Source organism: Rattus norvegicus, chromosome 14 (assembly GCF_036323735.1).
Source record: "Rattus norvegicus strain BN/NHsdMcwi chromosome 14, GRCr8, whole genome shotgun sequence".
Classification (NCBI taxonomy): domain Eukaryota; kingdom Metazoa; phylum Chordata; class Mammalia; order Rodentia; family Muridae; genus Rattus; species Rattus norvegicus.
This window is the reverse complement of record NC_086032.1, coordinates 89,090,231-89,234,409: the sequence shown is the minus strand read 5'-3', so window position 1 is coordinate 89,234,409 and position 144,179 is coordinate 89,090,231. Positions and strand designations below refer to the sequence as shown.

Genomic DNA, 144,179 nt, shown 5'->3' with positions numbered 1-144,179 from the left:
AACATTTATATAAATCAAGTGGCTGAGCTGGTAGAAACTCATTTAATCATAAAGTCATTTAAGTACTTCTTATTCACAGGCATTATGATAAATCACTCACAATTTCCAAATGAATATGAAATGATTCTGAATCATTCCAAAGAACAGAAAAATTAATGGTGTGATTAATATACAATATTTATTTTCTTAAGTATTTTACTTGAAGTGGGATGGGTACTTATGACTCAGTGGTTTCTAACCACAATGTGAATTTTAATGATCTATTAATGGTTAACTTTTACACTAACCAGGAAAAAATATGCTCTACTTATATAATTAGTAAAAAACACATTAATCAAATTTAATTATGCTTTTGCTCACTTGATATATGATTATGAAATTGTATGATTGTTTCTGATTTGGAAAGGACTAGAATTAGTTGAGAAAATATATCTCTTACTTGTGAAAAATTAATGTGTAAGTTTTAATGGGAACTTTCAAAGTTGTAATAGTTCTTGTGAAAACAAATAGCATAATGTGGAAATAACAGCATTAGCTGACATTTAGTCACCACTTACTGTGTGTGAGGATCTATGCTTAGTGATAAATGAATGTTTTATTTAATCTAATCCTCTCCAAAATGCTATCAGGTTAATGGTTTTCTTCTGTCTACATCATCAAAGAGAAAATAATTATGGTGCTCTGATTTACATAGCCAATAAATGAAATTTGAATTCAGACCTATAATAATGAGAGTTCTAATGACATAAATGTAAATTTCCTACTAACTAGAAGTATAAAAACTGGCCTTCCTTCCTGTATCGCTTATTATTTCCTTGATGATGGGACAAAATGCACAATGAAAAGAAGTCAAGGGAAAACAACAGTCTGTTTTGACACATTATTTAAAGCTATAACTTCTAAATCATGCAGCACAAGTTGCAAGTAGTCCATGATGAATGTGGACCATGACGAAATTCTAATGTTTCCTAAAACATAACACTATTTTGTGATCATTTTAAAACTCAACCATACAATTCTCAAATATGAACTTTGCATATGACACCTTGCATTAATGTCACACAAAATAAATGTACACCCCCCCACACACACACACAGAGTTTCTGCATTATTGTGGTATAAAGCTTCCAGGTTAATAATAATAAAGTTGGTGCTAACATATGTTACATGTTCTTTCCAAGTACAATGCTTTTTTAATGACTTAAATTAAATGGGACCCCTGTTGAAGGAATCAGAGAAAGGACTGGAAGAGCTTGAAGGGGCTCGAGACCCCATATGTACAACAATGCCAAGCAACCAGAGCTTCCAGGGACTAAGCCACTACCTAAAGACTATACATGGACTGACCCTGGACTCTGACCTCATAGGTAGCAATGAATATCCTAGTAAGAGCACCAGTGGAAGGGGAAGCCCTGGGTCCTGCCAAGGCTGGACCCCCAGTGAACTAGATTGTTGGGGGGAGGGCGGCAATGGGGGGAGGATGGGGAGGGGAACACCCATATTGAAGGGGAGGGGGAGGGGCTAGGGGGATGTTTGCCCGGAAATCGGGAAAGGGAATAACAATTGAAATGTAAATAAGAAATACTCACGTTAATAAAGAAAAAAAATTATGATATAACCTGTCATTGCAAATGATAGGAATTTAATGTTATATAAAGACACGTAAGTATTATTACTTGATTGGTAGGGACACTCCAGATCTTGGCCACATATCAACCATGCATCAGCAACAATATGTTACATTTGGGACTCCATTTTGGGATGCATTGTCAATGAAGATGTGAAAGGGCCCTATGACAATTAGTTTTAATTATTAACTTGATACAAGTTAGAGTCATCTGAAAAGCATGTCTCTGAGAGAGATGGTGAACAGAGAACTGGATCTTACGCATGTCTATAGGGAGTTGTCTTGGCTACACTAACTGAGGTAAAAAGACATAGCCTACTCCAGATGGCACCATTTCCTTAGAGGGAATCCTATGTTACATAAGAATGGAGAGAAGGTTCAGTATTTGTGCATTCAGTGCTATCTGTTAGTGATTCAGGATGTCATGTGACCAGATGTTTCAAGATCCTACTACCCTGATAAGAAGTCTATAACAGAATTATAAATAAAATATAAGCCTTTTCTCCCGTAAGTTGTTTTTATCTGGGTGTCTTTATTATTTCACCAGAAATGAAAGTAAAACAGGACAAAACCTTACTTTCTATTTCCCAGTCAAATTATAATGCCTTGTGTAACATTTTTCAAATTCCACTATTGCTTCTTATACTATCTTGAAAGAAAACAGGCATAAAAATATGATGATTCAAAAGGAGGGGTGGACAGAAAATTAAGGTACCCTGTTTAATTTGTGGGAATTTTATGTAAATTCTAAGACTATACTCTGAAGGCACATTATATAAAAACCATACCCCAGAATTCAGTGTATGTCACAGAGGTATCATAAGGATGAGAGATAGAAATGGTGAAATGTCACTAAGGGAATCTTTCTTTAAACCATTAAAAGCTATAACTAAATCGAGAGATTTGTGCACAAAGCAGTGCAAAATGTGGTAAATTGATTTTCTTTGTTTCATTTCCACATAAATAATAAGTGATGGTATCAGCAGTGGTAGGTACCAGACTGGGACTTTAAAAACCAGTAGAAAACAATGCATTGACCTTCAAACTTATGTTTGATGAAATGTTGCATAATACATCAAGAAAAATTATGAGGAAAATTGTTTTTTTTTTTTTTTTTTTTTTTTATTAACTTGAGTATTTCTTATACATTTCGAGTGTTATTCCCTTTCCCGGTTTCCGGGCAAACATCCCCCTCCCCCCTCCCCTTCCTTATGGGTGTTCCCCTCCCAACCCTCCCCCCATTGCCGCCCTCCCCCCATAGACTAGTTCACTGGGGGTTCAGTCTTAGCAGGACCCAGGGCTTCCCCTTCCACTGGTGCTCTTACTAGGATATTCATTGCTACCTATGGGGTCAGAGTCCAGGGTCAGTCCATGTATAGTCTTTAGGTAGTGGCTTAGTCCCTGGAAGCTCTGATTGCTTGGCATTGTTGTACTTTTGGGGTCTCAAGCCCCTTCAAGCTCTTCCAGTTCTTTCTCTGATTCCTTCAATAGGGGACCTATTCTCAGTTCAGTGGTTTGCTGCTGGCATTCACCTCTGTATTTGCTGTATGAGGAAAATTGTTAAAAATAAAAGTAAATCTTCAGGGTCATGTATTTCCTAAGAACCAAGGTCTTAGATCCTCATTGCCTCCTGGAATTCCTTAAAAGGATGCATGCTGCCCTGGATACCTTCATTCACTTTGCAGAAGGAAGATGATGACGCTGAGGCTTGAATGTTGAAAAGATTGTTGAAGTGTAACATATCTTCATGTCATTTGCATTATTAAAAACAAGTTTGGGGGGAGCTGCAGAGCTAACCCAACAGTTAATAGCTCTCCGTGGTGTTACAGAAGCCCTGGCCTATGTTCTCAGCATCCACATCAGTTGGCTCACAATTGTTTCTGTCTACTTTCACAGGATTCACCATCCTTTTCTGCCCTCAACTGACATGGACATACAGGCAGTGTACATAAGTTAATGCACACACACACACACACACACACACACACACACAGAGAGAGAGAGAGAGAGAGAGAGAGAGAGAGAGAGAGAGACAAAGAGAGACAGAGAGAAACAGAGAGAAACAGAGATAGACAGAGACAGAGACAGACAGACACAGACAGACAGACACGCACACACACACACACATTTTATTATTTTATTTATTTACATTCCAGCCATTGCCCACCCTGCAATCTCCTCTCCCACAGTTCCTCATCCCATTCTTCCTCCCCTTGCCTCCCTTCCCTGGGTCCTCAAGTGTCTCGAGGACTTAACACAGCTTCTCCCACTAAGGTTAGACCGGTCAGTCCTCTGCTATATATGTACCTGGGGGCCTCGGACCAGCCTCTGAATGCTGCCTGATTGACACACAATTTTTAAAAACAAAAATATTTGTACCAGAACTTGACAACTAAAGCCGGCTTATAGATTTAGCATTTTTAGTGGATATAACAACTCATTTAAAGGAATTCCACTTGTCTTCAAAGTAGTGACTGACAATCAATCTAATGATTCAAATCATAACAGCATTCTGAATGAAATTGTCATTAAGCAGGTCAAATGAAGGCAATCAATTTTGTGGATTCTGTGACATTGGCTAAATACTGTCATTTACAGTACAAATGTATATATACCTACAAGTTTACATATGTTTGTGTGTGTGTGTGTGTGTGTGTGTGTGTGTGTGTGTGTGTGTTGGCATGCTCTTCTATTGATACAAAAATTTGAAAACTAATTTCAAGATTTCTTGGAAAATAATTTTGGCACCATTTCTCATTGACATTGATGTGCTATCGGTCAGTTTTAAAATAGAAGGTTTAAAGTTACAACTGAAATTCAATTGACAGAAATGCTTGATCTTTTCTCTTTACTAAATTTTCTAGCCCCTACCTTCCCACAGACAAAGGTCCCTTACTATACAACCATGCTTTGTTAGGGTCAATACGTTTTGGCAGTACCTACGTATATAAACAACTGGTTTTGAGAATGATACACAGTGTGAATAAAATTAGAACCAAAATATTCATGGGCACCTTGAAAACTCACTGTGAATCATAACTCTATGAAGCCATATGTGAAGTTTTGGCCGCTCTTCATATATAATGTCAAAGAGGATGTTAGTCATTTAATGTTTCTCTTACACAGAAACTATGAAAACTGAGGGTTGATCGCTTACATATTTTTTTTTCGGAGCTGGGGACCGAACCCAGGGCCTTGAGCTTGCTAGGCAAGCGCTCTACCACTGAGCCAAATCCCCAACCCCACATATGTTTATTTTTATTAGCAATCATAAACTTGGGACTTCGTTAATGATTTCAGAGTCACAAGGTTAAGATGATTACTTGAGAACACTTTTGCTTTTCTGTAATGGTGGATACCATGGAAACATACACAGACTTTGTTTTCTCATCACCTTTATTTGGCTTTTGTGTATTTTAACAGGTGACCCAAGGTAATTCTCTATTCAGTGTGACCCAGAGCCGACAAAAGGTTGTGTTTCTTATGGCATAAAAGTCCTCCTGCCAGGGAAGCAAGTGCTAGCAAGGGCCTGTGTACAGAGGTCATTGCCTTGCTGGTTGCTGGTTCTGAAGTGCTGACCAAGACTTGACAAAAATTGGCCAGTAGAAGAGCTAAGCTCCACTTCTCAGGGTCCACAACCAACAAGTTGTTTCCGCCCAATTCTGAAAGGTTCCTCAAACTCCCAAAGCAGCTGTCCTAGCTGGGGTGTTGGACCAAGTGTTGGAGTAGATGAGACTTGGGCATTTCACATTCAAAGCAAAACACTTGCTATCTCCATTGACCCTGCACTAATGAAATTACTTCATTAGTAACATCTGGTCTTTAATATTCAAATTAGTGACACTAGTGCTAAATCTTTTTGTCTTCCATAGCAATAACTGAGGCAAGACTATGCACACCATTAGACAGTACTCAAACACAATCCTCTTGTGTGTGTCAGTGACTGACATTGATATTTCTATTCTTGTCAGGTCTATAGTTCTGCCATTTCAGCCTAGGGAAGGAAAGTCATTAGAGCAGTTTGTCCTCCATCACAAATACCCTTTCTAATTATAGTTGAAACTTGACATTGATGACAGACTCCTTTTATACATAAACTACAACGATAAATTCCTGATTTCCCCCAATGGGCTCAGGCCTCCTACCTGATACCTCAGTAGATGCTGGCTCAATGATGTGAGATTGATAACGTTAGAAGGAGAGGCTGAAGAAACAGGCTGCAAGGCTGAGAGCTCTTGGTGCTCTCCCAAACCCCACATAGTGACTAATCGCATCATTAATTCAAGATCCAGCAGATTCAATGCCCTCTTCTGACCTTTCCAGTACTGTATGCATGTGGTTCAGAGACATAATACAGTCAACATATCCATACACACGAAATAAAAAATAATAAATCTTTAAAAGATTATAAGTAGGTGACTGGTAAATGGTTTGTTGTTTCCCACCATCAGGTTGGGTATGCTGCTTTATTCTAGTTACTGATCCAATGCCCAAGCCAGAGAGGTGGTGTCCCAGGATACAATTCACAGAACTCAAGAAGGTTAACAAGCCGAAGGACCCAAGTGTGGATGCCTCAGTCGCACTTGAGAGGGAAGGTCCTGGGTTGGAAAGGGAAAGGGCAGGGGAAGAGGGGAACATAATCAGGTGTGGGGTTGGGGGAACAGGACTGAAGTCCTAAGGGCCAGCAGAAAAATGGAAACAGGCAACCTCCAGAGGTAGGATATTGGGGGAACCTCTAGAATGTACCAGAGACCTGAGAGGTGAGAAACTCTCAGAACTCAAAGAGAGGGACCTTAGATGAAATGCCCTACAGTGAGGAGAGGGAACTTGTATAGTCCACCTCCAGTAGAAAGACAGGGCATTAAGTGGAGGGATGGTGTTGCCATCCCATAGTCAAAAACTCAAATGATTTCTTAAAACTAAGTAGCCACATGTGAAGGGAGTTTGACAGCCAGAGGTCAGGTGTGTATATTTTAAAGGAATGAAAAGAAGAGCCAAGGTAAAAGAGTCTGGGGACTACAGATACTCTCATAGCTTTACTCTCCCTTTCTGTTCCACCCATAAGCTTGGATGGCTTCCTCTTTAGAGCACCTGAAACTTTCTGATGACATTTTGTTCTACAAACATGGACAGGCCTCATCTAGACACTGGAAAGGCCAAGCATCTACCTGTTAGTGTCTCATGAAGGCCATTTCCACCAATGAATATTCAATACTCATTTCCAGGAAAAAGATTCCTTCTGTTGCCAGGGCCAACCACTGAAGGGCATACTTGTCAATGCTCTTGTCACAGGCTCTGCTTCCTCTCCTTCTTCGCTTCTCCACCATAAAGAGTGTCTCCTGACTAAATGACTTGATTTAAAATTCTTGCCTCACAATCAAAATCTACAGGAGCTCAAAGAAAAGAAAAGTATCTTAGCAAAAACTGAGTTGTTGAGGGAAACTGACATGCCAATCTACAAAATTATCCAAATTTGTTTGGGTAAGAGTATGGGACAAGCTCTTAGAGATGGAAAGCATAGAGAATAGCAAGAGCACTAAGATGTGATTGGCTCAGCGTCGATAGTTCTGCTTTATGACACCACAGCATCATTGTTAGTAATAATTCCAATCACATGTAAACAAACTGCCCCGGAGATCCCTACCGAGTTCAGCAGATCATTTATGAGTCTACTTAAAAGCCACTTGCGGGACTTCTTAAAAACAGCATTACTGATTAATTTCAAAGCAAGCCAGATAGTTTATTAGGGAATTTCTCTGTGACAATTTCTGCAGATATTAACTAGCTCTTTGAGTTCTGCCAAGTCAGTTAACCTCACTGGGTTTAGTACTTCCCTGCAAAGTAGGAAGTGTGCTTTAGTGAAATGTTTATAAAATACCCAGATTGCCATTTTATAACAAGTGTTCTAAAAGTCAGAGTTAATGACTATTTCCATAGTTTCTGCCGAATTTTGAATGTCAGTGTTTTTCAAGAACAGCTTAGTAGGCAGTTCACACGCCTTATAGAAATCAAGGTGTGATGCAAACATTCTCTTCAGTTACGGCTTTTCTATTATTAAATCCAGTGTCTGTGTGCAAGATCACTCCCAACAGATCTCAATAGGAAAACACAGTCTTTATTCAATCCTGCAAAGAACTCTCTTCCTTCGTCACTGAAGCTTTGCCAGGTGGAAATCATCAGGTACCACTCCCTTCCAGGAACGGAAGGCAGAACAGTTTACTCATTGCAGATAAGCTCACTTTGGTTGCCTGTATTTCCCATGTTGCAGTAATTGCCACTTCTAGATATTTTCTTCAATTATCACATTGTTTTTCTTCTCTCTGTTTTCTCACTCATCAACAGAATTTCACTCTTGATGAATATTTTCTAAGCACTCCAACTATCAGATACTGCTAACATCAGGAGAGATATCGTAATCTAATTATCCAGGCTTTTAGCCTTAAGCTGTTTTAAGCCCAGAGTACATTACAGAAAACAATTAAATAACATAATATTTTTCTACAGATAACAAGGTTTGGCAATAGGATCTTTGAGTTTTGGTAGTAAGGGGAGGCCTCTCTGAGGTATTTGTGACTTTAATGGATATGCAAGTGACAGAGGGTGAGTACTGATGGGAAAACAGTTCTGCAGAGGAGGACATAGAGGACAGACATCTCTTGACTGTCTTGAAAGGCTAAAGACATATGGAATGGGCATGGTCAATATCTTAAAGGCTTTGTCCATGTAACCAGGTTTGATATGAGCAAAGTTGTGAATACAAAACCAAGTAGAAGCTGACCAGGAAGATAAATGACACCCTAGGAACCAGTTGAGGAAGCACACATAGGAGAAGATACCTTCACATAAATCTCCATGAAGCAGAAAGTCAACAGTCAAAACTCACTTTGGATTAAGAGCAACTGGGTGAGAAGAGGGTGTTTGAGTGCATGCTTACAGTACACAAGCTCAGGAAAATAACACAGTACTTAAAGGTAAATGATTCCTCATGTTGGTTAGAGTACAGCACAAGTAAATGATGCATCAATGGGTATGATCATTACCTCTTTTCCTACACTGCAGATATTCTCTGTTTCAAATACATGCATTCATTCATCTTTGTAGTCAAATTGTAGATGTAATAATACATGATCAGTTGAGCAGAGTTCTGACTACTTCAGAAATTAAATCCTTTCAAGACTAGAACTGGGATGCTCTCCCTAGTATCCTCTCCATTTTATCTGATAGGCAAACACAGTAACTTACAGTTTTATATAATGTGGCACTGATGAACAAATATATGTGTCATTTTACAAGGACAAATAAAGTGACTGCAAAAAAGCTATACATTTCAAGATATTCAAAGGTTCAGAAGTTCCCTTTTATGTTGTCTTTATAAGAAATAGTGAGGATCCTGTTGAATATTGTCATTGGAGAGAAAGTGGAATATAGTGCCTCCATTGCTCTAGGCAGGCATTTGTTAGGAATCATAAAAGAGAAGGGGCATAGAACATAGAATATTACCTACAAACAGAAGTGGTACTGTAAAACCATACATTGAGAGTAACGAGTTTAAGAATGACTGCCTCAGTATATGTGTTCTTTTTGGAGAAGCAGAGCAACATCAAATGTATCTCTAGATAGGGTTGAGGTTCATGGGCTTTAGGCAAATGTGGAAAGCAGGAAGTCAGAGAGTTCTTCTTCCCCAGAGAAAAGCACACCAGTGAATTGTGTAATACCAAATTGCCCACCCTAAAAACATACATTAAGTAACATTGTATACAGAATAACAGTTTAGGAATATAAATGCCCCCCCACACCCACGTGCATGAATACATATATGTAATGACAATTAGTGAAAAAAGAGGACACAAATTTGAAGATGAGTGAAGAGGGGTGTATGGGAGGTTTTAATAAAGGAAAGGGAAGGCATAAATATTATCTCAATAATAATAATAAAATAATTAATTAAAATAATAATGAAATAAAAAGGACCATAAAATGGGTAGCTATCTCTGTGTCTGAATCTTACTCTATACCTACACTTATTTGTATGTCTACTTCACCTACTTGAATTCTTGACTCTAATTCTTAATAGTGTCTAATTTTCTAACACATCTTTTCTTCGCATTTAAAAGTTTTGGGTTTTGGTTTACCAAATAACCAAAACAGAGCTCATTGATAATACATATATTGTATAACCTGTAGGGAGATTATTACACATGTGATCATTTCTAGGGACAAGCTAATGGGAGGTGCCATGGAAAATGATTTAGTTCTTTAATATATGGGGACAGGGAGTATGTAATAGCTGCCCAGTTAAATAAACCAAAGCAAAGAATTAAACTGAATTGATTGGAAGTAGCCACTATCTTTGATTGATTTGAAAGATCATTAGTATTGAAAACAAAGGCTCTAATTTTCCATGTGTTCTGAAAGAATCAAAACTCAAAGATGATTCTGTAAAATATTTGATGAGAGTACCCTCTAAGACTATGGCCAGTGAATCCGTTTAAAAGACTCACTTGTAACTACCATTGATATTGAGGTAATTAAACTGACTATGAAAGATTCTTCACACAATAAGCTACTTGGAATCATCATATGGTTCCCAGGTGATTCTTAGGTGTGCAGAAGTTTAAGGACAACAATCTAGACATTCAACAAGCTAAAATTTACAACTATATCAATTTGTTTTGATTTTCTCTTGTGAATTTTGAAGTCATGATAATCATAATTGAGCTACAATTTCCTGCACTTTGGAATTTCTTTGATGTTTACTTGTCTTTCCATCTTTCATCAAATAGCTTGTCTCAGCTAAGTTGACGTAACCTAAATAGATCTCAGGGCTTCAGAGCATGGAAAGCTGCATGTTTCAGGATAACACCTGGGTACCATTTTAAAAAAAAAACAATTCTGAAAGCAAAACAATATCCTCAAATTATAACTGCTTAGGCTTAATTGCAGGGTATCACAGATCCAACCAATATTACCATGCTCATAGACTTTATTTAGAAAATACATAAATATTTTCAGAAAGACTGAGCATCCTGCACTAAAGCCCCGTAGAACACTTCAAACTAAAAGGAGCAAATACCAATCAGTGAGATATAGGAAGGAATTAGAATAGCTAATTCCCTTATTCTGAGAAGGGAAGTCCCATTGTCATTTTAGAGCATGTTAATTTTAGAGGGCACTGAAATTCTATTCTCTGATTGGTGGCTCAGTGTCTGAGAGATCTTGGGGTCCAGGTTAGTTGAGACTGCTGGTCTTCCTATCATTGCCTTTCTTTTCAGAATCTTCCAGCTTTTCCCTAATAAAACACAGTGATCCCTGGCTTCTGTCCATTGGTTGTGTTTAGGTATCTCAATTAAACTCTTTCAACTGCTTGGTGGGCCTCTCGGCAGACAGCCATACTAGGCTCCTGTCTGTGAGCACATCATAGTATCAGTAATAGTGTCAGGCCTTGGAGCCTCCTCTTGAACTGGATCTCAATTTGAGCTGGTTAATGAACCTCCTTTCCCTCAATCTCTAACTGATATGAGGCCCCAACACATATACAGCAGAGAACTGCCCAGTCTGGCCTCAGTAAGAGAAGATACAACTAACCCTCTAGAGCCTTGCAACCTCAGGGAATAGGAAGGTCTTGTGGGGTATGGGAAGGGATGGGGACATCCTCTTGGAGACAGGGGAGGAGGTATAGGATGAGGAATAGTCAGAGAGTAGACTTGGAGAAAGATAGCAACTGGACTTTCAAAAAGATATAATAATAATAATAATAATAATAATAATAATAATAATAATAATAATAATAATTGTTATAAATAAAATAAACTTCTATTCTCAAGAATACATCATGGATTTGTAATGTCATGCCACTTAATGAACTCCATGTTGAAGAGCAGTCATATTTTGAGGTGGCAACCTTTTCCCAGTCCTTAATATAAACTGTTAGTCAGTAGGAGCAACAGGAATAATAATAAATCATTCAGGAAAATTAGTATGCCATTCAGAAATTCCAATTGTAAACACATCTGGATCAAAACTGCAATGTAAAATTCAATTGCAGAGTTTGCTAAAAATAATGAAAAAAGACATGTATGAGGGAATTTAATGTAATTAGAACATTTACATAAAATAAACATTTTAAATAATAAAACTCAGTGTAAAAGTAAGAAATGTTAAATAACTAAAAAGGCCAATCAAGAATTACAAAAAGTGGGGGTTGGGGATTTAGCTCAGTGGTAGAGCGCTTGCCTAGGAAGCGCAAGGCCCTGGGTTCGGTCCCCAGCTCCGAAAAAAAGAACCAAAAAAAAAAAAAAAAAAAAAAGAATTACAAAAAGTGAAAAAGAAAAATTAAGGTGAAGATGAAAATTAGAATATTGGAAAACTTGGGTAAAAACTTTAAACTCTAAACTCAAAAGTGCTTTCACAAGATATTATTTAAATACCGTAAGGGTCCATGATTCCCTAAAGAATCTTAGTCTTTGCAGAGTATTTTATTCTGCAAAAGTCCATCATGCTGGGATCTTCCCAGGTACAGAGACAATCAAGTGAGCTTGCAGGCCTGATTTAAAGAATTGTAGGGAATCTTGGGGGAGAGTAACCTCTATGGTAATCTGCTGGATCCCTCTCTAGTGACATTCCATTAGCAGGATGTGGGGACTGGAAACTTCTGTGTAGGTCTGGAAACTGTTGCTGAGGAAGTCTGGAAGGTGCTGCTGACCCCTTGTCCTTGCCTCAGGCCAGGTTGCAGGGCAGCTTGTGAGACCTGGACTTGCCTGGAATTGCTCAGTTCATGGGAATAAATTTAGGCCTAGTCTTCTTAACCGCCAATTTGAAACCTGTCATGGAAACAGCCTCACCTTCTCAGTACTAGGAAGTAGGATTCAATTGGCAAAGCATTTGTCCTGCAGTTATGGCCTGTGTTCTGTCTCTCAACAACTGCCCCTCGCACAAATGTACATAAATAAGCGAGGTGTTGTGATGTGCACTTGTGTTTCCCACTATGGGGACTGCAGTTCTCTGGGGCTACCTGGGCCCCTAGCTACCCTACTTGAGAGCTTTAGACTCACTAGTGACACTATCTCAATAAACAGGGTGGAGTATACCTAAGCATCACCAGCCAAGTTGTGCTCTGGCTTCCACACACTCATATGTGTTCACAAAAATGAGCACACACACACACACACACACACACACACACACAGAGAGAGAGAGAGAGAGAGAGAGAGAGAGAGAGAGAGAGAGACATAGATGCACATACACATGCACACACACATATTGAAAATAATTTTTAGAGGATCTGAGTTCCTTGTTCATACAGACAAGCAGTGGGGAAACTAGAAAAACTAGAAGAGTTAAATTCATAGGCTGATCTCTTCAAAGGATGGAGATGCTTACCTGTTTGCTACTTGAAAGCTAGAAATGGAAGTAGTTTACAACCTGGTTAGTTTTTGCTATCTGAGGATCCAGGGTTCCACAGATATGTTTGTCTATTATACTTTACTTGTTGTAGGTCTTAAGCATAGCTTCTTAGGCCATAATACCCATTACTATGAGTAATGGCACTTGGACTTTATTTACAACAGCTTAAGTAATTTCTGTGTTCTCTTGGAGCCAATCCTCTGTCATTCTCCCTAGACTTTCATCTTGACTCATTATTTCTGAGTGAACTGTACTCTTTTTTATGTAAGAGGCCATATATACATTTTAAATAGTTTCAGTACAAATACATCTTACATTTTGTTGTATACACAGAATTAATTGTCACTGTTATTGTAAAAATATAAAAATAAAAAAAAAGTTTTGATGTCTTTTACCCCACTAGGTCCTGCACCACAGTGTCCCAAGAATCTGCTAAATATCTTGATGGAAATACATCCTAACTTTGTGGTGACAGCCCAGTGTCTCTAGCCACAGCACACTTTTCTACACTCAAACCCTTACATAAAAGAACACACAACACAATAATCTTAGATCTAATTGATAAGATATAATTGCCCGCCTAAACATACAAAGCCCGGTAACATCCATCCCTTAAGAACATTAATAACAACCCATAAATACACAGAGCAAGATCTTTACATCAGCCTCCATTGTCCTGACACGGCTTCTCAGCCTCTCCTCTCCGTTCCAGTCTCCTCCTCTTCCTTCAAACTTTTCTCCTGTCCATCCTTCCTTCTCAACCAATGACAGGCCTCCTTCTATCTTGTACCTGCCTCACTGTGACATCATCCCATATTTCACCTTTTTTGTCTGATTAAAAAAAATACTTTTCTCTCAAGTATAAGCTGAGCACAACTATTATCATTTTATAATTAAAAGCATAAAATATATCTAACTCCCAGTCCAACACTCTCAATTAAACAGAACATTTAGTTATCCATTCTAGCTTAAGAAAGGCTTAAAATCTATATTATATATTGGCTAGCTTTTATGCTATCTGATAACTATCTAATAAAATATGTATTTTCATAGTTAAACAGCCTGATAGGCTATGAAACTATAATCAGTCTTTAACCCCGTCAGAAATCTGAGAATGACCAAATATCTATCAACATAAGAAGCCTAAAATGGCTTTCAGAACTGAGAGGTTGTAGAGACAAATCTCCACTAGGACAGTCCCCTGTTAGCAACATGTGAGCACAAGTCTTCAACCTTCTGACCCAAAATCAACGGACAGATTCTTGAAATGTAGTTTTTGAAGGGCAGATCAACCTGTATTGGCAGGGTTTATCAGTCAACTATTCTGCATAATTTGTCCTTTTCTGGACAGTATTAGTCTGCAGATGAAACAGGCAGTTTTGTCCAGTGGCTGCCTGGCCACAAAGTATTGCCTCACCTGAAGGTAAAGATGCTTAAATTCTTTATTAAATCCACCAAAGAGGAACTGTTAGGAGCAGATATGTCTCAACAAAAGAAAAATAACTGTAAATTTCAAATTTTGTGGATTTCTGACGTTTTTGTAAACCATCTATCTCTATAAAACAATCTGGACTGTTGTCTTAATATCTTAATATTGCCTTGAAAGTACTCTCACAAAGTTAGAGCCATGAATTTGCTAGTTGGCCCTTAACTCACAGGTGTAATCAACTCAGAAATTTATAGTGACATCAATAGAATGACTGGCTCTAAACCTTGTACTTTTAAACTCTTTTAACAAATAAATTCTATACCAAAACAAAGATATGATTTTAGCTTCGTTACCAAATGAGAGTATGACTGTACCACTTAATCTAGCTAATTTCTCCCTGTTAAATTAGAACCAATTTTAAATTCCTCATAAAAACAACTTTAGAATAACCAGTTTCAGCCCCTCAAAGTCAAGGGAATTGGGACGACGACTACTCCATAACTTCTTCAAGTTGTACATGGGCGTTGAGATATCCTTGGGGGTAGGGAGTAGGAAGAATGAAGCAAATGTTGTAGCCGATGTGTCCTGACTGGACCCAGCTGAAAGTCCTTGAGACCAGGAATCCAAATAGGCACACTCTGTAAAATACAACTCTCAAGACAAAAGTTTAGAATTGAGATAACTTGTTTGATTCTCCTGAATCAATTTTTTCAGGCAGTCTACCTCTGTCAAATCTGATCAGTATGACTCTGTGAGGTTTTCAGAGACTAATCACACTTTTTAAAGACACAAAGACAAAATCTTTCTCCCAAAATACTGCGTTCTTTAGACTGTAACCAGAAAAGCTTGTATCTTGCACTCTCTCTCAGAGTAATAATATAACCATAAAATTCAAAGTCACGGGGTTGGGGATTTAGCTCAGTGGTAGAGTGCTTGCCTAGCAAGCACAAGGCCCTGGGTTCGGTCCCCAGCTCCGGAAAAAAAAAAAAAACTCAAAGTCACACCCATTGTGAGGATTAAACAGTTTTTTAAAAAGGAAGGAAGTAAGCTAAATAATGAGCCTGATAGGCTTTTGTACTCTATGATATCAGGAAATGAACCCAAAATTCCCATGGAGCCCACGTTAAGAAAATTTGAGCTTCCCGTTGTGGTAAATATCAAAAGAAACAACAAACCCTCACTAGCCAGCATCAATGAGTCATATGACCTTTAGCAGGGTAATTCATAAGACAAACTAAACACCTTTTATCAATTCTAATATCAATAAGCAACATATCAAACCAGGACTTTAGCCCAAAATATCTCAATCTGTCAAGCTCTCTACCCGGGGCCACAGATTTTTCTTTAACCTTAATAACCTAAATATATATCCTTTTGTTAAGTTCTCTACCCAGAGCCACAGATTTTTACTTAACCTTAATAACTTGTAAATATCACAATACTCTACTTGGAGTCAGTGACTAATTTTTCCCTAAGTTTCGAACCATAGATGAAAATCCCCACGTGGTTTAGGTAATCTCTGTACTCTCCTTAAAACAAACCTAAACATCTTCTAGCAATTCTAATATCAATAAGTAACTTAAAACTCAGGACTTTAACCCAAAATAGATCTATCTGTTAAACTCTCTACCCAGAACCACAGATTTTTCTTTAACCTTAATAACTTCTGTAATATATGTGTGCATTCACTCTGCCTGGTTTTATAGACACTTAGCATAACTCTCCACTTAGAGGTAGTGACTAATTTTTCCCTATCTAAGTTCTGAACCATGGATGAAAATCCCCACCTGATTCAGGTAATCTCTTTACTCTCTTCTTTCTAAAAACAAATTTAATCACCTTTTAATAATGCCTGTAATTAAGAATTAGCTTGTCTAACTAGGATTTCAACCCAAAATTCCTGTGGAGCCCACGTTAAAAAGAATACGAGTATCCATTGTCCTGCCATCCTCCTCCTCTCTTCCTCTCTCTTCGTTCCAGTCTCTTCTTCCTTCAAACTTTTCTCCCGCCCATCCTTCCTTCTCATCCAATGACAGGCCTCTTTCTATCTTGTACCTGCTGCTATATTCCTTAATTGTAATGTCCATTTAAATAGAGCTAAAATAAACTGTCTGGTATCAGACTCTAGAAGTTTTAAGGAGCTAGACGACCTCATGCTTAACCAGATCTTCTTGTCTCTTGTGGATGATCATTTTTCTGTTGACCCTGATATTTGCAGAGACACTTCCCCAGATAATGATTAAAAAGTGATCACAGTTAGGAATGCCACTAATAAAGAAAATTTAAAAAATAAGAAAATAAGAGTCACACTGGAATGTAGTTCTATCTGTAAGACGCAGGTGTCAGGACCTGAGTCAGATAACAAGAACCCACATGGAAACACAAAGAACACTAACACTGTGGAGACCTGGATGGGTACCACTGAGACTCACTGGCCAAATTATATATCCTAACAGGTGAGCTACAGCCTAATGAAATACCTTCTCTCTAAGGTATAGGGCACGCCTGAGGACAAGAACTAAACATAAACATGCACATTCGCACACATGTACAAGCACCCTCATGTACATGCACACCCTCCCAAATTCCCGCATACACACATCACAAAAGTTCTTTAAAAATTCAAATTAAATTAAAAAAGAATTAATAAAAATATTGACTATGCCTTCATTAGGAATTTATTAATATAGATGAAGATAACTTTTGGGGAAACTAAACTTAGTCCAGTTGACTGCAATAGAGTTGAAATATCAGCTGAGCACCCTGTAGGTGATTAGCCTTTAACTATACTCAAATAACATGCTGCCGTTCAAAGAAGAGGAAATCCTAGCCTCTGAAAACATGTTCCTTTGCTAATAGAGTAACCTAGCTTCTTGAGTACAGCGATCTGATAAACTAGGTCAAGCAATGTACAAATTATCCATGAAATGTAAAATGTTCCGTCAATTACAGGAAACATTAGTATGTATAAACATGTATGTTTAATACAAAAGAAATAAAATGGAGAGTTTCACAAAAACCTAAATATTTCATCAATAAGATGAAATGCATGGACCAGAGCAAATGGGATAAGAACACACTGCTTATGAGAAGTGCTGAAACCCACACGCGAAGATTCTTTAAGGTGAACTTATTTGAAGCAGCATCTTTGGGGGAAGAAACCTCTTCCCAGACCCTGTGCCAGGGTAAAGACTCAGAGTGAATGTCATTAAGGAGAGGGGTTAGAATAGTGCGTTCACAGGACAAGAAGGCCCAAGAATTAGGAATAGCATGGTCCTACAATGCCTTCATTAGAGACTCACATTATTCAAAATATGATAATCCATTTCTGCCGTTAAGTCATTCTTTTGTGATACTCCACCACAACAGCCATGGGAAATGAAGACTTCTCAATGCTAAAGAGACCCACAGCCACAATACAGACATTCGTCATATATTGGAACTAAAAAGACCTGGCTTTAGAACAAAGCAAAAATGCTGACTGGAACGGAAAGAAAATAACAAATCAAAACTAAGTCAGAAATTCCAAAAGTGCCTTCCTAATGGGGAAAATTAGTAGAAAATGAGAATGTCTGTTTAATAGCTAAGCAGTACTACTAAGCAATTAATCAGACTGTCACTCCTAGAACATTCCCTGAACACCAATGTGTAATAAACTGTAGCAGAAAATTGAAGGAAAACATTCTTTCCTTCTTTGTCACAAGGTACTGAACTGTGGAATTATATCTAAATTTATATTTGTCAATAATTTTTAAACTTATTTTTTGAGAATTTTGCATATGAGTAAGAAACTTCTCTCTCTGCCCATTCCTACCATTTCCCAACTCCTTACTTTTAAATTCGCGGTCTCTTTCTTAATTGTTACACACACACACACACACACACACACACACACACACACACACACACAGAGAAATAAAACCTGCTGAGTTGATTACTGTTACTCACATGTCTATGTGTTTAGAGCTGGCCACTTGAGGTGACATAACTTTTCAGGGTCTTGTCTAAGGAAAAGACTGATTCTCTCCCTCTCTATGTGGTCATTAATTGCCTATAGGTCTTCATCTAGGGTAGGATCCTGTGAGGATTCTTCTGGCCACATAGCATGTTAAATGTTCTTTGTCATTGTGAAGGACTTATGTAGGCAAAATATTATTTAGATTTCATGGGTGCAATTCTCCTGTATATGTAGCGGATATCGTCTTGCACCATATATCCTGCTCCTCTTGCTCTTACGCTTTCTACTGCACTTTCTTTGTGATGTTCCCTGAACCTTAAGTACAGAAGTGATGTTCTAGATGGATTAACTGGTGATGCTCACCACAAGATGAGTGTTATGTACAGTTTGATGAGTTGGGGGTTTCTGCAATGGCCTCCCTCTGTTCAGGGAGACGAAGACAACGAAACAAAACACCACGAACAAACGAAAACCATCCTTAATGAGTGACACTCATCTGTTTGATCCAATGATAACTTTTTAGAGTGAAGTTGAGAATTATTTGATCCCTGTTGCCACAAGTCTATTAAAAAGTGCTAAAAATTATATAGGGGATTAAAAATCACAACTCACAGCTAATATTGAAAGGAACCTCACAACTGTAATCATTTGCATCAAATAGTATGTAAGGTTAAAGTAGCCAAATCAAATCAAAACTAAGGATGCTCTAGTGTTATGACTATTTTTTCTGTGTGAGATAGAGAATTTTATTTTAAAAAATAACATCACAGATTTAAAATTTGTAAAGTATAGTGATGTCACAGACAGCTGCATGTTTGAATAAGTTGCAGGAGAATGTTTTATTTATTAAAAATGATATTAAAAATAGAGGAGCATGTATATACATATGTGTATGTATATATATATATATTTATATTTACACACACACATACACACACATACACATACACACACACACACACACACACACACACACACACACACACGGAGGTTAAATTAGATACTAATACCCAAATAAGGCCTCTAGCTTACAGATGAAAGTATCTTTATTTTAGCAGTATTATTCTCTACCATTTTGGGTCATACAAAGTAAATATGATCACCATTATAAAATTCATCTATATTCATAAAATCATTTAGTTATCTACTTAAATGAATCTAAAGTGATAATTTCACTTTAAAGCATGTGCCGTGGAATTCCATGTCTTGTTGATGTTTTCATTGCATGATGTACTTGGTGTTCTACGCCTTCTCCCACTCATTCTCATCCATGGGCATTTGATTCCCTGGGGACATTGGTAAAGAACAAAGATAATATAGTTGCTGATAGAACGCCGCCACACTGTAGTACAAAATTCAGTAGACTTTGGCTTCTATGCCTACCTCCTCATGATCATACTTCTACCTCAGTCATCCTTTCATGATACTAGAGAAGTCCCAGCCTGGGCTACCAGCCTATACTAGGAAAGGGACATCACCAAGTACATTTGATTCAAGGTCTTGGACTGGATTCAAAAGGAATCTTAACTGACATACATATGACAACCCTGGGTGCTTCTCAACAAGGAAATATCACCTTTAAGACCCATGTCTAATTTTCAGGCTCAAAACTAAGAAAGAGAATTTCAGTACATTTCTCTTGATAAAGTCTTATTTTAAATCACAAAATACCCTCTGGTACTCTCACATTTCCGATGATATTAAAAGGTGGTGGGGAGCAATACAAAAGGTAGAGAACTTCCTAATTTAAGTCATTAAAGAGGTAAAATGTTGACAAACTCATACAAATAATGCAGCTTATATATTACTCAGACACTTTAAAATATTGTACGATAAACTTTTAGTGTTTTTGTATGAGAAGAAATGTTTTTTTCAGTATGATGGTTTGCAGATGAACTATATAGGTATGAGAGTTGATATTATTTCTTTATTGAGGAAACAAGGAAACTGGAAACAGGTAGATTCTGGGTTGCAATGACCTAGGACCATGATGACTACTTAATCAAGCATTTACCTTCTAATAAATCTAGTGCAGTTTCTTCAGCCTTTCAAAGTAGTAGCAGGTGGAGATAATAATATTAAGTTATATCAAATTAAATATGGATTTTGAAGATGGTAGAGGCAGAGTTGTAGGGGTCTGGAAAGCTAAGTGATATTTTTTAAGCAACCTCTGTAAGGAACACCCTGAAATCCAAATGTTTTGACATTTAAGTCTTTCGATCTGCCCTATTTGTAAGTGATCATTCTTGTAGAGTTCCCCAGTTCTGGAACTCAGTGCAAAAGCATCAGCCACACCTATTTTGAGAACCCATTCTATCTATCCTATCTATCCATCCATCCATCATTTACCACACAGTCAACTGCCTCTTCTAGTACATTCATTTCTCTTCCTGATTACCTAAACACAGGTCATCAGTTCGGTGTTTTTACTCACTATTGCTCTTCTGCCCATGCCTTTAATTAATTTTCAGAGCAGCTCATCTGGAAATTTACTGCTCCTTGTTGGCATCATCCTGGCTCCTCCCTTTTAGCTTTGTGCAGCTAATGCTACCTCAGGCTCCAGCCAGTGGAGTGGACTAACTACAGATAAAGAGAATGCCCTAAGTAGCACTGTGTTTGCCCTGGGCATGAACAACAAAGCTATTTAGGGTTGAAAGAGGAGCAACAATGTTCTGAAGAGTACTGCTTTGTTGCAGGACACTGTTTAGAGAGGTTACGCTGAGTAAAAATACTCCCCAAATTTTGTAATCTTCTCTTCATAGCCTCTCATGTGTAAGACTCCTCAGTAAAGATAGGTAGCAGTCAGGAGATCTTAACATATCTGAGAGTTTGAGTATTTATAAATTTATATAAGTAAATAAAATTATCTATATAAATTTTCAGATATACAAGCAAAGCACATTTTATATAGTAAAATACTTATTGAAGTATTTTACATGCCCAAGAAAAATCTATAAAATCACTCAGTGGGGAAGTACTTGATAATTATCAAATATACTATCAGAAGTGGTAATTACTATTAGGAAAAGAAGAACCTGTGAACTTAGCAGTTTTGTTGCTCAGATAAATATGAATGGAAAAGGCTGAGTGGTATCATAATTACTTGATATAAGTAATGATAACCTATTAATTTTATTGCCCAATTATCTCATATCAAGGGAGTTTTAATTCTAAAATGAAACAATTGAATTGAAATAGAGTAGATATTCCAAACCTAAGAACCTACCATGGAAGAGAGAATAAGCATGATTTCTACTTGACATTTTGCTGTATAATGGCTGTTCAAAGAGAAAAAGAAGTAAGTGAGGGTCTACTGAATTGAAAAAGTACTTGTAAGACTTTCACTTAGTTCTCAATGAAGCCTCTGCTTAAGACAATTATTTTTGAAATGTCATCACTAATATGCTATGTGTGATTTTAGATAGCATGTATAATTCTTTTTAAAACAACCAACACATAAAACAGAATTACCAAAATAATCATGGTAGGTAAGCTTGAGTATGTGTTTGAGCCTAGCTTTACAATACTTGATTTCAAGGTTTTATACAATAAACCCTTGACTTAGACTCCAGCAAGTGTCACAAAATTCATGGTTTAGCTACTACAGTGACATCTGATGAGAACCTGTAGTTTTAAGGCACTCTGCTGCTAGGGTTCCCTGCAAACTTCCATTTTACCTCATTTTCCTGGCATCCTAATACCTTCTGCAAGAACTCAACATTTAACAAATTCAATATTAAGTATAACTCAGAATATTAACACTTGAAACGAATGTAATCTACACAAATAATGCAATCTTCACTAGTGATACACTCTAGGATGAGTGCATGGAGTTGCTTTGAATGGAAAAAATAGTAAAGTTCCTTCAAAATTACTCATTTAAAAAAAAATCTGGCCAAGATTTGTTGTCTAAATTTCAGGTCAATATTTCGTTTTAGATTTGATTGACCCTTACTGCCTAGAAACATAAAAACAGTTTCTTTTGGAGTCTTAAATGATTTCTACTGTGAAGGAACTTAAGGGTAGGGTGTTTTGGAAGTGTCTTTCTATTGGAGAAGGGAGGACCATAGCATCTTTTACTAAAAGCATCAAACAAATCTTTCCCTTTGCTTTCCTGGAGATAAAGCTCAACAAGACTTGAGAGTTGGATTGTGATGGAGACGTTTGAAATTCTATCTCATGGAGGATTGCATAACTCTTATACGTAGCAAAGTGTCTGGGACTGATCTTCGCAGAGTCCATGAATACGCAGTTCCCTATGCTTTGTTGGCAGTTTGAACATTCGCTGATGAGCCTTGCTTTGAGGAAATGTTTGGTTAAGGATGCAACATTCTACTACTCCACAATTGTCCGTTGATGCCTCTCCATCCACTGACCTTACTTCTTAGCAACCAGCTACCAAAATATTCCAGGTAAAATACTCTCTCTATTGCTTTCTGATAATTTCCAGATGAAAGGGCTGAAATAATAGACTCCTCTAATAGCATCAAATTACTGCTTTTTTCTTTCTATTTTTAAAACAACATTACTATTTTAATATTTTTATGAGCAAAGGTTAATAAAACCCTTCCCCCTCCTGACTAAGAATTTGACCTTCACTCAAAAGCTTAGTTGCGTTTCTCTGGAAACACGGAAAGAGGGAAAGCTGATAAGCACTCTTGCTTTTAGTACAAGTTTACTAGTTACTAGTAAGTGAACTATTATTGGATGGAATAATACCTACATTAAGCCAAAGCATCTATTTACATTGAGTACAATCGCTAAAATTGTAGACTATCCTTAAATAGATGAGGAAATGGTTTTAAGAACTGTGCCAAGGAGTATGAACCCCTGTAGGGAAAGAAATGCTCAAGGCAGTTCAGCTCTTATACTCTTTAAAGATGAGCAGCTCACTTGAAAGTTGTTGAACTGTCTGAGCTGTGCATTGAAGAGGAACGCCCACTCTGCTCTCAATGGGGATGATTCTTGTCCTGTGTTCTAAGAATATTATTCATCTAAGAACGATATTATCTAGGTACTCTGCAATTCTCCACCATACTAAAAGGACCTTTTGTTGGACAATGAGAGGATTTCTTGCATTATGGTCCTTTATTTAAATAAGGTACATAACCTGAAATGGGGGAGGAAAATCCTATATCATTAATACCTCACTCTCCAAGCATATTTCTCTTTGGCTACTTCCAAGACCTTGATGGGAGCAAGGTTGCTAAAAATGTTCCTTGTGCTGTGGCACAACAGTGTGAAGTCAACAACCTGTGGAGAAAGCTAAGGGAGCCAAGGAGTATTGCCGTCTTCATGACACAGGAGGATGCTATCTAGAAGCGAAACCAGTGTTATCTTTCCTTCTGTTACTACATCCTTAAATCCAGCTTGCTCAGTAGTATACATCTTACCTTTGTGTATGCTCAGGAACGAGCTCACTTCAAGTATTTCCCCATACAAATGTTCATGGGTCCTCTAAATAAATCCCCCCCACACTTCTTTTGTTCTAGGAGAGGGTGTGTTTAAGAATTCTCCCCTGAGCTCACCTTACCTACAGGTAATAAAATCTTCTCCAGATGTTTTGTTTGTCTCTTGAGGGAGCTTTGTGGGCTTTATAATCACTAAGATACCAAACCATTGTGTTTGTGAGACAGACATAATGAGGTCCAATGACACATCCTCACACTATTTCTGTCCAGATCTGAGTCAAAGAAATCTGACATGCTGACCTGTTCAGTGAAGAAATCAGTTAAGAACATCTGCTTCTAGACTGTCTTCTTTTGAAAAAGAAAGGAAAGGTAAGGAAAGGAAAGGAAAGGGAAGGGAAGGAAAGGAAAGGAAAGGAAAGAAAAGGGAGGGGAGAGGGGAGGAGGGGGAGGGGAAGGGGAGGGGAGGGAAGGGAAGGGAGGGGGAGGGGAAGGAAGGGAAGGGAGGGGAAGGGAAGGGAAGGGAAGGGAGGGGGAGTGGAGGGGAGGGAAGGGAAGGGAAGGGAAGGGAAGGGGAGGGAAGGAAAGGGAAGGAAACGGAAGGAAAGGAAAGGAAAGGAAAGGAAAGGAAAGGAAAGGAAAGGAAAGGAAAGGAAAGGAAATGGGGTGACAGAAAACATAGGGTCCTTATATAAAAGGGTATATCTGGTACGAATTGGAGAAGGGGATAATATGTCCAAATACATTGTATGATATTCTGCAATAACTACCACAAACATTGTAAAAACAAGAAAAGAAACTGAAGACTGTGCTTTTAGGGTGTATTCTGTACACTACAGGGTCAGGTGTCCTAGCTTCTTTTATTGATAGAGATACATGGTTTTGAAAGCCTGGTGGAAATATCCATTAAATTTGACAGTGGGATGATTGACTTCAGTGTCCAGTTACACTTATAGCTCTTTTTTCTTTCCTAATACTGACAGGCTGACTCAGCTGCTATTTCTTACTTCACAAATATGTCAGAACAATAACATAAATAGTTGCATTGACAATAAAACTACTAATTACAGGTTGGTTTTAGGTTGCCAAGCTTTAGTTGTCTAACATGTGCCTTGCAAACTTCTCGTGCTTTTTGTGTAACTGCAAATTCATATAATTGTAACTTGAAATATTAAAAAAAAATCCTGTGTTACTGCTGGCTAGCCACCAGCAGACAGGCTGACCTGTTCTCATTCCAGTAGACTTTCTGACTCAGAGCTCTAAAATTGCTCTCTGCCAAGCTCTCAGAAAGTTCTCATGGCTGGCTTTTGGCACGCTTCCAAATTCCAGTGCCTGGCTGAGATGCACCCTTTCACAGAATACTCTGCCACAGTACCTTTCTCTGGAACCCAGTTGAGTCACCCACAGGAAGGAAAACACTACACGCTGAAGGATTTCTAGTATAGCATGGTGTGTAACATTAGAATACTAGGTACTACACCCAGCTATTGTCTTTCCTGCTGATTCTAAACTAAAATCGTGTGGTGTTTTCCTTTATGCAGCGACTCAATAATCTGATAATGGCTTCCCCTTTCCCTATTTCCTCCACGATCCCCACTCACCAACTTAATTCTTTCTTTCTCTATCTATGGCTTTAGGAAAACCTCAGATTAGATCGATAAATAGGTAGATAAATATATAGAAACATAAAAGCACAGACAATACCTGAAACAAATCATTCTTCATTGTTGTTACATTAACTTGATATAGAGTTAGATTATCTACTCATTGAAGTTCATGTTTTCTTTCAATATCATATGAACTTTGAAATAGGACAAGAGAATTGATTCAAAATAAAAGCCTGTTAAATATTTATACTCTGAAATGACGCCAACTATTTTTCTTTTAGTTCTTTACTTCCTTCATTTCTCTCTTTTTTGAATAACAGAGTAATGGGTCATATTAACTATAGAATTATGCAGACAGCTACTTGATCCCCAATTATAGCATATTCCAGGCAGTTATTTAACACACCTATCTTATTTTCTTTATTTACTAAATACGTATATTATTTGAAAGCCATTGGGTATAATATCGCACAAAATATTGATGTGACTGTTACATAAAGGCTCTTATAAATGCATTTAGGATTTCATATTTCTTACATAAGTTGTTACATATCAAAATACTTCATAAGTGGCAAAATTGTATTAAACAAGATTGCTATTGCTCAGATAAAGAACTGCTAAGACCATAAGAAAGTTAATTGACCTGGCAAGTTTTGAGGCCATAAAATAATTTTCTTGGAAATAAAAATTATTCATAAAAAGAGTCCAATTATTAGCTTACTCTATACTGCATCTCTGATATATCATGTTTTCTATTGTTCTTTTCTAATGTTTTTGAGGGGGAGAAGCGACCAGTATACTCTTGAACTTCACCTTTTGACCATCATACTAAGGGCCATTATCAGACCATTGTCCGCTTACCTCAGTTGATCTTACACTCCAGGACCAGAAGTCTGATGGATAACTATTCTGGGAAGCAAGCGGATATTATACTGTAGAGGAGTGACTGTTTCTTGACACGAAATGGGTATTGTTCTGACTACGTCCTTCAATAACAAAGACCTCTGTGATTCTGACATGCTTTGCTCTGTTTTTTTTTTCTCATGTTCCATGTTCAATCTCTTTTTTTTATTAACTTGAGTATTTCTTATATACATTTCGAGTGTTATTCCCTTTCCCGGTTTCCGGGCAAACATCCCCCTCCCCCTCCCCTTCCTTATGGGTGTTCCCCTCCCAACCCTCCCCCATTGCCGCCCTCCCCCCAACAGTCTAGTTCACTGGAGGTTCAGTCTTAGCAGGACCCAGGGCTTCCCCTTCCATTGGTGCTCTTACTAGGATATTCATTGCCACCTATGAGGTCAGAGTCCAGGGTCAGTCCATGTATAGTCTTCAGGTAGTGGCTTAGTCCCTGGAAGCTCTGGTTGCTTGGCATTGTTGTACATATGGGGTCTCGAGCCCCTTCAAGCTCTTCCAATTCTTTCTCTGATTCCTTCAACGGGGGTCCTATTCTCAGTTGAGTGGTTTGCTGCTGGCATTCGCCTCTGTGTTTGCTGTGTTCTGGCTGTGTCTCTCAGGAGCGATCTACATTCGGCTCCTGTCAGCCTGCACTTCTTTGCTTCATCCATCTTGTCTAATTGGATGGCTGTATATGTATGGGCCACATGTGGGGCAGGCTCTGAATGGGTGTTCCTTAAGTCTCTGTTTTAATCTTTGCCTCTCTATTCCCTGCCAAGGGTATTCTTGTTCCCCTTCTAAACAAGGAGTGAAGCATTCACATTTTGATCATCCGTCTTGAGTTTCATTTGTTCTAGGCATCTAGGGTAATTCAAGCATTTAGGCTAAGAGCCACTTATCAATGAGTGCATACCATGTGAGTCTTTCTGTGATTGGGTAAGCTCACTCAGGATGATATTTTCCAGTTACAACCATTTGCCTACGAATTTCATAAAGTCATTGTTTTTGATAGCTGAGTAATATTCCATTGTGTAGATGTACCACATTTTCTGTATCCATTCCTCTGTTGAAGGGCATCTGGGTTCTTTCCAGCTTCTGGCTATTATAAATAAGGCTGTGATGAACATAGTGGAGCACATGTCTTTTTTATATGTTGGGGCATCTTTTGGGTATATGCCCAAGAGAGGTATAGCTGGATCCTCAGGCAGTTCAATGTCCAATTTTCTGAGGAACCTCCAGACTGATTTCCAGAATGGTTGTACCAGTCTACAACCCCACCAACAATGGAGGAGTGTTCTTCATTCTCCAAATTCTCGCCAGCATTTGCTGTCCCCTGAGTTTTTGAACTTAGCCATTCTCACTGGTGTGAGGTGAAATCTCAGGGTTGTTTTGATTTGCATTTCCCTTATGACTAAAGATGTTGAACATTTCTTTAGGTGTTTCTCAGCCATTCAGCATTCCTCAGCTGTGAATTCTTTGTTTAGCTCTCAACCCCATTTTTTAATAGGGTTATTTGTTTCCCTGCAGTCTAACTTCTTGAGTTCTTTGTATATTTTGGATATAAGGCCTCTATCTGTTGTAGGAATGGTAAAGATCTTTTCCCATCTGTTGGTTGCCGTTTTGTCCTAACCACAGTGTCCTTTGCTTACAGAAGCTTTGCAGTTTTATGAGATCCCATCTGTCGATTCTTGATCTTAGAGCATAAGCCACTGGTATTTTTTTTCAGGAAATTTTTTGAAGTGCCCATGTGTTCCAGATGCTTCCCTAGTTTTTCTTCTATTAGTTTGAGTGTATCTGGTTTGATGTGGAGGTCCTTGATCCACTTGGACTTAAGCTTTGTACAGGGTGATAAGCATGGATCGATCTGCATTCTTCTACATGCTGACCTCCAGTTGAACCAGCACCATTTGCTGAAAATGCTATCTTTTTTCCATTGGATGGTTTTGGCTCCTTTGTCAAAAATCAAGTGACCATAGGTGTGTGGGTTCATTTCTGGGTCTTCAATTCTATTCCATTGGTCTATCTGTCTGTCTCTGTACCAATACCATGCAGTTTTTATCACTATTGCTCTGTAATACTGAATGAGTTCAGGGATAGTGATTCCCCCTGAAGTCCTTTTATTGTTGAGGATAGTTTTAGCTATCCTCTGTTTTTTGTTATTCCAGATGAATTTGAAATTATTCTGTCTAACTCTTTGAAGAATTGGATTGGTATTTTGATGGGGATTGCATTGAATCTGTAGATCGCTTTTGGTGAAATGGCCATTTTTACTATATTAATCCTGCCAGTCCATGAGCATGGGAGATCTTTCCATCTTCTGAGGTCTTCTTCAATTTCTTTCTTCAGTGTCTTGAAGTTCTTATTGTACAAATCTTTTACTTGCTTGGTTAAAGTCACACCGAGGTACTTTATATTGTTTGGGTCTATTATGAAGGGTGTCATTTCCCTAATTTCTTTCTCGGCTTGTTTCTCTTTTGTGTAGAGGAAGGCTACTGATTTATTTGAGTTAATTTTATACCCAGCCACTTTGCTGAAGTTGTTTATCAGCTTTAGTAGTTCTCTGGTGGAACTTTTGGGATCACTTAAATATACTATCATATCATCTGCAAATAGTGATATTTTGACTTCTTCTTTTCCGATCTGTATCCCCTTGACCTCATTTTGTTGTCTGATTGCTCTGGCTAGAACTTCAAGAACTATATTGAATAAGTATGGAGAGAGTGGACAGCCTTGTCTAGTCCCTGATTTTAGTGGGATTGCTTCAACTTTCTCTCCATTTAGTTTAATGTTAGCAACTGGTTTGCTGTATATGGCTTTTTTTTTTCTTCCATTCCTTTTTTTTTGTTTTTTTTTTTTGTTTTTTTTTTCTTTTTTTTTTTTATTAACTTGAGTATTTCTTATATACATTTCGAGTGTTATTCCCTTTCCCGGTTTCCGGGCAAACATCCCCCTCCCCCCTCCCATTCCTTATGGGTGTTCCCCTCCCAACCCTCCCCCCATTGCCGCCCTCCCCCCATAGACTAGTTCACTGGGGGTTCAGTCTTAGCAGGACCCAGGGCTTCCCCTTCCACTGGTGCTCTTACTAGGATATTCATTGCTACCTATGGGGTCAGAGTCCAGGGTCAGTCCATGTATAGTCTTTAGGTAGTGGCTTAGTCTCTGGAAGCTCTGGTTGCTTGGCATTGTTGTACATATGGGGTCTCGAGCCCCTTCAAGCTCTTCCAGTTCTTTCTCTGATTCCTTCAATAGGGGACCTATTCTCAGTTCAGTGGTTTGCTGCTGGCATTCGCCTCTGTATTTGCTGTATTCTGGCTGTGTCTCTCAGGAGCGATCTACATCCGGCTCCTGTCGGTCTGCACTTCTTTGCTTCATCCATCTTGTCTAATTGGGTGGCTGTATATGTATGGGCCACATGTGGGGCAGGCTCTGAATGGGTGTTCCTTCAGTCTCTGTTTTAATCTTTGCCTCTCCCTTCCCTGCCAAGGGTATTCTTTTTCCTCATTTAAAGAAGGAGTGAAGCATTCACATTTTGATCATCTGTCTTGAGTTTCGTTTGTTCTAGGGATCTAGGGTAATTCAAGCATTTGGGCTAATAGCCACTTATCAATGAGTGCATACCATGTATGTCTTTCTGTGATTGGGTTAGCTCACTCAGGATGATATTTTCCAGTTCCAACCATTTGCCTACGAATTTCATAAACTCGTTGTTTTTGATAGCTGAGTAATATTCCATTGTGTAGATGTACCACATTTTCTGTATCCATTCCTCTGTTGAAGGGCATCTGGGTTCTTTCCATTTTCTGGCTATTATAAATAAGGCTGTGATGAACATAGTGGAGCACGTGTCTCTTTTATATGTTGGGGCATCTTTTGGGTATATGCCCAAGAGAGGTATAGCTGGATCCTCAGGCAGTTCAATGTCCAATTTTCTGAGGAACCTCCAGACTGATTTCCAGAATGGTTTTACCAGTCTGCAATCCCACCAACAATGGAGGAGTGTTCCTCTTTCTCCACATCCTCGCCAGCATCTGCTGTCACCTGAGTTTTTGATCTTAGCCAATCGCACTGGTGTGAGGTGAAATCTCAGGGTTGTTTTGATTTGCATTTCCCTTATGACTAAAGATGTTGAACATTTCTTTAGGTGTTTCTCAGCCATTCGGCATTCCTCAGCTGTGAATTCTTTGTTTAGCTCTGAACCCCATTTTTTAATAGGGTTATTTGTTTCCCTGCAGTCTAACTTCTTGAGTTCTTTGTATATTTTGGATATAAGGCCTCTATCTGTTGTAGGAATGGTAAAGATCTTTTCCCAATCTGTTGGTTGCCGTTTTGTCCTAACCACAGTGTCCTTGGCCTTACAGAAGCTTTGCAGTTTTATGAGATCCCATTTGTCGATTCTTGATCTTAGAGCATAAGCCATTGGTGTTTTGTTCAGGAAATTTTTTCCAGTGCCCATGTGTTCTAGATGCTTCCCTAGTTTTTCTTCTATTAGTTTGAGTGTGTCTGGTTTGATGTGGAGGTCCTTGATCCACTTGGACTTAAGCTTTGTACAGGGTGATAAGCATGGATCGATCTGCATTCTTCTACATGTTGCCCTCCAGTTGAACCAGCACCATTTGCTGAAAATGCTATCTTTTTTCCATTGGATGGTTTTGGCTCCTTTGTCAAAAATCAAGTGACCATAGGTGTGTGGGTTCATTTCTGGGTCTTCAATTCTATTCCATTGGTCTATCTGTCTGTCTCTGTACCAATACCATGCAGTTTTTATCACTATTGCTCTGTAATACTGCTTGAGTTCAGGGATAGTGATTCCCCCTGAAGTCCTTTTATTATTGAGGATAGCTTTAGCTATCCTGGGTTTTTTGTTATTCCAGATGAATTTGCAAATTGTTCTGTCTAACTCTTTGAAGAATTGGATTGGTATTTTGATGGGGATTGCATTGAATCTGTAGATTGCTTTTGGTAAAATGGCCATTTTTACTATATTAATCCTGCCAATCCATGAGCATGGGAGATCTTTCCATCTTCTGAGGTCTTCTTCAATTTCTTTCCTCAGTGTCTTGAAGTTCTTATTGTACAGATCTTTTACTTGCTTGGTTAAAGTCACACCGAGGTACTTTATATTATTTGGGTCTCTTATGAAGGGTGTCGTTTCCCTAATTTCTTTCTCGGCTTGTTTCTCTTTTGTATAGAGGAAGGCAACTGATTTATTTGAGTTAATTTTATACCCAGCCACTTTGCTGAAGTTGTTTATCAGCTTTAGTAGTTCTCTGGTGGAACTTTTGGGATCACTTAAATATACTATCATGTCATCTGCAAATAGTTGTATATGGCTTTTACTATGTTCAGTTATGGGCCTTGAATTCCTATTCTTTCAAGGACTTTTATCATGAAGGGGTGTTGAATTTTGTCAAATGCTTTCTCAGCATCTAATGAAATGATCATGTGGTTTTGTTCTTTCAGTTTGTTTATATAATGGATCACGTTGATGATTTTCCATATATTAAACCATCCCTGCATGCCTGGGATGAAGCCTACTTGATCACGGTGGATGATTGTTTTGATGTGCTCTTGGATTCGGTTTGCCAGAATTTTATTGAGTATTTTTGCATCGATATTCATAAGGGAAATTGGTCTGAAGTTCTCTTTCTTTGTTGGGTCTTTGTGTGGTTTAGGTATAAGAGTAATTGTGGCTTTATAGAAGGAATTCGGTAGTGCTCCATCTGTGTCAATTTTGTGGAATAGTTTGGATAATATTCGTATGAGGTCTTCTATGAAGGTCTGATAGAATTCTGCACTAAACCCGTCTGGACCTGGGCTCTTTTTGGTTGGGAGACATTTAATGACTGCTTCTATTTCCTTGGGAGTTATGAGGTTGTTTTACTGGTTTATCTGTTCCTGATTTAACTTCGGTACCTTGTATCTGTCTAGGAAATAGTCCATTTCCTGCAGATTTTCAAGTTTTGATGAATATAGGCTTTTATAGTAAGATCTGATGATTTTTTGAATTTCCTCTGAATCTGTAGTTATGTCTCCCTTTTCATTTCTGACTTTGTTAATTTGGACACACTCTCTGTGTCCTCTCGTTAGTCTGGCTAAGGGTTTATCTATCTTGTTGATTTTCTCAAAGAACCAACTTTTGGTTCTGTTGATTCTTTCTATGGTCCTTTTTGTTTCTACTTGGTTGATTTCAGCTCTGAGTTTGATTATTTCCTGCCTTCTACTCGTCCTCGGTGTATTTGCTTCTTTTTGTTCTAGAGATTTTAGGTGTGCTGTCAAGCTGCTGACATATGCTCTTTCCTGTTTCTTTCTGCAGGCACTCAGCGCTATGAGTTTTCCTCTTAGCACAGCTTTCATTGTGTCCCATAAGTTTGGGTATGTTGTACCTTCATTTTCATTAAATTCTAAAAAGTTTTTAATTTCTTTCTTTATTTCTTCCTTGACCAGGTTATCATTGAGTAGAGCATTGTTCAATTTCCATGTATATGTGGGCATTCTTCCCTTATTGTTATTGAAGACCAGTTTTAGGCCGTCGTGGTCTGATAGCACGCATGAGATTATTTCTATCTTTCTGTACCTGTTGAGGCCCGTTTTTTGACCAATTATATGGTCAGTTTTCGAGAAAGTACCATGAGGAGCTGAGAAGAAGGTATATCCTTTTGCTTTAGGATAGAATGTTCTATAAATATCTGTTAAGTCCATTTGGCTCATGACTCCTCTTAGTCTTCTACGTCTCTGTTTAATTTCTGTTTCCATGATCTGTCCATTGATGAGAGTGGGGAGTTGAAATCTCCTACTATTATTGTGTGAGGTGCAATGTGTGTTTTGAGCTTTAGTAAGGTTTCTTTTACGTACGTAGGTGCCCTTGTATTTGGGGCATAGATATTTAGGATTGAGAGTTCATCTTGGTGGATTTTTCCTTTGATGAATATGAAGTGTCCTTCCTTGTCTTTTTTGATGACTTTTAGTTGAAATTTGATTTTATTTGATATTAGAATGGCTACTCCAGCTTGCTTCTTCTGACAATTTGCTTGGAAAGTTGTTTTTCAGCCTTTCACTCTGAGGTAGTGTCTGTCTTTGTCTCTGAGGTGTGTTTCCTTTAGGCAGCAGAATGCAGGGTCCTCGTTGCGTATCCAGTTTGTTAATCTATTTCTTTTTATTGGGGAATTGAGGCCATTGATGTTGAGAGATAATAAGGAATAGTGATTATTGCTTCCCGTTATATTCATATTTGGATGTGAGGTTATGTTTGTGTGCTTTTCTTCTCTTTGTTTTGTTGCCAAGATGATTAGTTTCTTGCTTTTTCTAGGGTATAGCTTGCCTCCTTATGTTGGGCTTTACCATTTATTATCCTTTGTAGACCTGGATTTGTAGAAAGATATTGTGTAAATTTGGTTTTGTCATGGAATATCTTGGTTTCTCCATCTATGTTAATTGAGAGTTTTACAGGATAGAGTAACCTGGGCTGGCATGTGTGTTCTCTTAGGGTCTGTATGACATCAGTCCAGGATCTTCTGGCCTTCATAGTTTCTGGCGAGAAGTCTGGTGTGATTCTGATAGGTCTGCCTTTATATGTTACTTGACCTTTTTCCCTTACTGCTTTTAATATTCTTTCTTTATTTTGTGCGTTTGGTGTTTTGACTATTTTGTGACGGGAGGTGTTTCTTTTTTGGTCCAATCTATTTGGATTCTGTAGGCTTCTTGTATGTCTATGGGTATCTCTTTTTTTAGGTTAGGGAAGTTTTCTTCTATGATTTTGTTGAAGATATTTACTGGTCCTTTGAGCTGGGAGTCTTCACTCTCTTCTATACCTATTATCCTTAGGTTTGATCTTCTCATTGAGTCCTGGATTTCCTGTATGTTTTGGACCAGTAGCTTTTTCCGCTTTACATTATCTTTGACAGTTGAGTCAATGATTTCTATGGAATCTTCTGCTCCTGAGATTCTCTTCCATCTCTTGTATTCTGTTGGTGAAGCTTGTATCTACAGCTCCTTGTCTCTTCTTTTGGTTTTCTATATCCAGGGTTGTTTCCATGTGTTCTTTCTTGATTGCTTCTATTTCCATTTTTAATTCCTTCAACTGTTTGATTGTGTTTTCCTGGAATTCTTTCAGGGATTTTTGTGTCTCCTCTCTATGGGCTTCTACTTGTTTATTTATGATTTGCTGGAATTCTTTCAGGCATTTTTTGCGATTCCTCTCTGTAGGCTTCTACTTGTTTATTAATGTTTTCCTATGTTTCTCTAAGGGAGTTTTTCACGTCTTTCTTGAAGTTCTCCAGCATCATGATCAAATATGATTTTAAAACTAGATCTCGCTTTTCTGGTGTGTTTGGATATTCCATGTTTGTTTTGATGGGAGAATTGGGCTCCGATGGTGCCCTGTAGTCTTGGTTTCTGTTGCTTGGGTTCCTGCGCTTGCCTCTCGCCATCAGATTATCTCTAGTGTTACTTTGTTCTGCTATTTCTGACAGTGGCTAGACTGTCCTATAAGCCTGTGTTTCAGGAGTGCTGTAGACCTGTTTTCCTGTTTTCTTTCAGCCAGTTATTGGGACAGAGTGTTCTGCTTTTGGGCGTGTAGTTTTTCTTCTCTACAGGTCTTCAGCTGTTCCTGTGGGCCTGTGTCTTGGGTTCACCAGGCAGGTCACTTGCAGCAGAAAAGTTGGTCTTACCTGTGGTCCCGAGGCTCAAGTTCACTCACGGGGTGCTGCCCACGAGCTCTCTGTGGCGGCAGAAACCAGGAAGATCTGCGCTGCCCTTTCTAGGAGCTTCAGTGCACCAGGGTTCTAGATGGCGTTTGGTGTTTTCCTCTGGAATCAGTAATGTGTGCAGAGTGCAGTCTCTTCTGGTTTCCCAGGCGTATCTGCCTCTCTGATGGTTTAGCTCTCCCTCCCATGGGATATGGGTGCAGAGAACTGTTGATCCGGTCTGTTCCTTCAGGTTCCGGCGGTGTCTCAGGCACAGGGGTCCTGCTGCTCCTAGGCCATCCCCCACGGGAACCCAGAGGCCTTATACAGTTTCCTCTTGGGCCAGGGATGTGGGCAGGGGTGGGCAGTGTTGGTGGTGTCTTCCGCTCTGCAGCCTCAGGAGTGCCCACCTGACCAGGCGGTGAGGTCTCTCTCCTATGGGGTCTGGGAGCAGAGAGCTGTTGCGGGCCGGGATCCGCGGGTCCATGCTTTGCTCTTCAAACCTGCTTCCTTTCCTCCAGTTCTACATTTTGAATTTTTTGGCCAAACCCAATAACCAACAGGAATGCAGCACTTAGCCTTTTCTTCCCATTGTGGTCATGTTAAGATTAAAGGGTCTTTTTCCTGCTTTGTTATCAGCTCTTCCCTGTGTTTCCCACTCTTGGATAAATGATGACTAGTGTCAATCTGAACCACCAAAGCTAGGCATCTGTTCAAAGACCTCAGGAACACTCAGATGCTGTGATTAATAAATGGCTCCTATTAAGGTACTTCTGTGAAAGAGAAATTTCCTTCCAAGAGAATGATGAAAATTGACTATAATAACTAAGGAAATGAAAAACTGCAGCCATTTGTGTGGTCCATTTGAGTAGCCATAATGATGTTTCCATGTTCCTGTGTCGTTTCTTGGTCTCACTGGCTCAACTGAAATCCAGTAAGATTTCTAGCTGCTTTGATCACACAGGATCCAGAAATTGTATCCCTTCCCTGTAACAACAGGATATCCACATTACCTTCTTGAGCAGATCTCCCAAAGCAGACAATGATAAATTGTATGAACTTCCTCCTAAGTACAAAGACAGAGACAACATGCAAAAGTCTGAATCTGTGTTGGCATTGTGCTTGTTTTCATTTGTTGAACAAGAACTGGTTTGACGAAAGAATAAAAGAGAAACTACCCAAGACACAGAGCCTTTCCCAGAGGAAATAGAAGGTAAACGCAGTGGCTTGTGTTTAGAAAGCTGAGGATCAACAAGTCTCTCTCTTTCCTTGTCATGTACTCTGGATTTTCTCACACTTTCTAGTCTGTCATGCGTTTGCCTGGAGACCTCCACTTCTGAGCATGCCTGCTTCTCAGACTCTTAACTCAAAAGGCACAGCCATCTATCTTTTCCAACTTTTTCTACCAGAACTTGAAGATATTCATGGCTTCCCTTTTATGCTATTTTTCTTTATTTTTAATTTGTAATAGATATTTTTTATTTATATTTCAAATGTTATTCCCTTTCCCAGTTTCCCTCCCATAAGCCCCTTATCCCTTGGACCAACGGCTTCTCCTCCAATTGGTGCTCAGATGGCCACCCTCTGCTAGATATGCAGCTGGAGCCATGGGTCTGTCCATGTGTACTTTTTAGGTAGTGGTTTAGATCCTGGGAGCTCTGGTTGGTTGGTATTGTTGTTCTTCAGGGGAACTTGTTCTTCAGGGGAACTTCTTCAGGTATTGTTGTTCTGCAAGCTCCTTCAGCTTCTTCAATCCTTTTCCTAAGTCCTCCAACAGGGACCCCATTCTCAGGTCAGTGGTTTGCTGCTAGCGTTTGCCTCTGTATTCATCACGCTCTGGCTGAGCCTCACAGGAGATGGCTATATCAGGCTCCTGTCAGCATGTATTTCTTGGCTTCATCAATATTGTTTAGTTTTGGAGGATATATATATGCATCACTATATATTTGGTGCTGGATCCCCAGGTGGGGCAGGTTCTGAATGGCTATCCCTTCATTCTCTGCTCCAAACTTTATCTCTGTATCTCCTTCTATGAATATTTTTCTTTAAAACTAATAAAATTGTCTGGGAGCTTCCCAAAATAGTTATTCCAGAATAATTATTCTCTATTTATATTTTCAGTTATATTGACCTGCCTCACATAATTCCTGCCGAGCATATTGTACTTTCTGGAACACTGAACTCACATTCCCCAATTCAATATTTTTTGCTGCATCCCCATAGAGTTAGCAGAATTACAAACTCAACTAAATTAAACAACTAAACTAAACTAACTAACAAACTGAACAAACTAAACACACTAAAGCCAGGGAGAAAGAAAAGGAAAATTAGAGTGATATGGGAAGGGGTCCCTTATACAAGTCTGGGGAAAGCTCTTTGTCAATGGAAAATCAAGTATCTAGTACCAATAACAATATTGGCTATGAGAGCCACATAGACATAGTTGTTTCTTTTACATAGAGCTATTTTCCAATGAGAATGTTAAAATAACTGTGGTCATGCTCAGATTCCCAGTGTGTAAGCTGTAACTATTACCTCACTCTTCCCATAGACATGTTCTGGCTATCCTATAAGTAAGACTTTTAACCTTTGTTTATAATGATGATTTCCTAACTTCCTCAACAACTATCTTCTATGGTTTCCCTTTTTTAGGTGGACCACCTCAAAAAAACACCCTGTGAATTTATGTAAATTTGTTATAACCCTAAGTTATAGAAGATAGTTGTGTCAGAATTCAACAGAAGAATATGCATAATTCTCATAAAGACAATGAAGTACAAATGCCCCCTTGAAGCTCATAGGTGCTCATGTGTGTTTCTGACTTCTTTCCTAAGCCTCTCCATTTTAATTAATGTTGCTGAAACCTGTGTTAATTTTTTTCCTTTAATAAACTTCAACTCTGATCTCCTCGTCCTCGTCCTCATCCTTGTCCTCCTCCTCATCCTCCTCCCATTCTCCTCCCCTCAATCTTCCCTTCTTTTCTTCTTTTTCTTCAGAACCAAAGTATCATACTTTACCTGAGAGGTGTATTCTACAAGATAAAGTGACTCCTGGCATTGCTGACAATGGTGCTTTCCTGTGCCTCCTGCCACACCCACCAATGGCACAAGTCATTCAGATTTATAGTTGAGACTGTGTGTAAGTATGTGACTATACAAAATATATATAATAGAGAAGGGGGAACTGATTGAGAGAAGCATGGGGATATATGGATGGAAAGAGAGAAAATGGATAGAGACAGGAAAAATTGATTTATGCTGACTCATTTCAAGCTTGTAAACAAAAGTCAAGTTCCTGGAGGCCTGAAACACTTTTTATTGAAACTTCTGTAGGGCTGATTAACTTCAAAGACTATAAAGAGCTTGGAATATTGCGATTTTGGAGTCTAATTCCAATTTTTGTTGGACTATTTTAGCACCATTAATAGCTGCATTTTTCCACCAGTGTTTTTGAATGAGTTCCTGTGCCATTATCAGATAAAACTGTTAGAAATATATTCACAAAACCTTATTTTCCACCAACAAAAATGCCGAGCATCTCAGGCCTAGACTTCTCCCTGTGACTGTAACCTACTCTGTTATGTTTCTTCCACTATTCAAAGTGCCTTGATTTATGACTTTGTTCTATTACCAGAGAACTTCATTAAACTGTTACCATGTTCCAAAGACTTTGGAATACCTTAAATCTCTATTCCTAGGCCATAATTATTCCTCCAGAATAAAGCATCACAAATATCCTTTCAGCTGAAATGGAGCTGTGAGGGCAATGCTTTCATGTTTTTAGACTATATTACATAATATTAAGCAAAATAGGTAAACTATTTTAGTAACTTGTTAATTTCCAATTTTGTGATTAAACAAAAGCTACTTTTGGATGCTGAAGTCATTTAAACTTCAAGACTGAAGGTGATAGGAGATAAATCATTTTATAAGCCAGTTCACTCAGACGGGGAGAGTTCGTGCACAGAATGTAAGTGGACTTATTTCAGAGGAGCCTCTCTAAAACACCTGTGGAACATGTTACATTTGTATGAGTATGTTTGAAAACATTCTTTTCCTCAAATGAGTATGTGTCTACATAGAAGAGTGAAGTTCACTATAGCTAAAGGCTTATGGGTTTATAGGCTTGATCTACCCATTACATTAATTCTAAAGTCAAAGAAGTGATGATTTGCCAAAGTTTGGGTAAAGTCTGTGAGTGTTCTCTTACAGAACATGTAGTTGTGGGATCTAGTCTTGCAAAAATATTAAGACAGAATGTAATTGAGGTAGAAGTCAAAAATTCTAACAGAACTTTGTACAGGCTCTGAGGTAATGTCGGTGATTTCTCTGATGATAAAAGAATCTGGCATAATGGAATTCTTTGATGTGATGTGTTGTCTATGTTGCTTATGAAATAATTTTCTGTTTCATTTTGAAGATTGCTCTTGAAAATATAAATTATGATCAGATCAATTCAATGTCCTATATGTGGTCAAAGCCTTCCTCCCACTTTATGCATCATAGTTTCTTACACTTCTCTTGGTCGACTTTTATATTGGTTGAAGGGATTTCTTTCCTGAGGTTAAAATTTTAGAATTTCTGTACTTCTCATTAATAAATGTCATGCCTTAAAATGAAAAACAATACCACACACAAAGCACAGTACACATTCCTAAATGAGTGGTAGAGTGTGGTATCATCATTACAATTAAGTTCTTCTTCACTGCCTGTCCTTTAGAATGTGGAGGTTAGAAACAAGTTTAAATTTCAAGGACTTGACTATTCGATTATTCCACTGTAGGCATTTGTAATAGAGTGGACCCTTGACATTTGCAGACATCGTGCTTCAAGTTTTGCCTATTCATTAGCCAATATGTCATGTCGTAATTTGAAAATTTGCTGAGGCATGAACTCAAATCTCATACACAGACAGCTAAAGCTACCAATAATTTCTGGAATGATAAAAATTTTATTTATCTATGATAGATGAAGCTGCTTGAGTTATTGGGATATTGGGCCATCTGGAATCTTTTCAACTCTCTCACAATGGAATTTTTAAGACATTAAGAGGAGCTTACATAACTTAATAATTCCCAGAGAATGAATGAGGAATGAATCGCCCAGTAGGTAAAAATAAACTATTGTCCAGGTTTAGATTACTTAGGATTTCTGCGATATGTTATATCTTTAAAACAGGATGGAAGCTGCAATCTGGACTCAGTGAGAGAAGATGCATCTAACCTTCAAGAGACTTGAGGCCCCAGGGAGTGCAGAGGTTTGCAGGGTTGGGGGTGAGGGGCTGGGGACATCCTCTTTGAGACCAGGGTGGGGGTAAGGGTATGGAATGAGGAACAGTCAGAGGGCAGACCAGGAGGGTGATAAAGACTGGACTGTAAACAAAGATTAAAGATTTTAAAAAAGAAAGAGATGAACAGATCAGAAGGCACAGAACTGTTTAATTGAGTAAAGACAATGAACGACAGGGTACCATATCCTACCTGTGTATTAACCCATCAAGTGCTGCTTCTGTGCCTTCCTTGACTTTCTTGTGGTCACAGATACTAGAATAGTTGATTATTTTCCCTTCAGATTAGAATTCTAAGTTTCCATTAAAATTATATGTATTTGTCTGGAATAAAATTTAGACTGTAAGTTTCAAATGTAATTGTCAACATGCCAGCTGTGTAGATGTTTCTCCTCTTTGTTAATAATGCTGTAAAAAACTGTGCAGTTCCCATGAAGCTCCATCTAATTAGTTAAGAAAAATACCTTTCTCCTTCTATCCTTTTGAAGGATTTTGAAAGTTTCCTAAAAGTTTTTGTTTTCTGGCCTTAAAAGAAAAATTTAACATTACTTAGAATGCCTTTACTAATTTTAGACATCCTTGCTAGATATATTTCTGGTTACCAATTTATTTCTTTACCTACCATGATAATTTGTAAAAATACAAGTATCCACCTATGAGCCATCTGTGAGGATTATCTAAGAATTTGTCTGAAGATGGTTTTATATATTGGAAGTTCTGGATTTCTCATATTGAATCTATCTATAACCTTAAAGCACTGCCTATAACGGATTGTTGATCCCCAATCTGTACAATGTCTAGCATGGTACCAACTACAGGGTGTCCAACAAATGTATGCAGTCCAAAATATGTATTCAGTATAAACGTCTTTCGATGAACGGGTTTCACATATATATGGCTTTATATCAAATGCATTCAAACGCAGTTGCCCATAAAATCTTCTTTATCATGCCAAAGTATGACTATTCTCCCAGAAATAGATATTTCATAATCCATTGAGTATCACCACACTGTAATTGTAAACTTCTGTGCATTTTAATTGTAACACTTGATTGTAAAATCACTACCATTATATACTGGCCATTCAAAGCATCATGGGTAATTAGTCTCACACACCTGACAGATGGCTTTTCTCCCTTTAATTGATTAAGTGCAATTTAATTGCTGAAAAAAAGAATTCACAGCTAATTCAGGGAAAATGACATTGATTCCTCTGATGAAAGCATAGCTATAACTTGGCATGAGTATGTGGACTGCATACAGTGTTGATCTCATTTCAAAATGCTTGTGCAAGTACACTGTCAATGGACTTATGAGCATGTCAAATTTCTCAGTAATTAATTGAACATTTACAGAGGAAGATATCAAAATTCATCTTTTAAATGAACACTGCTGGTTTCAATGACTTAATTGCCAGTGGGTGTTTAGTTTGAAATCTAGTATGAGCTAAATGAAAAGAAACCATAGAAAAGCTTGTTAAAATATCTCAGTTTCATCGTCTGTATAATGGGGCTAATATTGATTTCTTTCTTGATAATTTGCTTAGAAGATTTGTTGGCACAGTGAATGCATGTGAGGTGAGGTATTATATCTGCAATCCATGACAGAGTCTGAAAAAAATATTAGCAATTTTGCACTTGTACTTTTCATCTTTCTTTGTTCCATTGTATGTTTCCTTATTTTTCTTATTGTCTGCAAATCTCAGTTTAGTGCAATGTTTCTCAGAACTGTTTCTTTTATTTTGAGGTACTAATATAATTGCATCATTCTCTCCTCCTCCTTTTCCCCCAAACCCTCCCATATACTGCTCTTGCTAGCTTTTAAAGGCACAACCTCTTTTTCCATTAACTTTTGTTACATATATCTATGTATGTAAACAGCCATTCCTAAATATAAAAATATAATCCACTCAGTCTGAATAATGTTACTTGTATGTATGATTTTACAGCTGACCATTTATTTGCTTTGGATAAGCAATAGCTGCTATCTTTCCTAAGAAAGAATATTTCTCCTGTTCTCAGTATTCCTTAGTTGCCTATAGTTCTTTGTCTAGGCTTGGCATTTAATGGGTTTTCCCATTCACTTTTGAATGTCTATTTTTCTTGTTCATGTTCAGCTAACATTTGGGAAATGAATCTGGTGAGATTTTATGGGTGTAGTTTCTGTTATTAACTGGGAGACCCAATCCTATGGCTAATTCTATGATCCCTTAAATTTTGCAATCTTTCCACTTCTTCTTTTGCAATGACCCCTGAGTATTAGTGTTTTGTAGATGAATCCATTAATATTTCCCTTCACATCTATGCACTTTGGTTTATTGTATTTTTTCTGTAATGAACTGTCTGTTGAAAAACTTTGTTTTCTTGAGAAAGAATGAGTAGTAAACTTATCTGTAGATATAAGGACAAATGTCTAAAAAGTAGTTAGAGATTGTACTGGATTAGTAAAGTAGGGGTCATAGGCTCTCCTCCACGATCCATGATTTCACACACCTGTAATATTTGGCTAGGTTTCTAATACTGGGCATAGTTTCATTCTTTTTGATTGGGTATTACATTCAATAAGAGAACATATGGTTACCAATAAAGTATAAATGCCACAGATGTATCCTAAGAATTATCATGCCATTCTGTTTGTTGTTGTAATTCACAGACATCATAGACAGGTATGACTCCTGGTTGTTTCCTCCCTTAGAACCTTGCATGGTCCCTTCTGATTCTATTAAAGTTATTCCCCAAGGAGGAAGCCTTCTCTTCGTTTCCTGCTCAGGGGCTGCTGGTCCCTGTTTCTGAAGTACATGGTGACTTCAGCAGTAGGGACTTAGCTTCCATGTCTGGGTATCAACCAAGGACAATGTTTTGGGAATCTTTGGACAGCCCTTATCAACAACTCCAAAAGAGAACTCTCATGCCTGGAATTGGCCATTTTGTTAGATTATATCTGATTCTTCAAGGGAGCATTGTCAGCCCTGATGAGAAATTTTTGTTTAAACTTATACATGGATTTGCATGCACTAGAGCAAAGTTTGTTTGTTTGTCTGGTTGTTTTGTTTTGTGTTTCTTTGTTTTTGTTTTGTTGTTGATGTTTTGCGTTTTGTTGTTGCATTGTTTGTGTTGTTGGTACGTAGTTAATACTGTGATTTTTGACTTTTCTAGATGTCCTTACTATTATTATTTCATGTCCTTTTTCCCTTCATTTGTATTTTTGTGTAGTTAAAGAAACAATCAACCAGGTAAAGAGGGAACCTACAGAATAGGAGGTAGTCCTTGTCCACTATATATCTGATAGAAAATTAATATCCAGAATTTATAAAGAACTAAAAAAATGTTGATGACCCATTATAAAAATGGACCTGGGACCTGAACAGAATTCTCAACAGAAGAAAAAAAAATGTCACAAAACTGTTCATCGTCCCTAGCAATTAGTGAAATTCAAATTAATGTAATGTTAAGATTCCAACTTCTTTCACTCAGAAAAGTACAGGTCAATAAAATGGCTGTAACATTTCTGAGCATATGTCATGGAAAGAACCCCCTCATAGAGTAATAGAGACACCAACCTACCAATAAAAGTTCAAGCCAAAATATATCCTGTCTTCAGGAAATGCAGGTGTGGGTTTAGAGCAGAGACTAAAGGAATAGCCAAGCAATAACCAGCCCAACTTGAGACCCATCCCATGTGCAAGCACCAATCCCTGACACTACTATACCACTTTTATGATTGCAGATAGGAGATGTTGTCCTCTGAGAGACACGACTCAGCAGATGACTCAGACAGATACAAACACCTATAGCCAAACAGTGTATGGAGTTTGGGGACTCTTACGGAAGAAAAGGAGGAAGTAATGCTGGTCCTGAAGCACATAGGATTTCCACTGGAAGACCAACAGTGTCAACTAACCTAGATGTTTGGTACTGCGTGAGTCTCAACCACCAATCAAAGATGATAGATACATGGGCTAGACCTAGGCCTCTTCGTACATGAATAGCAGATATGCATCTTGGTCTTCATGTAGGTCATGAACAAATGGGATAGGGGCTATTCCAAAAGCTATTGCCTGAATTCAGGCTATGTTCATCTACATGGGATGCCTTGTCTGCCCTCAATGGAAGAGGAAGCACCTGCCTTGAAAAGACTTGAAATGCCAGGATGGGGTGGGGGTATCGAGGGGATCTCCTACTGCTCAGAGGAGAAGGGGAGTGGACATGGGAGAAGAATTGTGGAAGGAGATGACTAGGAGGGGGACAATAAAGAAAAAGATTTAATTAAAAAGAGAGTGTGTGTGTGTGTGTGTGTGTGTGTGTGTGTGTGTGTGTGTGTTAAACTAAGGTTAAAAAATATATTATTGAAGCATGGTTAAAATTAAGAACCAAATAATACTAATCGACCCAGATGGAGAAAGTGAATAGGATTTTTTATTAGACTGAATTGATCAGGATTCTTGCATATTTGAAACTGTGACAAAACTTAAGATAGTCCCACCTTAGGGTGTCTGCAGAAGTCCTGATGCGACATTTGCTTATAGTATTAAATTAATTTAAATAAATTCTAGCATCACTTTCCATGCTGCTTGCCCCAACTTTTTGTATTCTTGAATGAAACATGCACAGCCTTTATATTTTCATATGCCTTAATAAACTCAAAGACTGGGCCATTTCCTAATCTCCATGCAGTTAATCCATTACCTACTGATAATCCTGAGCTATTACTTATTAAATTCTGCTTTCTACCTTGGCTGTCCTGGACCCAGATGTTTGCTTGACTATAAAGCCCCGTCTCCACTGTTGTAAGACATGCCATCTCTGCTTTCTTTCTCCTCTTTCTCCTTCTCCTTCTCCTGGCATGGCAGATATTCTTCTTCTCTATTCTCCTTTCTCAGTCCCAAGCCCAAGAAATTCTCAAGTCCCAACTTGATATGCCCTGCCCAGCTATTGATTGCCACCATTCTTTAAAAATCAGAAATAACTGGGGATGGTGTCCCTCTGTGTCTTATACCTGCAGACATATGTGTGAGCAGTTTTGAATGTAATCATCGTTAATAACACAAGCAGCTACAGCCTTGATGATGTAAGAGATCAGAATGTTCCAGTGGATATCATCCTGGAAATTCACAGAAGGACTAAGTTGGGTTTTAACCATTGTGTCTTCCCAAAAATGCAGTCTTGGTATCGTCAGTTAGCAGTCCTTCTGTCAGGTCTTCATTGATTGTGGAGAAAGAAGATAAAATACTTGCCTCACACCAGGGTGTTTGATCAGCTGGTGATTTTGCACCATTCTCACTAACCTTAGCTGTAATCATAGCTTCTCCTGATTGTCTCCACAGCATTTTCCAAGGCTTTGAAAAAGAACCTTTTAGATTGAGTTAACTATCTTTGCTTCTGAATAAAGAAATGAATAGGATGCTAAATATAGATCCTGCGGTCAAACACTCCTGCTTCTCTATGGAAATAAATTTACAATAGTGTAACTGTGGGGTTTGAATGGCAAATATTACCACAACTTGCCACTCACTAGCCACATCCAAGGGTAAAGAGGACATAAGGTATAGCCCATTTATGTGTAGGTCAGTCTTCCCAAACATGCAACTGAGATGAATAGCTGGCTAATTTGAGTGCTTCCAGTTATCATGTTTCTGTTTCCCCAAGGAGTCATGGAACCAAGATTATTTTAGTTCAATACCAGAAAGGAAGTTCCAATGATCACTTTTCTATATATACAACCTTAAATAATTTGCCTCTGTCTCATTGAGCAATTAAATAACATAGTATTTGTAAATTACCAAATCTCTATCAAGGATACAGCAGGCACTCAGGGATTGTTGCTATGTTAGCGTGAGAAGTAAAGGGAGATTTTACAGAGAAAATGTTTCTAGTACCCTAGAAGAATCCCTAGTATATATGCTCCATCTGAAGAGTTTTCATGAACATGGATAATTTTGATTTGGCAACTAACAAGGTTGTAACTCCCTTAATTATTTTCTCTGGGATAATGTTTTGGAATGATATTTCCTGGGTACAGTGGAAACTCATTACAAAAACAATTGATTCAAAACCAGTATGTATTGGATGATGTAAGCCTGGGTTAATACAGTAGGACTTCTGAGAATATCTTCAGTTTAACATTCATGCAAGGCTAACCATCACAATCAAAAACTTTCCCAGGCCAGTCATTTCCTTAGGATTGTAATAAATCATACTACTGCAAACTAGATAGCTGGAGCTTAAGAACCAGACCTACAGGCCTACAGAGAGTATGCTTCAATGTCCGTTCTTACCTCAATCTTCTCATGCTTGGTTATAGGAATCTGTATTACAATCTTTTCTTCCCTGCATTTCTCCTTAAAACCCCATGGTACACAGCATAAATTGATCAGTGTTCAAAAAGCTCTGCTATGCTTAGAATTATTAGCCAAAGTGATCTATGGAAAACTGCTCACGTCTTCATCCAAGTGGCCCTAGATGCTGAGGAAAGCAGAAGGGCATTCCCTGTACGTCTGGAGTTACACACTATAATCCAGATTTTGAAATATAAGGCTCATAAGATGTTATAAAATGAACATCTCTTTCGGACACTTTTCTGTGTCAAGATGGTATCTTGTCTTATGCAGTAAAGTACAGCTTATATTTTAATCTTAGTTCTTCATAATATATTAAAGCATTTGCAAAAGTTCCTAATGTCTGTTCATCTTAATCCACTATAGCTGTTCACCTCCAGAGAATATCCCAAGCATAAACCTTTGGAGGGACATTCTTAATGATACCACCACATGTACATACACACAATTATTGCAAAAAGTCAATATTAAAAAGCCCTATGTTTAGAAGTAAGAGAGGAAAAAAAACAGTGTTGAAATATACATAATAAAATTTTTTGCCCAACTCTACCCTGTCTCTTGTGGGGCATCTAGTGACATTAGACTAGAAGAAAGGGGTGGACAGTGATTCCTAGGCTCAAATAAAGATATTGGGAAAGTGATGACCATTTGAAAATATCACATAAATGATTATTGTGTATTTAGGAAGACATATGGTTCCCCAAGGTGCATTTATTCAGTAGAAAAGGAAGACTAAAATGTTGGAAAGTGACAGCATTAACAGGCTCAGGTAACGTGTCTATGAAGGAGACTGAAAGGGGAAGTAGGTGGTAGAAGAAAAATGGCATCTTTGTAACCATCTAGGATAAGGTGGCAAGGAGTGTGGTCAATCATTAGTGGTAGCTATTACCAATAATAATTTATACTATTAATACAACTCTCCATCAAGAGTCACTTTCTCAGGGAACTAGAGTCTTTCTGGATTGTTGAATGTCACTGTGATGTAACATTTATTACATTCTTGACTTCTAAGAAGATTTACAGCACATAGAATTATAAATTAAAATGAGAGCTGGTCTCAGAACAGGCAGCTGCCATTATGTGTTCCTATGAGGTCATGTGATTTGCAAGTAAGACCTTTAATCCAATAGCTTTAGGAAATAATAATTCGAGTTTAACTTGTAAAGCTAAATAAAGACAGGTCAGTGAGTTCAGCAGTCATAATAGGCTGTTCTTCGTGAGCTTTCAGAATTCTGGCAGAATCTCCCCTAGGAGCTGAACTCATGACTTCAGGTCACCATAAAGTGCAGTCTTAAAATTTGAGTATACACACACACTCTCACACACACACACACACACACACACACACACACACACACACACACACACACAATTCAATGTTGTGTTGGGTACACTCAATTCCTTTGAGTAAAATTTTGATAAATGCTTCTCTTAGCTTTCTTAAATAATTTTTTCTATAAATTTTGGTATAAAACTATAATGGAGTTTTATTGATCTAAACAATGAGGGCCATACTATCAGCTACAAAGTTAGTTTTCATCTACTCCTTTTGTTCCTGCCTAACCTGGATAGTCCAGTTAGGTTAAGAAAACAGCAAAATTAGCATAAACCAAGAAAATTAATTATAATTAATGTGGACATGGATTGGTTTCATTTTACAAATATTGCAATATGATTTCCTATTTGTTCATCTTTAAAATTTTCTTTCTAAAGTTATGATGCGAAATGGTAAAATAAAAATAAGATACATTGCTCACAATGATAATATTGTGCAAAGTTGGCATTTTTATTTCTTTCTTAAAGCAACTGACTTAATGCAGACTCATTTGTTTTGAGAGAGTATAATTCTTTTTAGAACTTTGACAAGTAGTTTATTTCTCCCTCTCACTTCCATGTTTTTTCCAGATATCTATTCAGTCTTTTAATTTTCTGTTTTAAAATTACCTTTAAAAACTTAATTTTGGGGGATGGAGAGATGGCTCAGTGGTTAAGAGCACTGACTGCTCTTCCAGAGGTCCTGAGTTCAATTCCCAACAACCACATGGTAGCTAACACTCATCTGTAATGAGATCTGATGCCCTCTTCCGGTGTGTCTGAAGATAGCTACCGTGTACTTATATTCAATAAATAAAATCTTTAAAAAATAAAATAAAATTTAATTCTTATAGTTTATACCCAAAAGTCAGGTTGAGGAAAGTAAGTTGTGTAATCAAACTTCCTATCATCACTGGGAGTCTCTGACTCCACAGCAGAGTGTCCACACTGTGGGATTACTTTCCAATTTTATTTCAGAGTTCCAAGAAAGAAATAATGCTTCCATACAGCAAAATACTTTCTACATAACAAAAGAAAATGTCTCCAAAGTATCTGTGGGCTTTGAAAACAAGACAGATTTTCTTGCAGGACTTTTTCACACCACAAATCCAAGACATGGAAAAGATGATGTCAACAATGCTGTAATTCAGGGTTAGCAGCTACTGGCTAAAAACAGGCAGGCTGGAGATTTACACTCAATAGAAATTAGAATGGAAAGTTGTTGTTTGTTTTTAAGATGTATTTATCACATGTGTATATGTGTATATCTGAGTGTATCAGCTCCCACCGGTTTGAAGTGTTAAATATTGTAGAACAAGAGTTATGGGCAACTGTGAACCAACCGTGCAGGTGTGAGGATCTAAATGCTATAGCAAGAGCAGCAAGTACACTTAGTGAACCATCATTCCAGCTCTGATTGTTGGTCTTCCGTATGGGGGGAGCCCCTGCATCTCCATGTCTCAGTGTTCCTCATAATCAAAAGGAAATAAAATAATTACCTCCAGGAACAAGAACTTGATGAGTTAAGACGACAGAGTAGATGACTAAGAATATTTAGCATTGTTCTAACTACATGTCTTATTACTGAGGCAAAAATACCTAACAAAAGTCACTTAAGGACAGAGTGGTTTTAGTTCAAAGTTTGCAAGCATTTATCCATCACGGTGTGGAAGGCATGGCAGCAAGAGCTTGAGGCAGTTGGTCATATTGCATCTGTAATCAGGAAGAAGAAACGAATGGAGGCTGCTGCTCTTTTTCTCACTGATGTTCTCAGAAATTGATTTCCATGGCTATTTGTGTATACAGTCACATTAACCATCAACAGAAACCATCTCAGAGAATGCTGACCAAGGTAGAGGGTTAAGAGCATCAATGGCTGGGAACATCTGGCAAGACTATTGGAGTAGTGTTTAGCAAATTTGTGTGCAGAGCAAGGAAACACTTAGAGCTTGAGATGCGGGTAGTGCTCAACAGAGCTAGTGGCCACAAGGACTCCCAGCAGAATGGGTCCATGTTTCTAGGAGACTTTATTACCTGTGTTTGTACCATTCAGCAAAGGGTGGCTCGGGGGAATCTGAAGGCAGCAGTGATTTGGCTCTATGTAAACAAGGGGGTTATCTAACTCATGTTGAATAGCTACTTCAGGAGCTTTCTGAAATGTGCAAAATACAACAGCTACCAGTAGCTGGGAATATGTTAAGTAGTATTTAAAACCAAAGGTTGTGTCTGAAGAAATAACTCAGCCTTTAGAACCACTTGCTCCTCATGCAGAAACTAGAGTTCAAATCCCAGAACTCACAAGAGACTTCAAACTTCATGCAACTTTAGCTCCGGGAAATCTTATCCATCTTTTGACCTCTTCAGGCACCCACAGACACATGCACAAATAAAAGTAATAAAGTAAGTCTTTAGAAATTCATATATGGATCTTTTAGTTGCTTGGTTAGAGTCACACTGATTCAGGGATATAAAATTAATTCAAATAAATCAGTAGCCTTCCTCTACTCAAATGATAAACAGGCTGAGAAAGAAATTAGGGGAATGACACCCTTCACAATAGCCACAAATAATATAAAATACCTCAGTGTGACTCTTTGCTGAAGATGTTTATCAGCTGGAGGAGTTCTCTGGTGGAATTTTTGGGATCACTTCAGTATACTATCATATAATCTGCAAATAGTGATATTTTGACTTTTTCCTTTCCAAATTATATCTCTTTGGCCTCTTTTTGTTGTCTGATTGCTCTGGCTAGGACTTTAAGTACTATATTGAATAGGCGGGGAGAGAGTTGGCAGCCGTGTCAAGTCCCTGATTTTCGTGGGATTGCTTCAAGTTTCTCTCCATTTAGTTTTATGTTGGCTATTGGTTTGATGTATATTGCTTTTACTATGTTTAAATATGGGGTTTGAATTCCTGATCTTTTGAGACTTTTATCATGCAGGGGCATTGAATTTTGTTAAATGCTTTCACAGCATATAATGAAATGATCATGTGCTTTTTCTCCCTTGAGTTTGTTAATATAGTGGAATGAATTGGTGTATTTCTGTATATTGAACCATCCTTGCATCCCTGAGATGAAGCCTACTTGAAAGAAAGAAAGGAATCAAAGATCTCAGAAAATGGAATGACCTCCCCTGCTCATGGATTGCCAGGTTTAATACAGTAGTAATAGCCATCTTGCCAAAAGCAATCTACAGATTCAATGCAATCCCCATCAAAATTCCAACTCAATTCATCATAGAATTAGAAAGAGCAGTTTGCAAATTCATATGAAAAAAACAAAAATTCCAAGATAGTGAAAACTATGCTCAACAATAAAAGAACTTCTGGAGAATCACCAGCCCTGACCTTTAGCTGTTTTACAGAGAAATTGTGATAGAAACTGCATGGTATTGGGAGAAATAGGTAGATCAATGGAATAGAATTTAAGACCCAGAAATGAATTCACACACCTATGGTAACTTGATATTTGACAAAGGAGCTAAAACTATATGATAGAATAAAGACAGCATTTTCAACAAATGGTGCTGGTTCAACTGGAGGTCGGCATGTAGAAGAATACAAATGGATCCATTCTTATTTCCCTGTACAAAGCTTAAGCCCAAATGGATCAAAAACCTCCACATAAAACCATATATACTGAAACTAATAGAAGATACAGTGAGGAAAAGCCTCGAACACATAGGCACAGAGAAAAATTTCCTGAACAGAATACCAATGGCTTATACTTTAAGATAAAAACTCAACAAATGAGACCTTATAAGATTGAAAAGTTTCTGTAAGGCAAAGGACACGATCAAATAGGACAAAAGGGCAACTACCAGATTTGGAAATCCTACATTAGATAGAGGGCTAATATCTAATATATGCAAAGGACTTAATAAGTTAGACCCCAGAGAATCAGATAATCCTCTATAAGTGGGGTAGAGAACTAAACAAAGAATTCTCAACTGAGGAATACTAAATACCTGAGAAGCACCTAAAGAAATGTTGAACATCCTTAGTCATCAGGGAAATGCAAATTAAAACAACTCTGATATACCACCTCACACCAGTCAGCATGGCTAAGATCAAAAACTCAAGTGACAGTAGATGCTGGTGAGGACATGAAGAAAGAGGAAAACTCCTCCATTGTTGGTGTGATTGTAAGTTGGTACAAACACTCTAGAAATCAGTCTGGAGGTTCCTCAGAAAATTGGACATAATAAAACCTGAGGAAATACAGGGACAAAGATACAGGGACTGAGAAAAGGTCACCCAGAGACTTCCCCACCTGGGGAACGATCCCATATGCAGTTACCAAACCCAGTCACTATTGCTGATACCAAGAAGTACTTGTTGACAGCCACCATACATGGGTGTCTCCTGAGAGGTTCTGCCAGAGCCCTACTGATACAGATGAGGATAGTTACAGATAACTGAGGAGTTAGAAAAAAAGACTGAAATAGCTGAAGTGGTTTGCAACACCATGTGAAGAACAATATCAACCAACCAGACCCTACTAGAGCTCCCAGGGACTAAATCACCAACCAATCAAGCAACCCATGACTCCAGCTACATATGTAGCAGATGATGACATTGTCCAGCATCGATAGAAGAAAAAACATTTGTTCCTGTGAAGATTCATTTCCCCAGTGTAAGGTAAAGCCAGGGTGTGAGGTTGGAGAAGGTGTGTGGGAGTCAGATCATCCTCATAGAAGCAGAAGGAGGGAAGGAGTTGTATGGGAGTGGGGGGGGAGATAACATTTGAAATGTAAATACATATAATATCCAGGAAAAATAAAATTAAAAAACATTAATATATAAAGACTGATCTATGTACAAAGTTTGTGAGCTAAGTTATGTGTTGAGCAATATAGTGTGAGAAAAGAATATCACAGGTCTCATCTACACAAGCCGTATGAGCATTATTTATGTGATATTATTACCAGAACAAAAATAACATGGGAGAGCCTCAGTTTGTTTTCCACTTCTAGGAGGTTTGCATGTCGGTTTGTATACACACAGCCATCTACGTGCACATCTTATCCCACAGATGGGCTACATATCTTCCGGTGAAGACAAAATAATAACAGGACTCAATAAGCAACACAAAAATGAGCATATATGTATATAGAGATAGAGATAGAGATAGAGAGAGAGAGAGAGAGAGAGAGAGAGAGAGAGAGATTTCAGTGTTGAAGTTGGCACAAAGTACACTTTACTCTATTTGTAAGAGCAAAAATCATACTTAACTAAATGGTACTAAATGCTTCTGTGCCTGTGTGCATGTTAAACACGTTAAAGTTTGCACTTGTGCAGTTACACCATTTCTGATTTATTAGTAGAGACTGGTGCAGAAGCTACTTGCCCACAGTCCCACAGCTCCAGTGGAGAAACTCAGGCCCAGTGACGTCAGTTGGATCCAGCAATTGACACCTACTCTGTAGGGAAACTACTCCTCTTCGATGTGGTTGTATGGAATAGAGTACTTTTTTACTCACACTGCTGAAGTCCTTTTCCCAGCATCCAGTTCACCTAAACTACTATGAGAAACAGTGATATTTAGCTCTCGTATACATAATGTTAATTGCAGCTCCAAACATATAATCTATTATCAAAAACCATTTCAGAAATTATAGAAAAATTGAAAACAACAGCCAACCACTGAGGAATCTTTCCAAAATTCCAGAAAATTTTGCACATCAGTTGGCCATTCGCTATTTGAAGGGTACTTAAGACTCTGGTTTTACATTTCCAAACTTAAGCAATGACAAGTAACATGCTTCACGCGCTATAATATTCTTGGTCTCTATTTCAGCAACAGTTTAACGGCACATGTCTAAAGGGGACTGCTTTTGAGAAATAGGCTTAAATTCTTTTCCAATTTAGTAACATCCAATTTCGAGGTCATTAATCATCTCTTTCTAAAATGTCAAGTATCTCTCCATTTTGATATTTTTCTGAAAGTTCTAGAAGTTCTTTAGGGTCCTTTTTCATCGCTTTCTTTCTGACATGCAGTTTCATGCTATGAGGGTTCTGAGCCTAACTCATCCAAGCATGGCTTTTCAATAACTTGAAGATATCTGCAGGACTTCCATATGTCTTCCCTTATATCCCCCCTTGTCGAATAAAAATGCGACCAGAATGGGCATAATATTTATTTTCTAAAAATAATCTGGTTTTTCCTTTGGAACAATAAGTCAATCTGCTTCTGGTTTCATATTTTATTCACTTAGGATTGCAGCAAATTGTTTTCATAGTGGAAAAAGAGAATCAGGTTTATAGCACAATGTGATGTAATAAGATTTCATTTCTGAAGAGTCTGCAAAAATGCTAGACAAGGTCAGTGGGTTCCAGAATGATTTTGAGTTACAGCACAGAAGATAAAATATCCTTTTTAAAAATCCTTGCCCGTGGAACATTAGTCTCGTAAGAACCCAAAAAGGGGTCACACTGGTAAAAATAATAACGATGATGGTGATGGCCATCCTAAAGCTCTGCCCATTTAATTCAATAACCTTGGAGAAGCAGAGGTAGAGGACAGTTTTAATGTCCATCAAAGAATAATTTGCTTCTAATTGCTGCATGATGTTATCACCTCATAAACAGTAGTTGTCTTATTATTTCAGAAACACTGGTAACTTTCTTGTTTCTTATGCTAATATGTGAGGTTTCTTCAGATCCCTAGCTCACACTGTCTCTTGCCTGCTTATAAGATTTTTTTTGTGTGTGTTAATTTCCGTGTTACTTGAGATTGCATTTATGCTAATAATATTCCAAATCTAATAACCATATGTTTCCACTGTAGCAAGGCTGAATACAATGTGAGTTAATAGTATAATACAATGCTCTAGAAATTTGCTGACAGGATATAAAACATCAGCATGCTATAATTTCCCAAAACTTCTCAGGAGTACACTAAAGACCCATATGCTGACATGGGCGAAGCCACCGAGAGCTTCGTCTCTTAAAGATCATTTCATTATTTATTTTGTTTCCTGTCTCAGTTTACTAATCTTAAAACCTGGGATGTTATCCCCTACATGACCTGTCACTGCCGTATGCTTTTAGAGTCTTTGTGTAAATTGCTTTAAGAGTATGCACTGTGCAGGCAAATACGTCAAGGCGTGGCACTGATTCTTCTGCCAGAGACTCTTTGGTGATGTTATCATGGCTCCAGTATTATTACCTCCTCTCTGTATCATTCCCTCTAATCATTCCACAAAGGAAAGCTAGGATCTTGTTCTCCTCACACACCAAAGTCCAAAACATGAGTAGTTTGAAGGTCCCAATCTAGAAGAACATCAAGCTTTAAATTTGAAGCGTTCATGACTTCTCAGTACCCAGGTGACATATCAGTTTCAGTCAGCCCTTTTCCAAGGGTACTAAACAGAAGAGGGATTGCAAGGGACAGAAAGACATTCAAAGATTGCTTAAGAACAGGAGAATTCTTTTGAATTTTAAATTATACCAATTATTTATTGTGTGTAAATATTCAGATATTCCTAGAAGCTAACTTGTGAGATCCAGCTCTTTTCTTCTACCACGGGGGTCCCAGAATTGTCAGTCTTGGTTGTCCGACTTGGTGGCAATTACCTTTACCAGCTGATTCATCTCCTCAGCCCAGAAAAATCTTAATCATCAGATATTTAAGTTGTCTTTGAATAAATCCCACATTTCATAATGAAAAGATGCTATTCTAAGCTGTATGAAAACATTCTTTCTCGGACACAGTTGAGAATGCTTTGGTTAGGTGTCAAAGCACAGACAGAATAGGGTTGGCTTCACATGGTCACAGTTTATTTTGAATGTAATTGAAAGCTGCACATGGGTATTCCTACCTAGGAATGATATTAAGAAGTATAAAATCACGATTACTGGTGATAATAGGAGAAACAAAATGGGAGGGTGGTGAACTGGACAAAATTAGAAGTCTGTCAGCCTTGTTAGTTACACCCTGTGTCAGAGCCCAACAGTGAGGGAATAGAAAAGGACAGTCTCATCTTTATTTTCCTTTGTTCTCTCACACAGTGGCCTCTCATCCCTCTCTCCCTCCTTGTCCACCTCCCCACTCCCCCTGTCCACTCAACGCAATACTCCTCTGTTTCCCTTCAACAAAGAGCAGACCTTCCAGTGATATCAAGTGACCGTGCATAACATGATTCAGTAAGAGTAGATACAAACCCTCATATCAAGGCTGCATGAGTCAATCCCAAGTGAATGCTAGGAGAGTCTGAATACAGAACAAGCACAGATATTTATTACAGAGTTAAATCAGTAATTCAGTGCACAGAGGAAATTACCCAGACTTGTGGCAATGCAAACTACTTTCTAAAGATCCAAGGTTGGTTGTTTTGAGTATTGATAACGAATGCAGGCATGCCTGTGCACAGGAAAGCCCCTTCATATGTGCTCTGGAATGCAGACAGCTGCTGGATAGCACCCTGATAAAAAAGAACCATGGGAGGCCATATGTTTACTGTGCCATAAATAGTGTAAATAAAATATAATGTTGACATAAACATTTTGTAATTTAGGGACTCATCCACAGTAGCATTTGGGTAATATAACTGAATATTGTATAACCATGATATTATGGTTTTTACATAATTTTACCCAGCAAAGATTTTATAACCTGTAACAGACCGTTTCATTCTCTGAAATAACTTGCCACTCCAGGGGAAAGAAAAGTAGGAATAATAATATGAAGGCACGCTATCTACAGCTGACAACTATTTTACGTGTCATTATTCACCTTATATTTGGGGCTATTTTATAGCCATAGTGTCCTCCATTCCTCCTCCACAGCTGGATGAAACCATCCTCAGATTCCTTTTTTTACTGTTACAGGGCTCAATTATTTTATCATGGGCATTCCACATCTGTCCAAAAAACCCATCTTAAAGCAAAACTTCTTCATATTCATTCTTCAGTAAAGAAAACATACTATAATAATGATTTTAAGCACCCAACTTATGTCTGGCAAATGCTATTCTGATTCACACCCACCTGCTGAAAAGAACAGTTTGTGATACTGTATTGCCAGGTCATACATCAACATGAGAAGTGTTGAAAATAGCTTCAGCCCTGAAGAACGAACTCTTCAATCTTAGGTGGCCTGAATAAAGGAAAAGATTTGAATTCTGTTCTTAATCTGTGCTGTACAAATACAGTTCATCCCTGAACCAAGAAAAGTTGGCCTCTGGTAATCTGTTCAGATGATCCCCATACTTTTCCTGTTCTTTGTTCATATCTGTAGGTTTCTTATTCATCCCCCAAGATTTTAGTTCCCATAGCAAAGACTATTTGCAACATTATTTATTTTATTTTATTCTTTAATCTATGTATGTGTGCCTGTCTGAGAAGTTGTGCACATGAGTGCAGCTACCTGTTGTGACAAGAAAAGAGCAATGGGCCAGCCGGAGGTATAGTTACAGGAGGTGGGAGTCTAGAGATATGGGCTCTGCTATAGCTGTCTATGTTGGTAACCACTGATCTATTTTTCTAGCCAGCCTGGCTTTTTTTTTTCAATTCTTTGAACTCTGACAACTACATGGTCCTGTCCCTTGGAACTGCTTCCCTGTTGCAAGCACAATGTTCTGTTAGCTGACAATGTTCCCTGATGAACACTGCTCAATAACATGAACTACATAAATGCCCGTGGGTTAAGGAACCCAGTGCACACCTGAGGAGATTGTATAGACAAGGGGTGACCCAGAATGCTTTTGTTGGTTAAATCCTTCACAAGTAACTGAAAAACCTAACTAAGGACAGACCCTTAGCTGGCTCATAAGAGATACACTTGAGCTCTTACACTGTCTTGTAAGAGTTTGCTTGTATGCCTAAGGCAATCTGCCACAATATACCAGTGAAACCAGATAGGATAGTCAATGGTGTAATGTCTAGAGAGTGACTGTTTTTGCTGAAGAGGTCAGGCACAGAGGTACTTCACGTATCTATGTGCTCAAGCCTGTGAAAATGTGAGATGCAGGATTTGGTTGCTTTACTTTCCTTAGATGCCCTAATTTCTCAGAATTAATTATCATCTTATGCAAACTCACAGGAAAAGGGGTATTTCTCCCTTCTGGAGAAGGAGCTGAGAGTTCTACATCTTGATCCAACTGCAACCATGAGAGGACTCTCTCAGGCCACTAGTGGAAGGGTCTTAAAACCTACCCCCTGAGTGACACACTTTCTCCAACAAGGCCATATCTCCTGATAGTGCCATTCCCTAGGCCAAGCATATTCAAACCACCACATTCTATTCCCTTGCTTGCCCCCCATAGCCTTGTTCAAACACATGAGTGATGGGGGCCATACCTACCCATAGTAAGTCAAAATACATTTAGTCCAACTTCAGAAGTTCCAGTCAGTGGCAAAGTTAGGGAGCAATTAGAGGAAGATGGATGAAATAAAGAAAGAGAGAGGAAGTGGGAAGAGGGGGAGACAAGAGAGGCAGGGCAAGATCACAAGCACACAGTGGATGATTTCTCATTTTTGTTGTAACATTTACCAGGTTATGATTCTATCCTTAGGAGTCATATTGTCTTCAAGTATATTGCTAAGAGCCCTATTTCCAGAAGCAAAGCCTTGATCCTTTTCTTGTATCTACCCTATAGAACCTAGATAGGAATAGGATACTCGACTGAATTATTCCTCATTTGTCTGGAGAATTTAGCAATATCTTAAATTAAAAGTTGAAAAGTGACTGGTTCTTGAAGAAGAATCAGAAGAAAACACAAAGGAATAATATGTCCTTAAAATCCACGTAAAATCTCAGTGTCTCAGTCTGATGTCAGTTTGTGATTCGTTATTCTTTAGCCCAATATCATCAGGCAAGTCTAACACAGAATTTAAAATAATGAAAGCTAAGGAAATAACATGCAAAATGTTTTAATATAAGTAAAATTTATATTTTTTATTTAGTAAAATTTCAGTGTAATTGAGGATCAAAGGTTAACAGTTAAGGTGCATGAAGGCAATATGGATTTGTCTAAAACAGCTAGTCATGTAAATAGGGAACCTAGAAGAAATTTCTTCATTAATGAATGCTATCTGTTAGTTATTTTAAATAATATGACCCAAAATAATGTATTTTTCAAAAATACTAATATGTATTGTTTGTGTGTATAACATTTGTTTATTTAAATAGATGCCTATATTTTCCTAATTTTAACATCAAACAAAGAAGTAACAGAAATGTTAAAATCACATGCCATGTTTACAGTGCTGGAAGGTAATTGTCTTGAGGTTTAAACAGAGAAAATCCAGCATTCTCAACCTCAATATTACCCAAGGATGAAAATAGAAAACAATTACACTATCAACACCTGTATATGGGTTGATTTGGTAATCATATACTTGGGATGGCTTAGCCACACTCTAATGTTTTTGACATTCTTCCTAAAGCCTATATATCATTAACATATTTGTAAGTCTTTGAGTCACAACCCAGAGAGAAGAAACAAAATCAATAATTAGCACAAGGCAAAATCTGTTGTTGGGATGTACCATGATATATAACCTAAGGCTTAGGTTTGGAAAGCATTTTCATGGGAGAGTTCCTCCATGGAATTTAAAGACTTGTTGTCTGCCAAATGTATTTACAGCATCATTTTAGCTTCTAAGTCTGTTTACAAACATATGCCTTATAATGGAAATTTTGAATAGAGATCACCTTGTATGCCTCGTAAATCTAATGGCCTGGAATTGCATTGTTAAACGTAGTGATTTATCTAATTAGCTAAAGACTGCTCTTAGAGCTGTGCAAAGATTTATTGAGTTTCGCTGCTTGAGATATTCATGGAAGAGCCTTCAAGAATACCTATTTGTAAACATTTTAATCAAATCACTTGTGCTATCACTCAATGGTGGGCTGTGGGAAGAATATTAAGACACTGAATTCTATATCATCCTTAATAGCTAAAAAGCACATTTAGCTTTTACATTCAGAAGCAATTTTCTTTCACAGTAGTGGCAGGAAGGGGGCAACAACAGGAAGGAAGCCAAAGCAGAGAAGGTTGAGGTAGACTAACCTTGTAAAACTGCTTAAAAAATGTCCTGGGTATAAGGCAATAATCACCAAAAAAAAAAAAAAAAGAGGTAACAACAAAAAAAAATGATAACAATGTTGAGTCATCTGTCTCTGGCTTTAGAAAATGCAGTTTGCTCAATCCTTTATTATGAAAATTCAATCAATCAACCAGAATGTTAAGGGAAGATAAGTTCTGGTCCTCCCCTACCCCTTGGGTATAATATAAATTTTACAGAAAGACAGACATGATTGACTGGTCACATGATTAGAGATATGCAAATGAAATAGTATCAATTAGTAGAGAGATCATTTTAAATTAGAGCTGTGACTTTATCACTGTATTGAAGAAAAATGCAAAACCCAATACTAAAGATGTTTTTTGAGCAAAGCCAACTGGATAAGAGTAAGCTGGATATGTGAACTTACAAGCCAACTGACAACAGAAGAGCAGGGTTCACAGTGTCACTGACACTATTGTGATACCCAGAAGGAAATGACAGTGTGGTTTCTGGATTCGGCAAACACTAAAACATAGTTTATGAATGTATTTGAGTCTAATTTAAATCTTAAGCTTGCTAACAAGTAACAGCTCTTTAAATGTCTACATAACAGATTGGAATAGAAAATAATACAGTTGCATAGACGGAGAGATGGATAGATTAATTAATTAATAATATAGATCGAGACAGAGATAAGAGAAAGGAACAGAGAAAGGGACAAAAATTAGGAAAGAGATAGGTATGTGTATGCATGTGTGGGCGTGAGTGCATGTATATATAAAAATCTTATCAGCCTAAGAATTTACTGTAGTGTCAGAGTGCTTGACTCTGGGTGACACTACTGCCCCCAAAACAAAACAGCATTGTATTGGGGAAGATGAGACAGGTGGTACATAAGAAAAACAAGCATTCTTTTCTTTGGAAAATTTGGTCAACAAAATATTTGTTTAGGGGAAATACATTAAGTATTTTATTAAAACTTAAAACTTTTCTCTAAAATGCTTTTGATATTTCATCTGTGCTGTAGAAATGGTCCTTGACATTATGTAGAAGAAATACTTAAGTAAATATATTAAATATATTGGAAGCCAGCCATTAATACCTGAAAATGTGCATATTGGTAAGACCAGCTCTGATGCTTCAATGTCTGAATAAATTTGGAAATCTATGTGTGACTTAATTAGTATGTATGGGGGAAAGGTGTGTGTGTGTGTGTGTGTGTGTGTGTGTGTGCATGTGTGTAAGCAACAAATAACAAAGGACCAGAAAGTCTTAGTGCTAACAATAAATGAGAGAAAGTGTAAGACAAATCTGCTGTAGTGACAAGACATTGGTACTTTTATGCTTCTTCTCTCTAGTGTGCAAAGTCTCAGGGGAAACAAATACACACACACAAACACACACACACACAAATGTATGACAAATTGACATGGAAAACATTCTTATGAATCAAAATGAATCTTTCTTGTAACAGAGCCTGAGAAAGTGATTAAGGAATGAGGAGCTGAGCTGAGAGACCAGAGAAGCAGTAGAATTTCCTACCTCACATTCTAGGAGAAAATGAGCTTCAAAATTAGTAACAATGAAAATGGTAAGGTGATCAAGTAGAGTCCACACAAAGGGGCTTCTCTGACAGAGTAATGGTGTCCACAGGACACATAAGGAAATAAAAAACTGTTTAGAAACTGCTGTATGGAATTGACCAGAAAATTCTCAAAAGAAAGCCAAATGGCCAAGAAACAGTTTAAGAATCTCAATACTCTGCGCCAGGAGGAAAATGAAAATCAAAAGAGTTTTAAGGTTCATTCTCAGCCCATTCAAAATTGCCCTCATCAGAATACAAATTGCAACAAATGCTAGTCAAAATGTGCCAAAGGGGAACATTTCCAGGCTGTTGGGAGGAATGGGAACTGGTGTTGCTACTTTGGAAATCAGTCTGAAGGTTCCCCATGTGTGTGTGTGTGTGCACACTAGAAATGGAAGTGCCAGGTGATCCAGCTGTACCAATCCTAGGCATACATGCACCAACTTCTTACCAGACTTGAGAGAGAGTGAATCATTCATATTCATTTTCACCTTATCCAAATTAGGTAGAAAATGGAATCTACCTAGACATCCATCCCCAGATAAATGAATAAGAAGAGTGCTGTTTGTATGTATAATGTAATATTACTCAAAAATAAAGTAAAATAAAATTATAAAATTTGCAGTTAGATGGATGGAATTGGAAGAAAATAATGAATGTGTCACTCAGATCCCGGGAGACAAATGCCACATGCTTTCCTTGATGTTGGGGTCTCAATTTCAAATCCTGATGTGTGCTTTTGGCGGGTTTAATTTTCTTCTGGAAGGCAGGGAAGTAGACATGCACAGGGAGTGAGAAACATTAAGTGATGGGTGATACTATATTAAAGGAGAAATAGAAATAGGTGAGATAGTAGGGATGGGAAGGCTTAAGCAGAGGTGAAGGAGATCAAGCAGTGGAGGAGAGGGCTCTGTTGAAGCCTCCCATCTCGCAACTGAATTTTAAAAGTTAGAATGGTAGAGTTGGCTGTTCCAGGCAGTATGTCTGACGCTAAATTGGGTGGGGTAGAGAGTAGGATGAGGTAGTCAGGGATGGTGGGAGAAAGAGGAGGAAGCGAATCACTTACAAATGGCGCCCAAGCAGGACCCGAAGCCTAAATTCCAGGAGGGAAAGCAAGTACTGTGCTTTCATGGGCTTCTTCTTTATGAAGCAAAGTGTGTAAAGATTGCCATAAAGGACAAACAAGTGAAATACTTTATCCATTAGAGTGGTTGGAATAAAAATTGGGATGAATGGGTTCCAGAAAGCAGAGTCTTCAAATATGTGGACATCAATTTGCAGAAATAGCAAGAACTTCAAAAGGCCAATCAGGAGCAATATCCTAAGGGCAAGATGAGAGGGGCTGCTCCAGGGAAGAAGACGTCTGGTCTGCAACAGAAAAATGTTGAAGTGAAAATAAAAAAGAACAAGTAGAAAACACCTGGAAAACAGAGACGGTGGCAGTACCAGTGAGACATCTCAACCTCCTAGGACGAAGAGAGAGCCTGAGTAGATACTACTGTTGAAACTGAAGAAACATTCATGAAGAGAATTGAAGTTAAAGTGAAGATCAATAAAGAGCTGAAACCATGGCTTGTAGATGACTGGGACTTGATCATGAGACAAAAGCATCATTTTTATCTTCCCGCCAAGAAGAATGTGGGTTCCGTTTTGGAGGATTATGCAAATTATGAGAAGTCTCGTGGAGTAAATACAGATAATAAGGAGTATGCTGTTAATGAAGTTGTGGCAGGGATAAAGGAGTATTTCAATGTAATGTTGGGCACTCAGCTACTTTTCAAATTTGAGAGACCACAGTATGCTGAAATTCTGGCCAATCACCCAGATGCACCCAGGTCCCAGTTATATGGAGCACCACATTTACTGAGGTTATTTGTGTGAATCAGAGCCATGTTGGCCTAATGACCTCTAGATGAGAAAAGCCTTACTTTATTAGTGAACTACCTACCTGATTTCCTCAAGAACCTGCCGAAGAATTCTGCAACTTTGTTCAGTGCCCGTGATTACGAAGTGTCTCCTCCCAAGTACCATCTGAAAGCTGTGTGAGGGTTGTGCTCTCTCTTACTCGTGCTTAAATCTCTGTAAACCGTTTGGTTCTTAGTCCTTCTCTTGTACAAATGATGTACTTTGAAAACCGTTACTATATAACACTATATAACAGAGTTGATGTATGAACAGAAAAAATAAAAGGAATAACTGCTCCATTTTGTCTTTCTTTTTTTCACTTCAAAGTTTCTACCAATGTGTCAGTGGTGGACAACAGAGAGACATGCTGTAGAGTGTTTGTCTAGTTGACAAAGCTACTTTTGAATGCTGGTGGTTCTGTTCCTTTGCCACTATGCACTGTTATAATATGTATAATATAATGTTCTATGACAAAATGCTCTGACTGCTAGTGTCAAAGCTTCCCTTTAGTGTATATAACTGAACACTCACCCACCTGTCCTCTTTTAAAATGGCACTTAAAGATTAAAGAGCCCATCCTTTGCAAGTCAACCATGTTGTTCCTTATGCATTTTATCTTTGCTCAATTGTTAAAGAATGGTGGCTTGTTCTCATGGTTTTGTATTTGTGTCTAATGCACTTTTTATCATGATAGAAAAAAATGCATTATTTAGCTACAGTTTTATGAAAAAGTCAATCTTGCAGGAGTTGTTTTTCAGATCTTCAATAAATTTTTTCTTTAAAGTTCAAAAAGAGTCGGAGTGTTAGAATATATGTGAAATAAAGGCAAGAATTTAAACCAGTGAAGCAGGTGGAAAGATGAGAAGAGGGAGGGTATTGGATACGCTAACTAAAATTCAGATTGAAAAAGAAGCCTTATGCAAACCCATTAATTCATAAAGCAAGTCCAAATACAAGTTTAAGTCATAATTAAGAAAATTATTAAGAAACAAGTAAATTATTTAAGCCACAATTAATTAAATTATTAAGAAATCATTTAAATGTTCAAATGGGGCTATTATCCATGAATGCACAATGCCTCTCACAGCCAACATGCTAATTAAATGAAAAGAAATCATAGGGCAAAGCATGACACCTCTCTGTGAGTTATTGGGCTGGGAAGCCCCAGAGGTCTCTAAAGCAACGTAGGCCATTGCCATTGGTCTTGGTTACCCAATGCACTTCCATGATAAGGCTCTCTAAGTGAAGACATCACATATAGTGTTGCAGGGTATAGAGGAATCCATTTCAAACTAACCTGGAAATGTCCTCACTTGCTGCCGGCTAGCTTTCACAGGGCTGGAAGGTATTCTGTAGGCTCCAGAGATAAGACATCAATGGTTTTACCCCGGGCTAGATGACTTAGGCTGTAAAACGCACCTGCCAGGCAAGATGTGCCCTCCAGTGCAATAGCAGAGTGACTATTATGGAGTAACTAAGCACTTTCTGATCAGACTTGAGGCTTGCTCCACGGGATGGAATTGCCTAACTGTGTACTGTACTGCTAGTCCAAGACCCTTGGTTGGATAGGATAGAACTTGCTTGGCTAAATGGTCACATTGCCATAGTAATGTTTGAATATTCGTGTTTACACTCAGAGACCTGCACTGCTCTCAGTTTTGGCTAGAGACTCTTTGCAGCAGGAGGCAGTCAAGACAGACAGACATGACTGGATAATTGTAAAGGATAGGAAAAGAGGGCATAGCCCTGAACAGGAAAGCGATACCAATTCCTCTCCTCCCCCAAAACTAAGGGAATATGTCAATGAACCCATGAAATATATGCTTACCTGCCTAAATCCTGCAGAAAATAAAGTCAGAGAAAACTCTAAAGTAGACTGGGTAGGTACTGTCCAAAACCCACCCCTTAGTGAGGAGTTATTCTCTTAATAATGACTGATGAGATCTCTGTGCTTCTGGGTTAGCTCCATGCTTTTGGTAGCAGTGACTGGACTTAGTAGTTATCAAAAAGAAAAACAGAAACAGTATTAGAAAAGTATATGGAATTGGGAAGGGAACAAGTTGGAAAGATAAGGGGAATTTGGAGGGATAGGTAGGTGTCAATATAGTCATATTTCATTATGAATCTCTATGAAATTCTCATTAACAAGCATAAATTCAAGTAATTAGTAATGAATTAGTAATTACTTTAATGAGTTTGTAGGGACATTAACAATCATCTTCAACAGTAAATTGAATGGAAAAGGAGTTCACCCAGCTGTAAGTCAATAGATAAGGAAGTAATGTGCTACACTCTGCCCTGCACTAGGTTAAGTAACCACAGCTTACTATGAAATTCCACCAACTCATGACTATCATGTCAGGAATTGGGCAAAAGAATAGCAGTCTGTGTAAAACCTAGTAGATGCAAGTTTAATATAGAAAGAAAGATATTTGCTAAGTGTCAAAAACTTTATATTCAATTCATATTAAAATGTAGCATTTAATCATTTACTTTGTATTAAGGAAACCCAGAAATCATTGTAAAAAAGTGAAAACATATTATCTACAAAAGAACCAGAGAAGACCCCTGATTTCCACATACAAGAGAGTAAAACACAGTATGCACATAACACCAGTAAACTTCAAACACACCCAAAACAGGAAATGGCTGCCAAGAAAAGGATATGCATTAATTAAATTATCAAAGTGACAGGGAAAAAAATTAAAATGTAATGAATGTCTAAAGATTAAAGGAGAATAAAAATATATGATAACTAAATATACAGTCTTGGATAATTAGACTGAATCCATAAAGAAAACTAGTAAAACAATAGGTGAAATTCAAAAGGAGTTCATGGATTTGATAGTAAAACTGATGTCCCACATTTCCTTTTGTATGTTAAATTGGACAGACAAGTCATTTTACTTAGAAAAAAAGCATCAAAGGATGAAATGGCAACATATTTATAACTTGCTTCGAAATGCTTCAGAATAAAGTGTGTTTATGTATATCCGAATGAAAAGAACAGAGACTTTACAATCAGTCACAAAAAAATGCAGACAAAAATATGAGCCCATTTCTTAGCAGAAGGTGTGAGGGTCCTCAGTGCTTCATCTATCAGGATCAATCAGGTTGATCCTGCAAACTGTTTTACTGAAATTCCAAGCAACTAATAATTTCACACATTGCTATCATTAAGGTCTTAAATGCCTGTCAAATGTCCCATATTTCAAAGGGTCAGCCTATGGGGATAGTTGTAGATGGCAAAAGACCTTGAAGTAGGTCTTTGTGGAAAGCAGTTAAGTAATCAGGATTGTTTCTTTGAGAGCCCCTTTTCACAATAACTACTTTGCTCTCTGTCTTCATTTCCTGGCTGCCATCGGAGGGGCAGTCTTCCTACTTCATAGAGTGTCAATGTCATTGATGGTGGCTCCAAAAGACTCAAAGTGACTAGGTCAAGCAAGCACAAATTGAAAACTCTGAAACTAGAGTGGTAACTAAACACTCCCCCTTTCAAGCTGATTGCTTAGGGCACTTTGTCAATGTAAGGGAAAACTGACTAGACATTAAAAGACAAAACGTGTAGATTTTTGTAGCCAGGATGTAGAGACATTCGCTATTTCATAATCTCACGTTGACATTTCTACATCATTCCTGTGAACATACCAATGTCTCATTGCTAAGGAATGGGGAAGTCTTTTTACTTTAGTAGAAAGTGTTTGGTGTTTTTTCCTATATAGTTTTAGATATTTCCAAGCTTTCTGTTTTCTTGAACACTGCGAATGAGGTTGTTGAGGTCTACGACAACTCCTGTTGAGGTTTCGACATGAAGCAAACATATAGGTCAGTTAGAGAAGCCTCCAATCTTACCTCTATGCTGTTTTCCAATTCATGAGCACAGAATGCCTTTCTATTTACTTAGATGTTGTATTTATTTCGTCAGCATTTTCTACTTTTGGATGAAAATCCAGGGCACATTTCCTTAAACATATAGCTAGCTAAATGTGTACATATTGTAAAGTCAATTTTAAATGACAGTGGTATAGAAATAGAAAGTTCAATTTCTATTTCTCTATGTTAATACAGGTAACTCCTTGACTTACAATGGAGTCACATGCTAAAAAACCTATCATGAGTTGAAATTATCATCTACTCTGAGTGTATACGTTCATCCTAAGCACAAGACACCGCATTTCTGCAAAACACAAAGCCACAGAGCAATAGCCTTTGCTTCATGGCCCTGTAGGTTACTGGAAGCAGTGGCTTTGGCTATCACCCATCACTTGGAAAAGCCCTGTTCTGCCCTATTGCAAGCTATGGGAAAATCACAATCTGAGGTATTACTTTCATTCCAGCATATGTCTAGTAATCCATGTCGACAGATTTATACATAGAATTGCAGCACCAGATTATTCAAATAATATCCTTTCTAGAGGAAGGTGTCTGATGATAAATATTGATTTGACCTGATTTTCCTATTTCTTTTTTTAAAGGGAGTTTGGTGTGTATTCTTTAATATGCCTCTGTGACCAGTGATCTGAAGTAATCCTTACTCCTGAAGCACACCTGCATGTGTACCTCATTTAAAATGTGAATACATTAACGTTCATTGATAATTGTAAACTATCAGATTTAATGAACTGCTCTTCTGCACATTTTCTTCCTGAGGTAGTCCGCGTATTGTGGCATTCGTGTTAAATAGCTTGCTGACAGCAGAGAAGGTTATTTCCTGATTTTATCTTTGTATTGTGACGGGAAGGTAATATGGAATGAGCCACAATTTATTGCCACAGACCTTCCTCAGAGACAACCAATAAAAAAGGGATGATATTGCTCTAATGAAATAAGCCTCACGAGTGATTATTTCTAAGCAGCGGTTGAGCTGCAGATGAAAGACAGATGGGAATATTAGATCGTGTCTCGCCAAACAGTGGAGACTTCCTACCAGATGTTGAACAGTAGTGAATATTTAATTCTAAGGCTAAAAGTTTTGCTTTATTTTTATATGAGACGCATGGCTTTCCTTTTTTTCGTTTTTATTTTCTGAAGGCAGACAGCTGCAAGACAGGTTTTAGAAGGGAAAATTTCTTTGAGACAAGCTCAAGGCTGTGATTCGCCATTGCTTTGAAAGAGATGACTAGGCAAAACTAGCCACCAGCCTCCATCCAAACAGAACTAATACCACTGGGCTCCAGCAGAGACGCTCGTGTTGGTGATGACGTCATGCATCCAGGGAAGGAATGAGTTCAAACTGCATGAGGGAAACATGAACCACTGTTGCATGTCTGGGCTAGTTTCCCCGCTAGGGCTCAATGTACACAAGAGTAAACAGAACATGGATATGTAACTAACTCAATGAGCTAGAAACATGCACATCGTTACCACAACCTCTAGAAATGCCTTCATATAAATGACTGTGTGAACCTGGCTCTGTGGCGCAATGGATAGCGCATTGGACTTCTAGATAAATGACTGCGTGAATGTATTTAATTCATTGTAGGTAATCAAAACGAGATATGGGCTGACATATCACATACAATCAGGGGGGGAAAGCTGATAGTGTTTTAATTGCTCATGGGACATTCTGTATCTGCATTATGCATGCAGATAAAATTCCGATTGGTTAGAGACTTGTTTCATTCATACTTGTAGGTTTTATCTTTATTTTATCCCTATAAAATTCTTTTATAAATAGTCTAAAATGCATTTTTACCATTTTGTTATAATAGACTACCAGATAGTCTATTACTTGGGCTATATTTTATTATAAATGCTAATATTATATATAAATAAGTGGCTAAAATTATGTAGGATATGACATGACATTTAATTCTTAATGATGTTTTAGATTACACAGGTTAATAAATTGTTCCAGTTTATGATATGTGAAAGTTACATGTACTATGGAATATTAGTAATAGCAGTGCTGGTTCACCTTTAGATCTTTAGAGAAACAACTGCTAATGCATTCTGCTGATGCTTTTTATTGAGGTTACTGTTGTTTGCAATACTCATGAGAATTCAATATTATTAGGAACATCAGTCTTTTAGTTTCTCTTTGTCACTTTTAATGTTTGACTTAATAATGACTTTCGGCTATTTTCTACCACATTCTGTAGAGACAATTAAAATATGTACTGAGTCTAACCTACCACCTTTGCATACTTTGAGTTCAACATTTGATAATGCAATTGAAAAAAATCCTATTTTCAATTATATTTGATTGTGCTTCTAATTATACTTAAACATGTCAGTTTTAGATTCAGCCTGAATCTGTTTTGGAGAGAGAAATGTGATTAGGAGACAAAGTCTCTGGGATATTAATTCTCTTCATAGCATTTGAGGATAGCTTTCTCATTCCCCTTACATTTAAGGGTAGTAATCAGATGGGTGGTTCTTACTTACAGGAACTATAGGTTAAATAACTAAAGTGTTAAAATTTGGTTTGGAACTCTTACCTGTAACCATTCTAGATATTTATAATTTTCTGTGTTTCTCAACCTATTTCTAAGTTTTTCTCTTAGAAATGGTTACTTCAGAATCCTCATCAGCATTGCAGAATGTACAGTGTTTTCATCCAGGAAATGATGCAGTGAAAGAAGAGCCGATATGGAGATAGTATGTGAGAGTGGGCAGCCCAGAAGGTAAGGTGAGCAGCAGGTACTGACTAACAAAGCAAGGCCTCCTTCACTAGGGCAGCAGGTGGATGGGGTCTCACATTCCAGCCAGTGTCTGGGTTTAGATCATGTAATCACTATTCAGACTTTCAGTCAATAGAATTCAAAGATTTTTAAGATTTTTTGTGTCTTGCTATGTATTATAATGCTAAATACTGGCCTCCATTGACTGGCTGCCCCGAGGAATGAGATAATCTGCACATATGTTAAGTAATGCTATATGACCTTTCTCCTTAATTTAAAACTATTAGTTGAACAAGGATGCCAACAGCTTATAGATGGGAAGAAGAGAGGTAGGTGGGGTTTCAGGTCCCAGGCTAAGGATCTGAAGAGGATGACTAGGAGAAAGGAGAAAAGGTGGAGAGAGGTGAAGACACCATGGGACAGTCATGAAGGCATAGCCTTGAGGGCTGGCCAATTGGAGTTAAGAGGTGTCCAGATGGACCATGGCAAGTTACATTTCAGGAATATCGAAGGGGAAGTAGATTCTAATAGCTTAAAAGGTAGATATCTGCTCAGCTCTAGTGCATTAAAGGATTATTATAAATATAAATGTGTCATTTATCTGAAAAATGAATGATCAAAGATGGGGTAGCAATAAAGGGTAATAATTTATTTTTCTTTAAATCATTGTTTATGATGAATTCTTTACCAACAGTGAAATGAAGAAAACTACAGTCTTCCTAGTGGAAACAGCTGCAAGAATAGATAAAAACCTCAGGAAGAGAAAAAAAATCACAGTGAGATCTCAGACCTTCATATTAAGAGTGAAAAATATGACAAATAGACAGCAAAATTACACAAAGGAAATATTAAAATATTTTGGACAAATCTGTATCCTTACATTTGATAAGACAAAGTGAACTTGGTCCTATGGAGTTCACTGTAACAAAAATAGCATGAATATTGCAAATTGAAATATTTCCATCTTAAGACAAAATTTTTAATTAAATATGCAAACCTTCTGACACAACATCACCACACATAATAAAACAGACACTTCTGATACTTTTCTCTTTCACAAACCGCAACAATTGGCATCAACTGACACATCTGGGAGGTAAAAACTGCAGGAATTGGAGAGTTTAGACAAGAAAAAAGGGAAATGTTGGTAAGCATGCTGACACTTAGGTTGTTTCTATTCTATGATCATGACTCCAGCATGAATCCTAGTAGCAGTAGTCCACACAGTTCATCATGACAGAACAGAGAGAAAGCTGGAACTCTCTCAAACACTTATTCCAAGGCACCGCTGCTATGCAACCTGCCTTGTAGATCCCACAAGCATCCACGTAAAGGATTTGTTTCAAATCATCCCAATTCTCTGTCTAATTAGAGCAGACCACTGGGGGCCATGTGTAGATGTTTTTTCACTGCCATATCAACCTAGCATGTTAGAATGAGATTAGATGAAGTTAACAAAAGTTCAATTTAGCTATCATTGTGGACTTGATAGAGCCTAGAGTCACCTGAGAAGAAAACTTAAACTGAAGAATTGTGCAGATAAGATTAGCTTGTAGGGACATTTGTGGAAGATATATCTTCATTTTTAATTGAGGCAGGAAGATTTTGCTTATTATAGGCTGCACCATCCCTAGGCAAGTAGCTATGAATTGTATAAGAAAGTTTTCCAAACAGGAGACTGTGTGCAAGCCCGAAATTGAGCCAATAAAGAGCATTTCTCCAAGGTTCTTACCTCCAGTTTCTACTCCAAACTCCAACAATGGGATGTGACCTAGAAGTATAAACCAAACAACAACAACAACAGTTCCTTTTCTTCCCTGAGTGGCTTTTGGACCTAATGGTTTACCACAGCAACAGAGTGAAACTAGAACACGGTCTAACAATCTCCAAAGAAATGGAGTAGTAGGCTGAGCACAAAGAGCCCTGAAGCAACTATATTTTCATTTGGTTTTAAGGGCATGTTCATTCCTGACTTGGCACATTGTTCAGAAGAACTCAAGCTCTGACCTCTGGCTGGACATCATCTCAGGCAGGAGCTCTCTTCTCTTCCCACGGTTATGAGTTTCTTCTTTTAAACGATGCCCTGGCTGAAATTGAACGTCTATATAGTGTGATGTCCTAAGTACATCCTGTAGTGTCAGAAATATTTCAGAGAGGTATGCCTAATTTTAGAAGCATGTTTATCAGGATGACTAGTTTTTTGTTTGTTTTGATGTTGTTAACTTTTGGTTTTTTGTAAGCTAAGAATAACCTTCATTTTATCAAAGTATATACTGGTTCTCTAAAAAGGTGCCTTGCTATAGCATTTATAATTCTTTGAATTTGAATGAATATCTCAGATCTATATTTCACCAACATTGAATATATTGTGACAAAAGATTATAATTAGGTAGATTTGAAAAATAGTTAGCATAGTTAAGGTACTGAGGTTAAATTATATGCTTGCATAAGAAAAAATCTCAAAGAATATCCTACAGACGTTATATTTTATGATCTATGGTGATTTATAAATCCAAGCTCTGTCAGTTTTTCCATGAACGACAGTTAGAAAAGAAGACATAAATAGTGACCAATGGAAGACAGAAACACCAAGTCTCCTGTTAATATATTAACTTGAATCCATTCTTGTACAACAAAAACTGTGTCAGTAGTTAACAAAGATTCTTCTGGTGCACTATGCAGTCATAGTAAAATGCTTTGTTATACTTCTTTTATACACTTGGATTATATTAAAATGGCCTATCTTGCCAGAAACTGTTAGGTTGTAAAAATGCCCAATCTCTTCATGGTCTTGTTCCTTTAGTTTTGTAAAGGAATTCAAACTTTGTTTCCTCAAATATACCACATTTGTCTTCTTTACAGAGAAAACCATGGAGTAGCTAAAATTTTCATTATTCAATTTCCCTCTCTACAATTTACTTGCTTCATTGGATTTTTCAACATTGTTCTTCTGTTCCACAGTTTCTATTTTTTATATTGTCCTTGAGTTTTCATAAAGACCTGGGAAGTCCTAATAATATAAGAACATAGTATTTATTTTAAAAAACTCACTACCTAATTGTGAAAATCGTATCTTACTAATTCTTCATACTAATTCAAGGAAGCTACAGGGGTACTCCATCCCTGTCCCTGCTCCATATCTCCCTTTCCAAATCAAGAAGTCCTGAATCTTGGTATTAGTTGTCTCTCCAAATAGTTATCAAGAAAATTACTATAATGATTCTGGGTCATTAACGTCTGAGTTTTCACCTAAGAACATCCCCAAACCTAAGGACTTCTTATCCAGTATGGTAAAGCCATCACTAATAGTTAGTACATTTTGTTATAATTGATACGTATACAGGTGTTTTGAATACATGCATGTCAGGGCACTCTGTGGGTCTCTGATGTACATGGAAAGAAGACTTGGACACTGGATTCTTTCTTGATTACTGTCTTATTGCTATTAAGAGGCACCACATCTAAGGCCACTTTTACAAGAAGAAGAAGAAGGAGGAGGAGGAGCAGGAGGAGGAGGAGGAGGAAGAGGAGGAGGAAGAAGAACAACAACAAAAAAAACAAAAGCACAAAAAGAAAAACATATTTGAGCACTTGCTTAGAGTTTTAGAGGGTTAGTCCATTATTATCATGGTAAGAAACAAATAGGCATGGATGGTACTGGAGTAGTATCTGGGATCTTCATATTGTGATCTACAGGCAGCAGGTTTTGAGACAACTAGGCTAGGCCTTTGAAATCTCAAACCCATCCCTGAGAGACATACCTTCTTCAACAAGGCCATACCTACTCCAACAAGGCCATGATTCCTAGTGCTTCACAAACAGTTCTAACAGCCTCACACCAAGAATTTCAACAAACGAGAATATTAGGGTCTTCCTTACTCAAACCACCAGGGACCCCTTAGAACTCATGTGACTATTAGGAATTGCACATAGATTCACTGGAAGAGCAACCCCATTGAGCAATCCCTCCAACCCTCAATACCTTTAGTCTGATTGCACAGATTTGACAGGATCTTTCCCTACTTCACCCTTATATGTTTTGATATCAAAACTAATCGAATAGCACTTCACATTGATCACCTATAAAAGTTGAATACTCACTCAATGAGCAATGCTTGAGAAAGCAGGATGGATTCCTAAGCAAATCCATGGATGGTTGCCTGTATAAGGACTAAATAAGGTTTTCTGGCAGTTGAGACCAAAGAGGAAGTCTCTACACGTGGGTGGAGGCTTGAACATGTTTGATATCCAAATATGTGGGTAAGACCAGAGGCGGGCATACATACCTTACCAGTTGAGCAATAGAAGTAGGAGGGGACATGTGTAGCCTGAAGGTTTTCAGAAATTCAATGCCAACATTGTGGTTCTGCCTCTGTGAAATCCTCATTGTCAAAGACTAATACCAAGTGCAATGGAACTGGCCAGTAACCTCACTGCTCTGAAAATAGGGACAGAAGGACTGAGTGTTCAAAGCCAACCTGACTGAGCCAAATGAAGAGGAAACTGTAGTCACTACAGACATGGCCTCTGAACCAGGCTTTGCGTCTTATTTCCTATGATTTCTTTCTTGAGAGAAAAAAAGTTATTTGCTTTGGAAAGTTTTGATCCTTCCTAAGGTTCCTTCTCAAAAACTAGTTATACTCTCTGATACTTAAAGTGACTGTGATGGATAGATTTGTGTCAACTTTACATAAGCTATAGTCATTTGACATGAAGCCTAAATTGAGAAAATGCCTCCATAAGACTGGACTAGAAGCAAAAGCATATGGTGCAGTTTTTATTTTATTTTTTATCATAGATTTTTTATTGGATATTTTTTATTTACATTTCAAATGTCAGCCCCTGTCCTGGCTTCTCATCCATAAACCTCCTATCCCATCCCCCTCCTCCTTCTTGTATGAGGGTTTCTCCCCCACCCAATCACACACCCCTTCCCACCTCTCGCCCTAATATTTCCCTACACTGAAGGGTCCAACCTTGGTGTGACAAAGGGCTTCTCCCCGCATTGGTGCCCAACAAAGCCATTATGGTGCAGTTTTAAAATTAGTTATTCATGGGAGAGGGTGCAGTCCACCTTTTACACTCCAAATTTTATTCACTTCCTAGTCCACCCCTGCGAGTTCCATATTCCGTACCTTCTCCCCAGCCCCCAGCCCCTCCCACCTCCCTGTCTCCACAAGGATGTCCCCATCCCACCCACCCCACCAGACCTCTAAATTTCCTGGGGACTCCAGTCTTGTAAGGATTTGGAGCATCTTCTCTGACTGAACCCAAACACAGTCCTCTGTTGTATATGTGTTGTAGGTCTCATATCAGCTGGCATATGCTGCCTGATTTGATCCAGTGTCTAAGAGATCTCGGGGGTCCGTGTTAATTGAGACTGCTGGTCTTCCTACATGGTTGCTCTCCTCCTTAGCTTCCTCCCTAATTCAAGCAGAGGGGTCAGCAGCTTCTGTTCACTGGTTGGGTGCAGTCCTGGATTTTAAAAAAAGAAGGCTGAACAAGCCATGAGGAACAAGTCAGTAAACAGCACCTCTCAATGGCCTCTGAATAAGCTCCTGCCTCCAGGTTTCTGTCCTTCTTAAGTACCTGTTGTGGCTTCCTTCTTTCAGCAATGAGCTACAGAATGGACTATACACCAAATAAATCATTTCTGCCCCAATGTGCATTTGGTTATGGTGTTTCATGATGACAATAGAAACCCTAAGTAGGTTCTTAAAAGTAGGTTCTATGGTTTCTGAAATTTCAACCAATGTTTCTTAACTGAGACAATCCTACAAATTCTTTATCATCTTCTCCATCTGAAAACATCTAATGTGATCTGCTTGATGTGGGTTTCAAAAATAGAAAGGAAAGAACAGTTGTCTTCATAATTTTCAAGTCTCATGACTCGACCTCCTTGGAGATGAAGAAACATCACAGGACCAGCAGTCATTTGTTTTCCTTCTACAAAAACGTTATAGGGCACTAGAATACCAGACCACATACCCAGTAAGTACATCTCATTCTCAGATGACTATATCCCATTGGTGCTCAGGATTCTTCCACTCACAACTTGAGAATCAGAATGGCCACCAAAGCTCTTATGACCATTATCAGTCATGAAATCCCGTTTGTTCTTAAATACAAGTTCTTGGATTAATAACCAAGACTTCAGGACCTTTCTTTAAGGATATTTCCAACCATTTCCATGTTAATATCACGGTAATTCTTCTCACTGAAGTTATCTTGTATTTGAATCCCTTCTGTTCTTATCCCTCAGAAATGAATGGAAAATAGAAACATGAAGATGTGGACAAATGACAAGGATAAAAACCTTAGTGTTATTGTGGTGTGGGTAGTTGCTTGTAACGGGAGGGATAATTGCTTATAACTGATGAGTGTCAGATGTTTCCAAATAAAAGCCTTCTCTGGGCTTCTTTTTTCACATTGTTTCTTTTAATTCTCTTCTCCTTCCTTACTTTGCCTAAACCTCAATAGTCAGAGTATCTAAGATGAAAATGCAGTGAAATATGGCTTCCAATGTAGAGCACTTGCTTAGCATGCTCAAGGACCTGGTTTCATTATATCGCTTACTCTACGAGAGAGAGAGAGAGAGAGAGAGAGAGAGAGAGAGAGAGAGAGAGAGAGAGAGCGCTACAGAAGCCAACAAGAGGAAAGGAGGAAGGCATTTGGAAAGAAGGGATGGGATGTAAAACAGCAAGAAAGTGAGAGAGAGCGAAAGAAAAGTTGAAGGAACGTAGCAGCTCCTTTTGCTGAAGGGAACAATATGATGCTCTTGTGCTGTATAATCTCTTGACACCTGGTCACCTTGGCATAAAGCTCTCCATAAAACCTCACAAGTTATTTGACTGGATGGCTTCTGAAAAATCCATGAAAAATATAAGAAGCAGCTGTCACGTTAAGTATGTAGAGAAAATATTCAGTATAAAGTAAGCTTTATTTTCTTCTCCTAGTTCATTTGTGATACTTTATGATGTGTTTTGATTGCTCCATAAGCAATGTTTAGGTATCCCAAATAAGAGAGCAAAACATTCCCCTATAAACTACATCACTAAGAAAACAGTCACTTCATTGTCTCTGAAAAGTTACAAAAGTGTTATACATTTTGTCAGGGTTTAAAAGATTTTTATTTTTTCCTACTTTGTACAAATGTTCAAAACTATGGCTTCCAGCTGTCAATCAACCTGCTTGCATCTGTCCTCTTTCCCTTGATTACTGTGCTCGCAGGGAATCTTGAGGACAGCTTAGTTATACAAGTGTACATGGAAAGGCACAGAAAATGAGTTTGATTTCTGAAAATATATCAATTTGCCTTGAAAGGAACTTCTATACTTTTCTGAGTATACCTGAAATTGAAGAGACCTAGAGAGACATGGTGTCATCAATAGGCTTTTATTGCTTTTCATGGGCGTTGGTTGCACACCTATACTTGAAGTGTGGTGGGTTCACAAACCACACCAAAAGAAATTATATTAACCATTATTTTCTATACTTTCAACAACTAGAATACAAACATCAAAATAATATATCACACTAGCAGAAAAAAAGATAAGAAAGTACCCTGAACACACCAAGTAGAAAAACAAGACCAGATTCCTACACTCAAAACACCAAACTACTTGATTGACTCCTATATGTTCACTCCAGTATTACGACATGAAGTTATTAATCTGATTTATTTTACATGCTCTCTGTATGTAAGGAAGAATAAATGTTTCACTGGACCCTTGAGACAGAATTAGACGCATTGCTACTAGTGATGATTCAGTGGTAGTTAGTGATTGTGAGGCCTGCTCTGCACAGAAGAAGTCAAATACTCCTCCCCTTTCCTGCAGCCTGGCTCCACAGTGAGACATGTGGCTTACCTGAAATCCTGGGTGAAGTGAAAATGAAGAAACAGGCCTTGGAAGGATATGGTATGTAGTGTGATATTAATCTTATGGGGAAAACTGTTGTACCTCATTTGCCAGCCCCCAAAGACCACCATGGAGCTTAGTCTGATGCAATGATGCAATCACACCATTCAAGCTTGAGCTCTGGCCTACTTATCGCCAACCCTGACAGGACTGTGAATCAGTCTTGAGCCCTCAGCAGGACAAGGTTATATAGAAAATGGCGAGAAAGGAAAGGGGTTTCCAGCCTGGCAAACATCTAACTGAATAACTATTGCAAGCCTATAGGTGGGTGCTCTGTAGCAAAACTAGATAAACCGTCTAAAGATACATCTGAATCAATCATATTAATATTGATAGGTTGTTGCTAGGAAGTATCTAGGGAGTAGATTTGGGATATGGGCCAAGGACAAGCCATGGGGTCCTTCCTGGTACTTGGGTATAGCTTGGGTTCAGCTCCAGGTCTAGTTCTCAGACTCTTTTTTTTTTTTTAAGATAGAGGCCAGTCCCGAGATAGGGTAGACTTGGTCTTTCAATACCTTTTTGACAAGAGATAGATTTTCACATAGCATCCACACTTCTTAACATATGTAATAGCGAACCCTATTGCTCTTGTTAAATTGACTGGATAGTATGATAGACAGACAGTTTCTGAGGCAAATAGAATCAGACACAACAAAAGGGAGCTTCCTAGTTTTCTTTGTGTTGCTGTTATCACCATTATGAACAAAAGCAACCTGGGAAAAGGGTTTAGTGCAGCTTACAGGTTAAAGTTTCTTATTGAAGAAATTTAGGGCAAAAGCTCAGGGTAGGAACTTGAAGTAGGAACTGAAGCAGAAACCATGAAGAAATTAAGTTTTCTCGCTTGCTTTCACACTTACATTCAGTTACCTTTCTTATACAGCCAGGTCTGTCTGCCTAAGGATGAAACCTTCCTCAGTGGACTGAGCCATTTTCATATCAATGAAAAATAAAAATAAAAATGTCCCACAGTCAAGTCCATAAAACAACCAACTAGAGACAACGTTGATTGAAGTTTCCTATTCCTACATGTGTCCATCAGGCTTACTTTCTAAATCTCCACATTAGCTTCTAGGGACTTAAACAATTATGAGATAAACTACAAAGGGTAACAAATCATTTAACAGCACATCTCTAGTATGCATCTACCACTTACAGTATCTCTGACACTCGATGAACAAACACTGGCCAAAGGTTTGACTCCGTGGGAAGATTATATGCCCTGCACCCTGCAGAAGTCTATCTTACACAGGCTACATAGACCAGTTGCCTATCAGTAGGAAACTCTCAGTCTACACAGAATCCTTCTATGTGAGTGATAAAGGAGAGGAAAGGACATGTTATCTATTTCATAACATGACAGTTTAAATTCAAAATGTGCACGGAGAATATTTGAAGGTGGGGAGGGACATATTAAGGGTCATACTTAGTATTATGATAAGTTGAAGGAAGTCAAATTTAGACTTAGCAGGCGGTAACTGGGCATTCCATCATGGATCACTGCTTTTCTGCTGGGAATAGAGAGGATATAAGTACCTTTAGGTGAGATAGAAGTTTGGTCGTCTTCTTCCCGTCATCTGTATTTTCTAAATCCAGAGACGTCTCAGTGCTTTCCATGCTGCCACTCATGGGACATTTGTATTTTTTACTGACAACCCCTCTATTTAGAAATAATATTGGTTTTGGAACATGTGACTATAGTCATACACACACACGTTCATGCACACACACACACACCATACTCACACATATGTACACACACACATATATACATAGCATAGTGCACGCGCACGCGCACACACACACACACACACACACACACACACACACACACACACACACACCTCACAAATGCATCGCTCCTTTGTCTACTTTTCTCACATCTCCATGTCCTTTGCTGTATTCACCTTTCTCTCGGTTGCAAACTTTTAAGGTTCAGCACACAAATTGTCACTCTTAAAGACTTCTTCCTTGACTTCCATGGGTGATTATTTCCAGCACACTGTGAAACACTACGGCCCACAGCTTGTTACATTTTCCCAGAAAATTATGCTATTTTGCTTCATAATGTAGTGATTTGTGCCTTCTTATTTCATGGACTAGAGAGCAGTCATTTAGCAGCAAGAACTTGTTCATCGCCTGTGAATGGCCTCCTGCATTAGTGAATATAGCAATAACATATTTATGCTCTATATAATATTCTAAGAAAAGACATGCAAAATTGAACTAGGAAAAATTGAAAACTTGATGTCTTATCTATTATTTAGTGCTCAAACGCCACTATTTGAAAGTGTTCACCTTTTCTCTTTACTTCCTTTTTCTTTTTGTCCTTGACCCCTCAAAAACACACACCTACATTTTCTATATATGTTTAAAAAGGCTGATTCCAATGACAGACCTGTATCTGCATTCTTTGTTTACATGGCTTACATCATCCACGCGGTATTAAAATTAGGCACCTTAAAATAACAACACTTCACAGGACAATTAATATCTTTTTATCATTACACCACTGGGGTATGAGAAATTACACTTTGCTTCAGCTATTTTTCAAGATGACACCTGCCAGGTTATAAATTCTTCCCCAAAAGATTTCTTCCTAGGCAGAAGCCAGCAAAGCAAAATGTCTCATTGCTAAAAGGGAAAATGTTGTAGTCCTTCATTTTGTAAATACATTGTAATAGTTAAAGAGAGTAGAAATTGAAATGTTGAAGTAGAAAAATCCAGGGAGTAGGGACTCTTTTTTTTATTTTATTTTTTTTTATTAACTTGAGTATTTCTTATATACATTTCGAGTGTTATTCCCGTTCCCGGTTTCCAGGCAAAATTCCCCTCCCCCCTCCCCTTCTTTTTGGGTGTTCCCTTCCCCACCCTCCCCCTTTGACGCCATCCCCCCAACAGTCTAGTTCACTGGGGGTTCAGTCTTCGCAGGACCCAGGGCTTCCCCTTCCACTGGTGCTCTTACTAGGATATTCATTGCTACCTATGAGGTCAGAGTCCAGGGTCAGTCCATGTATAGTCTTTAGGTAGTGGCTTAGTCCCTGGAAGCTCTGGTTGCTTGACATTGTTGTATTTTTGGGGTCTCGAGCCCCTTCAAGCTCGTCCAGTTCTTTCTCTGATTCCTTCAACGGGGGTTCTATTCTCAGTTCAGTGGTTTGCTGCTGGCATTCGCCTCTGTATTTGCTGTATTCTGGCTGTGTCTCTCAGGAGCGATCTACATCCGGCTCCTGTCAGTCTGCACTTCTTTGCTTCATCCATCTTGTCTAATTGGGTGGCTGTATATGTATGGGCCACATGTGGGGCAGGCTCTGAATGGGTGTTCCTTCAGTCTCTGTTTTAATCTTTGCCTCTCTCTTCCCTGCCAAGGGTATTCTTGTTCCCCTTTTAAACAAGGAGTGAAGCATTCACATTTTGATCATCCGTCTTGAGTTTCATTTGTTCTAGGCATCTAGGGTAATTCAAGCATTTGGGCTAATAGCCACTTATCAATGAGTGCATAACATGTATGTCTTTCTGTGATTGGGTTAGCTCACTCAGGATGATGTTTTCCAGTTCCAACCATTTGCCTACGAATTTCAAAAAGTCGTTGTTTTTGATAGCTGAGTAATATTCCATTGTGTAGATGTACAACATTTTCTGTATCCATTCCTCTGTTGAAGGGCATCTCGGTTCTTGCCAGCTTCTGGCTATTATAAATAAGGCTGCAATGAACATAGTGGAGCACATGTCTTTTTTATATGTTGGGGCATCTTTTGGGTATATGCCCAAGAGAGGTATAGCTGGATCCTCAGGCAGTTCAATGTCCAATTTTCTGAGGATCCTCCAGACTGATTTCCAGAATGGTTGTACTAATTTGCAATCCCACCAACAAAGGAGGAGTGTTCCTCTTTCTCCACATCCTCGCCAGCATCTGTTGTCCCCTGAGTTTTTGATCTTAGCCATTCTCACTGGTGTGAGGTGAAATCTCACGGTTGTTTTGATTTGCATTTCCCTTAGGACTAAAGATGTTGAACATTTCGTTAGGTGTTTCTCAGCCATTCGGCATTCCTCAGCTGTGAATTCTTTGTTTAGCTCTGAACCCCATTTTTAATAGGGTTATTTGTTTCCCTGCGGTCTAACTTCTTGAGTTCTTTGTATATTTTGGATATAAGGCCTCTATCTGTTGTAGGATTGGTAAAGATCTTTTCCCAATCTGTTGGTTGCTGTTTTGTCCTAACCACAGTGTCCTTTGCCTTACAGAAGCTTTGCAGTTTTATGAGATCCCATTTGTCGATTCTTGATCTTAGAGCGTAAGCCATTGGTGTTTTGTTCAGGAAATTTTCTCCAGTGCACATGTGTTCCAGATGCTTCCCTAGTTTTTCTTCTATTAGTTTGAGTGTGTCTGGTTTGATGTCGAGGTCCTTGATCCACTTGGACTTAAGCTTTGTACAGGGTGATAAGCATGGATCGATCTGCATTCTTCTACATGTTGCTCTCCAGTTGAACCAGCACCATTTGCTGAAAATGCTATCTTTTTTCCATTGGATGGTTTTGGCTCCTTTGTCAAAAATCAAGTGACCATAGGTGTGTGGGTTCATTTCTGGGTCTTCAATTCTATTCCATTGGTCTATCTGTCTGTCTCTGTACCAATACCATGCAGTTTTTATCACTATTGCTCTGTAATACTGCTTGAGTTCAGGGATAGTGATTCCCCCTGAAGTCCTTTTATTGTTGAGGATAGCTTTAGCTATCCTGGGTTTTTTGTTATTCCACATGAATTTGCAAATTGTTCTGTCTAACTCTTTGAAGAATTGGATTGGTATTTTGATGGGGATTGCATTGAATCTGTAGATCGCTTTTGGTAAAATGGCCATTTTTACTATATTAATCTTGCCAATCCATGAGCATGGGAGATCTTTCCATCTTCTGAGGTCTTCTTCAATTTCCTTCTTCAGTGTCTTGAAGTTCTTATTGTACAGATCTTTTACTTGCTTTGTTAAAGTCACAACGAGGTACTTTATATTATTTGGGTCTATTATGAAGGGTGTCGTTTCCCTAATTTCTTTCTCGGCTTGTTTCTCTTTTGTATAGAGGAAGGCAACTGATTTATTTGAGATAATTTTATACCCAGACACTTTGCTGAAGTTGTTTATCAGCTTTAGTAGTTCTCTGGTGGAACTTTTGGGATCACTTAAATATACTATCATATCATCTGCAAATAGTGATATTTTGACTTCTTCTTTTCTGATCTGTATCCCCTTGACCTCCTTTTGTTGTCTGATTGCTCTGGCTAGAATTTCAAGAACTATATTGAATAAGTAGGGAGAGAGTGGGCAGCCTTGTCTAGTCCCTGATTTTAGTGGGATTGCTTCAAGTTTCTCTCCATTTAGTTTAATGTTAGCAACTGGTTTGCTGTATATGGCTTTTACTATGTTCAGGTATGGGCCTTGAATTCCTATTCTTTCCAGGACTTTTATCATGAAGGGGTATTAAATTTTGTCAAATGCTTTCTCAGCGTCTAATGAAATGATCATGTGGTTTTGTTCTTTCAGTTTGTTTATATAATGGATCACGTTGATGGTTTTCTGTATATTAAACCATCCCTGCATGCCTGGGATGAAGCCTACTTGGTCATGGTAGATGATTGTTTTGATGTGCTCTTGAATTCGGTTTGCCAGAATTTTGTTGAGTATTTTTGCTTCGATATTCATAAGGGAAATTGGTCTGAAGTTCTCTTTCTTTGTTGTGTCTTTGTGTGGTTTAGGTATAAGAGTAATTGTGGCTTCGTAGAAGGTATTCGGTAGGGCTCCATCTGTTTCAATTTTGTGAAATAGTTTGGATAATATTGGTATGAGGTCTTCTATGAAGGTTTAATAGAATTCTGCACTAAACCCGTCTGGCCCTGGGCTCTTTTTGGTTGGGAGACATTTAATGACTGCTTCTATTTCCTTAGGAGTTATGGGGTTGTATAACTGGTTTATCTGTTCCTGATTTAACTTTGGTACCTGGTATCTGTCTAGGAAATTGTCCATTTCCTGAAGATTTTCAAGTTTTGTTAAATATAGGTTTTTATAGTAAGATCTGATGATTTTTTGAATTTCCTCTGAATCTGTTGTTATGTCTCCCTTTTCATTTCTGATTTTGTTAATTTGGACGCACTCTCTGTGTCCTCTCGTTAGTCTGGCTAAGGGTTTATCTATCTTGTTGATTTTCTCAAAGAACCAACTTTTGGTTCTGTTGATTCTTTCTATGGTCCTTTTTGTTTCTACTTGGTTGATTTCAGCTCTGAGTTTGATTATTTCCTGCCTTCTACTCCTCCTGGGTGTATTTGCTTCTTTTTGTTCTAGAGCTTTTAGGTGTGCTGTCAAGCTGCTGACATATGCTCTTTCCTGTTTCTTTCTGCAGGCACTCAGCGCTATGAGTTTTCCTCTTAGCACAGCTTTCATTGTGTCCCATAAGTTTGGGTATGTTGTACCTTCATTTTCATTAAATTCTAAAAAGTTTTTAATTTCTTTCTTTATTTCTTCCTTGACAAGGTTATCATTGAGTAGAGCATTGTTCAATTTCCAAGTATATGTGGGCATTCTTCCTTGATTGTTATTGAAAACCAGTTTTAGGCCGTGGTGGTCCGATAGCACGCATGGGATTATTTCTATATTTCTGTACCTGTTGAGGTCCGTTTTTTGACCAATTATACGGTCAATTTTGGAGAAAGTACCATGAGGAGCTGAGAAGAAGGTATATCCTTTTGCTTTAGGATAGAATGTTCTATAAATATCCGTTAAGTCCATTTGGCTCATGACTTCTCTTAGTCTGTCTACATCTCTGTTTAATTTCTGTTTCCATGATCTGTCCATTGATGACAGTGGGGTGTTGAAATCTCCCACTATTATTGTGTGAGGTGCAATGTGTGTTTTGAGCTTTAGTAAGGTTTCTTTTACATATGTAAGTGCCCTTGTATTTGGGGCATAGATATTTAGGATTGAGAGTTCATCTTGGTGGATTTTTCCTATGATGAATATGAAGTGTCCTTCCTTATCTTTTTTGATGAATTTTAGTTGAAAATTGATTTTATTTGATATTAGAATGGCTACTCCAGCTTGCTTCTTCTGACCATTTGCTTGGAAAATTGTTTTCCAGCCTTTCACTCTGAGGTAATGTCTGTCTTTGTCTCTGAGGTGTGTTTCCTGTAGGAAGCAGAATGCAGGGTCTTCGTTGCGTATCCAGTTTGTTAATCTATGTCTTTTTATTGGGGAGTTGAGGCCATTGATGTTGAGAGATATTAAGGAATAGTGATTATTGCTTCCCGTTTTATTCATATTTGGATGTGAGGTTATGTTTGTGTGCTTTTATTCTCTTTGTTTTGTTGCCAAGACGATTAGTTTCTTGCTTCTTCTAGGGTATAGCTTGCCTCCTTATGTTGGGCTTTACCATTTATTATCCTTTGTAGTGCTGGATTTGTAGAAAGATATTGTGTAAATTTGGTTTTGTCATGGAATATCTTGTTCTCTCCATCTATGTTAATTGAGAGTTTTTCAGGATACAGTAACCTGGGCTGGCATTTGTGTTCTCTTAGGGTCTGTATGACATCAGTCCAGAATCTTCTGGCCTTCATAGTTTCTGGCGAGAAGTCTGGTGTGATTCTGATAGGTCTGCCTTTATATGTTACTTGACCCTTTTCCCTTACTGCTTTTAATATTCTTTCTTTATTTTGTGCGTGTGGTGTTTTGACTATTATGTGACGGGAGGTGTTTCTTTTCTGGTCCAATCTATTTGGAGTTCTGTAGGTTTCTTGTATGCCTATGGGTATCTCTTTTTTTAGGTTAGGGAAGTTTTCTTCTATGATTTTGTTGAAGATATTTACTGGTCCTTTGAGCTGGGAGTCTTCACTCTCTTCTATACCTATTATCCTTAGGTTTGATCTTCTCATTGAGTCCTGGATTTCCTGTATGTTTTGGACCAGTAGCTTTTTCCGCTTTACATTATCTTTGACAGTTGAGTCAATGATTTCTATGGAATCTTCTGCTCCTGAGATTCTCTCTTCCATCTCTTGTATTCTGTTGGTGAGGCTTGTATCTACAGCTCCTTGTCTCTTCTTTTGGTTTTTTATATCCAGGGTTGTTTCCATGTGTTCTTTCTTGATTGCTTCTATTTCCATTTTTAATTCCTTCAACTGTTTGATTGTGTTTTCCTGGAATTCTTTCAGGGATTTTTGCGATTCTTTCAGGGATTTTTGCGATTCCTCTCTGTAGGCTTCTACTTGTTTATTAATGTTTTCCTGTGTTTCCCTAAGGGAGTTCTTCATGTCTTTCTTGAAGTCCTCCAGCATCATGATCAAATATGATTTTGAAACTAGATCTTGCTTTTCTGGTGTGTTTGGATATTCCATGTTTGTTTTGGTGGGAGAATTGGGCTCCGATGATGCCATGTAGTCTTGGTTTCTGTTGCTTGGGTTCCTGCGCTTGCCTCTTGCCATCAGATTATCTCTAGTGTTACTTTGTTCTGCTATTTCTGACAGTGGCTAGACTGTCCTATAAGCCTGTGTGTCAGGAGTGCTGTAGACCTGTTTTCCTCTCTTTCAGTCAGTTCTGGGGACAGAGTGTTCTGCTTTCGGGCGTGTAGTTTTTCCTCTCTACAGGTCTTCAGCTGTTCCTGTGGGCCTGTGTCTTGAGTTCACCTGGCAGCTTTCTTGCAGCAGAAAAGTTGGTCTTACCTGTGGTCCCGAGGCTCAAGTTCGGTCGTGGGGTGCTTCCCACGGGCTCTCTGCAGCGGCAGCAACCAGGAAGATATGCGCCGCCCCTTCCGGGAGCTTCAGTGCACCAGGGTTCCAAATGGCCTTTGGTGTTTTCCTCTGGCGTCCGAGATGTGTATTAAGAGTGCATTCTCTTCTGGTTTCCCAGGCGTGTCTGCCTCTCTGAAGGTTTAGCTCTCCCTCCCACGGGATTTGGTTGCAGAGAACTGTTTATCCGGTCTGTTTCCTTCAGGTTCCGGCGGTGTCTCAGGCAGAGGTCCTGCCACTCCTGGGCCCTCCCCCACGGGAGCCCAGAGGCCTTATACAGTTTCCTCTTGGGCCAGGGATGTGGGCAGGGGTGGGCAGTGTTGGTGGTCTCTTCCGCTCTGCAGCCTTAGGAGTGCCCACCTGACCAGGCGGTGAGGTCTCTTTCCCACGGGGTCTGGGAGCAGAGAGCTGCTGCGGGCTGGGATCCGAGGGTGTGGGGGAGTAGGGACTCTTTAAAAGTGTATTTAGTGCTTGAATTACCCTAGATGCCTAGAACAAAAGAAACTCAAGATGGATGATCAAAATGTGAATGCTTCACTCCTTCTCTAAAAGGGGAACAAGAATACCCTTGGCAGGGAAGAGAGAGGCAAAGATTAAAACAGAGACTGAAGGAACACCCATTCAGAGCCTGCCCCACATGTGGCCCATACATATACAGCCATCCAATTAGACAAGATGGATGAAGCAAAGAAGTGCAGACCGACAGGAGCCGGATGTAGATTGCTCCTGAGAGACGCAGCCAGAATACAGCAAACACAGAGGCGAATGCCAGCAGCAAACCACTGAACTGAGAATAGGACCCCCGTTGAAGGAATCAGAGAAAGAACTGGAAGAGCTTGAAGGGGCTCGAGACCCCATATGTACAACAATGTCAAGCAACCAGAGCTTCCAGGGACTAAGCCACTACCTAAAGACTATACATGGACTGACCCTGGACTCTGACCTCATAGGTAGCAATGAATATCCTAGTAAGAGCACCAGTGGAAGGGGAAGCCCTGGGTGCTGCTAAGACCCCAGTGAACTAGATTGTTGGGGGGAGGGCGGCAATGGGGGGAGGGTGGGGAGGGGAACACTCATAAAGAAGGGGAGGGGGGAGGGATATGTTTGCCCGGAAACAGGGAAAGGGAACAACACTCGAAATGTATATAAGAAATACTCAAGTTAATAAAAAAAAAAGTGTATTTAGTCCAGGAAGAGGTTTGACAGGTTAGAAATGTCTGAGATGTGATGTCGTAAGAAGAGCAACCTAGAGAAGATCAACTTAGGTTGTTATCCCAATGCAAGCAATTGTTAATTCTTATTGGCTTATAATAAAGGCTTGATTAAAATCCCCCACTCTGAAATGCAAGGTCGTGCATGGATTTACACTTTCTGTGCATATACAGATTTGCTTGCTGAAATGGTGAAGAGCATATGCTGCCCCTGCAGTTCCACCTCTAGGAGATCACACCTATCTCGCACACCTTCTTTGTCTGCAGCCACCTGAACGTATGCTAAAACAACAACCATGCAATTTAAAGTAATAATATATATTTTTTAAAAAAAACTTGGCATATTGTATAAATTAAAATTAAGAACATGATTATTTTAAAAATGATAATTTTGTTAAATATGGGCCATTGGGAGTTAACTCAGATAAAGGCATAACCATCACTATAATCAAGAGTTCAATCCGAGTTGAATAAAGTTGTAAGCAGATAGCATCTCTTAAGAACAAGCCCCTGCTGTTCTCTAATGGAAGGTAAGAGGTGGTAAGAGCATCTCTCTGTGTATGTACACCTGCCTGGCCTCAAGGCCAACAGAGTAGCATAATTGGGGATGACCTACTTTTTCTCATCAATCCTTATACCATTGAGGACTGCAATAACAGCCAAGGCTGACGATATCATGAAACATTTGTTCATCTCTGAATGGTGAGGTCAAAAGACACAGGGTGGAAAAAGATAGTAGACAGTAACCTAAAAATTGGTGAGTTTATCATTTTCTGCTGAACACCATAGAAGACGTATGTCTCCCTAAGCACCTCCTGCACCTTCTGAAACATTCTCCCTCAAGGAGTGAGCTGCCCAACCCAGTCAAATAATGCTATTGGTGGAGAGGAAAGAGGTGGTCTGAGGTTCTCTTTGTAGAGAGAAGTTTTTAAATGTGTCTATAGTCAGTAGAAATCATTGATGTGTTCTTTCCTCTCCATCTACTTCAAGCAGAGCTTTATAGCATTGGCAGAATTTTATGAAAGCCTTCTCATAAATGACTACATGTTATGTCTGCAGAACAATAACATTATCTCATTGTTTGTGTAATACTAATAAATGTAAATAACGCAGGCCTAATTTGTATGCTGATTCACACGAGGTTTATGCTACATCTCATCCTCTTAACTCATCTACTTTGTATGATTCACCATCTCCTCATTAGAAATGGTTTTCTCATCTATCCTGGCAGGAAGTGGGAGCTGACTCCTACTCTGGGGCTGGCTTTTAAAGACCCTGTGCCTTCTGACAAATTGCCCCAATGTTGTATCCAAAGGAGCTCTCTTTGACATTGGCTCTGAAATGTAAGTAATAAGGATATCATTATTTCTGGAGACTCATAACAATGGGAGGAAATTAATGTTGGCATCTGTCAAGTAGGGAGATTTAGTAATCTTAAATACTGACAGGCAGAAGGAAAAATGGTGCTGATACTGTTTGTTTTAAATTTTATTCTCAACTCACAGGTCTGTCGAAGAAGGAGAGCGTGAGAGAACACAAAGAATTTCCAAACAGCAATTCAATGCAGTAAACACATGGAGTCAAATGTGATTGGTGGTTTACTCACACGGATGTATCATACTTCACTTTCTCCTGGTAATTTGGGAAATGCCTTTAAAACACAAAATCATAATAAATCTATTTTGCAAATTCCTACTAAATTTAATTCTGAACCTAGAACACTGCATAGCTCTAGACAAGAAATGTTTCAGAATGCCCTGATTCCATTATGTTGATAGGTAGTATCTATGGCAAGAGAAAAGAGGGCAGTGACCAAGGTAATCAGGAACAAATGTCATAATGTTCAGAGACAATCTGAATGGGTACATCTGACACATGTCTAACTTGAACATAGTTTGAACAGTCCCTATTTGAGATTGACTAGTATTTGTTACACAAGTAGGTTACCTGTAGTTGGTTTGCAGTTCAAGTTAGATTATATTCTAGCTCCTTTTGAGAAACCATCAAGCCAAAATTGAAATGTAAGTGACCAATTTTAACCAAATATAAATGCATAAAAATCTGATTTTTCAAATATTTATTTTGAACATACTGAATTCAAATAAAAAACAACACCACAAAAATAACCACACACACACATACAAAACAAAAACTTCTTCAAAACAACAAAACCAAACCAAAGAATAGCTGTGCATTACATCTAGAGGCCAATTCTCTGGAAATTGTGAAATAATCAGTAGTTTTATGGATCAATGTTGTTAGTCAGTAGGTAATAATTTCATGTTTATCCATCAAGAGAAGTCTGATAGTGTTAGGGTCACAGTTTGTCTTTGAATATATGGTCCACAGTAATGATTGACTGTATCATATGACATAACCTCCAGTATACCTGTCTTGCCTTTCTATTGAGTAAAGAACACAAGATAGACCCATGCTTTGTGATTGAGAGAAAATACTGCAACTGTCTATGGATCACGTAAATCCTCCATGTCTGAAATCTCATAGTACTAATTACAATAAGAAACTAGGAGCCAACAGAAAGCTGGTGTCCAAAGCTGACTAAGGAGGGAAGGAGAAGAACAATCTTTAGCTTTTCTGTAACATTCCTTTCAGGAAAGAATTGGGTGACATGTTTACATCTATTCTTTCCTTGAAGTGTGGAAGTTCTTCTACAAACGATGTGGCACATATTTTACTTAGCCAATGCTTGAACAGTTTGGGCTATGATAAATGAGAAGTGTAGCCTCTCAGAATAGCTCTTCCTCAAAGTTGGAAAGGGAATCCTATTTGCTTCTGTCTGATGCCAGCATCCTATTACCTCTCAGTACAAACCATGGACCACTCAAGAAGAGGAGTGCACAGTCTTTCCCATGTAACCTTCTACCTGCAGGTGTAGTAACACCCTGTTCCAGGAACTATAAGCTATGAAGCAGAAAATCTTAACATGGTTCCTCAGTGAAGAATCTGAAGTATATACAGAGCTAGATATTTAGACAAGGTCACAAAACTATCATCAGAGCTCAGCCCCTAACTGCAGATGATGGGCTCAGAGTCTCATATGTAAGTCTCTGAGCTTAGTGGTCAAGAATGTTGGTAAGGGGTTGTCTTGCATAATTTCAATGTCTTTAAATTCTCCAGTTTTCCCCTCTGGTGTAAAGAGGAATTTCTTAAGACAGAAACTAAGCACCTGGATATAAAACATTACTTTGATTTTTGTATATCAATCACTTCCCTGTGTGCCAGCCTGCTCCAGGTTGGATGGGCCTTGGCAGAGGTCTAAGGGTATAAGGCCCTGGGACATGTCAAGGAAAGACTGTGGAATAGTGGTTCCTCCACAGAATCAGGAAGTTGGACTACTACCAAGCTGTTCAGTGACTGATGGGGAAGTTCCCAAGGTCATATGATTCTTCCCTTTGTACTCTGCCATGCTGTGTGTTCTCTACATGATGATATCAGCACAGCACTCCCTTAGCACAAGCCAAGAAAATAAGTGGTGCACTTGGAAAATTTGCTATTCTTCATTGACTAGTCTACTGGTTATGTTGTTGTTGTTGTCGTTGTCTTCTGGGAAGTAGAAACACCAGTTGAGGAATTGCCTCCATTGAATTGTTCTATGAGCCTAGCCATGGTGAGTTTTCTCCATTTCTAACTGATATAGGAAAGTGCAGCCCTGTTGGTAATACCATTCCGAAGTAGGTGAGCCTTGGCTGCAGAAGAAAGGTAGGAATGAACATGAATGTGGGAGCAAGCTAGTCAGTGGTGTGCCTATGTGCTTTCTGCTTTCAACTCTTGTCTTGAGTAACTTCTTTGCTTCCATAGAATCTGAATTAAACCCTTTCCATGCCAAGCTACTTTTGGACATGTATTATTTTTTAAAAAGACAAATGGAAGGAACATTCTGACCTGTTTTCTCAATCTCTCCCATAGCTTCTGTTGCCATCTTTGGTGATGCTTGGGTTCAATTAAGTCTGCTATCATATAAAAGGTTTCATCAAGTCCCAGTGCTTTCTGTCTTCTCCATGACATCTGCTTCCTGATCATCCTTTCACTTGTACACCTAATCCCATGAAATCTCATTGGGTCTCTACCACATATACTCTTAAATTAAGTCCAATTAAAATATAATTATTCCACTCAGCTTGTTCTGCTTTAGAATTTTCCACCATTATTATATGCTATCAGCAATCACAGTGACTATACTTTCCACAAGGTCATTTGAATTACATACATTTTCTTCTCAGAAGACAGTGGGTTGTATCCAGGTAAGTCTATTATAGTTTGAAGGCATCATGTCAAAATGAACTGAATGCAGTTAATACATTACACACCATAGGATAAAGATAAATACTCTGTACAGATCACAGATTAATTTCCTTATCACCATGTCTCTCACTTGTAGCTGTGGTTGTCTGCTCCTGCCCTGCAGTAGAGAAGAGAATGCTACCCTGTATCACTAGCCCGGAAATCACTTTTGCACAACTTCAAAGTTGAAAATTAGATGGATCAATCCATCACCATGGTTGGGTACCATTTGATCTTCAAAATGTTTTATAAATAAATGTCATCTTATCCGTTAAATAATCACAATTTTAAAAAGTATTAGAAATAAAAATAGACATTGAAATGCATTTGTGTCTTAATAAATGTGGACAGTATATGGAAGCAGAAAGATGATTCTTTACTTTTTTTTTTTTTTGATTCTTTTTTTCGGAGCTGGGGACCGAACCCAGGGCCTTGCGCTTCCTAGGTAAGCGCTCTACCACTGAGCTAAATCCCCAGCCCCGATTCTTTACTTTTCACAGATGACTTTTCCGGTGCCAGCTTTAGAGCTGGCAGCATAGATGCATTTGTTTATTTATAAATAATTACATTCAAAATGCTTGCATAGTTCAAATTTTGCTGGCTATTACATTTTTTCTTCCAACTGATTTCTCCCACCTCTTTTATCCAAGAAATCATTGCTTCTGGTATCCTATGTGTTGGTCCCCACAGCAGGACTGTCTTCAGTAAGTCCTCAAAGCCTCCAAGGAAGGAGAGCAGTGACAGTGGTCTCTGAGATCTCTAACCATTGCTCCCATCCCTTCACAAATAGCTAAGATGCAAGCCTTGAGGTACATGAAATATTTATGATTATATTCAGTATCTCATCCTGATTCTATACACGTGGTCAACAGAAGATTTATATGATGTATTAAATTTGTCAATTTCAGAAGTATGTGTTTTATATATACTATAGAGAAGTAAAAACAATGTATTCTATACTTAGATCTTATACTTAGTAGGGCTGAAACGAAAAAGAATAGAAATGACATAGAAAAGTGAGAAATATACACCCTTCATAGACCATCACACTCATTCTCCAATTTCCTATACTTGTATGCTATATGTACCTCTATAATCATGTAGAAAGTACATGAATCAATATCTGAAATGTGATTACAAGGATGATTAATATACACTCATTATAAGATCCCAGAGATATTTGATAGTTGGGTGTAGTGTCTGAAGTAACCTAATTTAAGTAAGCCATTTCCTCCTATCTCTTTGGAAGACACAAGTTAACTGGAATTTTTACAGCTACCGACAGGAAAAGTCTGATAACATGACGAGATCATTGGCTTGAAGCCAGTAGGGAATAGAGGAGCAATCAGGCCTGGCATCTCATTCTCTGGAGAACAGAGTAGCTGAGCCAGGCTCACAATGAAATGGCTTCTGGACTGCTCATTCTCCAAGGCTCTGTGTTGATCCTGAGCTTCTGGTATGTGCCAAAGGTCCTACACGGGCTGCAGAGACACAGTATTATGAAGAGGTTTCATATATCTCTTCTGCCAGCAGAACATAAGCCTCTGGTTTATTTTTATTTATCTTTTTTTGGAGGGATGGCATGGCATAAAGAGATGAAAATCAACCTAAAAGCGGAATTATCTTTCTCAGAAATGCCAAGAAACAAATATTAAAGGCCCTGACCCTCCAGGAGCAACAATAGAAAACTAATATTGCCTATAATTGTATTTTAGATCCATGAAAATTAGATGACAGAATACAACAAAGATACAGTGTTTAAAGTTCAGGCTACCAGAACCAGGCAACACTTCCTGTACTCTGGTTACTGGACCTGAAGCCACTTTCCACTCAGGCTTTATGGTGAACTTATGACAGCTATTTCTGTGTCCCCCACAATAACAGACGTTCTTGCTGTGAAGTAACACAGCTCACTACAGTATGGGGATTGATGTACTACAGAGCAGGGATTGATACGCACAGGGATTAATCCACTGTGGTACAGGGATTGATAAATAAAATAGTTAGAGCTGTGGTTATGGTGTCCAAAGGAATTCAAAAGTCCTGCAAATGGAAAACTCGAAAACTTAGCATCATAAGTCCAGGACAATATTTTTTACTGCAAAATAAGTTTATTTTAATTCATCACCAGCACATAGAATGTAAGTAGAAGTTATAAACTATTATTGAATGTAGGAAGAAAATATGAAGTATTAAATAAGTACTCTAAAAAGATACATAGAAATCCCGTGCAATAACATTGTGAACCAGAATACAGAGAATTAAAGCCAAAAGAATAAGTGTATTATATAAACAAAGATCAGATAGTCTTCATATTATACAAATACCAAGTTTTCCCCCAAAGCAGCCAAAGAAATGAAGTTGCAATTATCATTCAGTGAAAGCTCTTGTTTGTTTTATGGTACTAAAGATGGAGTTGATGGCCTCCAGCTAAGCATAAACTCTACCACTGTGTAGCAGGCCCAGCCCCAGTGCAGAAATTTCTAATTTTAAAATCGTTTGAAAATCTGAAAATTTTATAGAAATAAAAGGTTAAAAATCATTAGCACATTAATATTCATAGATAACTAGAATATGATGAAGAACAAGAGGAATGGAAGAGCTAAGCTGGGGGCAGGGGCTTGGAAATCCAGGCAAAAATTACACAGCAAGTCCACAGATATTATGTTTGTATGGAGACCGACAAACCGATCAATAGTAAGTACAGTTCAGAGCCAGCCCCACGTACATGTGGTTACGGAATTACTGGCATTTGTAAATATTAACCATCATTGGGAATGAATGGTGTCTTAGCTTCTTTTCCTTCATTGTGATAAATATTCTGACAAAAGACACTCAAGAATGGAGTGTGTCTTGGCTTACAGTGTGAAGGCACAGTCCATCGCAGTGGTGAACTCAAGCAGGCAGGAACTTGAAGCGGCTGATCACATCACCTCCACCATCAGGAGCAAACAGGAGACATCAGAACCACCACCGGGATTTAGACACGAGACATCACATCCACCATCAGGACCAGACAGCACTCATCATATTTAGTATCAGGACAAGACAGCAGACATCATATTAACCATCGGGAGCAGAAAGCGGTGCCTGATGCTGTGCAGGTGCTTGTTGCCTACCATGTTATACAGTCCAGGATCCCACCCAAAGCAATGCTACCTACAGCATGTAGATATCCCCATTTCAGTTAACAAAATCAAGATAATCCCTCATATTCAGACACAGAGGTCAGTCTGCCAGGTGATTACAGATTCTGTGAAGGTGACAGTCAATACCCTTTACATAGGTTTCTGGTATCAGGAAAGAGACATAGCAGTTTCAGTAAAAGTAACAGAAGCAACTAAGTAGATGAGCTTCCGATCAGTGAGTGCTTCACCAGCCAAACGTGATGGTATGGAGGTGAGAACCAAACTTTCCCCTTTGACTGTATTTATCTGGACTGCCACTGGAAGGTGCCACACACGTTTAGAAGTTTTTTTTTCTTTACTTCAGTTAACATGACCTGGGAAATTCCTAGAGGCTTGCTTCTTAGTTTATACCAGAGACAATTTGGTAAGATTAACCTCACAGATGGTCCTTTTAGTATATTGTGTTGGAAAATCAAACATCCACATGCTAACCCAATCTATGTTTTACACCCTTTAAGATTTTAAGAAACTCTCATCCTCAATTTTCTCATGTCTTTAACTCCAAAACTCATGCCACTGGATCTAGCCTACTGTGAAAAATTCTTAGAAACTCACCTTAAAGTGTATCTATAAAATTAATATCTTTGCTACAGTTCATCATCAGAAGAAGCTTCTAATTCTAGATCTGCTACAGTACTCAGTGTCTCTGTTCTGTTCAATTCTAGAAAATGCCGTGAGGAGAAATATATTGTACCTTTTGACACACTACTATGCATTAATTAAAATTATAAAACCTTCACATTAACCAATGTGGCTTACCCACATGCATAATAATCTTTATTTAAATAGTTACCATTTAGCTCAAACATAGAAATATTACCTGGATACAGAATGTATTCTACAAAGAATCTACAGCTCTGTAGTTCAGAAGAACGTGGAATCTATCTGGTCTCTATTACTGAAGAGGACCAATGACTTCAAATGAGTTAGATGAACTGACTAAGGATTGCTATAAGGGGAAAGTAAGATGAGTATGTGTGTTACTGTGGAATACATATACAAGGCTGTATTAGATTTATAGCTAAATGAATGAATTCCAACTCTTCAGTATCCTTTCTGAATGTCAGCCCTGGGCTACTACAGGACTATTTAGACTGCTAGATGATTCCATCTAAATGCAGTTGCTATATTTCTAATTCAGGAACTGAAACTGAACTTAAATATACCCTCCCAGCTAATATTCTACTGCCCAAGTTCTTCTTTTGTCTTTTCTTTTATTCACCATTTTTCTCTTTTCTTTTTGAGAGACAGCTGTGTGGTTCTGGCTGGTTTCAAGTCACAACCTTCTAGCTTCAGCCTGCTGAGTGGGCCACTATACCTGGAAAGAATATTATATTCCATTAATGACAAATGCCTTAAATTGCCCCATTACCCATAATGTAAACTACTTCATCAGTCATTCCTTATCTGAAAAAGATACAATAAACTAGAGTAGTGGATACCAGAATCTATAAGTAGTATAAGCAGTAATTCACGAACACATGTACAGAAATGTATAGTATACCTCTCTGCCCTGTACAAACCTAAGTGTAAATATTAGTTTGTCAGTTACACATACTAAGCAAACAGTAGCTTTGTTTAATATACTGTGATGAAAGTTAAAATTATATACTTTCTTTTGAGAGTCATGACAAGCATTTCATTTTGTCTTTTTATCTTTCTTTTTACCAGCATGAAAAGCACTGTGTCTCCTTGTGACAATTTTATTCATACTTAGTTTTGGTAGGTATTTCCCCTTCAATTCCCTTCTTTGTAGCCTTCTTCTTCTGGTAGCCTACTTTTTTCCCGCATTCATGTCATATCTTATTTGTTATTCCTTTTAGCCATTCATTACTGCTTCCTCTGTCCTACAGACCTCTTTCTAACTTCACAATTTTCATCCACACCCACTACCACATATATGCATTAATCAAATTAACACATAGAATATGCATAAAAGAGAGGATATGCAATATCTGCCACTCTGAGTCTGTGTCACCTGGATTAATGTAATATTTCTTTTCATTGGCAGATTGGTGGGCAGAAAGAGATCCCATGGATAAAGGAAGACATTGTTTGATTCTGCAACTCTATGCCCCAAGGGAAGCCTGAAAACTGATTTTCAGATACAGGAATAGATGTGATCAAAGAAAGTAGGGAGAAGTGCTCTGTCCTCCTAGATAGAAAGACTACTATCTTGAAAGACTGCAATTCCAATACTAACACTTAACCTCTGGACATGACACATGTACAGGAAAGTAGTGATAACCCTTGAATGACAAAGAACGATGACAAGGGGAGCATAAAGCTGAAGAGCGCTACAGGTGTAACGCAGTATCAACCACTATACATTGTTCTTCAGTCTGTTCTGTGTCCGTACCCTTTACTCTATTACAATTTTTTGAAAACAACTTTTTTTTATATTTGTAAACGATGTCACACAGACTATAGTGTTTTTTTCTGAAATAATTCTGGTTTTTTTCATCTTTATTAATTTGAGTATTTCTTATTTACATTTCAATTGTTATTCCTGATCCAACATCCCCCTAACCTCTCAGACTATAGTGTTTAAAGGCTAGATTTACTCAGACCAGAAAAAAAATGGTGGACTAACTGCTTTTATGTGTCAACTTGACACGAGCTGAAGTTATCACAGAAAGGAGGCTCAGTTGAGAAAATGCCTCCATGATACCCAGCTGTAAGCCTTTTATTCAACTAGTGATCAATGAAGGGTAGGAACCAGCCCATTGTGGGTGATACTGTGCCTGGACTGGTAATCTTGGGTTCTATAAGAAAGCAAGCTGAGCAAGCCAGGGGAAGCAAGCCAGTAAGTAACATCCCCCCATGGCCTCTGCATCAGCTCCTGCTTCCTGATCTGTGTGAGTTTCAGTCCTGACTCCCTTTGGTGATGAACAGCAATGTGTAAACTGAATAAACCCTTTTCTCCCCAACTTACTTCTTGGTCATGATGTTTGTGCAGAAATAGAAACCTTGAGTAAGAAAGAAGGTGAGAAGAGTGGTCGTGAAAATGCTACCTATAACCACAGAACAGATCTTGGGAGCTAAAAGTAGCACTTTGCTTGGTAAAAGGACAGTGTCTATCCTTGCTGAACGAATCCACAGTCTATGTTCCATTTGCTGCCTTACATATCTATGCATGCATTTGGGTACATGCATGTGGTCATGTGATTGAAAACTATCAAAGCATATCTCCACTGGAAATAAAAGAGGCTGTAGTTTGTGTGCTGTGTGGAATACTAAAGCAGCAGGAATTTATCCATTGACATACACCAAACCAAAAGGATTTGAAGGAAAGAACAACGCAGAGATGCTTTTAGTTTAGAACCCACTCACATGAAATTCAAAACCAGGGAGACACATTGCTGATGGTAGAAACCCTTTGGCTGGTAGGCGTGAATTTCTTTGTGCAACAGAAAACCTTCTTTGGCATGAGCAGTGTTATGATTTTTTTGTGGCATAGTAAGGTGTGGGTTTCATGATTCAGCATTATATGGACCCCCATCAGTGTTTGGATGTCTGACTCATGTGCATACATAATGTGTGTATTAATGACACAAAAATGTTATTGTGACAAATACAGCTGCACCCCTCAAAGAGAACGTTTTGCTGTTGTTTTGTTTGGGGAGGCTGTTTGTTAGTTTGTTGTTGTTGGGTTTCGCAGTTGGGTTTTTTTTTTTGTTGGTCTATAACACTGACAAGGTTTGTTCTAAAAATTAGAATTACTCTGACTACACATAAGACTTGCATGACTCAATGACAACAAGTAAACTTTAATATGCTCTGCACTCTCCAGAGTGTTCCTAAAACGGGGTATTTTAACATCATTTTAGTATCTTAATCACCTCATATTTAATGAAGAAATTCAGAGGTACAAAATTCAGTCAAAATAACATTTTAAATGCAGATAAATGAGACCCATCTGTGAAGAAAGATGGAAAGAATGAAGATATATGAAAGCTTCTCCAAGATTTCATACACTATTACTAACTATAAAGCCTACTAAAATCCCAATGGTTTGACAACAGATATTCATGTGTTCTTCGGCTCTCAAGAGAATATATAAATGAGCATTATGCAATTAAATATCTTTCCTTTAAGGAAAATATGAAAGAAGCACAGATAAATTTCATAAGCAAAATGAAGTGATTGAAATTTTTAATTAAAAACAATGAAATATTTAATGATTATCTTTAAATTGATAATTAAATATAAAATGAGCTACAAATTTTTCCTCAATCTACAAAAACGTAACAATAACATGATTTACTTTACTGTTGGAAGATAAATGTTCTGTCATTGCATTGAGGAGGTAGCCTCATAAAGCAATTCTTAGATCTCCATCACTATGTCAAGAAATTAGAAGCATTCCTTACATTACAAATGTGATTCATGGAGCTGTGAATTTTCATCACTGGTCAAAAATTCATTTCAATTTTATCTCAAATGTCATATGTCCATATATTATAGCACCATACATTTTATGTAATTTTGTTCAATGATCTTTTTCTCGTTCAAATTCTTAAAAAGAAAAATATTTTAAAATATGTATATATTTTCTTTTGTATTTTCATGCCTTAGTCTGACACACATTGCCCTGAAGGATCTTTATTTTAGAAAGAAAATATTGCATTTTTAATACCTTGGATTTTCTCAGTCATGGTAATTGAAATGATAACATTATATAGTCAAGGCAAGAGCATTATAACTGAGACTCATTCTAGCTTCTGATAAGCACCAAAAAGTAAAGTACTTTGTTATGTTATATGACATAGTTCCAGTAATTAACAAATGATGTTCTTGACTCTAAAGGTTTTCAATAGAATACATTTCCTGACTAAATTTTCTGACAATAAAACATAAACAAAACAGAACGCCATGAGCATGAGTAAGTCTTGTAATTTCCCCCCTATTGTGGTTATCAGCATTTATTTAGCTCTATATTCATCAAACTGTGGCCATTTAATTCATGTAGTGATTTTTAACTTCATTGCAACAAAAGAATTAGCCTTAAAGAGGTTAGACGTTGACCCCATTTGAACACAGAACAATGTAAATATAAATATTTCCGATGAGGCTGCTGTTCAGAAGGAAAAACCTCAAATGCTACATCTGCTGTAATTGGAAAGGGGAAACCCAGGGCATAGAGAGGTGAGGTAAGTGCCAGGCAGTGAAGGCCAAGATGGCTGCTCAGGTGAGACAGCCTGAAAGCAGCAGGAGATGGAACCAGCAACAGGAACAGGTCACTAAGATAGACGATGAACAGACAGACGAACAGACAGAAAGGTGCTAGATGGCTCCCATTCCTTGACCATTTGAAGAGCCCTGTCGTACACGAATATGCAAGTGACTGTGATACGCTAAGAAACATTCTTCCATAACTCCGGAAGGATTGATTTTTATTATTGTGTCTATGGTATTTCATTCACTCCTTTTTGAATCCCTGGGATAAAAACCACTTCATCATGGATAGGGAGCTTTTGGGCATTCTGCTAAATTAAAAATTACATTATTTCTATTATTTTGGGCATCCGTATCCACTCATTAATGGAGATTGGCTTTTCATTTTCAGCTTCTCTTTTGTCTTTGTTTTATTCTAAAAATGACAGAAATGTTTTTTTTGTGGTTTCACATCTAAAAATTCATCATGAACACTAAATACCTATGAAAAGTATGAATGATTGAAAAGCTTGTTGTAGAGAGACAATTAGTACACATTCAGATGGCACAGTTATTGGGTAGCTTTTTTTCTAAGAATGTCCCCTAGCAATAGGAATGTGAACATAGCTCATTTGTTCCCTGTTCTTGACGTGCTCTCAAGTGTATGGGGGCCTCCATCATAGAATAAGATACCAAGGGGGGTGAGCTTAAGTCTGGAGATGTAATCTAATGGCTTTTTTTCTAAAACAGTTTTAGAGAGAAAAAAATTTAAAACAAATTGACAATAAAGGTTGTATTTGTAAACACACACACACACACACACACACACACACACACACACACCCCAAAAGGAGATATTGGAAAAGCAAGTCAATATTATACCTTGAAGAGCATGAAAAACAAGAACCTTTAAATCCACAAATTACTACATAGAAATGAATAATAAAAGTCCGATCAGAATTAAACAAAAAAGAACAATACAAAATTGACACTAAAGAACAAAAAAAAAGAGTTTATATGTTGGAAAGATGTACAAAATAAACAAACATGCACTGGATTAATTTTTAAAAAAAAAATAGAAAAGAGTGAAATAAGCTGATATGTAATTGAGTTATAAAAAGAAATATATTCTCATTTCTTATATATACATATATATCATATATCATATATCACATGCATAGACCATATATGTATATATACACAACATAGTACTAGAAATCTTGGTGATAAAAATTAGACAACAAAATATAGGGAAGCACATCTGAATTAGATGAAGTTACACTGTCCCTCTCCTCATACCATTTTCCCCACCATGTACCCAAAGTCACATAAGACTAATGCAGGCTCAGGGAAGTTATAGAAACAAATTACATGAAACACTAGCGAGCTGTCTGGAAAGGAAGTTTTAAGAAAGCCTCTTTGAGTCTCTTGAATACAGAAAATTGGGATACTTAGGAAAACATGAAATGAAATAATTTATGTGTTCAGAAGTATTAACAGATGAAATAAATTGCAGGGAATCCAAATAAGTGGAAAGGTACTGCACATTTACAGATTAGATTAACATTTTAATGCATTCATCCTTTTCTTAATGATATATGGGTTTATTAAAATCCATTACAAAGTGCTGAAAACATTTTTCTCAGAAACAGGAAACAAGATTTCTAAAATTCTTATGGAACCATTAAAAAAGAACACAGAAGGAGTCACCACATCATGTAGTTTCAAATATATTGCACAAACAGCACAGGGCTGGCTTCAAACCATTCTGGCCAGTGGTCCAGCAGAGAAAACTGAAAGGAGCCAGCAACTCTGCAGCCAATTGTGTGTTGAGCAGTTTGCCGAGAGCACACTGGAAAGGAACATAGGGTCTTCAGTAAGTAGTCCTGAAAAACCAGCAATTACAGACAGAGGATGAAAGGAGGAACTTCTATCTTATTTCATCATGGCTCCGAACCAAGACAATATGGATAAATAACTGAAAAATGAGAGCCAAAACATAAAATCAAAGGAGAAAAACTTTAAGAAAATACCTCAGGACATAAAGGAGAATAAAGATTTGTGTATATGATAGCTAATATAGACAATAAATAAACTAATGTTATTATATCAAGCACAAAATCTCCTGCAACAGAAATCACAAGAATGGAATTGGGGAGATAAAGAATAACGTAGATAAAAATATCTGAACAAATTCATTTCACAGGAAGGGGCCAGTGAACTGCACAGAAACTCAATTTTATTGTAGGCCATCATCATTATCATTATTATTTCATTAAAATGAGAAAAATGTGTGGCTTTCTCTTCATAGATAGAACCTGGTGGGAAAAAAAAAACATGGAAAGGAAGACCTGCTCCTTGTATTAATGAAAGATTATTGGAAAACTCTGTAATTTCCTCTAAAATGTTTAAAATGGAGCTATCATATGACCAAGATACTCTTTCCTGGGTTTATATGAAAAAGAAAATCAGTTTGCCAATGAGATGTTCACAAATCTGTGTTTACTAAAGCAGTAATTTCAATAGCCATTATATAGTCATATTTAAATTATATATATTATATGAACATACTGTATATATATATATATATACATATTATTTTGTCATAAAAAGAATAAAATCCTGTCACAAAATTTTAAAAACCCTGATATTTTGGAAAAGAAAGAATATTTAACTCAACCCAGGTTAGTTAAGACAGAGACATAGAGAATGGAAAGTTAGCAAAGGCTAGATGACTACAGACATAAAGGAGGAATAAGCATTTGAAACCCTATTGTCCAACAAACTATAGAGTTTATGATATGACAATATTGTCTGTAACATGCAATGTAAAGACTTCATTGCATGATATCACAACAATGACAAAGAACAGAGCGTCCAGAAACAAACTGATGAAGCTATAGTCACCTCATGTTTCCCAAAGATGTCGCACATACAGTAGGATCACGATTGCCTATTTAGCAATTGTGTTATCACAACTGGATATCCATTCACAGAAAAAGAGATTCAGTCCGTGTCTCTCACCCTGCATAAAACTAAACTAGACATGGATCAAGGCCTATATTTAAAACTGAAAATGATAAACCCACTAAAGCAGAACAGAGAATGCACATCCAGACAGTAAAGAAGGTGGGAACTTTCTGAAAAGAAAGTGAGAGGTACAGAAATGACCCTCAAGATTTAACAATTGGGAAAACATAAAATTAATATTTTTTGTGTGATAAAAGAAATTATCGAGTTCTCTGCACCCAAATCCCGTGGGAGGGAGAGCTAAACCTTCAGAGAGGCAGACAAGCCTGGGAAACCAGAAGAGACTGCTCCCTGCACACACATCTCGGACGCCAGAGGAAAAAGCCAAAGACCATCTGGAACCCTGGTGCACTGAAGCTCCCGGAAGGGGCGGCACAGGTCTTCCTGGTTGCTGCCACTGCAGAGAGCCCGTGGGCAGCACCCCACGAGCGAACCTGAGCCTCGGGACAACAGGTAAGACCAAATTTTCTGCTGCAAGAAAGCTGCCTGGTGAGCTTGGGACACACGGAAGCAGAATTTCTCCAGGACCGGGCACATTCTGTGTTTACCGGAAGTCCCACACCCACGGATCCCGGCCTGCAGCAGCTATCTGCTCCCAGACCCGGTGAGAGAGAGACCCAACCGCCTGGTCAGGTGGGCACTCCTGAGGCTGCAGAGCACAAGAGACCACCAACACTGCTCACCCCTGCCCACATCCCTGGCCCAAGAGGAAACTGTATAAGGCCTCTGGGCTCCCGTGGGGGAGGGCCCAGGAGCCGCAGGACACCTGCCTGAGACACCGCCGGAACCTGAAAGAAACAGACCTGATAAACAGTTCTCTGCACCCAAATCCCGTGGGAGGGAGAGCTAAACCTTCAGAGAGGCAGACAAGCCTGGGAAACCAGAAGAGACTGCTCCCTGCACACACATCTCAGACGCCAGAGGAAAAAGCCAAAGACCATCTGGAACCCTGGTGCACTGAAGCTCCCGGAAGGGGCGGCACAGGTCTTCCTGGTTGCTGCCGCTGCACAGAGCCCCTGGGCAGCACCCCACGAGCGAACTTGAGCCTCGGGACCACAGGTAAGACCAAATTTTCTGCTGCAAGAAAGCTGCCTGGTGAACTCAAGACACAGGCCCACAGGAACAGCTGAAGACCTGTAGAGAGGAAAAACTACACGCCCGAAAGCAGAACACTCAGTCCCCATAACTGACTGAAAGAGAGGAAAACAGGTCTACAGCACTCCTGACACACAGGCTTATAGGACAGTCTAGCCACTGTCAGAAATAGCAGAACAAAGTAACACTAGAGATAATCTGATGGCGAGAGGCAAGCACAGGAACCCAAGCAACAGAAACCAAGACTACATGCCATCATCGGAGCCCAATTCTCCCACCAAAACAAACATGGAATATCCAAACACACCAGAAAAGCAAGATCTAGTTTCAAAATCATATTTGATCATGATGCTGGAGGACTTCAAGAAAGACATGAACACACTTAGGGAAACACAGGAAAACATTAATAAACAAGTAGAAGCCTACAGAGAGGAATCGCAAAAATCCCTGAAAGAATTCCAGGAAAACACAATCAAACAGTTGAAGGAATTAAAAATGGAAATAGAAGCAATCAAGAAAGAACACATGGAAACAACCCTGGATATAGAAAACCAAAAGAAGAGACAAGGAGCTGTAGATACAAGCTTCACCAACAGAATACAAGAGATGGAAGAGAGAATCTCAGGAGCAGAAGATTCCATAGAAATCATTGACTCAGCTGTCAAAGATAATGTAAAGCAGAAAAAGCTACTGGTCCAAAACATACAGGAAATCCAGGACTCAATGAGAAGATCAAACCTAAGGATAATAGGTATAGAAGAGAGTGAAGACTCCCAGCTCAAAGGACCAGTAAATATCTTCAACAAAATCATAGAAGAAAACTGCCCTAACCTAAAAAAAGAGATACCCATAGACATACAAGAAGCCTACAGAACTCCAAATAGATTGGACCAGAAAAGAAACACCTCCCGTCACATAATTGTCAAAACACCAAACGCACAAAATAAAGAAAGAATATTAAAAGCAGTAAGGGAAAAAGGTCAAGTAACATATAAAGGCAGATCTATCAGAATCACACCAGACTTCTCGCCAGAAACTATGAAGGCCAGAAGATCCTGGACTGATGTGATACAGACCCTAAGAGAACACAAATGCCAGCCCAGGTTACTGTATCCAGCAAAACTCTCAATTAACATTGATGGAGAAACCAAGATATTCCATGACAAAACCAAATTTACACAATATCTTTCTACAAATCCAGCACTACAAAGGATAATAAATGGTAAAGGCCAACATAAGGAGGCAAGCTATACCCTAGAAGAAGCAAGAAACTAATCGTCTTGGCAACAAAACAAAGAGAATGAAAGCACACAAACATAACCTCACTTCCAAATATGAATATAACGGGAAGCAATAATCACTATTTCTTAATATCTCTCAATATCAATGGCCTCAACTCCCCAATAAAAAGACATAAATTAACAAACTGGATACGCAATGAGGACCCTGCATTCTGCTGCCTACAGGAAACACACCTCAGAGACAAAGACAGACACTACCTCAGAGTGAAAGGCTGGAAAACAACTTTCCAAGCAAATGGTCAGAAGAAGCAAGCTGGAGTAGCCATTCTAATATCAAATAAAATCAATTTCCAAGTAAAAGTCATCAAAAAAGATAAGGAAGGACACTTCATATTCATCAAAGGAAAAATCCACCAAGATGAACTCTCAATCCTAAATATCTATGCCCCAAATACAAGGGCACCTACATATGTAAAAGAAACCTTACTAAAGCTCAAAACACACATTGCACCTCACACAATAATAGTGGGAGATTTCAACACCCCACTCTCATCAATGGACAGATCATGGAAACAGAAATTAAACAGTGATGTCGACAGAGTAAGAGAAGTCATGAGCCAAATGGACTTAACGGATATTTATAGAACATTCTATCCTAAAGCAAAAGGATTTACCTTCTTCTCAGCTCCTCATGGTACTTTCTCCAAAATTGACCATATAATTGGTCAAAAAACGGGCCTCAACAGGTACAGAAAGATAGAAATAATCCCAGGCGTGCTATCAGACCACCACGGCCTAAAACTGGTCTTCAATAACAATAAGGGAAGAATGCCCACATATACGTGGAAATTGAACAATGCTCTACTCAATGATAACCTGGTCAAGGAAGAAATAAAGAAAGAAATTAAAAACTTTTTAGAATTTAATGAAAATGAAGGTACAACATACCCACACTTATGGGACACAATGAAAGCTGTGCTGAGAGGAAAACTCATAGCGCTGAGTGCCTGCAGAAAGAAACAGGAAAGAGCATATGTCAGCAGCTTGACAGCACACCTAAAAGCTCTAGAACAAAAAGAAGCAAATACACCTAGGAGGAGTAGAAGGCAGGAAATAATCAAACTCAGAGCTGAAATCTACCAGGTAGAAAAAAAAAGGACCATAGAAAGAATCAACAGAACCAAAAGTTGGTTCTTTGAGAAAATCAACAAGATAGATAAACCCTTAGCCAGACTAACGAGAGGACACAGAGAGTGTGTCCAAATTAACAAAATCAGAAATGAAAAGGGAGACATAACTACAGATTCAGAGGAAATTCAAAAAATCATCAGATCTTACTGTAAAAACCTATATTCAACAAAATTTGAAAATCTTCAGGAAATGGACAATTTCCTAGACAGATACCAGGTATCGAAGTTAAATCAGGAACAGATAAACCAGTTAAACAACCCCATAACTCCTAAGGAAATAGAAGCAGTCATTAAAGGTCTCCCAACCAGAAAGAGCCCAGGTCCAGACGGGTTTAGTGCAGAATTCTATCAAACCTTCATAGAAGACCTCATACCAATATTATCCAAACTATTCCACAAAATTGAAACAGATGGAGCCCTACCGAATTCCTTCTACGAAGCCACAATTACTCTTATACCTAAACCACACAAAGACACAACAAAGAAAGAGAACTTCAGACCAATTTCCCTTATGAATATCGACGCAAAAATACTCAATAAAATTCTGGCAAACCGAATTCAAGAGCACATCAAAACAATCATCCACCATGATCAAGTAGGCTTCATCCCAGGCATGCAGGGATGGTTTAATATACGGAAAACCATCAACGTGATCCATTATATAAACAAACTGAAAGAACAGAACCACATGATCATTTCATTAGATGCTGAGAAAGCATTTGACAAAATTCAACACCCCTTCATGATAAAAGTCCTGGAAAGAATAGGAATTCAAGGCCCATACCTAAACATAGTAAAAGCCATATACAGCAAACCAGTTCCTAACATTAAACTAAATGGAGAGAAAGTTGAAGCAATCCCACTAAAATCAGGGACTAGACAAGGCTGCCCACTCTCTCCCTACTTATTCAATATAGTTCTTGAAGTTCTATCCAGAGCAATCAGACAAAAAAAGGTGATCAAAGGGATACAGATCGGAAAAGAAGAGGTCAAAATATCACTATTTGCAGATGACATGATAGTATATTTAAGTGATCCCAAAAGTTCCACCAGAGAACTACTAAAGCTGATAAACAACTTCAGCAAAGTGGCTGGGTATAAAATTAACTCAAATAAATCAGTTGCCTTCCTCTATACAAAAGAGAAACAAGCCGAGAAAAATTAGGGAAACGACACCCTTCATAATAGACCCAAATAATATAAAGTACCTCGGTGTGACTTTAACCAAGCAAGTAAAAGATCTGTACAATAAGAACTTCAAGACACTGAAGAAAGAAATTGAAGAAGACCTCAGAAGATGGAAAGATCTCCCATGCTCATGGATTGGCAGGATTAATATAGTAAAAATGGCCATTTTACCAAAAGCAATCTACACATTCAATGCAATCCCCATCAAAATACCAATCCAATTCTTCAAAGAGTTAGACAGAACAATTTGCAAATTCATCTGGAATAACAAAAAACCTAGGATAGCTAAAGCTATCCTCAACAATAAAAGGACTTCAGGGGGAATCACTATCCCTGAACTCAAGCAGTATTACAGAGCAATAGTGATAAAAACTGCATGGTATTGGTACAGAGACAGACAGATAGACCAATGGAATAGAATTGAAGACCCAGAAATGAACCCACACACCTATGGTCACTTGATTTTTGACAAAGGAGCCAAAACCATCCAATGGAAAAAAGATAGCATTTTCAGCAAATGGTGCTGGTTCAACTGGAGGGCAACATGTAGAAGAATGCAGATCGATCCATGCTTATCACCCTGTACAAAGCTTAAGTCCAAGTGGATCAAGGACCTCCATATCAAACCAGACACACTCAAACTAATAGAAGAAAAACTAGGGAAGCATCTGGAATACATGGGCACTGGAAAAAATTTCCTGAACATAACACCAATGGCTTATGCTCTAAGATCAAGAATCGACAAATGGGATCTCATAAAACTGCAAAGCTTCTGTAAGGCAAAGGACACTGTGGTTAGGACAAAACGGCAACCAACAGATTGGGGAAAAATCTTTACCAATCCTACAACAGATAGAGGCCTTATATCCAAAATATACAAAGAACTCAAGAAGTTAGACCGCAGGGAGACAAATAACCCTATTAAAAAATGGGGTTCAGAGCTAAACAAAGAATTCACAGCTGAGGAATGCCGAATGGCTGAGAAACACCTAAAGAAATGTTCAACATCTTTAGTCATAAGGGAAATGCAAATCAAAACAACCCTGAGATTTCACCTCACACCAGTGCGATTGGCTAAGATCAAAAACTCAGGTGACAGCAGATGCTGGCGAGGATGTGGAGAAAGAGGAACACTCCTCCATTGTTGGTGGGATTGCAGACTGGTAAAGCCATTCTGGAAATCAGTCTGGAGGTTCCTCAGAAAATTGGACATTGAACTGCCTGAGGATCCAGCTATACCTCTCTTGGGCATATACCCAGAAGATGCCTCAACATATAAAAGAGACACGTGCTCCACTATGTTCATCGCAGCCTTATTTATAATAGCCAGAAAATGGAAAGAACCCAGATGCCCTTCAACAGAGGAATGGATACAGAAAATGTGGTACATCTACACAATGGAATATTACTCAGCTATCAAAAACAACGAGTTTATGAAATTCGTAGGCAAATGGTTGGAACTGGAAAATATCATCCTGAGTGAGCTAACCCAATCACAGAAAGACATACATGGTATGCACTCATTGATAAGTGGCTATTAGCCCAAATGCTTGAATTACCCTAGATCCCTAGAACAAACGAAACTCAAGACGGATGATCAAAATGTGAATGCTTCACTCCTTCTTTAAATGAGGAAAAAGAATACCCTTGGCAGGGAAGGGAGAGGCAAAGATTAAAACAGAGACTGAAGGAACACCCATTCAGAGCCTGCCCCACATGTGGCCCATACATATACAGCCACCCAATTAGACAAGATGGATGAAGCAAAGAAGTGCAGACCGACAGGAGCCGGATGTAGATCGCTCCTGAGAGACACAGCCAGAATACAGCAAATACAGAGGCGAATGCCAGCAGCAAACCACTGAACTGAGAATAGGTCCCCTATTGAAGGAATCAGAGAAAGAACTGGAAGAGCTTGAAGGGGCTCGAGACCCCAAAAGTACAACAATGCCAAGCAACCAGAGCTTCCAGGGACTAAGCCACTACCTAAAGACTATACATGGACTGACCCTGGACTCTGACCCCATAGGTAGCAATGAATATCCTAGTAAGAGCACCAATAGAAGGGGAAGCCCTGGGTCCTGCTAAGACTGAACCCCCAGTGAACTAGTCTATGGGGGGAGGGCGGCAATGGGGGGAGGGTTGGGAGGGGAACACCCATAAGGAAGGGGAGGGGGGAGGGGGATGTTTGCCCGGAAACCGGGAAAGGGAATAACACTCGAAATGTATATAAGAAATACTCAAGTTAATAAAAGAAAAAAAAAATGCATGCTGAAAGGGACCGGATACAGAGCTCTCCTTAGAGACACATCCAGAGCATGTTCAATACAGAGGTCAATGATGGTAGCAAATCATTGAACTGAGAACAGGACCCTTTTTAGGGGAATTAGAGGAAGGATTGAAAGAGCTGAAGGGGCCTGCAACCCCCTAAGAACAATGATGCCAACCAACCAGAGCTTCAGGGACTAAACCACTACCGAAAGACTGTATATGGACTGACCCAGGGCTCCAACTGCATATGTAGCAGAGAATAACCTTGTTGGAGCACCAGTAGAAGGGAAAGCCCTTGGTCCTGCCAAGGTTGGACCCCCAGCGTAGGAGAATTTGGGGCAAGGGGCAATAAGGGGGATGTATATGGGGAATACCCATATGGGGGGATGAGGGAATGGGGGCTTAAGGATAGGTAACTGGGAAGGGGAATAACGTTTGAAATGTAAGTAAAGAAATATATCTAATAAAAAAATTTTTAAAAATGAAAAAAAAAGAAATTATCAGCAGACACAGTAGCCTTCAGAATGAGGGAAAATCATAAAAGCTCAAGTTCAGGACAGAAATATTCGCCAAAATTTACAAAAACTTACAAATATTAAATTCGAAAAGATTCAAAATTGCCGATCAACAATAGACAAATTGAAACACGTAATTATGTAACACACACACACACACACACACACACACACACACACACACACACACACACGTGAAGTTGAAAAAGACCAAGAGAGGGCAAAAGCAAATAATGGGAAAGAATGAATGTAACAATGGCAAAAGGGAAAGTGTGATGTGGAAGTGGCTGAGACAGTAGGTAGAAACTACAAGAGAGGATTGGGGTAGCAGGGGGTAAAAGAGACAAGAGGAAAGGACATCTCCTTACTTAAGCATACTTTCTTTGAAAATGTCACCAGCATATCTAATAACTTGCTATTTTCAAAAATAAAAATAAATTAACTGGAAATAAAAAAACATTTCTTTGTAAGACTCCATGAAGTTACACAAAGTATACAAATCATCAAATATCCTACTTACAGCAAAACTACAGCAAATATGAGACCTTTCATATAATATTGGATAGCCTCCTTTGCACTGAGGAAAACTGAGGTTGCTTTGTAAATGATTAACAAATTTAGAGCAATGCATTTGCAGTTAGGAGCCAATTTTTGGATTATCACTCCCTACTGTGTTCTATTAACAAATTTGTTGAATCTCTTACAATGTGGACTTTTTTCCCATGACCATATCCTGAATGATTCCATCATCTGTAGGAGACCTCTAAAACAAGAATGTCCCTATTATCATATCACACACACACACACACTCTCTCTCTCTCTCTCTCTCTCTCTCTCTCTCTCCAGAATTTTCTTAGTCTATAAAAATTAAGTTTGCAGGAAAATGGATATATCCAGAAAATACAATATTAAAGGAGTGACCCAAACTCAGAAAGACAAGTGGATACGTGTTTTGTCTCAAATGATACATTGCCCCAAATTATCATTATGATTGCTAGGGAAATGATAATAGAGTTTTAACATGACTACAAATTGATAACAAAGAGGTTAGATATTTTCGGTAATGCATCTGGTGAGCAAGGATAAATTGGCCTGAACTTAGTTCATATTGGAACGATAGGAAGGTTCATCTCAAGGAAGACCTGTACATAGTGAGCTGGTATTGGATCCATAGGCAAAGACATTGTACTCTAATATCAGAGCATGACTATACAATGAAGTAATCTAGTCTCAGCCAATCTTAGCAGCTTAACTTCTAGCCAGTTGGAGATACAGCCACCAAATATGACTATATTAAGTATAAGACAACTGCGGCCTATCATATTTTCTGCCAGTCATTCCCTTTTGTCTGTTATAAATAAGGTAATTCACATGTTAAGGAGGAGGGCATTCCAAACCAGCTTCAGTCTGGGAAGTTGCCTAACTCCAGGAATTTATTTCTTCTTGAAATAAACTTTGTAACTATCCCCTGGTCGAGCTTTTACTATAGGCCATTAATTGCCATTTCATTGAATGTATTACTTTATTTTGTTGTATGACTAAAAAATCTAAAATTTTACAGAATAAAATATATACCTTATCTTGATATTTTTTAATCCGACACACTGTTTCAGCCTATTCTCCATGACTCTCAAAGGCATTTTCTTTTGTTCCCTCAGCATACCAGAGACAGTCCTACATTTTCAAAAATATTGATAACTAATTTCACAATTAGAAGATTTTAAAGAACTTCAAATGAATATATATCCCCATGTAACCATGCCATCTCCTGGATTCATTTTTTTATATGTTGAATTTTCAACAAGATCTGTATTTGCTTTGAGTCCTAAGGAATAGAATTTCTCCCATATATCTCTTGGGGGGAAGAGGCTGAAAAAAGTTTCAAGTTGAAAGTATATTTTCTTTTCTAAATAAATATGTATCTTTTTTCAAGAAAAAATAATATTACAAAACTATTTTACTCGTAAAGGAAAAAGTCTCCAGAATAATATTGCTGTGATCACTTACACCAAACACAAGGGCATTGTTGTTGTTGTTGTTGCTGTTGTTGTTTTGTTGTTTTGTTTGTTTTGTTTTAATCTCGAGTACATTCAAGCATCTCACCAAAACTGCAGTTGTCTGGAGGTATCCCCATGACTGCTGCTGAGGATACCAAGACACACTTACTTAGGCAGCAGTAGAAACCTGTCACATATGAGAAAATGCTGGATGCTTCCCTGTAGGTGATGGAATGTCACAATGTACACCCAATGTTCATAGCAGTCTTATTTATAATAGGCAGAAGCTGGAAAAACCAAGATATCCTTCAACAGAGGAGTGGATACAAAAAAATGTAGTACACAATGGTGTACTACTCAGCTATTAAAAACAATGACTTCATGAAATTTGTAGGCAAATGTGTGGAACTAGAAAATAAGCATCCTGAGTGAGGTAAGCCAAACACAAAAATACACACTTGGTATGCACTCACTGATAAGTGGACACTAGCCTGAAAGTTCGAATTACCCAAGATACAATCCACAGACCACATGAAGCTCAAGAAGGACAACCAAACTGCAGATGCTTCAGTCTTTCTTAGAAGGGGGAACAAAAATATTCACAGGATGAAATACAGAAACAAAGTTTGGAGCACAGACTGAAGGAATGGCTATTCAGAGCCTGTCCCACCTAGGGATCCAGCCTATTTACAGCCACCAAACCCAGACAATATTGCTGATGCCAAGAAGTGCATGCTGACAGGAGCCTGATATAGCTGTCTCCTGAGAGGCTCAGCCAGAGCATGACAAATACAGAGGCGAATGCTAGCAGCAAACCATTGACTTGAGAGCAGGGTCCCCAATGGAGGAGTTAGAGAGAGGGTTGAAGGAACTGAAGGGGTTTGCAACCCCACAAGAACAACAATATCAACCAACCAGAGCTCCCAGATACGAAACCACCATCCAAAGTATACACATGGACAGACCCATGGCTCCAGCTGCACATGTAGCAGACGATGGCCTTATTGGCTTTCAATGAGAGCTGTTGGTCCTGCCAATGCTCAATACCCCAGTGTAGGAGAATGTCAGGGCAGGGAGGAGGCAGGAAAATTACCTGTGGAAAATTACCCTCCTGGAAGCATGAGGAGGACAATTGGGATAGGGGACTATGGGTGGGAAACCAAGAAAGAGGAAACATTTGAAATATAAATTTAATAAAAATCCAATTTAAAAAAATGCACCCATTGCCAGGTCTGATAAGCTCATCTCTATTCCTCAAATCTACAGCTTGAAAAAAGAATATAAAGTCCTGTGTTATGTCTTCTGATCCACATGAACATGCTACAATTCTACCATGGATAACACATGTGCATGCATGCATGCCTGTGTGGGGGGTTTGTGTGTGTGAACACATAGGGCCATACACACATGCACATGCATACATTTAAACACTAAATAAATAAATAAATTGAAGTTTATATTTTTTTTCGGAGCTGGGGACCGAACCCAGGGCCTTGCAAGCAAGCGCTCTACCACTGAGCTAAATCCCCAACCCCTTGAAGTTTATATTTTTAAGGCCCCTTATAAACTATAAATTTTTATAACTTCCTCCAAATATATGAACATCTGTTCCTCAATGTGTAAACCTGGTTCTTTCTAAAATTGTGTAGTTTTTTGGAGTTAACAAAATGCCACATGTCTTAAGTTATCCACTGTATAGACATTCTAACCATTTTCTTGTAGCCACAAATAGGTAATGTAGTAGATAATCTTGATACCTTGGGGAAAATATTACCAGATTTAAAAAGGCCTAACACTCTATGGTCTATATCTTAATGGACAATAGTATACCCTTTATGTAGTAACTAAATCAATCAACCATATTTTCAGTAATAATAAAATTATTATGCCATTCACAGAAACAATCCAGTATATAAAGCATACTGCTTATCACCATCAATAAATAATAAAAAGCAAGTATTCTCTGTGTTAAATATCAAAATTATATCAGTCAATTGAATGATGAGATTTTAACAGTTTTAGGAATTGTTTCTCTGTGATCAGGAGAAATGACTTCTTTTGTATTAAATGTGTTCACCTTATATGATTTATATATCAGAGTAGGGGTAATTGTTTAGCTTATAAGTGTAGAGAGAGAAAGAGAGGATGATGAGAACACATCTACTATTGAACTAGTTTTACTCAATGAAAGGAATCCAGTCTATAAAGGAAGGTTAACAGAGACTCCCAGGGAAGCAGCACTAGAAGAAGGTAATAAGTCTTTAGGGATCAAGAGATATGCACCAGATGTTTCCTAATATTTTTCAGTCATGTTGTATATATGTCATCATTCCCAAGACTTCCTTTGTTTGAGAGTTTCATTGGCTCCATGACGAATTTTGAGCATGTGTTTGAGGATTTAAAGGAAAATATGGGGCATCTTACTGAAGTTCAGGTCATTATCTTATAGCATTCATTATGTGGAGATGTTTTAGGAGAAAATAAAATGAGTCAATACCTGAATTATGATTGGTGAATGTGATGGTTTGTATATGCTCAGCCTAGGGAGTGGCAGGATTAGAAGATGTGACCTTGTAGTAGGTATGTCACTCCGGGCATGGGCTTAAGACCTTCACCCTAGCTACCTGGAAGTCAGTCTTCCACTAGCAGCCTTCAGATGAAGATGTAGAACTCTCAGCTCCTCCTGCACCGTGCCTGCCTAGATGCTTCCATGTTCCTGCCTTGATGATACTGGACTGAACCTCTGAACCTGTAAGCCAGCTCCAATTAAATGGTGTCCTTTATAGCAATTGCCTAATTGCCTTGGTCATGGTATCTGTTCACAACAGTAAAACCTTAACTAAGACAGTAAGGACAAAATGCTCAAAGTAATATTTGGCATAATACTATATCAAAGGCCAGCCTGAACTACTTCACTACTTCATAACTAAACAAACACACACACACACACACACACACACACACACACACACAGAGAGAGAGAGAGAGAGAGAGAGAGAGAGAGAGAGAGAGAGAGAGAGAGAGAGAGAATGAATGTCTATAGAGCTTGATATTCTAATATTTTAGCAGGGCACTTCTACAATAGACTGTTTCAAACAAAAGAAAAGAAAAAGAAAAAAAACCACCACCAATAAAACTCTCTTTCTTTCCCTCTCCCTCTCCTCTCTACCTCTGTTTAATTATATGGATTTAAGTGAGGTTCTTAATCATGCTAGGCAAATGCTAACTGAGCTACATCCTCAGCTCCCTGGGGATGATTTTACCTTCATGGATTTTTATTTTAGTCAAAGTATGAAAGGAATTAATACTATTAATTTTAGTTACTATTTTCAGTTTAGTTTATTTTCAGATTAAAATAACCTTATGAACATGCATGTCTACTTTGTGATCTACGGCCGACCTGTATTTGTGGTTGTGAAACAGGAAGAACCAATGCTCTGGGAAGAAAGAGTGGAAGCTATTCTAGAAAGTTCTGTTTCGAACCTGTGACGTCTAATCTTAGTTATCAATCTGAATCACATGCAAAGAGGCTACATCAACTTCAATAGGGATAGTTCCTGTAGCAGATTGGCCTGTAAGTATGTCTGTGATTACTAATAATTGATGTGAGCATGTCCAGCCTTCAGTGGGCCTTTCCATTTCTGAGCAAATGACCTTGGATATATAACAAAGGTAGTAAAATGTAAGCCTTGGAGGAAAGCAGGAAGCAGTGTTTCTCCTTTGTCTCCCCAAAGCCTAACCCCAGTTGTTGCCTTGAATGCCTGCCTTATCTTCCCTCAGTGATGGGGTAACCTGTAAGCCAAGTAAACTCTTTCCTCCCTCCTTCAGGTGGCTTTTAGTCATTCTTTTATCACAACATGAGTAAAGCAAATCAGGACACATCCTAATTTTCTAATGTCTGAATGTATTGAAGTAGCAATATACTACTTTAACACCAAAGTTAAAAGCACATAAAGTACATGCAGTACAAAAAATATCTAAGGCATGATGTGGCCCTGACCTTGCTCCCACACTCAGTAGTAAGTGGACTTGAGAAAAAAATGCCATAAATATGGTACAGTGAGTCTCACAATCCTAAGGAATATATCATAGATTTTTCTATTAATATTTAACAGCTCAAGAAAGAGTTGATATTTGTTCAGATGCTTAGATGACCAACTGAAGAAGTCAATGACTGCATTTCTATAACTGAGATACTGCATGAGCTGAAACGGGGGAAGAAAATCAGAAATAAAATGGGAGATATAACAACAGAATCTGAGGAAATTTAAAAAACAAATCATCAGATCCTACTGCAAAAGCCTATACTCAACAAAACTAAAACAAAACAAAACAAAACAAAAAAGATGAAATGGATGGTTTTCTAGACCAATACCATGTAACTAAGTTAAATCAATATCAGGTAAACTTTCTAAACAGTCTGCTAACCATAAAAAGGCCAGGGCCAGTTGGTTTTAGTTCAGAATTCTACCAGACCTTCAAAGAAAACATTACACCAATTTTCCTCAAACTATTACATAACATAGAATCAGAAGGGACACTACCTAATTCACTTTATGAAGCCATAATTACTCTAAAAACTAAACCCCACAAAGCCCTACCAAAAAAGAGAACTTCAGACTAATTTCACTTATGAATATCTATACAAAATACTCAATAAAATTCTTGCAAACTGAATCCAATAATACACCAAGACTATTATTCACCATGATCAAGTAGGCTTCATCCCAGGGATACAATGTTGGTTCAACGTACAGAAATCCATTTCAAAAAGTCACATGATCATCTCCTTAGATGCAGTAAAAGCATTTGACAAAATACAAGACTCCTTTATGATAAAAGTATTATAGATATCAGGAATTCAAGGCCCATACCTAAACATAATAAAAACAATTTATTGCAAACCAACAGTCAATATCAAATTAAATGGAGAGGTACTTGAAACAATCACACTGAAATCAGGTACTAGACAAGGCTGCCCACTCTCCCCATATCTATTCAGTATAGAACTCAAAGTGCTAGCTAGAACAATATGACAACAAAAAAGATCAAAGGGATACCTATTGGCAAAGAAGAATTAAAGGTATCATTATTTACAGATGATGATAGTATACATAAGCGAACCCAAAAATTCTACCAGAGAACTTCTCCAACTGATAAACAACTTCAGCAAAGTGACTGATATAAAACTAATTCAAACAAATCAGTAACCATTTTTAGTACAAATGATAAACAGACCGAGAAAGAAATTAGGGAAACAATTCCCTTCACAATAGCTACAGATAATATAAAATAACTTGGGGTAGCTCTAACCAAACAAGTAAAAGACCTTTATGATAAGAACTTTGAGTCTCTCAAGAAAGAAATCAAAGAAGATCTCAGAAAATGGAGAGCTCTCCCATGCTCATGGATTAGCAGAACTAACATAATAAAAATTGCCATCCTACCATAGGCAATCTACAGATTCAATGCAATCCCCTCAAAATCCCAACACATTTTTTCAAAGACAAGTAAAGAGCAATTCTCAAATTCATCTAGAAAGGAAAAATAAAACCAAAACACAAAAAACCCAGAATAGCGAAAACAATTCTTCACAATAAAAGAAGATCTGGGGGAATCACCATCCCTGACCTCAAGTTCTACTACTACAAAGTAATAGTGATAAAAACTGTATGGTATTGGTACAGAGACATACAGGTTGATCAATGGAATCCAGTTGGAGACTCAGAAATAAAACCACACACTTATGCACACTTGATCTTGATAAAGAAGCCAAAAATATACAATGGGGAAATAAAGCATCTTCAATAAATGGTGTTGGTCTAACTGGATGTCTGCATGTAAAAAAAATGAAAATAGATGCATATTTATCACTATGCACAAAGCTCAAGTCTAAGTGGATGAAGGACCTCAACATAAAACCAGGCAAACTGAATCTAATAGAAGAGAAAGTGGGAAAGAGCCTTTAACTCATTGGCACAGGCAGAAATTTCCTAAACAGAACTCAAATGGCTCATGCTCTAGGATAAAGAATTAGTAAATGGGACCTCATGAAACTGGAAACCTTCTATAAGGCAAAGAACATAGTCAATAAGACAAATCGGCATCCTACAGATTGGGAAAAAAATCTCCCCTTACCCCACATCTGTTAGAGGGTTACTATCCAAAATAGATAAAGAACTCAAGAAGTTTACCACCAAAAAACCAAACAACCCAATCAAAAAATGGTGTATAGAACTAAACCAAGAATTCACAATAGAGAAATCTCGAAAGGCTGAGAAGCACCTACAGAAATGTTCAAAGTCCTTAGTGATGAGAGAAATGCAAATCAAAATGACCCTGAGACCACCTTACACCAGTCTGAAAGGATAAGATCAAAACCTTAGGTGACAACACATGTTGGCAAGGATATGGAAAAAGAGGAAAATTCTTCCATTGCTGGTGAGGTTGCAATCTGTTACAACTACTCTGGAAATCAATTTGGAGGTTCCTCAGAAAATTGGAAATAGACCTACCTACCTAAAGATCCAGAATAATCACTCTTGGGAATATAACCCAAAGATGCCTCACAATGCCACAGAGGCACATGTTCCACTATGCTCATGGCAGCCTTATTTGTGATAGCCAGATGCTGGAAACAAACTAGATGTCCCACTACAGAAGAATGGATACAAAAAAAAAATGTGGTTCATTTACACAATGGAATACTACTCAACTCTTAAGAACAAGGATATACTATATTTTGCAGGCAAATGGATGGATCTAAAAACTGTCATCCTGAGTGAGGTAACTCAGACCCAAAAGGGCATGCATGGTTATGTTCTCATAATAAGTGGATATTAGCCAAAAAAGTTACAGAATACACAAGATACAGTCCACAGAACTCAAAAAGGTCAACAAGCTGAAGGGGCCAGGTGAGGATGCCTCAGTTCAATTGGGAGGGAGAGAAGGACAGGAGCATGGGTGAGGGAAAAGGACTGAAGCCCTGGGGGCCAGCAGAAAGAATGGAAACAGGTGACCTCGGGAGAAAGGAGGTTGCAAAGACCCTCTAGAATGTACCAGAGACCTGGGAAGTGAAAGACTGTTAGGACTCAAAGGAGTGGGGCGGGGGACCTTAGATGAAAGGCTCTACAGTGGGGAAAGGGAACTTTTTGAATCCATCTTCAGCAGAAAGACAGGGCACCAAGGGAGGAATGAGGTTGCTATCCCACAGCCAAAGCTCTGACCCATAATTCTTCCTGTCTGAAAGAAATTTCAGGACGGAAATGGAGAAGAGACTGAGGAAAAGAATGTCCAGCAACAAGTCCAAAGTAGGTTCCAACTCAATGGGAGGCTTCAAGACCTGACACCATTACTGAAGCTATGGGGTGTACGCAAAAAGGAACATACCATGACTGTTCTCTCCAAAAGACCCAACAAGCAGCTGAGTCAGATGCAGATATGTGCACCCAACCAATGAATAGAAACTGCTGACAGAAAAGCTAGAGGAAGCTAAGGAGGAGGGCAACACTAAGTAGGAGGAGCAGCAGCCTCAACCTGGACCCCTAAGATCTCTCAAACATTGGACCACAAACTAGGCAACATACACCAGCTGAGATGAGGCCTCCAACACATACTCAGGGCTGGGTTCAGTCAGAGAAGATATTCCTAATCCTCAAAAGAAAGACTGGAAGCCCCAGGAAATTTAGAGGTCTCATGGGGTGGGTGGGACTGGTGGGGTGGGTGGGTGGGGACATCCTTGTGGAACTTGGGGGGTGAGGGAGGGAGGAGAGGGAAGAAGTGTTATGTGGAACCCTCAGGGTGGACCAGGAGGGGAATAAAATCTGGAGTATAAAAAAAATACAGTCTTTTCCTGAAGAAACAATAACAGACAGTTAGGATACACGAGCATGAAGTAATCTATTTCACTTTAGTTTTAATAAAAGCAGACATTATTCAAATTGAAAATATTTTCCCTCATCAGTTTATAGAGTAGTGTTATTTATTCTACTTATTATGTAGATAAATGCTGAAATGTGCTGTTTTGTCCAAAATGTTCAAATCCGGCTGACCCTATGGAAATGAAAATACTTCATATCTAGAATGGCAATAAAATTAATGGATGGCACTGTGAATCTGGGATCACTGGGAATCTTAGTCATTGCTGCTCTTTTGATCTTGAAGTGAGATTAAAAACCAATTAAAAGCTTGGGGTTGGCAGAGTTATCTTGGTAATGACACACAATGTCCTAATTCTAAATGAAATGTAGCAATTCAGACATGACGGAATTGAAAACTATTGGCTTTCTTGTAGAAAAGATAATCATTTCAGGTACAGGGTGGAAGAAAGCACTTGGCATACTCAAACCCAAGACAGAGAATTACATCCAAAATAACAAAACTTAAAAGTAATAGAAGTAATGTAGGGTTGGAGAAATGGCTCAGCAGTTAAAACATGTTGCTCTTCCAGAGTCCCGGAGGTCAGTTCCCAACACATAGGACAGCTAGCTCACAACCATCTACAGCACCATAACTGTAGCTGCAGGGAACAGGGCACCTCTGGAAACTGCTGGCACCAGTACTCATCCACAAACACACACATATTTAAAAATAAATATAAATAAAATGTTTGTAAAAGAGAGGTTACAAACCAGAAAAGCAGAATTCCCTATTAGAAGGGGACAATTCATAGGCCTAGAAAAAAAGTGAGCAAAAATTTGCAAGTACCCCTCAGAAGCCTCAAAAGTCTTGAATAGGAATTGGAACCTGTTAATCAGTCATCCTGTTGCCTTAATTAAATTGCTCCACGTGTTTGCAGGAAGAGTGAAAGTAGAAAGACTGGGATCATCAGTTCTGATGAGGCCATAGAGCAAATGAATGCTAATCTGTTACTATTGCTAATAGGAAATCTGTAACTATTTGGGGGTATGACGCAAATGTCAGCTCCAATCTCAGGTAGTCATCCTCTCATACAAAGATTTTCTGTGGACTATATTTGCAGATCCACAAAAACAGTTACATGTGGCTCTTCATAGCAATAGCACATGTGATAATCAAAAATTGGAAACAGCTTTAAATGATCTACAACGGAATGGATCAAAGAGTTGCAGAAAATTGGTAAAATATTGCGGAACTTAGCTGCCTTTTCCCAAAAGTGAATGGGTGAAAATTAGAATACTATAAATAAATGAAATCTGATGCAAAGTTGTAAAGAAATTATTAGCCCATTGAACTGTCTTGAGCTGACAGAATGATTACTAAGTGGCAAGATTTAGCTCAGTTCTCCTGAGAAAGGTGTGGGAACATTGACTAGTAAGGTGCAATTGGTGAGGGAAGTGTTCTGCAGATAGATTAAAGAGGAGGATTCTTAAGTATCCTTGCGAAAAACATCAAACATCCACCTCTAGTGGCTGGCGGTTTTGTAAGATTAAAGGGAAATCCAGAGGTGTTGCATCCATGAGCAGGTAAATAGCCTATCCTGAGAGCATCTTCTGTTCAAAGCAGAAGTTGCTTTGCAACAAAAATGTAAATTCATAGCACTGATGTTTTCAGAAGTGTGAATGGGTGAAGACCCCATCACATCTTTCTAGAAAGTGATAGATGCCTTCAATCAGATTTATGAGATGAAGGAAAGAGGAAAATGTCTCATTTTATTGAAGTCTAGGGGAGTCAGAAGAAGAAAGTAGCCATAGGGCAGGTGAAGAGTGAAGAAAAGACATAACAAAAGGGCATGGAACTAAAGTCCTTTCTTTCAGACAGGGTGTCCCCAAGATGAGTCATGTGGCAGTTCTATGTAGGTGGCCAAAGGGGGCTAAACAGGAAGATAGCAGTTTACAGGGGAGGAAGACACATTGTCTTTAGTGTCTAGGCACTGGGAAGGTATACATGCTCCTGTAGCTGAATTCCTTCCATTGCTCCTCTAAACAATATGATAAAATGCAATGTCACACCACACACACACACACACACATGCACACAAGCACACACACACGCACATGTGTACACACAGGCAAACATACATGCACACATGTGTATACACACAGATATTTGCACAAACACAAACACACAGGCCCACATGTGTATACACACACACACACAGGCAAACACATGTGTAAACACACACACAGGCAGAGAGGAAAGCTAGGAGGAGGAGGATAAGCAGAGTTGGAAGAGGATGAGAAAGGGACTCCCTTTAAGAGGATGACTATGACTGAAATGCATTATGCTCATGTGTAAAAATGTCAAAATAAAACACTATGTGTAATTCACATATGGTAAAAGGAAATATTAGAATAAATGGAAGAAATTCAACAGGATGAAGCAAAACCATTTGGCTACCTTGGTGCAGTCTTTCTCCATTCCAATGAGAATGAGATGTGCCTTAGGTATGGACACTGTGAAAGTCTGACTGGTACATATCCATTTCATGTACAACATTTACACAGATCAATAGAAAGCTGAATGTTAAAACTCATGGGAGTATGTATGTATCTTTTCTTTTTCAAAGATTAGAAACAGAAACCCAAGATAGTAATTCAAGATAGAGATAAAAAAGACAGAAAACAAAAACAAAAAAAGCCATTAAGTCTTCAGTATCTGTAAGAGCACTGCCTGCCTGTTATTTGAACAGGGTTCTTTATAATCTATTTTGCAAAGAACACAAGATATCATCTCCATCTTTACTTACAAACTTAAGACTACTGATTGTGTTCTGATATTCTCTACTGAACATCAGGATTTTGTGTGTGGATATTTGCCCCCTCTCCAGGTTTTAATGACATGCCATATAATGACATGAAATATCTGCCTTTCTCTGTAACTGCAGAGAGGAGAGAATGAGACCACTTTACATTTCAGGAGTTACCTATTGGTCAAATGAACGTTCACAAGCAAACAGGAAGGAAAGAAACAAAACACAGAAGATAAATTTCATGATAAGCCTTTCTTCTAAAGTCTGAGTCAAGAGGCAATTTGTCCTTTGAACATATATGAGTATATCCATGGGCCCAGAGGAGTTTTCTGCCAAGAACCTGGCTATGTTACTTTATAGTTTATGGTAAACTAGTGAGCAGCCCCAAAATATAGCAGTGTGTATCCACGTGTGTCCTTCCCTTTCAAATACGTTTTCTCTGATGTCAGGCCCTGTGGTTGTTAATAATCATTAGGATATAGTCTGCTGTGCTTTATTGGAACATGGGCTAGGGAAGGACTATATCCGTAGGTCAGATTATCAAGAAAACCCTTTGATTTTGATTTTTATCTGTTTGGCAACACTCAGGAGCCATTAGAAAGAAAACGAAACCTGACATATAGGGACTTCAAAGTCCTTAAGGTTTTAGTCTATGATTAATTGAAATGCAAAACAAGCAGGATGCAGGGGGGTTAGGAAATTAAAAAATCCCCTTTGTAAGTGTGCAGTGGTATCATGACCACTGTGAAAAGATGAAATCTGGCTTGATTTTTATGACCATTCTAGAGACTGACAAAGTAGGACAAGTTCTCAGAGCCCAAGAGCCTCTCTATGACCACTATAAAGGAAGACATTCATTTACTGCACTTAAAGCATATTAACAATTTAAAATGGAAGGATCACAAAAATAGCCAACAGTATTCTGTGGTGAGGAAAAGGTACGAACCCAAAAAAGAATGTCAATGTTTGTTCCTTGACCAAGAGACAGGTAATAATTAGCAGGGAACATGGAATAAAAATTCTCCAAAACACATACATGGGAAAAAATGGTAGTTCTGGATAGTTCTGAAGGTTTTCAGAGAGGAGAGTGGAGAAATTAGTGCAGAAAGAATTTGAAATGAAGCACAGTAGCATGTCACTGATGGAATTCACTCTCTGGACAGAAACAGATGGAAGTGATTCCGCTGGTTTTCTGATGTGCTCCTTCAAGGTATGAGCATAAATCTGTCTACCATGAATGAAGGTGCAGTGTTCTAACAGAACTCCCCCTTTATACAATACCACCAAGAGTTAGCTGAAGTCAGTGAATCCATTACAATTGAAATACTGGTGTACAAATAGACTTAAGACGTTGGCCCTTTTCTCTGGGAAGTTTTGACATACATTAGAAGATCAAAATGTCTCTAAGTGCAAGGAAGATAAATTATTGATTCTTCATCAATTTTTGCACAATAATAACTAACAATACCACAGGAAAAAAAGATGTTAGCCATTATAATAGATAATGTCGATGTCTTGTACAACCTGCATATATAAATCATGTAAAACATTAAGATGAAAGTTACTGGATAAGAGAGTTTAGATCCTCTTTCCTAAGCTCCTGGTAACATTTCAATGAATCCTGTAATTACTCCTCTCATCTTTTCCTCCAAAGGCACTTATGGCCATTTGCCAACTATGTACTGAGTGCAGAGAAATACTTCTTGATGTTCAGATTAATGGTGGGATTTGAGCTTAGACTTGTATACAATGGTGTAAAATTTCATGGCTATCCTCATAATATGCTGTGCATTAGCAGAAGCCAGTCCTAAATGCTTTCATATTTGTTTGTTAGTTTTTGCTGTTGGTGTTTTAAGAGGGCTTATTTAGTTCATATTTCCTGGCTGACGGGGCCCACCAATAACGTAAACCTTTGGCCAGGCTTTCTAGGGTTGTAGCCAGTAAGTCTGTTTTTTTTCTTGTTAATGTACCCTGTGGGCATCACTAGTCCTCATATGGTAACCCCAAATAAATATTCTTTATATCTGATATATTCTGTGGTGTAAGTGCTACAAAAAGCCAGTCAGAATATGGAATAACTACTTCACCACCATACAGTAAATCAGAAGTCACACTACCTAGCCAGAAGTATTACCAAGCTTTGTACCATCATGAAAATTTTGGAAATATGTTAAAAAGATGCCTGGCCCTCCAATATCCCTACTCCATACATTTAGTATTAAATGAAGCACATATACTATTCAGTAGAAGTGGTCTACCATAAACTTAATTAGGTGATAGCATCTACAGAGTCCATCATCTGATACATCACTTTAAAATTGTGTTTTATAAATACTTGCAGCTTGATACCCATCAGTAGTAGGAAAAATAAAAGTTCAACCTTTGATGGACAAAGAAAATTCCCCATTTCCATTTTGATCCAGGTTCTCCTAATTCTGGAGCTATCTCTCCAGCCCCAAAACCAATGGATCTGCATCTTGAGGAGATAACATTGCTTTAGTTTACCGAGTCTTATTATGTGAGTCAGGTGAGCTTCTAATTGGACCTCTTCCTGCTTTAGCCTTCCCCTGGCAGGAATAATGCGAGGCTATAATGCACTCTGTTAGTATGTTTTGTTTATATCCATAAAAGAATGCTATGGAAAATTTTCCATGAGTATTGGAGTGCTTGAGCTTTTACATTTCATGATTTTGGAGTTCGGGGATTGAATGAAGAGTGTAATCAAACTTAGGCATTTTGTAACACTCAGCTGAACTCGGCCCTTGACGGCGCCTGTGCCGCCAGAGTGTGAATATCGGGCATAGGTCTGCGGGATTGAAAGAAAACACATACACAGGTCACCCGTTTTCAGAGAGTGCCACCAAGGCTTTACTGAGATCTCCTTATATACCCGAGGAGGCAAACAACAAGGCAGGTGAAAATCCCCAACCAGAAAAACAGGAAAAGTCTGTGTGGTGGAAAGTTCCAGGCCCAATCAGGGGCATAAACAACTTCTTAACAACCACAAGCTGGAAGGCTTGGTGGGGAGGAGGGGTGCCATGCAAAATCCCAGCCCCAAATCAGGAGCTAAGAGCAGCTGCCAAGGGTATAAACAACTTCTTGCTATAGCAGGCTAAAAGGCTCAGCAACAGGGAAGGGAAACACCCCAAGGTAGGGCCCAACAAGCCCTGACATCTGTGAGATTCTATCAGTCCACTGTTTGTGTGTGCCCTTCATCTTGCTCCTGTTTCATCTCCTGCCATTTAGCAAGGCATACTTATGAAGTGGAACAGACACAAAGGGCATACTTCTCCTGTTTAGAGCCTAATGGGTTTCCACCCTATGTCTTATGGTCTTCAGAACATTCTAAACCCATGGAAAACTTTTGCTTATTTTTGAAAATTAGGTCAAGATGATATTTATTCTTTTCAACTGACTTTTTTTCTTCCTACGTAATTCACCTGCTTATTGGTCTTGACTTATTGAATACGTTGCAATCTCTATGCACATTGTTCTGTTGGTAACTGCCACTTCACAAATGCCAGTCTCACCAGTTTGAGACCTAGAGAAATAAGTCTAGACGTTCTTGTTCATGGTTTTTGTCTCCCCAAATTATCTTCTTCAGGCAGAAATGTTAGCCTATTCCTACTTTTGTTCTTGCCTGTTATAAAAGGTTCTTTTGCCTCAGGTAGGCTTCGAGAAGCCATTAGACCAAAGGTATGTTCTTTGGTATCTTCTTTCCCCACTATGGAGACATAAACTTGTTTAACATTTCAACATAGTGGTTCTTCAAAGAATCATATTCCTCAGTGGTGGGGAGTCTATGACCTATTTCCAGCCCTGTGTGATATTGACATTTGTCTAATTGCTCTTTCTGAATCATGTGCCCACAAATGATAATATTTGCTGCATATCAAAGAACAGCTTGTCAGGCTCTAGAGAACTTCGGAGATACTCTGCAAAGCATCACTACCTTAGCCTCGTCACACTTCCAGTTCCACCATTCTCTTTAAGATACTTTCCTGACTCTAGTTGAGTTCCTTTGTACAAAACTGCTACTGACACTCTCTCCAAGAACCAACAAACACAGCAATGTATCTAAGGTAATATCTCTACTGTTTTGAACACAGATCTATACAAGTTAATGACCAGGGTCAGAAAACACTCATATGCTTTTCTTGATGAGAACAGAAAGTAAATGTGAACCCATGTACTTCTTCCTGGACAATTACTGCAGTTTAAAAAGTTTTATTTCTAAGTAGTAGCATACATTAAATTTATGACCAAAACATATCTGATATCGCTAAACAGATGTATTAAATCATTTATAGAAATCTTTCAGTTTCTATTAAGAGTTTTCTTTTGGATAATTTAGATTGTTGATGTATTTCTTTTATTTATATTTCTAGTATACTAATGTTTCCACATTATTGCTAAATATTAAAATAATAATTTAAAGTATGTATTGCCTTTATTATTTGTTACTGAATTTTGCCCCATTCAATATTCACCTATTTTCAGACAAAATGAATTTTTCCCTTCCTATTTATTCTTAGATTATTTTTATTTTATTTTATATAAACATTTATTGTATTAGTATGAAAACTTTTATATTACATTATATGTATGTATTGTATGGATTTATATATTTTTTAATTTATGTAATTTACATAATTTGTTTCTTTTTTCAAGAATCTTACCATGTACCTCAGGCTAAACTTGAACTCTCTATGTAGTCCAGGATTGTCTTTCTGCTTCAACATTCTATGAAAGTTATAGAGTTCTATTGGTCAAGAATATTATTGTTATTGTCTGATTTCCATTACTTTAGTCCTTTTGTCTTAATATTGTTACTATCCATTGAAATAAGCAATTCTTACATTTTTTGTTGTTATTAATATGATGTAATTTCAATTCAGCTCATCAACTTGACAGAAATCTTTTATTATATCTTTATATTTTGGACATCGTATCAAATGTTATTTTTACACAATTTTCATTGACTCCTACATCTAATAATTTATTTTTGTATGATTCATTTAGACTTGAATGATATATCTTAAGTTCTTTGAACTTTGGAGCAGACTGAAGGGTTGGCCCTTCAGAACCTGCCCCACATGTGGCCCATATATATACAGCCACCAAACTAGATAAGATGGATGAAGCTAAGAAGTGCATGCTGACATGAACCAGAGATAGATCTCTCCTGAGAAACACAGCCAGAACATGTCAAATTCACAGGCGAATGTCAACAGCAAACAACTGAACTGAGAACAAGACCCCCTTGGGGGGAATTAGAAGAAGTATTGAAAAGGCTGAAGGGGTTTGCGACCCCATAAGAAAAACAATGCCAACCAACCAGAGCTTCTAGGGACTAAACCACTACTCAAAGACTATACATGGATGGACTCTGGGCTCCAACTTCATATGTAGTAGTTAATAGCTTTGTTCGGACACCAGTGGAAGGGGAAGCCCTTGGTCCTGCCACGGTTGGACCCCCAGTGTACAGGATTGTTCTCGGGGGTGGTAATGGTGGGTGAATGGGGAGGGGAACAACCATATAGAAGGGGAGGGGTTAAGGGGCTGATAGACAGGAAACTGGGAAAGGGAATAACATTTGAAATGTAAACAAGAAATATCCAATTTAATAAAAATGGAAGAAAAAGAAAGAAAGAAAGAAAGAAAGAAAGAAAGCTGCTATGAAAAAAATGAGAAAGTTAACACAGTCTATAATGTCTCATTTATAATACATATATATGTAAATATATTTACAAGGACTAAAGCAGAAAATCAAATACCTAAATTTAATGTTAAATCCATATTCAGTAAATATTAATTAATAAAAATTTTTATTGATCATTTATCAAATTTAATTATGCCTAAGTGTCTAGATGAAGACCAACAGTGGAAAAATTTTTAAATTTTCAGAATAAAGTACTAAAAATCTAAAAAAAAAGTTCTTTGAACTCAAATATGAGTACATATTTTGTATGGAACCAGATGTAAGTCTCACTAATATCCTAGATGACGCTTATTTCAATCACCTTGACAAAATTTATCACCACAGGTAATAAACATCAGAAAGATCATATACTACAATCAAGTGATGGTTTTCCAAGAAACAAAAGAGTGCTTTAATACAGAGAAATCAATGCCAATAATGGCAGCCATCTGAAAGACAAAATTTAGACACTCTAAGTAAACTTTTAAAAAGCATTTGAAAAATTTAACATCCTTTCCTGATGAAACCCGGAGCAACCAAGGCACTGTAGAAATGTGTCTCAAGAAGGTACAGCCTGTTAATATTACAAGGCCAACGCCAGCTACAATTGCCCATTATCAGATCTAGAACAAAATAAAAAATGTGTACTTTCAAAACATCAACATAATAGCAGTCATTTGGATAGTAGGAAAATTAGAGAAATAAATACACAGTGCCCATATTAAAAGGGATGTCAAATTATCTATTTGCAAGTAATCTGATGTTACATATGAAATCTCTAATATTTCAACATAGAAAGTACTGTTGTAATTGATGAATGACTTAAGTAAATTTGTAGGATAGGAAAATCACATATATACAAAAATAACATTGCATATTCTAGCAAGAACTAGATGAATAAAATGAAAAAGACTATTTTCAATATCCACAGGGGGAAAGTAGATCTACACTTAAACAAGAGAATGGATGATCTCAACAAATAATATTTTAAAATATTGATATGCATAAGAAACAGGAAAAAAGACACAATGGACTTAGATTGAAAAGATTAATACTGTTCAATGCCCAAGCTACCAAAAGCTATCTACAGTATCAGTGTAATGGAAACCACAACATTTTTGCAGAAAAAAGCTAAATAAATTCTTATGAAAGCAAAAAGAGAAAAGGGGGAGGGGAATAGTCAAACCATACAGATCAAGCATAGCTAAATGCAAGCATAGCTAAATGCATCAAAACACCAAATTGCTAGTCTATATTCACCGGATCTTTTCAACATCAGTAGGAGGATATCTTAGAAAAAGTACACAGGTAGAAAGGTAGACTTATGTATCCAGAAAAATGACACTAAATATCTTACTATATATAAACATTAACAGAAAAATGATTCACAACCTCAAATGTCATTCAAAGCTATAATTATATTGTTAAGATAATGTAAAAATTGAAGACATTGGTACAACAAATATTATTTTACATAAGAACACCAAAATAGAAAAATTAAAAACATGAAAATTGAACTTATGACAAACCAGGAAACTCCTGTGTTAGAAAAGAAACAGAGCAAAGAGACAATGTGTAGAATGGGAGAAGTGCACAAATGGATTATGTGCCAAAAATCTAAAGTCCAGGGCACATAAGAAGTTTTAAAAACTGTGATGAAAGTGCTATGAGAGAATGTGTACGAAAGCTGAGGAGATGGCCTGATGGTTAGGAGCACCTGTTGCTCTTCCAGAGGACCTGAGTTGGGTTCACAGCGCCCACACTGAGGGGCTCACAAATACCTATTACTCCAGCTACAGGGATCTGAAGTTTAGTTTAGACACTCACAGACAGTGTATGAGCATTGCACACACACACACACACACACACACACACACACACACACACACACACCAAAATTACTATTTTGAACAAGAATGGCTAAATAAGCAGAATAGGTACTTCTTAAAAGATTCACAAAAGCCAACAAATTTTTTAAAGTTAACGAGTTAGAAGAGAAAAGGGAGAGGGAAATGATTATATTATTTTATTATATAATTATATTATGATTTCAAAGTAAAAGAACAAATAATAAAAGAACATACACACAGTTGACAATCCCCCTCAAAGTGAAAACATAGTGGAATCCCATGTAACTCCATTTCACATGGCTATTGTTAAAAAGATAAAGTAACAAATGCTGGAATGAATCGTTGATAGGTAGGTGAAATCATGTTCATGGGTAAGGATGTGAATTAGCATAGTCATCATAGAAAAGATGAGATTTCATAAGCAGAAAAAAAACAGACAAAAAATTAAATGCTAAAACCTGAGCAAACATGGGATTCAACAATTTAACACCTGGCTTTATGTATCCAAGTGAAATAATGTTTTAATTTAAAACATCCAAATGTCCATATTCATTGTAGCACTATTTACCTAAGTTATTTATGCAATCAACTGAGATGCTTGTGAGTAGATGGATAGCTTAAAATATACTATAATGCCAGGCATGGTGGCCCAGGTGTGCACCCCCAGCACTGGGGAGAATAAGGTAGGATGATTGAGAATGTGGAGAGCTGACTCTGTCTTTCATAGACTGCAGCACTCAGGAGAGGGCAGAGAGGGCAGAGAGGGCCTGTACCTCTCCTGGGTGGCGGACACCTAGATAAGCTGGTCCTGAGGTGATGACATTGGGAAAGCTGGCCCCTTCCATTGTCTGTCTTGAAATGTCTTGGGTGCTAAAGAGATGTATCCCCTTACCACATGGGCACCTGCAGTAGTTTGTCAGAATAGAAGAGCTGGCCTTGCCCCTCACCAGCTATACCACTTGGGAGAGGGTAACTCCTCACCCTCCCTGGGCAGCACAGTAAAGCTGGCCTTGGTAGGGTGAACACAGGAGAACCAACTACCCCCCTCCTAAGGGCATGAGAGTGAAAAAGCTGCTCCTGCCCCTTGCCTGGGAAAAGCTAGAAAGCTGGCCCCTGTGGCGCAGGTGCAGGAGAGCTGGTGAGATGACCAATACTGCTTCCATTTTCTCTTCAAGTTCCTTTGCAAAAGGGTATACTGTGTGACACACCAAGACCCACGGCAGCTTCCTTGGTGCGATTTTTTTATTTTGGGGATTTTAGTTTTGCTTGTTATGATTTTTTTTGGGGGGGAGGAGGTGGTAAGAGCTGAGGGCAGATATGAAGAGATGGGGAAATGAATGGGATTGGGATGTGTAATGTCATGATGTGAAAATCTCCAAGGATCAATTAAAAGGGCTTTTTAATTGTTCATTTCTGTGATCTCTTTAACATTCTTTATACACACGTATAACATTTCATACTCCATTGAAGTGAGAACTTAAGGGTTCTTTGGAAAGTCAGGTTTGTCAGATACTATTTTGCTGGGGCAAACATGTAAAGGAACATTTCACTGAAGCGGACAAAACCGAAAGGCCAAGACAGACTGGTGAAAGCACACTTCACTGAAGCAAACACAGGTGGAAGGATGATCTGCTAAAGCAAGCATGTGAAAGGACATGTGATGAAGGATTCTTCACTAAGCATATGCAGGCATTGATCTACCTTACATTGCGTAGCTGAGCTCCATTTATCAGGACTGCATAGAGAGAAATGCACTATAAAGCTTACATAGACTCAGACCGTTTAGTGGAGTGACACCAACTGAGACAGTTTGACATGGAGTTTTACTAAGTCATACTCACATGCTTAGGCAAGACACTCGATGAGGAAAAAAACATGGAGGACATATGGTGTTTAGAGGTAGTATAAATAGGACTCCACGGCCAGTGATTGAGGCTAGGCTAGGCTTGCTTGTAGAGCTAGCTGTGCAACCCTTGTTGGTCTCCAGTCTTCTCTGATCTTTGCTTTCCTGAGAGAGGCACAGCCAGGAACTTTTCCTGGTGTTCCTACTGGTCCCTACTGGTGCCTAGTGCCAAGACTGCAGACTGACTGTCTCTACTAGGTTATGCCACTGCTGCTGATTCATGTTTGCTATCCCAACTCTACTGACATGGACTGCTGGTGTATCCACAAAGTGTTTGCAAGTGGATAGAGCTGTCTCTCCTGACCTGTGAACTGAACTGCACAACACAGATGGGAGTTTCTTCAAAGAATCACTTCTAAACGGGTATGGTTTTCCTGCATTCTTTCTGTTCTACTATCTCTTGTGGGTGGTGGACTAAAAGAGAGGTTTCTAAAGGACCATCATTAAAAAATAGATCTAGAAAAAATAAAAGTTACAATCTGTTGTATAACTGTTGTAAAATGATATCACCTATCATTTAAAATCGATATAACTTAAATAAAATCTTCTGTGATCATCAAGAAAAGAAAAATTAGTTACTATACAACCCATGAATTCTGTTCCTACAATTATGGCCAAGAATTATGAAATGTGCATGTGTGAGTGTGTGTGAAAATATTCCTGCAAATGTGTGTTGAAAATCCTAGAACTCTAGGTGGATATCTTCCTCTTTTGTTTTCTCTGTTGCTTTATTGAGACAAGGTCTCTCACTGAACTCTGAACTCACAGATTTGGTTAGACTGCTGGCCAACAAGTTCCAGTGGTCCTCTGGCCTGTGTCCCTCAGCATTGAAATTATAGGCACATGGTGCTACAACTGGCTATTCCATTTTCATGAACTCTGAGGCTCCAAACTCAGGTCTTTCTGCTTGCACAGTAAACTGAGCCATCACCTAACCCATCAAACACATTTTTTGCATTTATTTTATATTATAATTTAATTGGTTATCTCTCCCCCTTTCTCCTTCCATGCCTTTCCCCCTGCTCCTTCAAATTAACAGATGTTTTCACTAATTGTTATTGCATATATACGCATGTATATAATGTATATTTCTAAATATAGCCTGCCCCATTCACATAATTCTATCTCTATATATGTTTTCATGGCTAGCTGATTGGCAGTGTACAAACAGTCAGTGTCAGTGCGCTCTTCCCTGGAGAAAACCATTTCACTGGCTCCCAGTTGTCCTCACTTTCCTATAGTTCCTCCTTTAGAGTTGAGGTTTCATGGACTTTTCTCTGTGCAGTTTAGCATGTACATTAGTGGCATCCTTATTCATTGAATACTGGGGAAGTTATGCTGGTGAGCCACTGTGAGTATAGCTTCTGACATTATTAGAAGACACAAGCTCACAAGCTCAGAAGACTCACTGATCTCTGGTTCTTTTCATCTTTCCACCTCCTTCCCTTCTTCAGCCTAAATTATGGGAGTGTTTTGTATATGTGTCCACTGGGACTGGGCTCTACAACTCTGCATTTTTGGCTGATTGTGGTTTTCCATAGTGATTTCTGATTGGTTAAAGATTTCTGTATGACTCTCAAATTCAAATATGTAATGAATCCAGTGTGCTTCCCAAAGTACTAGTCCACGTTGCCCTCCTCAGCTTAACAACCACCTTGGTTCTGAACTTACAGCATTCCACTTGGCACTGTGCCAGCTCTTACGCCATGCAAGACCTACAAGTGCTGCCACCAGTACCTCATCAGGCTTCAGAGCAGGCTTTGTGCTCTGAGCACCATCCTCTCGTGCATGCAAAGTTTTCCTGCTCCTATGGAAATACAAAGGCATATGAAAACAGCTTAGTTTATCCTGTTGCCATCCTTCAGCACTTAAGTATGGGTCAGAGTACTGTATCTTTAGACATGTTGTATTAGTATACTTGATTTGTGAAATGCCTGTTAACCCTTTAAGAGAAAAAGTGTGCTCAAAGCAACAGTAATGATGAAAACCCTTCGATACATCTCTTAAACATTGCTCTTGTACAGCTACATGCGACAAATTTTTCATCTGGGCAGAGGGAAAAAGGTGATTTCATGAAGCTAGAATTTATTTCAGAAATCATTAGAAATATTTATTTATATTTTAATAGGATTTAATTTTCATCTATAAGTAAGTGGCTAAATTTGGGTAGAAGATGTCAAAGATACAGGTGTCAGTCGAGTATGCTCATTGCTAGCAGGTCATGCATACAGAAACAAGGGGAAAATACTTCAGGCCATCCCTGCGATATGAATGGACTTCAGTAACCATGATGCATGGAAATAAATCTCTACATGATTTTTAATGAAATTTTAGCTGTGGAAAACATGAACTAAGCCAAACTGAACAGACACCTGAACATTAAGAATACAACGTACAGCAACAAAAGAATGTTTTGAACAAATTTAAAAATCCTCAAGCATAAAGACAAACAATGTCTTGAGAAATGTGTTTCTGTCACTAAAGAAATGTTTACTAGCACCTTACAAAAGTTGTTTGATTAGGCAGCCTACATGATGGGAAATCTTCTGGAACCTGTTAGTTCTTAAAAGTCAAAAGGAGTCCATTAGAGAGAAAAAAAGAGTAAAGTTCACACAATTTCTATCAGGCACTCCATCTAAAAGATTCCAGAATTTACTAATGACCCATTCTAGGAGTGTTAAGGGCAGGCTAATGTTTGTAACTGGTATTTCCAGCATGGAACACAGTTGCTGGTTTGTGCAATATATATTATTAAGGGCATGCACACGGTATAACTTTTTTGTTCTTAAAATGTTGTTAAGGTGTAACCTCCCATATGTAGAGGTGAAGTGCTTCTCAAGAGGGAAAGGGAGGGTGCATGGCTACATTCCCTCCTTACCACCATCATGCTGCAGGGGTGGTGGAACATAGCCTAAGACCCCAGCCGGGCTGAGAAACAGAGCAAGCTGAGGCTGAAGAGGCAGGAGTTCCTGACATCACCACTGGGAACCTGGTGGAGCTGGGAATGACAGGACTGCAAGTGATAAGCCAGGGCAGAAGGGAGGGAAACTCTGGCTTAGCTCAGCGGTGAGTGTACATTTCTGGGCAGCAGAGGGTCCTTCTGCGTTCTAAATGATGAAGGATTCCCCCACAGAAATTCTTAATGAGAGAATCTTTGTCCAACTGTTTATTCATTCTTCATCATGGAAAATGGGGTCATATGACTTACTCAGGGTGGACCAGAGATTAAATAGTATTTTGTAGGAGGAATGTTTGGGAAGGGAAGCTTATTGGCTAAACCCTTAGGGGGCATCTAGAGACCTCATTAGCATAAAGAACTCTGTGTTCTATGCTATATGACTAGTGGTCATGATCTCCATGTGGGAGGCCATGGTCACATACTTCAGGAGAGAAAATGGTTCAGGAGTGGATGAAATGCCTACCATTCTCTAATATGAGAATTTACTGGGGGTTCTGAATCTGCTCAACTGCCCCAGTTTTTGTCAGGTAATACTGGTCCACTTGCCCCACAGTTGCCTTCTGTTACCATCTATTATACTGGAGCAAGAAGGGTACAGATCCCCGGAAGTCAAATCTGTGATTCAACTTCTGTGAACACATGAGTATAGCACAGTTGACAGAGTGTTTCCCTGGCATTCAGACAAAACTCAGTTTCATTGCCCATTGATGGTTAGTACCAAGCTGGAGGTAGAAGGAAATGGATGAGTAGTTTGAGTTAAGTTCAGTGAGTGTGTAGAATCAAAACCATAATAAAGAATTAAATAAGTTTATCTCCAAACACCAAAACTGTATCTCTTCTCACTTAGAACTTAAAACCGGAGACCCACAGAATATGGAGAACACAGAACACCTGCTGGCCTAATCTGAGACACGCAAACCTAAGCAAAAACTGCTGTGGCAGGCACCATAGCCCTGGTAAGTGGAAAGAATCAGCTCAAAGGCAAATACACCACAGAGCAGGCCACAGCAGAGCATTGATTTTCAGGGAGAAAGTCATGTTCCTTAGAAAACAGCGTGATCGCCACTCCACTAAGACCTTGCATACTAACCAATCTGGTGAAGTAGGATTTAACAGGATTCACAATCAAGCAGAGATTAATCCAGAAATCAACTTGGGGAGGAGTCATAGTCACACAATAAACAAGGAAAACCTCATAGAACATATTGGGTCATGGGAATTACATCAGACTTTGTAATAGAAACTAGGAAAGCAAGGGCGAATCACTATCTGTTTCTCTCTCTCTCTCTCTCTCTCTATATATATATATATATATATATATATATATATATATATAGGAATGCATGTGTGTATGTACATGCATGTATGTATATGAGTGTATGTATATATTATGTCTATATATTCTTTTCAATAATAATGCTGAATATTAATAATCTTAACTTTCCATCAAGAAGGACAGACAACTGTTTTGAAACTGTCTTCCAGAAATGTCAGAGAAGCTATACACATCAAGTCTAACCAACATGGCTGCCAAAATATGAGTCAACAAAGGAGGATAGCAATAGATATGCAAATGTAGAAAAATCATATAACCTCAACATTAGACAAAAAAACTATAGGCAACTAAGGAATGTTAAGACGTTTAGAATATGTCCTAACTACACATATATGCCATTGATTTGAAAGACAGCAAGGGAATTGGAGTACATGAGAAGATTTAGAAAGAAGAAAAAGAAAAGAGGAAATTATATAATAATTTCAAAAAAGTATTAAATGTCCATGGCTATGATTAACTTTCAGCACATGCATTAATATAGAGGAAGTGAGCAGTTTACCTAACTGGCTGTAAAAATACTTAAGCCAGATTTCCTGTGATCTGCACGAATCTATGGGCTAAGAAGGCTGGGTATCAGACATCTTCCTTTGACATCACAATTTAATGCTGAGATCGAATCTGGAAAATTTAGAAACCACAGGTGAGTGCTGGTGGGGTTAAACACAGACTTTTAAGTTCTTGGTCTTGGATTTTGGTTGGATTTGCCATCTCATGTTCTGTGCCTTGGGTTTCAAGCAGGCTTTGCACTATCCTTGAATCTTTACATTAATACAGCTTTTGGAAGCACAAGAACCTAGAAATGGGGGTGCCTTAGCACTTGCATATCAAAATCCTATTGGCTTGATTCTAAAGGGAGAACTCTCTTTCTCCAGAGGTGGCAGCATCTGATGCTTCATTTGGAGAACTACTATAGACGGTCTGCAGTTACCACAGTCCATATGTGACATCCACCTCTATTTGTCTTTGAGCCTAGTCAGTTTTCACTGACATCTGTACTCAGCATCTAGGTTAATTACTTTACTTTGAAGTTTGATCCATGTACACTTTATGTATGTGCAGAAAGATATTTCCTATAAACTTTCCCTTTCCCTGAAGAGAGCTATCTAACTTATTGAAACATATATTTCAGTTATCAACACTGCACTTTAAGTGTAAAATATTTCGTATTGGGTATTCTGTATATCAAATTCCAGAAGCATTTTTAATTGTGCTTCTTAGATAAAATTTGTGTCCTAAGACTTTGCCTTTGCCTATAATTCAGAGTTCTTCCTTCTGAAATGAACATAAAGTCACATGTATTGATTACTAAGCCAAGGATGGCTTCTCTGTTCCCTTCAGCTTGTGAATGGGACTCAGCTATATGACACTAACTGTAATTCATGTTAACTGTGCTGCTGTATTCATGCTGAAAAAGACATCCCAATTATTAGTCATTTTCATTTAGCATGTTTAAATAGCAAAAAATTCCCTGATGCATTAGAAACACCATCCTGCAATCAACACTAAATATTGTTTAGGCTACATCAGTCAGTTAGTTCTTATGTACATAACCCAGGTTAAGGCAATCTCTGTCACTAGGAGTGTGTGCTGAGTGTGTCATGTACACAATCCTGTAAGGAGAGGATGAGTGGCCTGGATAATCTGTCTCCTACAATCTACATTGATGGAGTAGATTAACCATGTAGACATAGTTGTAATCTCTTATCTCTAGGAAGAGAACTGGTCTATCTTCACGATGAAAGCCCTAGTCACCATCCTACTTCCTTCTGGATTGTTACAGATAGTTTCCCTGCCAACCTACAGACCATGTGAACCTCCCCCGGATGAGCTCCCTTGTTGATATAAGCTACAGAAGCTTATTAAGCCCTGCAAATAAACCCCTTTCAGTTGAATACCAAATGCCAAAGTAGAAGTACAAAGGCCCTTTGCAGGTGTTACAAGACTTTACTCGATTCAAGAGTGTGACCATGGTGAACATTGCTTATATCTGAGTTTGTGCAACCACTATAAAGTCTTTGAGGTATTTTGTGACTGTGAGCATTTCTACTACTGCCTATCATTGGTTTTTGTTTTTTTTTAAACATTATCCTTGTACCTAGAGTAAATTGTTACTAAATTAACTACTAACATAAATAGGTGAGCTTGTTAGACAACATTTATCTCAATTTTCCTGTCAAGTTTCAAGCTGATGAAAAGTAATACAATGAATAGGTAAGTTTACTCTAATTGTCATCAAAGGGATTTGAAAAGGACACTGGGCCACAGTGGGAAGCCTCGTAAAGTTGTGTGTTTTCAGTAGTTCTTTGGTCTGATATATTTTAATGCATATAATATGTAAAATCACCAAAACAATAACAGTTTTATTTCACCTTCCATTTAGTCTAAGGTAGAGCATGGCAAAAACATAAGATCCTTCATAATGTGAAGATAATTTAAGGTAAGAAAGTGAAAACCATTAGGAAATGTCTTTTGTTCATCAAGAAAAGGGATTTGGCGGCCCCTCATGTCGCTGGACTGTGTAGTTTGTGGCATCTGTGAAATGGAAATGCTGGACCAGAGGTGTGGCGTCATCAGTGCCCAGCACTTACGTCATATCTCTTCAAAACTCATACAAAATCAGATGGGGGAACATTCTAGCTTCCTTCCTGTTGGTCTGATAAAACATTGTGGCCAAAATAAACTTAGGGAGAGAAAGAGTGTTTGGTTTACACTTCCAGGTCACATGCCACCAGTGAGGGAAATCAAGACAGGAACTCAGCAGAAACCTGTGAACAGGGACTGTGGAAGAACATAACTTGGTGGCTGATTCATCAGCCCATGCTTAGCTAGCCTCTTTACATCCCCAAAACACCTGCCTTGAAATGGTACCACCCACAGTGAATTAGATTCTCCTGAATTAATTAATAATCAAGATAATCATGCACAAGCTAACCTGCTAAACAATTACTGAATTAATAGTCTTTATCATGTGATTCTGGGCTTTGTCAAGCTGACAGTTAGGATGACCAGGACAGAGAGAATCAGAAAATCAGCCACAGTGCAATAAAACATTTGATGCCATCATCACATTTATTTGTTTGTTTATTTTGTTTTTACAATTTTTTATTAATTAATTAAATAATTTGTGTGTGTGTGTGTGTGTGTGTGTGTGTGTGTGTGTATACACAGATTTGTCAATGTTTTATCCCAAACACAGGGACTCTGTGGATTACACTTGAGTCATAAGCTTGGCAGAAAGTGCCACTTAGTCATCTTGGGTTGGCCATCAAAATATTTGTGATCCAAGAATTTATAGCTCTCTGTTACATGGGGTTGTGATTCAGATATATGAAGTTATGAGATACCGAGGGATCATAAACAGACTGAAGTTTGTTTGTGATGATGCTTCTCATGCTTGTGTCAAGCTCTGAGTCTAGGTAACTGGGACACAACCCATGTTGTCGCTCTGTATGTCTTCACAATTTATTGTGTAGGAAGGAGGGTGGTAAATGATATGTTTCAAACCAGTCAAATATTCACTAAATTAAATGCTCCATTTAAAGAGGAAAGTGGATAATTGAGGATTCACTAAAAACTCATTAACTCAGCTACAAGTGACCTCAAACACCAAGAATAAATAGTTGACAGTTCTTCAGCTGCATAATCATTTCTCAAATAAATTTTGTATTTCATTGTCATCTTTCTACTATCTAAATGAATGGCAACACAATCTCATATTCAAGAACTGAAGTAATTTTGCCTAAAGTTGATACGATTGGTGGTGCAATTACTGACTAGATGACTTCTATGTATTTCTACTCCAGAGATTTAGATTTTTCAAAGTGAGTTGGGACATTTATGCTTGCTTTCAGAATTGGGAAGGCAGATCCCATTGATCACTTGGATTTTGGAGCTGGAGTCTAGCGTCACCACACGGAGGACAAAGCTGCCTCAGGTTTCCATCCTTGCTGTCCTTTTGTTTCCTTTCTCTCCCTTCTTTCTGAGGACTGATTACATCAGCATTTGATCACCCCAAACCTGACACCTTGTAAACATGCAGTCTATACTCTGTTAACTGTTTCCTTTCTTCCACCCCTAGTTCTTCATCATGTACAAACTCCTTTAATAAATGCTGAGCTTGGGGGAAGTCCTTGCCCTAATAGATGTCCATGTTTTATTTGATACTATATTAGTACACCATGAAAATAGCCATTTATCTCTCATTGCAAAAGTATCTTATAGTTGACAATATCTATACACATAGCCTTTATAGAACACTTCCGTGAAATACCCACTTGAGATATTCATCCATTTAATTTCAATTCCCAAGTGTTCGATAAAACGTGAAATTTCTAGAATGTCATATCAAGCAAAGTGATATAACATTATCAGAGTTAATTTTCAAAAATGAAGATGAAGAAACTGTCACTTGAGTTCGAAAAGGATTCTGATTTCTTGAGTAAGACAATACACACTTCATAAAATATATTTGCCCATAAAGTATACTTAGTTTCAACATCTTAGCCCTGTTTACATGATGCTAAGTTATTTTCAGTTCCTGTTCATTTGAATGTACATTTAATGTTAATTCGCACTTAGTTGCCACAAACTTTAAGACAACTATCAACTATACAGGTAGGTGTAACTTATGTGCCACATCTTTTTCTCAGGACAGAGATTCCTGACACCTATTGCCATTGTCAACAGGAGCTGTCACCACCACATAACTTTCCATCCTGTCTGTCCATTTTCTTTGCCCTGTCTATGTAGGCATCATCTGTATTTCAGGTCTTTGAGATTGACCTGTCAGCCTAAAAACTCTTGTATACTGATTATTACCTTTGCCTCTTCTGGTCTCCTTCTGTAACCTACCACAGACTTTGAAATTCTTATTTTAATGACAGCTAAATAAGTGACTTGCTGATTGGAGCAGTCATCTCCTGCTGATGTGGGGGAGGTGGGTACTATCTCCTGAAGCTTTGGGCTGGTATATCAGGCACCCAGTGGTTGACAGCATAACAGCTTCTATGATGACATCATAAACATTGACATTCTGTGGCTCCTTGAGGAATTTTTCACATGATAAAATAAAACCTGAGTTTGTGATTCCCAAATGTATTTGAATTATTTCTGGCAATAATTTGCTCTAGATAACTAAGAACTTCAAGGAGATATAGAGCCATTGGATTTTACATATCCACAGGCCTTTTAAAGGCATCTTGAGCTTTATTTGTATCAATGTCAGCTTCTTTCTCTCTACTTTTATTTTCTGATCCTTTATGTAACTTCTACACTATCCACCAATATAGCTTTACAGAAGACTCTCAAGCTACAAAAGAAGTCAGTCAAGCCACCTTCTTTCTCTCATTTCCAATCATTGAACAAAAATATATAGTTGTAACACAGTCACTTTCCTGACCTCGCCTACCTTTGACTTGCTCAACTCTTCATCCACCATGTACAAAAACACTTCAGTAGCTTTTGGTGAATATTATACTTTTTTTCTTTTGTTTTCTAGCAATGTCATCTTAACTGAAATGGTCTTTGAACAGTTTTAAGTCTACTTCCTACAAAATTCCCCTTAAAAATCATTTAAAATATTCTTTAAAAATTACTGATAAAGATGAGGTCTAATTTCTAAATTATGTTACAATGTACAGAGTTGTTTAAAAACATCCAAATGATTTCTGAAAGTCTAAGAGTTTCTGTTTTGTTATTTTTAAACTAAATTAAACAAGGTATGGAACACACATGCGGTGGTCAGGGGTAGCTGATCCCAAGGACCTAGTCCTGGATTAATATGCCAGCTGAATTTTTATCCCCCTTTAGAAAATACAGTATTGCCATTATAAAAAATGCAAAGAAAGGGGCTGGGGATTTAGCTCAGTGGTAGAGCGCTTACCTAGGAAGTGCAAGGCCCTGGGTTCGGTCCCCAGCTCCGAAAAAAAAAATGCAAAGAATTCATTACTTTTCTGTAACAGTTTGTATGGATTTATTACTTAATTAGTTTTTACCTTTATTTGACAGGGGTTATTGAATGCACCTTACACTTCCATAAAGCCAGAACAAAAATCTAAGTAATCTTTTATAGGGTCTCCTATTAAAATGTAGTCTAACCAAACACAAAAAATGTATTCACATACCTCAGAGAATTTTCAATTTGTCACATCTTTCAAGCAGCTGGGAAGATGTGTATTCAAGAAGTGATTTATTTCCTGTGAGGAGACAAAACCACTCAACAAAAAACTGAAATTAATTATTTCTACCCGATTGTAAATGGTTGACACTTACACAATGCCACGCTAAATTGTACTGAATAGGAAAGAGTTTTATGAGCAAGACAAGATGGAGAGGAATCAGCACTGGAGGAAGAAGCAAGATTCACCATAAAACAGACAGGATTTCAGATGACTCATAGAGAACATTTCACAGCAGATCTGACATGAAGCGTAGAACTATAATCTGTGTTGCTCAGGTCATTATCATGTTCATATTTATCTATATTCTACGCTAATGATCAGAAGGAAAATGACCTATTTTATAGTCCAGGTTGTCAGTACAGTCACAACACAGTCATACCTAAGAAAAAACAAAGGTATTTAACAAATATAAGCATATATTAAAATAGTCATATTTCATAAAATTGATATATCA

General features: G+C 38.2%; 1 long non-coding RNA gene and 1 pseudogene across 2 annotated transcripts; one reads left to right on the top strand and one right to left on the bottom strand.

The window, feature by feature from the left end:
- The first annotated feature begins 62,551 nt into the window (after positions 1-62,551).
- On the top strand, positions 62,552-63,587 carry Morf4l1-ps5 (mortality factor 4 like 1, pseudogene 5; annotated as a pseudogene).
- Positions 63,588-89,219: 25,632 nt separating this feature from the next.
- LOC108352797 (uncharacterized) lies at positions 89,220-142,521 on the bottom strand. Of its 2 annotated transcripts, XR_001841193.3 has the most exons (5): positions 142,365-142,521; positions 138,046-138,164; positions 96,667-96,762; positions 95,119-95,278; positions 89,220-89,605 (listed from the first exon to the last, which is right to left on the bottom strand). It is a non-coding gene; the product is annotated as an uncharacterized LOC108352797 (long non-coding RNA). The 2 variants fall into 2 exon arrangements; XR_005493416.2 differs by lacking the exon at positions 138,046-138,164 and having other exon boundaries at positions 142,365-142,515.
- Positions 142,522-144,179: the final 1,658 nt, after the last annotated feature.